The sequence below is a fragment of the Mesocricetus auratus genome, unplaced genomic scaffold, assembly GCF_017639785.1.
Source record: "Mesocricetus auratus isolate SY011 unplaced genomic scaffold, BCM_Maur_2.0 Super-Scaffold_100033, whole genome shotgun sequence".
Lineage (NCBI taxonomy): Eukaryota > Metazoa > Chordata > Mammalia > Rodentia > Cricetidae > Mesocricetus > Mesocricetus auratus.
The window spans coordinates 14163264-14284303 of record NW_024429213.1 but is presented as its reverse complement, the minus strand read 5'-3'; the positions used below and the strand labels follow the sequence as shown (position 1 = coordinate 14284303).

The following is a 121040-nucleotide window of genomic DNA, read 5'->3' as shown; positions in this document are numbered from 1 at the left end:
CACACAGAGAAATTCTATCTTGAAAAAACAAGCAAAAAAGAAAAGAAAAAACATGTTGCATAAATGAACAGTTTTAAGAAGAATTATAAATAGCTAGTAAAAAATTTAAAAAATATTCACCATAATTAGCCATAAGGAAAATGCAGATTTAAACTACTTGAGAGTCCATCTCACTCATCTCAGAATGGCTACCATCAAGAAAGCAAATAACAACAAATATAGATATGGATGGGGGCAAGGAGAACACTTGGTATCACCATTATGGAAATCAAGCAGAGGTTTCTCAAAAAGATAAAAATATAATTACCACATGGTCCTTCTATGTCAATCCTGGACACATACCCATGGACTCCATATTGTCCTGCACACATCTCTTCTCTATTCATAGTATCCAGAAAAATAAAATCAGCCTGGATGCCTATTAACTGATGAATGGATATTGAATATGTAGCACCTATACATAATGGAATTTTATTCAGCTGCAAAGAATTGTAAAATTATGAAATTTGCAGAAAAATGGATGGAATTGCAAGACATAATAGTGAGCTAATCCAGGCCCAGAAAGATAAATGTTCCATGTTATCCCTCATATGTGAATCCCAGCTTTGATTTTTTTGATTTGCATGTTTAATTTGGAGTGTCTGTAGAAGTCAAAAAGCTAGAATGGGCCCTTGAGATGGGGTGCTATTAGAAGCGACGTGGCATCCCCTCCCCTGTGTGGTGATATATTATTTATGATTTATTAAAGCTTGCCTGAGAGTTCAGAATGCAAAGCTAGCCACAACTCATAGAGGTCAGGCAATGGTGATGTATAACTTTAATCACAGCAGCTATACTAGCAAGTCATGGAGCCAAGCAGTAGTTGCACACAACTTTAATCCCAGGACTCAGGGGACAGCCAGATGGATCTCTCTGAGTTCAAGGCCACCCTGGCCTAAACAAGAGTGAAAAGTAACATAGCTCACACCTTTGATCCCAGCACCAGGAAGGCACCACCCAGACAGGAGTAATATGGCTGGCCTGAGAAAGGAATATAAGGCAGGAGGAGACAGGAACTCATAGCTTTTACCTCTGAGGATTCATGGAGAAAGGATTGTCATTTCAGCCTGGTAGAGGAAAGATCTACTGGGTTGGCTGCTTTGTTTCTCTGATCTTCAGCTTGAACCCCAATATCTGTCTCTGGGTTTTTATTATTGCTGTTATATCCCTGGGCTCCATATTCCTGACTACAACATTAGAAGAAAACTTAGGCTTTAGTAGAGGCCAAGCCAGATCTAGGGTCCCAAGGTAAAGATGCAACCCACCACTTGTTAACACTCCTTAAAGCGTCCCATATCCTGGGCTCTATACCCTAGCCCACAGTCCTAACAGCTTTGCTGGAGACCAGGCTTGTTCTAGGGACCCCAGGTAAGCCATCCCCCACTGCCCACTAATACTCATTAAAGCCTGCCCAACAACCCCAGACTGCACCCTCTCCCCTGCATCCATAATCCTACCTACACAATGGCTGGAGGGACTGGGAGGAGAGAAGGGAGGGGAAACTTTGGTTGGGATGTAAAATAAATAAATTTAATTAATTAAAAGTAAACTAAATAATTTGAAAGTCAAAAAGAGGTGACATGATAGTAAGACACATGAAAGTTGAGGGGAGTAATATTTAAAAGTTAAAAGGCTTAAATGGAGATTGGGGTGGTATGATAGGGGAGAGTAGAGAGTAGGGTTGGGTTAACTAAATAAGGATGTACGCAAACCTCTTATGGTTTCACTACAGTGAAAACTAATAAAAATATAATGAAATGAAAGAATTTTCAACACACGTACCCTGTATTGATGGACAGTGCTTGCCCCAGAAAACATAAATTATTAAGTTAAATCCCAGTGCCAGGTGAGAGATACCTGCCTGTGAGTTATTGTTCAGAGAGGCTCCAGAGCTATTAATACCAATACAGGTATTGCCGTCGTTCTGGGTTACCTACCATAACTAGATGTTGAAACCATATTGCTTAAGATACAGCATACTTCAGTTGTAGGGCATAGAGAAATAATGCTGGAACTCATTTGAAAATTCCCTCTCTGCTATTCAATTTTCATAGTGCTGGAAGATGCTACACAGACCACCTGGAAGATGCTATGCAGACTAGAAAAGTCATCAATGGTATTACTCACTGGTAAACCCTGAGTGCAAGAATATCTACCTTCTAGTCAATATGTGCACACTATTTTAACAGTGATATGCCTTATCAGAATAACCAACTACTTTCTGATTAATTTGAGGTCTGATATACAGGAAGAACTCATATTTAATACTATAAACCTAGTCAAGAACTCATGAGTAAGTAAGTCATACTCCCCAGAGGGGAACTTACTACTGTTTGTTTGTTAAATGGATATGTTGTCAAAATGACTTCTAAACATGTTTATAGCAATAGATTAGTGCTGCTCTTAACCTTAGTCAGAGAAGCTTCTGCCATGGATAGCAGTTCATGCAGTGACTCCCAAATGGTCAAAATTCTAAGAATGACAGCTAAATATTTAACCCTAAATGGAACATCCATTTCAAACCTCTTAAGGCTCAAGGAACATTACAGAAGAGAAAGTGAAACAAATGTTAAGAGCCAGAAGATGGAGAGGAGTGTTATGAAATGCTATCTTCTGGACATGACATGGTCATTACACTCATGAACTTAGAGCAGCTGTAGTTATCTGTATACAACCTGCACATAGTCGAGCCAGCCCAATCAGCTAAAATTCCAACAGGCAGGACTAATTGGACTAACTGGGTTACAAAACAGAGAGAGGACATGAAAGTGGAAGGGAAGTATGCTGGGAAGTGTCTAATGGGAATAGGAAAGAGAAGTTGAAGTACCTCTGCATGAAATCACCAGAGGTTAAATAAAGGACAAACAAAACATAAAAATAAGGGCTGGAAATTGATGGGGGAAGTCCTTCTGTATATTGTTGCACCCTTCCCCCATGGGGGTCTGTTGACTGCTTGTTACTAGGGGCTTTTAGCAAAACATTTCTCATCCCCTCCTTCCAGGAAGGCCTGCATGCAAGTTCTTGTTTATTGTCTAAAAGCTAATTCCTGGTTTTGGCCCACCCCTTTGCAGGAGGGCCCTGGGAACATAGGCTTCTGACCTTGGTGTTTTTCCACCATACCTGTCTTTGGTATATAAGGCTCTACTCTTGTAAAAATAAATGCCATTCACCTTGTAAGAATGAGCCGCTGTCTTTGTCTTTATTTTCTTCCTTAGTCCTTAGCCTCGGATTGTTGTGAAGTATGGTAGCACTGTAGCTGCGAACACACCGGCAGCTCGCTACATATATATATATATATATATATATATATATATATATATATGTGTGTGTGTGTGTGTGTGTGTGTGTGTGTGTGTGTGTGTGTGTTTCTCTTATTGGTTGATGAATAAAACACTGATTGGCCAGACAGGAAGTATAGGTGTGGCTATAAGAGGAAATAGAAGGAGAGAGAGGGGCAGAGAGAGACACCATGTAGCCAGCAAAGGAGTAACAGGTCCAGGCATTCTCTAGTAAGCCAAGACCACATGAAAATACATAGATTAATAGAATTGGGTTAATAATTAAGACAGAGGTAGCCAATAAGAAGCCCTATTCATCAGCTAATAGTTTATAAATTAATATATGTCTCTGTGTGCTTATTTGAGGCTGAAGATAGAGGGGACTTGGCAGGAAGAAAACTCCAGCAACAGAAAATATAGTTCAATGGTGACATATTTGCCTACCTTATATGAAACCTTAGGTTCAATCCCTAGTACCACCAAAAAAAAAAAGGAAAAAGAAAAAGAAGATGAGAGTTCAAGTAATCTTCTGCTGTGGCAAATATTACATAATAGACTGTGGGAAAGCCCTAGAGGTGGGGCTGAGAAACAGGCTTTTGGCATAGGGGATGTTTAATTTCTTTCCTAGCAAATGAAGTAACTGTTTCAGTACACAACACTTCAGAGATAAGGCAAGAGAAAAAAGAACTCCTTGTAGTTTTATGAAAAATTATTAGATAACTGGTTGGTGTTTGCATTTATGGAAAATTTTGATTTTATAACTAGAAATATCTTCTTTGGGTAGACAGTAAGGTTCAAAAAAGATTTCAATGTGCCCTACAAGTTGTTTTTGTTTTCAAATTTAGACTGTACAGACCTGTCTTTTGGAGGGCTTATTTCTCCACCTTTCACCAGCTAAGCAAAAGTATATAAAGAATCTGAGACTGGAACTGATAAGTATTTGTTCTACCTTACTATTACTTGCTCTGGCTCTGAGCTATTGAGGCTTGCCTGGGGAGGAGAATCAAGTGCCCTTCTTCTTGAACTGGGTACCACTCTCTAGGATCATCCTTTTACAGACTCACTTACAGTTCACACCTAGTTGAATTCCTCTTCCTCTAAAGTGGAGGAAAATTAGGGGCCCTTTTTGAACTGGATGCCACTGTCCAGGGTTATCATTTCATAGACTCACTTATCAGTTCACATTTGGCTGAATTACTCTTCCTCTAAGGAGAAAAGCTCTAAAGAGAGAAGGAAATTGGATAAGTTAGGTCCTGAAACAGGCTTTACTTGGTTGGAAAATAACCTTCTTGATGTGCATGGGGTGCCTCAGCAATAAGAGGGGTTGGGAGTCATTCTAGTAACCATTGCATTTTTATTAACTTTTTTAAACAAATATAACAAACAGTTTCTTTTCTTTCATAAAACCAATTTAAAACATTTTAAGCATAAGATACATGAATAAATGCAGCCTATGTATATGTCTGTCCTGACAGCTGTTGTCAGAGGTCCTCAGCCCAGTAATGACCACAGCAAAATCTCCTCTAGAGTGTCCTTGTCCAAAGGAGGTATTTTGGAGACTTCAAAGAAGGTCCTGCAAAGGGAAATGTGGTCTTCTTAGAGGAAAATAATACAAAGCAAAACAGGTTCCAAAGAGGAAATGGCACATTAGAGCCCTTGGTTTCCTATCTGGCTTTAACTGTAGAATAGAAAGGAAGGTGTAAAGTTTCTGAATCCTCTCTTTTAAATTGAGAATGTTCTAGGCCCACTGTTTTATAGAGTTTCGTGAATGACACAAACTCAGCTTTAACTGGAGTTTGGTACTTACTCTTCAGCATACTTCTCATACACATTCTTGAGGCAATTATGGGGTTGGAAAATTAGTGAATTGTTCAGCTTTCTGACCAAGGTCTGAAGCTCAGCGATCTCGTAGCCAGTATAATGTTCCAGTAAAGGAATCTGAAAAAGGAAGAATGAACAGCAACTTCTACTATTGAAAGTATACTCTTGCCTCCAATTATGCTACACAAATCCAAACATCCCATCTCTTGTTTAGGCAGGGGAGATACTCAAAACATTTCAAAGACTCACGTGATACAGATACTAAGTAATAATTATAGGGTAGCACCTAAAAGAGTAAGTCTCAAACATAAACTTCTAAGATGATTATGTTCAAGTATTATCATTTATATGTTTACCCTAGTTATAGGTGTTCATGTGAGCTAAAATCCACCAAAGACCACACTCATTCCTTTAGTATCTTCACATCTTTTCATTTAGTACTTTGCCCACATCTGATATCTCTTCTTACAAGTTCTACTTATCTTTCAAGATTGGGCTTTAAAGTAACCTCTTCTGGGTATGGATGGGATACTGAAATATATGATATGAAAGTAGATGGGAAGGATTCTGAGGATGGAAAGCTTTAATTGAGGATGGGGATAGGGGTTGCAGGAAAGCAAGGGTGGATGAGTTAATTACTTTTAAAATATAATAATAATAAATCTTGAACAGAGCTATCCTGCATGAGTGAATAATACTGCTTCCAGAAGCCATAGGCTAGTGAGCAAAAATGCCAATGCCAGGTGTGGGATACCTCCCTATGAATTGTTGGTCAAGGAGGCCTCAGATGCCTCCAAATCAATACATGCTATTGATGTTGCTTTTTCTCTGCCCACAACACACTTCGGTTGTAGAATATAAGGAAATTGAGTTTAAACTGAACTACTAGCTTCCTTCCTGCTGGCTAGCTTTCATAGTGCCATAAGGTGCTGTACAGGTCAATTAGGAAGAAAAGTTATCAACAGACAAACCTAGTAGAAAACCCTGAATGCTACAATACTTATCTGCCAGTCAAGATATACCTAATGGCATATTAGTGGCATGATTGTTATAGAAGTAAACAACTACTTTCACAAGCCTGTACTATATATAACCCTGGTCAAAAGTCTATGGCTAGGGAGATTAAAGGTCCTAGTGGGAAACTTGATACTATTGTTTGCTAAATCAATGCAAGTCAAACTGCCTTTTAAACATTTATGCTTTGGCATCTAACTCTCCACCCAAGCAGATCCTGCATACAATTTTCCAGGGTCAGATATAGTGGATCTTCTTGACCTTCCCCTCCATACAACCTGACCAACCTTCCAGATCTAACCTGGATTCCATATCCAATGCTTCTGCTTAATCTGTCCACTCCTGCCTGCTCCAAAACCAATCTTTAAGCTTTTTCTAGAACCTGTCCTGGCTGACCTCCAAAACACAGGTTCCTCTAATACATATCCAACCTTTCTGCCCAGACAGATATATCCCTATCCTCCAGGGTTAAACCAGTATGCACATCCATCAAAACAGTCCAATTCCTTCTGTCCATCTAACTTCATTTCACCTAAGCCATTCCAACCTCTAGGCCAAACCTATCCCCACATCTTCCCTTTTTCCTTAATCTGCTATGTCTGCGTCATACACAGAACTAGCAAAAGAAATCCATATGACCATATTTCATAGCAAGAATGCAAATAATATGAAAGATAAAAGCAATTATCTCCCCCTCCAAAACTTACCAATTCCATAGAAATGTTTGCTATTGAGAATTACCTAGAAGAACTCCAAGACACAGAGTTTAAAAGAACAAATCATAGTCTCCACCAAAGAATTCAAAGAGTTTAAGTTACTAATTTCATTGAGATGTTTAACCAAGTGGTTCCCAAGAAAACAAAAACATAAAGATGACAGAAATGACAAAGACAATCCAAGATTTGAAAGTGAACCTCAACAAAGACATAGAAGTACTGAAGATGAAAGCTGAAATGAGATGGAATTGAAAAAATACCAAAACTCTAAGATAAAGTAGAACATATAGACCAAATAAGCGAAGAATATGAAAACTATTTTGAACACGAGAAAGGAAGATGCAAGAAATGTGAAACAACTTGAAAAATCAAACCTTTGAATTACAGGCATCAATAAAGGAGAAGAATCCCAAGACAATGGTGTAGATCAGATCTTCAACAATATCATAGAAGAAAACACCCCCAAACTAAGGAAATATACAAACACAAGAAGCACATATAACATCAAATAGAAAATACCATAAAAGAAAATCCTTCCACTATAGATAGCATAGCTAAAATACTAAGTATAAAGTACAAAGAATGTTGAAATCTGCAAGGAAAACAAAAACAAAAACTGAAGCCACATATAAAGGAAAATTTGTGAGAATAACAATTGACTTCTCAATGGAAATTTGAAAACCAGAAAAGCCTGGAGTAACACATTCCAATTCCTAAAAACACATGACCAACTTGACTAATATACCTAGCAAAAATATCTGCTGTAGTTGAAGGAGAAAGTTAGACTTTCCAGGATATAAATATCTTAAACTTTTTATTTTCAATAAACATAATCTAAGAAAGAAACATAGGAGCAATACTTTGGGCTGAAGAGAGCAATGAGCATAGCCAAGAAACTGGGGAAACAAACACAAAGTCATAATTAGTAAGATACAAAGTGCCACTTAGAACACAAACAATACCAAAATAAACAATAAAATAATCACAATTAACTCACATGCATTTCAAAAATAACTTTAAATATTAATGGACTCAAGTTTTCCAACAAAAGACACTAGTTTGCTGAACAGAACAGGAAACTAAACCTACCCATCTCTTGTTTTCAAGAAACACGTCTTATCTTTAAACACAGTCACTACCTTAAAGATGAACAAAAGTACTCTAATCAAGTTGAACCTAAAAGCAAGGACACATCACTATCCTAATAGTAGAAAAAACAGACTCCACACTAAAAGTAATCAGAAGAGATAAAGAGGGACAATCAAGGGAACAGTTAATCATGAAGACATTACACACACACACACACACACACACACACACACACACACGCAGGCACGCACGCACACACGCACCAAAAATTGGAGTGCACAATTTCATTTAAAAAGATTACTATTGGATTTAAAGACACATATTAACTTCAACCTAATAATAACATGTGGCTTCAATATCTAACTTTTTCCAATGGACTAGTCATCTGGACAAAAATTATATAGAAAATCATTAGAAATAGATGCTATCATACATCAAAAACAGCTACAGAATATTCCACACAAACACAAAAGAATATCCATTCTACTCAGAAGCACATGGAATCTTTTCTGAAATGGGCCACATTCTGGGGCACAAAACAAATCTTTAAAAATTCAAAAAGGCTGAAATCACTCCTTGAGTATTATCTGACCATAATGAAATAAAACTTAAAGTTTCCATAGCCCCAGAAGCTTTAGCAGAGGCCAGAGTGGTCCTAGAGATAAGATATTACCCACCATCCATTAATCCCCTTTGAGCCCTAGAATGTACCCCTACCACTGGGCTCTATATCCCTACCTACTACTTTGGAAGATTTTACTAGAGGCCAGGCATGATCTAGAAACCCCAGGTAAGATGCCACCTACCACCTTGACAAAAAAGATGACTCTAAATGGATCAAATATCTAAATGTGAAACCTAGAACACTGAGACTTCTAGAAGAAAATATAGGCAGTATCCTACATGATATAGGTGTTTAGGAAAGGACTTTCTGAATAGGACTCCATTTGCCCAAGAATTGAGACCAACAATTGACAAGTGGGACTTCAGAAATCTCAAAAGCTTCTGCACTACTAAAGAAATAATCACCTGGAGGAAGAGGAAGCCCACAGAATGGGAGAGAATCTTTCCCAGAGATACCTCTAACAAAAGATTAACATGCAGAATATAAAGAAGTAAACAAAAACCCAAATAGTCAAAAACAAATAACCCATTCAAAAATGCACTCAGGACCTGAATAGAGAGTTATTAAAAGAAAACATAGCTAAGAAACACCTCAAAAATGCTCAGAATTCCTAGTAATTAGGAAAATGCAAATAAAACAACTTGTAGATTTCATCTTATCCAAGTTGGAATGCAAAACATAACAGAAACCTGAAATACTGAAACTGCTAGGAAAAAATCAATACAATTGGTACAGGATCACCCAGCTGTCTGTGTGGCACTTCCTCAGCATTCAGAGGTTTGCTCATCAAGAGTGGCTCTGAATTTCTAGATATAGAGGGCTTAGAAATGGCTCAGTAAGGGCTACATATCAGTAAGAATTCAAAGTTCTCAAAAGTTGCTTTTCTCTACAATATTTTATAAAATTGAGGAAAGTATCAAATATGAAGTCGAATTAAAGGCTTTATACTTCAGACAGTAGCACTACAGGCATGCCCTGTTACACACATGGACAGATATTTTTAATATTCTATAGTCTCTGTGTCAGGGTTTCTCAAACCCTAGTCCAACAAGATCTTTAAGAGGCCAGTTCTGCTAAGGACATTACAAAGGACAGAAATGGAATGGGGTAGAGGATAGGAAGTGAGCCCATCACAGATCCTATGACAACCAGAGTGACTTCACATTGGCCTGTTTTGTAATTTTGGCTTTTCTGGGACACTTACTTTAAAACAAAAAGTGTTACAGTATTGTAGCTAACAAAAACTAAAAATTTTAAAGTAATCTCTCTAGAAAACCTTGCCATACATTGTGCAAGTGTTAAAAAAAACCATAACTACAGGAACATAGCAGTTTTGTTGTAAGAACTTCCCACAGTCCTAATTTTCACCTCATCTTAACCTATTGTGAGTATTTACCCGAAGTAGTTTGTGTGTGTGTGTGTGTGTGTGTGTGTGTGTGTGTGTGTGTGTGTGTGTGTGTGTGTGTTCATGCACAGGCCAGAGGAAAATATCAGGTGGTCTTGTTCTATTACTATCCACCTTATTCTTTGAGACAGAGTTTCTCACTGAACCTAGAGCCAGGCTGGAATTTAGCAAGTTCCCAATGATTCTCTTGTATTGATAACCCGCATCTCTCCCCATCACACACACACACACAGACTAGGAGCACAATCCAAAATAGCCATGCATAGCTTTTACATGAGTGTTGAGGGTTTGAACTTAGAAGATCATGCTCTTAGCAACTAAGTCACCCCATCCATTTACACAATTGTTGAGATTCCTCATGTAAAGGGCCAAGGCAAAGGAGGCTGCAGCTAGTTTTGAAGGCCTCTCTTGGACATAGTCATATTCCTGCAGGGTCATCTCACAGATGAAGCGGGACAAGGTTAGTGTCTTCATGCTAGCACGGACACACTAAAGGAAATAAGAAGACTGGTTAGACACACTAAAGGAAATAAGAAGACTGGCTAACAATCCATTTAGAAAAATAGTATCAGTCAGAATAATCCCTTTCAAGTTATCCCATCCCTAGTCCACATGGTTCTCTGCTTGAACAAAGTTCTTCACCTGCTACCATGACCCCATTTATAGACTCCTGCCTATAAGGCCTTCAAGGTATGCAAGTGACCCAGGCCCCTCTTGACAGCTTCCAATTGCCAGGTTCTACCCATAAAATACTCTTAACTGCCCCAATGGCCAGCTCTAGGCCCACCTAAGTTCTGGATTTGTAAACCTACCAATACCCTTCCTGGAAAGCTCCCTGCCCAGAAACGCTATATAAACCTCGTCTTCTGCTCAGTTACATGCTGCTTCTCACCTAATTAGAGGCAGCCACAATCCTAAATTTTCCCCTCCCAATAAATCTCTTGTGTGAGGTTTGTTGTGTGATCTGACTTTGCAGTATTCCTTGGCTCCAAACTGCCAGGATACCTTTCCCTTTAGAGCTGTAACACTTTGAATAAACACTTCCCAAACTGGAGCAAAGCTATCACACTTGCATTGGGGAAACCTTTCCCCTAGGAGCAGAACTGTAACACTTACACTGCCTACAAAAATGCATTCACTCCAGGAAAAGATTATGATACTGGCATGGAGATTGGTCATCTTTATGGCCCCTAAATTATCAAATAACTCTCTTTGCTGTAGTAATCATCCTTTGAAGGATCAAAGTCTCCCAACTGTGACTCTATACATAGTCCTACTCTAGGAAATGCTTCATGTTCCAAAACATTCCCTTCATTCCTATGTTCAAGTATTTTTAACTTATAACACACATATAAAACAATTGTAGGATACAATGAATAATTAAAGGGCGATCTTTCCCATAACCAATATTCAACTAAAGAAAATAATATTGCCAGTATTTTCCCCAAAACATATGCATCTTCTCCTGATAAAAGAATATTTTACCACATCCCCTAGTCTGCCCTTATCCCAAAATCATATAGGTACATCACAGAAATGTATAACTTGCCACACCCCAAGTATCTGATAAACAACCTTTCACCAATAAATCTACCAGCCACTCTGAATACAGAAATGATTAATCCAAAAGTAAAATAACTAAGCTATATCTCCTCCCCGTTACCGAAGCATATCTACGCAGAAAAATATATGCAGTGGGAATATTGATATCAAAGTTGAGGGTTTTCAGGATGTTCATTTCCAAGGCAACCATATCACGTTGCTGATAAAGATCTTCACAAATATAAAGGAACTCTGGCAGAGAAGGTGGATAGGATTCCTGTGGATAGAAAAGAGACACGGTCATCCATGTACATCCCTTTCATCTTTAACTATGATAAAGGGAAGGGGAGAGAAGTGAAATAGGGATGTCAAGAACTTTGGATATATGCCAAGGAGTAGTGGCATAGGTGTGTCATATGGTTCTTTTTTTTTTTTTTTAGCTTTTTGAGGATTTCCCAAGCTTAATTCCAGAATGGCTGTACCAAATTGCATTCTCACTAATAGTGAACTGGGGGTCACCTTTCCTCATATCCTCACTAGCATTTATTTTCAGTTGTCTTGTAATGTTCTCCCTCAAAGCCACAGAATATCAAGCAAGCCTCACTGAGCCAGGCATGAGAAACCTCCTTTCAAGCTATTTGTCAGGGTAGTCCAGGGGATACCCAAGACAACATAAGCTACTGCTGTTACTTTCAGCTGCCTCCTAGAGTTTGAAAGAAAGCCCCTGTTTTTCTGAAGACACCACACATTTTGAACATACACAACTATGGAGGAAGAATTTGAGCTGTATTTGATCTGAGAGCTTCCTCCCAGAGGTCTAGCTTTCATAGTACCAGGAGGAACTATACAGGCTGCCAAAAGAGGGAAGCAATCAATAATCCTACCCAGCTATAATATCTATGGATCACAATAATGACCAGCATGGCAAGATAGCCCTAAAAGTGCAACAATGACACTCCTGTCATTGTGGTAACCAACAGTTATCTAATTAGACTTAAGGCCACTTCAACAGGAAGAAAATAATATCTGCTACTGGAAACCTAGCCAGCTTCCCAGAACTAGTGAGGTTATTCATCTTAGAGAAGAACCCACTACTGCTGCTTCACTAGACCAGCAAAATTCCTAACTGCATTCTAAACCGTACTCCAAGCCCCACTCCTACACAAAGAACAGCAGGCAATTAATAACTGCTAAGAGAGGGAGAATTAGTCTTTCTCAGAGATGAGCCCCTCATTTGGTTATCCAATACCAAGTGGTCAGTCCTAAAATCATGTACATACAAGCAATATTAAATGGACTTGTAGGCTGTGTTTTTATATTTAAGTGTGTATGTAAAAAACTAATAATCAAAGAAAAAGAGGACATGAATTTGAAATGAAGTAAGAAGGTTTGGGAGATGGAGGGAAATTAAGTGGATAAATAATGTAATTACATATGAATTATACTTTCATAATTAAAAACTCTGGATGCCAGAAAAATGGCCTAGCAGTTCAGAGTGCCTACTGCTATTACTGAAGACCCAAGTTTGGTTCCTAGTCGCCACATTAACAGGCTCACAGCTCTGAAGACATATGACATCATTGATTCTATGGACACCTGAACTCACATGTGCAGACTCACAAAGAGATAGATGCACATTATTAGGAAATAAAAATAAATACTTTATAAATGTCTTACAGTATTTCTAAATCCCATAAGGGGAAGACATCCTTCTTCCACAGGCCTTAGTAGATGCCTTCTGTTCTGACCATAGGAAGAGTATTTAGGATTCCAAAGCTTGCTAAAACTACCCCATTCCTTTCTTCACCTTTCTTCTTGCTCTATCTAGGTCCAGCCTTTGAAAGTAAGGTGTTTGGTGGCATCTCTAATGATAAGTACAAAGGAGCCCTTGAGCAGGGAAGGAATGAGATAGAGAATGAGGGACCAAGAAGTTAGAAAAAGAAGCAAGGAAAAGGGAAGGGAGGGAGCAGACACACAAAAATACAAAGGGGGTGGGGAGCCAGCAGATACACCAAAAGAAAAAATAGTGTCAAAGTTATTAGAGCCTTTTAATGGAAACTGCTACCTCCTAAATAAGGGAAAGAATTAGAGAGGTTAGCTAGATGGATTATGATCATGAAGAAAAGGCCAGTTGTCTTTATACTGTTACTTCAAAAATAACTATTTCACCCAAAACATTTTAGACTCACTATAATCTACACCAACCATTTTCTAGTTACTGTCACCAGCAATCTACTTTGTTTTATTATAGGTGCAGATAGATTCCCCTAGACAAGGATATGGCTGGTGGAACAAGAAAAGCTTAGGGAGAGGGGCAGAAAATGATGAATGAGCAGGTAGTTTTTAACAGAACTGCCTAACAAATTATGTACCTGTGCCCAAAAAGAATCTTTAAACAAGTGACCCTTGCTGCTCCCAGGACAAATATAACCACCAGTGTCAACCAAGAACTTTCCAGAGTGAGGAAATACACAAAAATTTGGAAAATATCTGTATGTATATGTGTATGTATATATGCATGTGTGTGTAATTTACATACACATAAATTTATAGAGATGCATATACACAATTTTATTTATATGTATATGTACATATACATATCATTCTATATTTAGGATGAATATTCTGTAAGTGCTCTCAGACCTTAAGGATTTAGACTCACCTCAAATTTGGCTGCAATCATGTAGGCAGTGGAACCAAGGAGTTGTAGGTTATCCTTCTTGCATTGTTCCTTCATTAGGTAGTGATCCACTAGCTTTACTGTCAAAAACAGGGTCTCATGATTCATCTGAAAGGATGTCTGAAGAAACAAAGAAGATAGGAATCTGCATATTTTCCAAATAAATGGCCATCTCCAAACAAATCTAGAAACCTTGACTGTCTGGAGCACCAAGGACAGCCCTAGCCAGTTTGTACTCTGCTAGGAATGTGGAAACTACTCCAGAAAGGTACCGACATATACCTTTGTCTAACCCTTTTAAGTACCTTGCAATTATCTGTAATTATCCTTCAGACAGATAATCAATCTCACAAGCTAGACAGCGTCTGTGAGTTCCTTGAGTCCATATACCCTCTCTCTCCTGGAACTCTAACAGTCAGATTCCTGCTTTCCTCATTTGTCAGTAACTTGTAACCTCCACAGAGATAGTGTTTCTTTAGATCCAAAACACTGAGACAGGTCTAAAAGTCAAGTTTCTAACAGGCCCATCTTCCTTTCTAGAAGTTCTAGTAAATAATGTCTTGCTTTCTAGTTTGCAGCATCAACTCACAATTTTTGGTCTGTTGCCCCTTTAATCTCCCAAAACCTATGAGTAACTAGACAAATCTTTCTCATATTGTATTGCCCAATTTCTCTGTTCCACATTTAAGGACATCTGTAAATACATTAGTCTCACTCTAATAATCTGAGATCATTGGCCTATCTTAAATTCAGCTGATTAGCAACTTTAACATTTTCACATGTACTGGGGATTCTGTCATGGGAATTTTATTTTGCTCGCCGCAGTATCCAAATGAATGTCTTAAGATAGAAACAGGAAGAGATCACATAGGTCAAAAGTAATGGCTACAATCTTAAGTAGCAAATTGAAACCAGATAATCACAAACATTTATACGTATGCAGGAACGGGATGCAGTATCTAAGGATAATGTCTCTGTGAGAAAATGGTACAGGCAATACTTACATTACATCCTTCTAGTACACACTTACCCCTGCATGCTAGTTTTAAATGGTAATATACAAATACACAGGTAATATATGAACAATAATCCTGTATGCTTTCATGCATATGTGTGAGCGCCCATGTAAGGAGTGCATGCATGTGCACATGTAGAGGCTAGAGGTCAACCTCAGGTATTATCCTCAGGTGCCATCTGGCTGATTTTTTGAGACAGTCTCTCAGTGGGACTTGCAGCTCACTGATTCTGTTAGGCTAGGTGACCAGTGAGCTCCAGTGATCTGTCTTTCCTCACCCTTCCAGTGCTGGGATTACAGATACATACTATCATGCTTAGCCTTTCATATATAGGCTGGGGCTACACTCAGGTCCTTATGCTTGGCTGCAAAGAGGCTTCTATTCTAGTAAATGGGGTGAAACAGAAGATGAAATCAAGTTCTTTCCTGCTACATTCTTGCTGGCTACAACTTAAGTCCCATAAAACCAAGCCATTTGTAGACAATCTGCTTCTGAGAGAGTTTAATAGGTAGCAGAGCTGATTGCTTTCTTCAGCCTATTGAAAGTCTTAATGCAAGGGTTCTTAAAACAAGAAAACAAATGACAAAAAAGGTAGAGAAAAGGTAGAACATTATATAGCACAAACAATAACAATTCTTGAAGACAAAGACTAAACATTTAGATTAAAGCACCTTAAATTATTACAACATAATTATAGAAACAAGAGCCACACTTAAATATTTTTAATTCAAACGTAATATAATACCTCCAAGACTAGGGATTGAAGGCTTGTACCACAACTTTCATCTTGGGATTTGCTTGTTTTTTAAAAGTTTTTTATAATTTATTTATTCTTTTAAATTTCAATTTATATTCCAACCACAATTCTCCCTCCTGCCCCTCTTGATGGGGGGGGTAAGGGGAATGAGAGGAGGTGTGGGAGGAATTTGTTTGTTTTTAAGTAATGCAGACATATATAGTAGCACAGGCCTGTGCTCTCAGTACTCAGAAAGCTGAGGTAGAAGGATTTAAGGTTAAAGGTTGCATGTGTATTATTGACATAAACAAGAGACAGCAGAACCTTAACAACAAAATGTACAGAAAATTATCTGAAAGGATACACTTCAAATAATATATAGCTATTACCCTAGATTATAAATAGTATTGAAACGATAATTATTTGGTTTAATCCAGCCTCTGTACTTGAACAAGTTTGGCTAAAGCTGATTGACTGCAAAGTGAACTACAACCTGTAAAAGTTGTAACCCCAACTTGTAACCAAACAACTGAGTATCAGTCAATCAGAAGCTAAAGCTCTATAGATCCAGTGTGGTTTTAGAATATTTAATTTGAACTGAAAAGGAAAATAACAGCTTCTCAAGGTAGCAGTTGCCATGTTTACCTGTACTTCCACCAACCAGTCCACAAGAATGGCTCTCATATCACTGGTGAGTTCCATCTGCATGTCCATGTATTTCACAACTATGAAGTTTTCCTGATAGTATTGAAAAAGAAATGTTAATAATTATTCTTGTACTTCAAAATTTTAACAATTAACTTCTTTTTCATGGTTCTAAGACACTGCTTTCAACTGGTATCAGATGTGAGCATATCAGAGTATCCTTTTCTCAACAAGTTCAAGCTATCTTTGGGAAATGGACATATAAAATATTTAAGTATCAGAAGAGATATTGGAAAACCCACTCATGGCTGTCAAGGAATACTAAAAGAGTCATAATACTTCTTTGCAATCCAGTCTAAAACACAATACCATGCTGTGCAGACCAATGCTTTTACATCTTTGACATATATATGTAGTACTCAAATGCCAGTCATATAAGCTCCATGTTTTGATTTAGAAAAATAAGCTTTCCAATAAAACCTACCAGAGCCAGTCTACCCACCTGCCTGACCCCTTAGTCACCCCACTGGCCATTCCATGGACCGTGTGGTACCCTGTGAGCTCAAACTCAGGCATGGACCCCAAAGCTAGTTGGTGATCCACCCCATCCACTATGCTACCCAGAGATCTCATGGCTCCTATGAGTACAACTCCAAGTATAGATCTTCAGCCCAACCTACATCCTACCCACCTCCACAAAGGATGGTGTAACATTCTGTGCCCTACTTTCTGGGAGCACCTTTCACTCCCACTGAGATCCCAGACCCTGCTACCCAAGGACTACCTGTAAAACTGGGTAAGTGAACCCTCACAGACTTCTAAAGATCAGTTATAAGAATCTTCTAGCTACAGATGATCTGTTCCTGGGTTCAGAAGTTGCACCCATTCCTAGCTTAAATGAGACTACTTACGACATTCCATTTAAACATCAACAGAGTTGCTCCAATACTGAGCTTCAAGCGCCATTCAGCTGGACCACAACCTGGTAAGTTGGAGTAGCAGCAAACAAAGATCCAAATAACCACAACAACAAAGGTGATAGAGAGTCAATATCCATAACAAGAAAAAACCCCAACTTTTTAACTCCAGATGCCTAGGTCATATCACAAAAACAAACAAAAACCTACATTGAAATCACAGAATATGAAAAAGCACGACCTTAAAGTTTCATCCCTATTGGCTAGCTTTCCTAATCCTGGAAAGTGCTATGCTTGTTACCAGGGGAAAAAATTAATCATCAGGCTTACCCAGATGTGATCCCTGCAAGCTATAACAACAACTGTAAGCTATAATAGCATCTCTCCCTGTACAATAGTGGACTGAATGTTACACATTCTGATTGGATTTAAGGCATGCTCTGCAAGATGGAAGCCATACCTGTCACTATTATTGGGGCCAAAACCAGGGGATAGACAGACTTAAGGGATAACCTAACTGCTACTCTGCTGAAAGGACATGGTATTAAATCAACTCCTAGTGACTTAATGCTACGTCCATATATTACATACATCTGTCAACCCTCATTGGAGAAGCTTCTTTCAGTAGAAGGCAATTAACACAGACCCACAACTGGTCGATGTGCCAAAAATAAGACACCATAGAATGCTCAGCCCTAAATGGCTCAGGGATGCTTGTAGAAGAGGGAGTAGAAAGACTGTAAGAGTCAGAGATGATGGATGATTACATTGAAACAGTGTTCTCCAGGCATAATACATATGAATTCATAGTAGTTGTGATGGCATGCACAAGATCTGCGAACGCTCTACCCAGATAAAATCCCAGCAAGGAGGAGGCAGGAAGTGAACATGAAATTCCACCACTAGCTGAGGAGCTATTAGCTATTTCTAGCTTCTGGGAGAGGGGAAAGTCAGTTTTAAGAATGTGATTCTTGGTATATCAACCACACTCCAGGGTGGCCAAGAAATAATATAAGGGCAATCAAATTGGATTTGATGGGCTTATAAAAAGAAGACACAAAGTTGGGTGGGTATAGAGGTAAGGATGGATCTAGGAGGAGCTGGGAAGGAGTGTGAATATGGCCAAAGAATTAATGAAATGTCCTATATTTAAAAAAGGATTTCAGAAAATGAGAAAGAAGGCACAGAGCCAGATAGACAGAGAGGTGGGAGGATCTGGGAGTAGACAAGGGAGGGAAAACCATATCAGAATACACTGTATGAAATGTGGTTCATGTGGTAAAGTATTACATGATGCCAAGAACATATGGCAGCCAGGAATCACAGAGACTGAAGGGTCTATTGTCCCCAAATACCCTCTACATGCTTCCTTCTCATAACTGAATCTCCTCTTATGAAACCCACCTCCTAAAGGTTATGCTATCTCCTGGTATCACCTCAAGCTAGAGACTGAGCCTTTGTCGAACATTCTAGATCCAAAATATAGCATAAGAAATCCTGGGAAATCTGAAATGTGTTGTCATCCAGGATACCTCGTCTATGTTTGACATATGGAGTCGGTGTATTATTGTGTAACTGAGCATTTTATCTGAGGGATCGGATGTAAACTTTGGTTGCTCAGTGTGAGAATCTAATCACACTATTGAGTCTGTGTGTTAGAGAAATGGGCAATTGCTGCCTCACAAAATGGTGTACTAGCTTCAGATGGAAAAAAATCAACTCTAATTCCTAAAAAAGAAAAAGTACAACTTTGCCTTTAAAAAGAAAACACTGTATAAAAATCTATTTTCAAAAAATAAAAATAAAAACTAGGAAACAGGAAAAGAATTCAGATTTCATCTGATACTAAGCCAAGATTTAAAAAACCCAACAGAGATGTCTCCTGGTTTCTCTAAGTTACAGATGGTCCTGAATTATTTCAACTTAATTTTTGTACTTTATTATAGATAAAAAGTAATACACATTCAGTAGAAACATAGCTACTGTTTTTTTTCAGGGCTAAAAAATGTGGTATAATCCTCTCTCTCAATGCTAAGTAGCTTCATCAATCTACATTTTACAGTGAACACTGTAGCTGAAACTAGATATTTCAGTTTACTGTGAGTTCATTTAGATTTTATCCTCTTCATATGTCAAGTAGTATCTGTACATTAGAAAAGGCATGGACTATAAAATCAGGTAATCAATTCTCTCTAGAGAGAGTGTGAGATATTCATTCCCCATCATATATAGAGACTGCTAAAACTTCTACTTGGTAGATAATCTTGTTCTTAACTGTTTCATTGAAAAAAGAGAAGAAAATTTGGAACTGAGAAATATTTAAAGCAGACTTTCATTTTCAAAGGCAAAGGATACTGCACCAAATTGGAAAGTTGAAACAACAGGTGTGATTATTACATACAATGTCAGAACCATGGGAAAACAAGGAAAAGGATCTCTAACAGAAGTTACTCAGAGACAAGTTACTTATGATTTTTATGTCTTAGATGGTCTGATCTGCAGTTAGATGTTGCCAGGCCATGGTCTTCATGGTAATCAGACTTTTGTTTGTATTTCAATTCTACCAAGTAATATGGATGTCTCTGGGTAAAAAGGAGATAATAATCTCCACCCTCAAGAAACTTTTGGAAGAATTAAGATAATGTCTACAAATCCTTTAACTAACATAATGGTCAACTCACAATAAGCTGCCAATAGATGGTATTCAAAGATACTATTGTTTTCTACATCATTATCATAAGCTGAAGGCGAGAATGAGATGGAAATGAGAACTAGAAATCCCTGTCTACCTCTAGCAACCTACATACCCACCTCTCTCTTCCTCAAATAAATGAAGATTTCCTTGATATATATAGAGTTGAGTGCTGGATTACAGTCTTCCTTTTCAATACTTTCCACTGTGTCACTGTCTTCCAGTACGATTACCTGTTTAGAACAAAAAATAAAAATTTTGAGTACATGTTCCATGGTTTTTGGCAGGAGACTAGTTTAGAAAGGGACAGAGGGAACTTTCTAGGGGTAGTGGAAATGTTTATTACATGTTAATGTACACACACACACACACACACACACACACACACACACACACACATATATATATATATACATATATTCTTGGTCTTAATAAGCACAAATACTTTTTGCTACTAAGCTTCATCACTATAAAATCAGAAATTAAAAATTTTCTGCAGTATCAATTTGATATAAGAAGAAAATTTCAAAGTGCCTAATAAATTTTTCGCATTTCATGAGTAACCTTAGGGTATGAAAGAGGAGAAAGAGGAGATTATGCATTACCCCTCATTAAATAAAATTAGAAGATAGCCAAAGAAATGCCATCTCTCACTGAGTGGAAGCTCCTTCCACAACACAGTAGACACTGCTTAATTGCTTAAGCAGCACATAAAAAGAACACTTTTGAGGTACTGGGATGATGGCTCAGCGGCTGAGAGCACCCACTGCTCTTGTAAAGAACTCAAGTTTAGTTCCCAGAACCCATTCTGGGCAGCTCAAAACTGACTATAACTCCAGCTCCAGAGGTTTACAATGCCTCTGACTTATACAGGCACCTGAACGCAAATGCATGACAGACAGACACACACACACACACACACACACACACACTTTATTAAGACTACTTCTTAAATAATCTCCTTGGGAGTTAGTATTGCAAACTTACCCTGGCTTCAGTATTCAAAACCATATTAAAAAAAACTATCTTTGGTAAAAAGATAGCTTGTCTTAAATTAGATAAAGCAACTTACCTAAATTAGATAAAATACCTTACCTAATTTAAGAAAAAGGAGAAATAAATACCTCAGTCTGTCTTTCACCCACAGCTGACTTCAGGTCATTGAAAACATAATGATATAAGCTGGAACTCATGACGGGACTGAGCGTCTCCTCAACGGGTACAAGAGCACTGTAATCGCCTGCTCGGGATTCTAAAGCATTGATGGGCATATGAGTGTTATTCGCTTCTGGAAATGCAAAGAATGATTTGAAAAACTCCTCTTCATCAATAATACTAGTGTCTTCCATAGTTAGTAGGTCTGTAAAGAACAATTGGTCTGCAGCAGTGAGTCCCTCGTACAATGCCAGTGTCTCAGTGGACTCCTCCACATTTAATGTCTTTCTGGTTACATCATCCTTCTCAGTGTCGGGTTTACGATCAAAAGTCAAAAACTCCTTCGGACTTGCCCTCTCAATGCTGGGATTCTCTTTCAAGGGCAATGGTTTCTTCAGGGTAGCCTCTGTTGTAGTGCTAGGGTTCTCCTGCAAGGCCCAGGGCTCCTCCAGAGTAGATTCTCCCCCAATTTTAGGTTTCTCCAACAATTCCAACACTTCGTTCAAGAGAACCTCGACGTTACTGGGTGGTTTCTTCTGAAAGGCCAAGGCTACCTTCTCCACATCAGGCCTCTTCACTATCACCAGCAGCTCCTTCAGGACAGTCACCAGCTCAGCTCGGGGCTGCTCCTGTGAAGCAATTGTCTCCTCCTTGAAGTTTGCTGTCTCCTGCAAGGGCCAGCATTGCTTGTAGTGAGCTTGTGTGTCAGTGGTGTACTTATTGGGGACAACCTCCTCAGTAGAATTATCTTGTGTGATCAATGGCTTCATAAGGACAGCCATCTTCTCCATACTGTGATCCTCCTGCATGTTTAAAGGTTTCACAGTGGACTCCACCTTAGGACTGGGAAAGCATTGAAAGTTCAGTGAATGATAACCAAGACACTCATCAACATCACTGCTGTTTTCTTCCAATATCTTATTTAGGACAAATTCCTGCTCTAGAGCAACAGTCCTCTCTTGGCTCGATTCTGCAGAGGAAGGATATCTGTCCTTACAAAAGAGCTTTCTTAAAAATATCTCTTCTTCAGAAACACTGTCCTGTGAGTCAAAAAGTTTTCTGTGGGAGCCCATTTTTCCATCAGTCTGGGATTTAAAGGTATCTTCACCAGCAGAACTATAAGGAGAAAATAGCTCTGGAGAGAAGAACATCTTGTCATCATTTAAAGACACTGATTCCTTACTATATGCCCCTTCTTGACTGGTGGTCTTCTGTGAGTTCAATGACATTGGGAGGGGTAGTTTCTGCAGAATAGAGCACTTTTTATTCAGTGAAGATGGATTCTGTTGGAACCCAGTTACGGTTTCATTCCTAAGTGATCCAGGCTTTGGAGAGAACAATTTCTTATTTTCATCAGTTTTTTCCAGCCACTCTGCCTGTGCTGGCCAGAGGGGGGTTATGTGAGTAGCACACTTTTTTTTCGGTATAGCTGTATTTTCTTTCTTAAATGGCAGTGGCTCCTTAGCCAGTGACTCTGCTCCTGAAGTGGCTGTCTGTAATATTGCTGGATCTATTAAATGGAACATTGTCCCTTGAGAAAAAGTCTGCTGCATCTCTACAGCTAAAGGCTTGTAGGTGAAGGCTGGCTCCTCCATGATGCATCGTTTCTTAAAAGCTGAAGCTGACTGACAATGTGACTCCTCCTCCATGTGATGCTTTCCTGGGGCACAGAGCTTCTTTGGCTTGGACAATACCCCAGGACTAGTGTGCCTCTTTTGTAATGCAGACAGCCTCTGGAAAGGGGGCTCTTTCTCAGTGGTAGACTTCATGAAGGACAATGGCTCATTTGTAACTGGCTCTTGTGCTGCAGGGTTATTGAAGAAATGTCTTCTTTTAGGGAGATGCTGTTTCTTCTTTAAAGATGAGTGCTTCTTCATGCGAGGGGCCTCTTCCATGCTACGCTGCTTCTTCAAAACTGGAGCTCCATGAAAATACAACACCTTTTCCTTAGTGGTAGGCTTTTGCAGAGCCAAGGACTTCTCCACAGTGGACATCTCCACGTGAGCAATATGCTTGTCTGGCAATGCAGTTGGCCCCTGGAAATGGGAATGTTTCTTAGTGGTAGACTTCTTAAAGGACGATGGCTCATGTTCATGGGTAACTGGCTGAATTCCTAGTGACCTAAAATTAATGATGCTCCCCTGAGTGTCACGATTATTTTTAGAAATTAGCTTTTGTGTATGGGTTGTTTCATTGGTACTATGTTTCCCTTTAAAAGTAACTGACTCTGTCAAAATGTCATCTTTATTATTTGTATTCTCTTGTAACACCAATGGCTTCTTCAAGATGCTTGCCTCCCCTTGAGCATTATATGTCTCTTTCAGTAAAGATGGTTCCTGTATCAAAGATTTCATCTCTTTGGCAGGATGCTTTTTCTTGAAAGACAGCTTTCTAATTACTGATTTCTCTCTAGTGGTTACCACCTTTAATTCTGATGATTTCTTTCTGAATGAACTCTTCCCTCGAATAGTAGACTTCTCTTCTTGAATAGCAGGTTTATTCTTTAAAGATAATGGACTTGAGGTGAAAGTCGCCTTCGAGGTGAGAGTTGCCTTCCTGGTGGCAGGCTTCTTTGAATCAATCATCTGTAAATGGAAATAATTAGTAGAATTTTAGTCTTTCACAAATAATAGCTTTTGGTGAAGCCATATCTCTGAAAATATCTCTGAAAAAAAATCTGATTCCCTAAGCATAATACCTCCTTAATGGTGTCTGCTTCTTTAGGCTCATCCATCATTTCTGAAGTCATCAGCTCTGTATCAAGCCCATCGTAAACTTCTGTCTCCTCCAGCAAGGTTACTGGCTGCTCCTTTAGAAATTTATCACGATGATATGCACGCTTCTTCAATGTCTTCTTCATAAGGCTTGTTTCTTCAGTAGCAGGTTTCTCATTTAAAACTGATGTCTTTTGAAAGACAGATGGTTTCTCAGTAGTTAGTGCTTTAGACTTGGTGGGTATATCCTGAATAAACTGTTTCTCTATGTTTGACACTGAGGTAACAAGTGCCAACTTAGAACTGTAAATGAAACAAAGTGTGGGTAAGAACAATGTAACTCCTAGTCCCCACCCACTATTTCATTCTGTTGTTATATTAACTAAAAGAAAGGGAAAGAGTGTCAACACCAAGATAGAAAAAAAAAGATGTAACCCATACCAAACCAAGTTAGTAGCACACCATATAGCTTCTATGCCTACATCCTTACACTTTTCTACTTTTCCCAGGAGATCCATGTCATACTTTCTCAAATATGGCTTACTACCATTATTTATATACAAAATTCCTATTATGATACTTACTTGGATGAGTTACCTGTATATGTATTGGCCACTCTCACTAGAAATAGTTATTTATCTTTGCCTAACCACACCATGCCTCTAATAAAATGCAGGTTGAAATTATTATTGTTTGAAGGGTAATGAGAGATGAAGGCTAGTAATTAACACTGATGGTACCTTCTATATGTCAAATCTAAAGCTGTGTTTTAAATAGGATTTCATGATTAATGAGAGTGATTAATTTAGCATAATCAAATCATTTGAAGAATACAAGTCAAAATAAGAACTAAATGGAAGTAAAACCACACCATCCTGAACATCAGGTATAAATGCCTCTAAAGAATCCATATCATATGATTCAATTCACATGAAATATATGGGATTCTAGGGTTGTAGGGCAGTGGTTCTCAACCTGTGAGCCAATCCCTTTGGGTGCCGAACAAGCCTTTCTCCTAAGAACATCTGGAAGTACAGATATTTACATTATGACTCACAACAGTAGCAAAATTTCAGTTATGAGGTAGCAACAAAAATGATTTTATGGTTGGGGATCCCCACAGCATGAAGAACTGTATTAAAGGAGGGTCACAGCATTAGGAAAGTTAAGAAGCACTGGTGTAAGGAGAGTTGGAAAGTAAACTCCTAGATACAATTTGCTTTTTAAAATTACACAGCTCTAGAATTAATTTTTAAATTACTGTATTATAAAGGTTACAATTGGGCTGGAGAGATGGCTCAGAGGTTAAGAGCCCTGGCTGCACTTCCAGAGGTCCTGAGTTCAATCCCCAACAACCACATGGTAGTTCACAACCATCTGTAATAAGATCTGGTGCCCTCTTCTGCCCTGCAGGCATACATGCAGACAGAGTACTGTATACATAATTAATAAAATCTTAAAAAATAAAAGATAACAATTAATTAAAAGGAAATGCTTTGTAAGATTCTGCTTGACATAACAGGCTTTCCTGATGAGGGCATTTAGAAGTCATCTACAGGTCTTCAGATAATCTAAGTACAATAAGAACATGCATTTTCAGGAGCTAGCCTGCCAAGATTCTAATTCTGTGTCCTCATTTAGGATCCAGGTAATCTTGTGCAAATTAATTCAGTGCTTCAGGTTTCCTACCTATAAAATGAGGATAAAAGTTATATCTCTTTAATAAGTTTATTTAGAAAAGATGACAAAATATGCTTAATGACACTTAAAGGAATGTTAAGAGCAGTTCAATGGAATAATTTAACAGTTCATTAGAACTATATAATTTAGATAAAATGAACAAATTTGTAGAAAGTAACACACTACCAAAGCTCATTAAAGACGAAAAAATTAATTAGATTTGTATCACATAAAGGAATTGAATTAGCAACTGAAAAAACTAAACACAAAGAAGTGTTCAGGCTCAGATGGCTTAACTGGTGAATTCTACCAAAATCTTAGAGAGATTAAAACCAGTTCCTCATCGACTTTCTTAAGAAATAAAAAAGTGGAAACAGAAGCTGGGTGGTGGTAGTGCATGACTTTAATCCCAGTATTTGGGAGGCAGGGGCAGGTGGATCTCTGAGAGTTCGAGACCAGCCTGGCCGACAAGAGCTAGCTCTAGGAAGGCTCCAACACTACATAGAGAAACCCTGTCTCGAAAAAACCAACAATAACAAAAAAGAAAGGTGGAAACAGTTTCCAACTCACACTTTAAGGCCAGTGGTATTATGATACCAAAAAAAACAATAGTATCATAGGATAAGAAAATTATAAACCATTACCTCTTATGGATATAGATGTAAAAACGCCCAAGAAAATACTAGAATAACAAATCCAGAAATGCGTTTTCAAACGATGATCCCCATAATCAAGTACATTCCCTAGTAGTGCAAAATTATTTTAACATCCAAAATTCAAATATTATACCATACTAACAGAAAAAAAATGTCATTATTATCAATGGATCCATAAAACTCATTTCACAAAATTCAACACTTTTTCACAATAAAAACCATTTAGCAAACTGTAAAAAAAATGATATTCTTGGGCTGGAAAGATGGCTCAGCAGGCTCATAAAGATGCTTGCTGCTCAGCATTCAATCCATGTAATGAACAGATACGCACATACATACATACATACATACATACTCAAGCAAATATAAACAAAATTAAAGGAAAGGCAAACACTAACTGGATTCAATAGGTTGTGTGCGTGCGTGCATGCATGCGTGTGTGTGTGTGTATGTGTGTGTGTGTGTGTTTATCTAGACAAACAGAGGGAGAGACAGACTTACTACCGTGCAGATAGACAGATGGATAGACAATAGACAGACTGAGAAAAGACAAAGAATGGACCAATGGACAGACAGACAACAGATGGACAGAAATCATCAATTCTAGTGGAGATGGTTGGGAGGATGGAATGCATGAGGAATTTGACAGAGGAGAAGGGCTAGAAAAGATACAGATATGGTACACACATACATGAAATTTTCAAAAGTACATTTAAAGAGGAAATGAGATTCTTGAACCTGATAAAAAGACATCTATAAAAACTCTAAAGTTAACATCATATTTAATAGTGACAGAATAATGCTTTCCCTAAACATCAGGAAAAAAGTCAAGGATGACCAATTAATGGCACTTCTACATTTTACAACATTCTAGCTAAGGCAATTAGATAATAAAATTAAATAAAGGCATCTCTATTAGAAAGAAATAATCAAAATTATATTATCATATAAGATCTTATATAGAAAAATCCCAAGGAATTCATACAAAAGCAATTATAATAGATAAGTTAAGCAAGATTTCAGGATACATGATCAATACACAAAAATCAGAGGGATAATTATTCCAGACATAAAGATATACTGTAGAGCTATAATACTATAATTTGTACAGTACTGGCACAAAAATAGACATGTAGACCAGTGGAACAAAACCGAAAACCCAAACATGAGTACATGTTACTAGAGCCATCTGATATTAGACAAAGAGACCAAAAATATATATTGAAGAAAAGACAATATCTTCAACAAATGGTACCCATACACAGAAAAATAAAATTATATATATATATAATTTTTATCACTATGCAACAATTAGACCCAAGAACACAGTACACCAAAGGCTTCAATTTGAAATCTTAAACTGCTAGAAGAAACATAGACTGTACTTACAAGATATAGAGGTAGAAAAGGACTTTCTAAATAGAAGTACATTTGCTTAGGAATTAAAACCAACAACTGACAAGTGAGACTTCATAAAAAGTAAGGCTTTTGCACAGCTAAGGAAACAGTAAATCAAGAAAAGATAAGGCTACAGAATGGGAAAAACTCTCTGCCAGCTACACATTTGACAGAGGATTAGTATCCAGAATATATAAACAACACAAAAAAGAGTCAAGAAAACTGGGTTATGGATCCAAACAAAGGGTTCCCAACTGAAGAAATAAAATTAGCTAAGAAATATCTCCAAAGTGTTCATCTGTAGCAATTAGGGGAATGCAAACTAAACAACCTGAAGATTTCATATCACCCTAGTTGGAAAGGCTAAGATAAATAATATCATTTGACCATAGATGCTAGCTACGATGTGAAGAAAGCAGAACCCTCGTTCATTATTGGTAAGAATGCAAACTAGAGAAGCCAATCAAGAAATCAGTATGGAGAATCTTTCTAAAGCTAAAAATAAGTGAACCATATGACCCAGCTATACCACTCCTTTGCCCAAAGAACATAGCATACTACTGCACAGATCTTTCTCAGTTATGTTTGTAGTTCCTCTATTCACAATATGTTGGAAATACAAACAACCCAAATGTCTTTCAACAGATGAATGAATAAGGAAAATATGATACATGTACATGATGATACACAAAAATTTGCAGGTAAATGGACTAAACTGGAAAATACTATGCTGATTGAAGTAACTCAGACCCATAAAGAAAAATGATGCATGTTTCTATTGTCTGTGTTTCATTACTCCAAATCATCAGGCATTAATATAGAACTGGCAATAACCAAATAAACCAGAAAAATGAAAAAAGATCATTGGTGGTGAGGCTAGAGAGAGGACTAGCAGGATATAGGTGATATGAAGGAGAAAAGGGGAAAAGGGGAAAAGGAAGGGGTCTTAAGTTTGGGAGTGGGGAAGGAGATCAATATAGAAGGAAAAGAGGGAGGAGAGACAAATGTCATTAAAGATATTTACAGAGGTCTTGAGGAGTCATTTCATTTTATATTTACCTAAAATTTATATTTATCTAAGGTTATGCCACTTGGGCTGATAATGCTCCCCCCTCTCTACAAGAGTCATAGACTAACAAAATAAAAACACACAGAACCAGGCACAAGAAACCTCCCTTTAAGGTGTTGGTCAGGGTAGTCCCAGAGACTCCCTAAAACAATATAGGCTACTGCTGTTACCCTTGGGTACCTCCCAGAGGTTGAAGGTAAGTCCCTATTGCTGAAGACACCACATATCTTGGGCACAAGATATGAAGGATTCGAGCTGGATCTGATCTGAAAGCTTCCTCCCCAAAGGCTACCTTTCATAGTACTAGAAGGTGTCATGACAGCTTCCAAAGGAGGGAAGTAACCAACAGTCTTATTCAGTTATAACACCTGTAAACCAAAACAATGACCAACATGACAAGATAGCCCTAAAAGTACAACAGTGACACTCCTATCTTGGTAGTAACCAACAGTTATCTAATTAGACTTAAGGCCACTTCAACAGGAAGAAAATAATATCTACTACTGGAAACCTAGCCAGCATCCCAGAACTAGTGAGGTTATTCATCTTAGAGAAGAACCTACTACTGCCGCTTTGCTAGACCAGCAAAATTCCTAACTGCATTCTAAACCCTATTCTTGTAACCACAATAAGTGCAACTATCACTTTCATCTAAGAAGCTTCCCTTTGCAGCAGGTGGAGAGCATTAGGGAAAACCATAAATGGTCAAGATGCAGATATATCACGGTTGATATATCTATAACATAAGTCCTGCATATAAGGTTCAAAGAATATTGTGGGAGGAGGGATGGAAAGATTGTAAGAGACAGAGGACCAGGAAATCTGCTGTGAGATGTGTCTCCTAGAAATGACAGGAAAGCTTTATCCATGAAATCTCAACAATGTGACTGCCTCAACAGAAGCTGAACAATGACAACACCAACAGACATGTCAGTGTGGAGGCAAAAAAAATCTCACAAGCTCCACTCTTACACAAAGAACAGCAGGCAATTAATAACTGCTGAGAGAGATAGAATTAGTCTTACCCAGTGATAAGTCCCCTAATTGGTTATCCTATACCAAGTGATCAGCTTTCAAATCCTATAAGCAACACTAAATGGACATGGCATGTATATAACAACACTAATCAAAGAAAAACAGGATATGAATTTGAGAAAGTATGGGAGCCTGGAAAGGGCTGGAGGGGAAAGAGAAGGAGGAAAATTATATTTTACTTAAAATAAAAAATTTTAGCTGGGCAGTGGTGGCATGTGCCTTTAATCCCAGCACTTGAGAGGCAGAGGCAGGAGGATCTTTGTGAGTTCAAGGCCAGCCTGCTCTACAAAGCTACACAGAGAAAGTTTGCCTCAAAAAATTTAAAAGACATAGAATGACATGTGATTATAGTGAAGTCCCAACAAATGGTAGGTATTACTCATTATAGTGTCATTATTAGGTCCATTCCACTAAACCCTGAATAAAAAGAAGAATGTTTGTTTCTTGCTAATGTCAAAATAATAAAAGATATTCAAGAAAAACTGACATGGTGAATTAGGGCCAAATATGTTTGCACAACCCAGGAATTCCATTTAAGCCACAAACTAAATAATAAATATGAATCTTCCAGTCGCATTTCTCTCTATTAGCTGCATGCCCTGTGGGTCATGCTGGTTAATTTCTGAAATTCCCATCTTTTTACCTTATTCATTAGAAGCTATGCTTAGCTTTGTTACATTCATCTTTCTAATTTATTTAAGTACATATTGGTCAGTACCTAAAGAAGTAATTAGAGCTGAAATTTGGTGGTGTACGCCTTTAATCCCAGCACTTGGGAGTTAGAGGCAGGTGGGTTTCTGTGAGTTTGAGGCCAGCCTGGTCTATAGAACAAGTTCCAGGACAGATTCCAAAGCAATACAGAAAAACTCTGTCTTAAAAATAAACCAAACAAATAAAAAGAATTAGAATAAAGAGAAACCCTTAAAGAAGAGGGGAGGTAAGAAAGGGTAATGAAATACACATGACATGAAAGCAGAAGGGGAGACCATCTTGGCTAGGGAAAACAGGGAACCAGCCAAGACACATGTGGTCCAAAGGAGGGTAATTGGATAAGGCTGATGAAGCAGAACAGAATATAGCCACATAGGCATGAAAAAACAATAGTAAATCTCATTATGCTGTATGTTTACTTAAAAGAGAAAATTTAAAAACAGTGAAATGTAATCTGTGAATGCCCAACCACATCTGAAGATTTAGGAGAGAGTAAGAACAAATAATTATGATAGTAAGGAGTCAATATTTTTCTGTACAGTAACAGACAATAAATATATAACCAGGTATAGTGGCCTACACTTGCAATCTTAACATATGGGAGGCTAAGGCAGGAGTATCAAGAGTTCAAGGTCATTGTGGGCAACATAGTAAAACCCAGGTCTCAAAGAAAAGTTGATAATCAACTCTATGCTAGCAGTGTAAACTCAACAACAGACATTGTGTAAAGTCAAAAGTGTAGCTGTATATGTTTAATAAATTTCATTGCTAGCCAAAATAAGGAGGATTAAGAAAAGAATGTAGAAAGTGTAGAAAGGTCTTACAACAGCTTTTAAGAAAACGGTTTCCTAAGGGTAAATTCTTTTTTCTAATCTTCTTGTAGAAGAACCTCTAATAACTGAAAGGCACATGTTTGGGATGCAAGGAGATAATTTCTGTCAAGTAGCAAAAGGGGTATATCCCAAAGTTTCTAATTAGATAAGCAAACTTGTGTGCTATTAGCTAGCTGCTGAGATTTCATGAAAAGTTAGGTTGACTCCATGCTCCCCCACATAGACTATCTTGAACAGGAGCTAAATCAAATATGATATCTTGTCCAATTCTGCAATAATGACAGCATTTTCAATTTCTGCACTAACAACACAACCCATGGAAAAAGAAAGACAGAAGAGGCCTATAACTCCATCAACCACAGATGGTCTTCTATCAGCACCCAGAAGTAATGTGGTAGTTACCACTGTGCCTCACTAAAATACTCTTAATGCAGACACAATGATGTCACAGTCTCTCTATCATATGAGCCAATGTCAGTTGAGTCTTCTCTTACGTTTTTATCTGAGTAACTTCGCCAACTTCCTTGCTTGTCCTCTTGGAAGCATGGCTCCTAAGCTCTGTATTGTCTTCCTGCTTTAACTGGACAGTTTGACTTTCATAAGCCTAGAAAAAAGGACAGCAAATTAAAAGAATCACATATTACCCAATAAGTGGTTTCTATAAGAAAGTCATGACAGGTTTTTCTATGCTAGACAGATAATTTAGATGTTCCCAGGAGTCACAATCTAAAAATTTCATAACAGATACGGCACTGGGCCAACCAAACACAGTGGGAGCTACACTAAGCAATCAGTACAATAATACTGGTACATATAAAAAACAGCACCCATAAGTGTTCCCAAGAGATGTAGGATCCAATTGTGATTTCTATGCCAGGCATACTGGCTCATGAATAACTGGCAAGATGGTTAATTACGTTTTTACTTAAAATGCACAGAAGATACAGGAAACATGACTAATTTTTCTGTCTAGTTTTGCCTAGAACAACTAGCTACTCAGGGCAAACCTCTAACACAAATCTACTCATGATACCACCACCGTATTTTGTCAAGTGGTATTTATTTAATATTTGTCTCTCAAGAGTATATAGTACACTAATCCTGGCTACTCTATTAAACAGTAGGAGAAATCATGAATCTGAATGATGTCAGTAAAAAGTCAAATTAAAAGTTAAACCTTTAAAATGAACCTAATTTTATTTCAACTATTATTACAATCACATTAAATAAAAACGATACAAGAAACAATTAATCTAAATAATTTACATGTGCATTACTTGACTATATATCCTCAGTCAGGATGGGTTTCCATGGAGTGGATATAATGAATAAATATTAAACACTGTTTATTAGCTTTGTTTTGTGACATAAATATGGAAGAGTTGCTTTGAAATTGCTGCATTACAGTGCTGAGTAAATATCTTGATGGTCTGACCTCATGACTGGACTTAGTGCCCTGGCATGTGATTCATTTGGGAATTTTCTTGCTTTCTGCTATATGAAAACATAGTCTCCAATCAAATACCAAATCCACTGGCATCTTCACTTTGGATTTCTTAACTTCTAAAACTGTAAGTGATGTATTTCTAATGTTGGGGCTGGAGAGAGATGGATTAGTGAGTAAAAACATGTGCTGTTCTTGCAGAACACTCGGGTTAGATTCTCAGCACCTACATGACAGCCCATAACTGTTTGTAACTCCAGTTCCATGGTATGCGAAAACACCTTCTGGCCTCTGCATGCACCACATAAGCACATAAAAATAATAAAATGTAAATTACTTTGTGTGTATAAAGTTATTCTTAGTTTCTTATATAAGTTCAAATACTCAAAAATAACTTGTCCTTCTGTGGAATATTAGATGAAGATGTGTTAGATTTGTTTATGCTGTTGGAACATTTGTTTAATGATGCAAAGATGTGTTGCATTCTTTTATGCTGCATTTGTTTAGCTCTGTGAAGCTGTGTTACTTTGCCTGTCTAAAACACCTGATTGGTCTACTACAGAGCTGAATGGCCAACAGCTAAGCAAGAGAGGTCACCAGAAGAAGAGAATAAATAGGAGACAGAAGATAAAGGGGAGGAGTGAGAAAAGGAGAAAGGACACCAGGGGCTAACCACCCAGCAACACAGTCATCCACAGAGTAAAAAAAGGAAAGAAAAGTATATAGGATAGAGAAAGGCAAAAACCCAGAGGAAAAAGGTAGATGGGATCATTTAAGTTAAGAAAATCTGGCTATAAATAAGCCAAACTAAGGCCAGGTATTCATAAGTAAAAATAAGTCTCTGTGTATTTATTTGGGAGCTGGGTGGTGGGTTCCCAAAGAGCAAAGAGTGAAAAAAATCCCATTCCACACATTCCCCTTAGAGATTCTGCATGAGAAGGACCAAGGGAAGTTACACTAAGAAATACTTTTTTTTCTAATTAGTGTATTTTTTGTAAATTGTGTATCTACCTTGTTTCAGCCAAATTCCTAGAACCATTATTTAACAGGATAGGAAACGAACATACACATTGTGTGTGTGTGTGTGTAAAACTGAAATATGAAAAATTAATATGTATTTTATAATCTTCACAAAAAGTTTGTATTAACAGGGATTGAAAATAGAGAACTTTGTTCATACAATCATTCTTCATGGGGTCAAACACTGTCTAACAGAAGTATTTTGACAGTCACAAAAATACTTTACAATAGAGGGCATGAACAGTTCATCAAGCTTTTCTCTAGACTAAGTGAAATAGACTTAAAAACCAACACTGATTCTCATCTGTCAAATAGAGATAACTGTAGTATCTATTATATGGGGTTATTACAAGAGTAAGTGGCCTGATAAAAGGAAAACAAATAAAGTAATACTCAAGACATCATAAGCACTCATTAGGTATCAATTATGATTTTCTAAGAAAAATTACTACCTTTGTCCTGCTATTTCTACTATTTCTGATTTTTTTCATAACACCTTAACATTATTTGAATTCAGGTGACTGTTTTTGGCATAACTAGACAGTGAACTCAGGAATTCTCGTTGTTAGGTTCAAAGCCTGCCTTTAAAATGGCAGTTCCACTGATAAGGTCCATAAGGTCAGCCTGGGCTCAGCTCAGGCTGAAATCTCCTGGGTATGAATCATTTGCCTCTGCTGGCTTCTGCTACCCACTATTTTCAACTCCAAAATGTAGTCAGTCACTTTAGTTGTTTTTCTCCTCTACCATCTCAAACCAGTTTTCCTTCCTCACCTACTCAGCATCAGCATTGTCCCAGAGCTCTCTGCTTTGACTCTCTTGTTTACTCCACAAGAGTCTTACTGGTATGCCACAGAAGATTTTGCTATTAGGTAACAAAAACCTAAACTAAGCAGTCCTCAGAAATCCTGTAAAACAGGTTTCTGTTTGTCAGGAAAAACCATTACTTCCCTTATCCTCCCCCAATGTTCAACTATCTAGCGCAAAGGTTTCTGAATAACACAAGCAGTCGACAACAGATCAAATTCCCATGTTAAATCCCAGGCTTTTCTGGCCTGCACCTCTCCTTCCACCACTACCTGTCCCCATAGAAACTGACAAGGTTTTCCCTGTCACCTGTTGTTTTCTGCCCTCAAGAAACAGCCTGAAGTGCAGTTCCCCCAAGTAAACTGCCTTTCTACTCCTGAAGTGGTCTAGTTCAATAGTTTCACTGTGCCTTACATATGGTGCCAGAAACTGGTGTCAGAATCTGGAAGGGACACTTGGGCCCTGAAAGCCTGTTTCCTCTTATACCCAAACCAAACTCTCAACTTGAACCTCCTGGGTACAGGTCAATGGCCTCTGCTGGCTCCTGCCACCCACCACATATTTGACTCCAAAATTGAGAGTCAGTCTTTTCAACTGTTTTTCTCCTCTACCTGATCAATCTACTTATCTCTCCTCACCTACTCAGTATTCTCTTGTAACTTCCTGGTATCTTCCTCTCACTCACTCACGCACTCACTCACTCACTCACTCACCAAGCATTACTGGTATGCCACACAGCAACCCTGCACCCTTTTGGGTGCCCCATCACATGAATGAGGGATGCCTGTCCACATGATCATGGGCATGTCTCTGACAAGTGTCAGTTCCCTGAGGATGCCTTTGGATTAAGACTGTCCTATGGCACTTAACCCTTACCATGTCACCCCCCTACGCCTCTACTCCTATGATGTTGGTGTTCTCCTTTGGAAGGACCTCCTATTTTCAGACCCTTTCCTAACTCTCCTACCTCTTCTTTGCCCTGCTTTTCCTGGCACCCTTTCTTCAAGGTTTCTCCCTTCCTCCCTCTAACCACCCATGGGATCTTCCCATCCAGAATTAGACTCATCAACTCCTCTTGCCTGCCTTTTCAAATTTATTTCCCTCTTCGAACTTTTTTTTACTGCAAATGCAGTTTGGCCTCAATACAAGCTTGATAATCAGCCTCAATGGCAAGAAAATGGCACATTGGATTTAAAAATTCTCACAGATTGTGACAGTTTCGACCATGGAACAAGCAAATAGTCTGAAATATCTTCTTTTCTTCCCCCTCTCCTCTCTCCTTCTGATCACTGGGTTTAGCCTTACAGAGATTCAAATGCCTTTGGGGTATGGATAATATTAAAATATTTTCACATCCTGTTTTACTCTACTGAAAAGTTGGCTCTGGGAATGGGATTTGGTCTGCACATTTTAGACCAAGCATGTTTGTCTCCAAGGCCACTGTCCTGGGTCAGGGTGCCCTCTGACTCTGGGACAGGGAAAAGGAGGACAACAGGACAGCCCAGGAAAAAGACACTAAACTATATACAACAGAGGTTACTATTGGTTATCTCATGGTATTTAATTTTTTAATAAAGAGAAATATATATGTAAAATAATATGGCTAAATGTAATCACATATTGTTTAGCTCTCTTAATACCACTCTCCTTTTCTTGGTTTTGTTTAAAATGTTCTGCCATTCAAATTCATAGAAATCTTTGAACTTTCTGTAGAAATGTAAGCTTTCTTTATCTTCAGATCTGTAAGATCATCGGAGTGTGGTTTCAAAAGTCTGTAAAACCCCAAGCAGAGCCACAGGTAGCTTAAAACTTGTAACAAAAAAGGTTGATAGTTATAAATCTATGTACAAGTAATCTTAATTTGCTATACTATACCACAGATGTTGCTTGGACTCAACTCTTATTTAGAAAAACAGATTTTTTTTTATTAGACTAGGGAGGCCTCCAAGATGATTTGTTTATTTTCCTTAGATATTTCACATAAGGATGATTTTTTTTGTTTGGTTGTTTTTTTTTTTGAGACAGGGTTTCTTTGTATAGTCCTGGCTGTCCTGGAACTCGCTCTGTAGACCTGGCTGACCTCAAACTCAAACAAATTCGTTTGCCTGCTTCTATCTTTTGAGTGCTAGGATTAAAGGTATGTGCCACCACCACACATACCTTTTTGTATGATGATTTTTGTCCTAAGAGTCGAAAACAACACATGAGGACAAAACTATGAACAAGGTTTATCAAAAATAGGATTTAGGAACAGCATGTTTGATGATTCAGGCTTATAAATTGCTAAGTTTATAATGGTCTGTTCAGTTTAAGAGAAACTGATTTAAAGACATACTTTTAATCACTTATATCTTTGCTAACTTTGTCAGGCTTTAGCTATTTGGAAAAAATATTCCATAAAAACTGAAATATTTTTTAATTACACTATAAAAAGTCAGGAAAATGAGGTTCCTAATCTCCCCCATGGACTGCATTTATGGTTTAAAGTGTATTTTCATACTAAAGAAATTTCAATTTATACATAAATTTTAAGGTTCAAATTTAACAAAGACAAAATTATGGAATCCTAATGTTATAAAAGTTACTAACTTATTGTAAACTGCTATTGATAATAAGACATACAAATTAATGATCAATCAACTTATAAAGGATCCAATTCTTTAATGTGCTCAAAACCATATTTGTAGTCATGCTAAATAAATTGTAATTCATTTACAAGTACAAGCTTGGAGGGAGAAACCTATGTTTATCTCCCATTTTATAGTCTTGTGTATATATTGTCAAAGTTAAGCTTGAAGCAAGTAACTGAAAACAAGTTTAAGTAAATGTAAAGTTTGTTCAATGTAGATGATGGTCCTCAAACCCCTCAGAGATGTTCTGAATATGGCACTTAAGTGTTTAATAAAAGGGAAGGGCAAGAAAGGCCCCCAAAAGCTTTCCATGATAGACAGAAATAACTGCTTCTGGCAGCAGCCCTGAGTTCACTTCAAAGAAAATGGCCTTCACCCAAGACCTGGCTCAAATGTGGCAACACCATTTCCTGCATGAAGAACTCACCTCACCCTCTACCAGGACCCTCCCCAAACTTTGGATAGGCAGGATACTGGAAGGTCAACTGTCCCTTTGTCTCATCAGAATAGATTAGTACCCCAAGTTCCTCCTCCACAGGAAAATCTCTCAGGTTTTCTGGACCTGGTGGCTAAAACTGAGACATTAGTCCCCCAATAAAACCATCAAAATTAACGTGGAGGAGACTAGGATAACTGTTCAGATAGTGGGAAATACTCATTTTTAATTGCTATCGAGGCCACTTGGTCCATACTTCCCATTTACTCCAGTAAGTTATCCTCCTCAGACCTCTGTGATGGGTGCTGATGGCTGGCCCCACCAGTCTATGGCTACAGGACCTCTCCTCCGTAGTTTCATAGACATGAGAGGTGGTTTAAGTGTCACTGTCACTGGGCTAATTATAGAATTTAAATCCTGGGATACAGAGGTGATGAGCGCTAGTCAATCTTACAGAAAAGAAAAAAAATGGTCTTGCCTCAAACTCTCACAGTGCTTGAATCGATAAAGCTACTCTGGACTACAATTATTCTATTATAACTCATTTCTAAAGCCTAGGGAGCCACCTGCAGATTTTAGGGAAATATAATTGCCCATAGTTTTGTTGTTATTCACAATTCCATATACTAGTCAGTGTTTAGTGTCTCCAGAGAACATAGAAATTGATATAAATAGTATGTTCCAGTAAAAATAGTCTGTATAGCTTGTGAAATTGTGTCACTCTGATTCCAAATAAATTCTGTTGTCACCATTCTGAGAAAGTCAAGGTCTGCTGATAAACAGGAAAGATCACTCAGGCAAAGAATATCAAAGACTTGTATAAAACTTCAGAAAAGAATAGGATTAGCATACTCACATTAGTGAGATCTTCAAAAGCTGATCTCTTTTTTGCTGTGTCTTGGAATGAAGGTGAAGATGTTGTATGGTTATCCTCTCCACTCTGTAAAAATAAGAGGCAAATGAGCATGGCCAAATGTAAATAAACCCTCTGGAACTTTAGGTCATATTCAGGGCTTGAATAAAGTCCACAGTATGGATAATAAATCTTAGGAACTACAATAAAAGTTTATTTTGGTACCTATAGATAGTTAAAGAGTCACTGAAGAATACAGTCATTGATGAAAGGTATGAGACTATAAAGAGACCAAATGATCTTCAGTTAAAATTTCAAAATATAAAACAGCTTGGTGAAGCTAATTTATTCTCTTTCTCTTCCCATAGTTATGGTTATACTATCCAAGTTTAACTATCAGCACTACTAAGTGGTTCTTTCAAAAGGGTTACCTCCAAGTTAGTTAATAACACAAGTGTCTCTTACACTAAATGAACTAAGTTAATACTTATTCACTCAGGATGATAGTGTGCTTACCCAGAATCAGCTCTCTATTAAATATTGATCTTGGAAGAAAGAGTCACTCAATTTTGGGGACAATTTTCTTATCAGTAAAATTGGTATGATAACCTACCTTACAGAGTCTTTATGGATTACAAAAGAGAAAATACTTTCAAAGTGTTTTTGTAAGTGTGCTAAAGATGGAACCCAGAGTTTTGTACATCCTAAGCAAACTCTCTACTCTAGAATACATTTTCCAGTCTGGATAAATTATAAATGGAAAGAAATGGTACTTTAAATCTATGTAGTCCTGAGTGCTTGTAGACACCACAGGAGAATAATTTATTTTAAGAAAATAGTTTGTTAATACCGATTATCTCTAATTATTATTTGCTGTGTGGGGCTTATGGAGGAGAAGAGATGTGATAAAGGACATAAGGAAGCTGGATACTTTGAGCAACAAGGATTTTTTCTAGGTATCATGTATCTGTACACACGTGCCTTATCCCACTCCCGAGTCACTAAAACTGTATGTGAAGGGACACTAGCTCGCCTGACCATGTGGCTCTGGCAGGCATTGCCCTTCTTCCCTCTACCTTGCTAAAAATGGTTAAATTACATTCCTAAAGCCAGACACCAAGGTCTGTTCCCTTATTTGGCCACTTCCTCCTGAGGCTGACTACCAAGGTGGAGAAATCAAAAGCCCCCTTTGGCTCATCTAATTCACATGAGCAATTAAAATCAAATACCTCTTCCTAACACAGGTTTTCCCCCGCTTCACTTTTATAAACCACCATTTGCCTAAGGACCATGTTGGTCTCCCCTCTATACAGAGGCAGTCCTTTGTCCCTCTGGGACAAATACCCTTCCCCCTTTCCCTTGTCCCCATCCCCTTCTCTGTCATCCCCTATCTCCTTTACCACCACATCCTAGCCCATTCTAACATAAACCTCCCCTCCTCCTCCCTCTTAAAAATTACACATGTTGCTGTTTTCTGCCAGGGTCAGAAAGCAGTCACTTTAACTTTTCTTCCCTGCTTAATAAGGGATCTCTCTGTGAAAACAGGTGTTTGAGTGTGGTTTGTGCCTGATCCAGGGTCCATGAGGAAGCCCCTGCTGTGTGTGGGTTCCCTTCAGTCTGGAGCTAGACGTTAGGAGAAATTATTCTTGTAGCATTTTTTTATCTTTTAATAGTTTCTATTTGCTGAATATCTATTAAATCTCAGATTTCATTCTTAAAATTATAAGAACAAACTCTGTCTTACCTATATAAGGAAGTTCTTACAATTATCAAGCAGAACACTGGGATGTGATCATTTGCTTTCTGCTATATACATTATCAACAGTATATGACACAGTAAGTGCTCAAAAACTTCGAGAATTGTATTCATGATATAACACACTATTCCAGCAGAAGACAGCACTTCTAGGAGCACTATGAATTACTTTGCTTTCTACTTCAGCTAAAGAATAAACTATTCATCTTTATCTCATTTATGATGAATAATTCTAGTACAAATAATTAGCAAATAACAAAACATTTTTCTTTCAAACTGACTGAAAACTAAACTGTCAGTTTACGTTGTCTTCTAATTCTTACTTAGCATTACTGTTAGAAATAATCTCCTCAATATAAAATTAAGAGGGAAAACTGAACTCAATAAAACTTATACTTGCAGCTGGGCACTGGTGGCGCACACCTTTAATCCCAGCACTCAGGAGGCAGAGGCATGCGGATCTCTGTGAGTTCGGGGCCAACCTGGTCTACAGAGTAAGTTCCAGGACAGCCTCCAAAACAACACAGAGAAACCCTGTCTTGAAAAAACAAAAACAAAAAAATTATACTTGCAAAATGTGATCAAAGAAAGTTAGGGTTGGAAAACTAATGGCCATAAAAGAAAACACACAATGCCATAACTACAATCAGAATATTTAATACGAACAAAAGCTCAATTTAGGTATTAAATCTTTCCTGATAAATTTACATGGAAAAAGTCCCTGATTCCCTACATGAAAATCATTTTACTAAGATGAAGCAAAAATTAATAGGAAATGTTTGTCTGCACACATACAAAAACTTAGTGCTAGAGAGTGAACACAAGGTCTTGGTCCTGGTGGAAAAGTGCTCTGTCACTGAGCTACACGTCCAGCCCAATCAAAGAAATGATACGGCCTACTGCTCTTTGCTTCAGGGAACTCTCTCTTGATAATAATTCACAACTGTTAATATAACTCTTGTTAAAATATATATGGTGATGAATATAGCATCACCATATATAGGGTCTGAATGTCAATGTTAAACTATCCCAAAGTTAAATCAGGAAAGTTTAAGTGTACCATACATTCTTGAAGTTTAATACAGGTTGAGTATCCTATATCTAACATGTTTGGGACTAGAAGTTTCTTGGATTTAGGTTTCTTCATATTTGAAGTATTTATATATAGATAATTAAATATCTTCAGAATGGGGCCCAGGGATATTTCTTTTTAGTTCTTCTTTTTTCAAGATTTATTTTTATTATTTTTAAATTATGTATATGTCTTGCCTATGTTTTGGTATGTGCACATGGCTGCAGATGCCCATGAAGGCCAGAGCCATAGGATTCCCCTGGATCTGTGGTTACAAGTGATGTGAGCCTCTCAGTGTGGTTGCAGGAATTTGAACTTGAATCCTCTGGGAAAGAAATATATACTCTAAAAACCCAAACGATCTTTCCAGCATCAAAATGTATTTTAATTATATGCATGTGTGTGTTTCTGCATATGAATATATGCATGTAAATGTGGGTACCCACAAAAGCCAGAAGAGAGCTTTAGATACCCTGGAGCTGGAGTTCTAAGGTGCTGTGAGCCACCAAATACAGGTATCAGGACCTGAACTTCAATCCTCTCTAAGAGAAGCAAAAGCTCTCAACCATAGAGCTACTTCTCCAGCCTTTCTTTTAAAAGAATTTCACTAATTTATATTCACTGTTCAAAGCAATCAGTTTCATATTGATATTTTGTTCAAGTATATCACATACTTGGATATATTTACTCTTGCATTACCCTCCCCTCCCCATTGCCAAAATTTCATATTTCTATTGTATATATGTCTTATAAAAGTATAACTTGAAGGAAATTTTATGTAATACTTTTAGTGGACCTGCATTTTTGTATGTATGTTGTATGCATGCATTTATATATATATATATATGCATGTTCAAATGTGTGGGTACACATATGTGTGCAAGTGTGTACATGTGAAACTGTGTGCCTGTGGATGTGGAAACCCAAGGTTTCCTATTGCTCTTACTATATTCACTGTGGCAGTGTTCCTCACTTGAATCTAGAATCTGCCTACACAGGCCAGGTGGGGATGGCGCACACCTTTAATCCCAGCACTCGGGAGGCAGAGCCAGGAGGATGTCTGTGAGTTCGAGACCAGCCTGGTCTACAGAGCTAGTTCCAGGACAGCCTCCAAAGCCACAGAGAAACCCTGTCTCGGAAAAAAAAATCTGTCTACACAGCTAGTGTGACTAACCAGCTTGCTCCAGGGATCCCCTGTTTTTGCCTACTAAGCACTAGAATCACAGGCAAGCTGCCATGTCCACTCAGCATTTATGTGGATGCTAGAAATTCAAATTGGTCCTCATTCTTGCAACCACTTTAATCACTGAAAAATCTCCTTGGCCACTAGAATGCCTGCAGGCTGACCGTAAACTCCATCACTTGAGATTAAATATGGAATTTTTCACTTGCAGAATTAGATCAGCACTCAATGTGCTTCAGACTTTGAAAATTTTAAATGTTGGATGTTCAAATTATGAATACTCAATCTGGATATTTAAAAAGCACAATAATATTCTTACTGACAAAATGTACCACCAACAAATGTACACAGCTTCCTGGTAAGATACTTGGAGCAACTTGAATAAAAAAGTATAGACATGAACATTGATGAGAATTCTATATTGTTTGGCTTTTGTGGTAAATGACCTTGCTTCAATCCATACATATTGAAGTATGAGTATTTTTATCTTTTGCACAAGTTACTTTGGAGGGATGACTGGGATAGAACCTAAGGCTTTCAACATGTTAGGCAAGAGCTCAACCCTGAACCAAATTCCTTTTTTTTTTTGTATGTTTTTTCAAGACAGGGTTTCTCTGTGTTTCTCTGGCTATCCTGGAACTCACTCTGGCCTCACACTCAAAGAGATCCACCTGCTTCTGCCTCCTTAGTGCTGGGATTAAAGGTATTTGCCACCACTGAACCAAATTCTTAATTCCTAGCCCTGTGTTCCAACCTGCAGGTATTCTTCAACTCCAAGGATTGCTAGAAACAACCACTTTCTCAGAAGAATACAAGCATCATAAAAGATTCTGAGTTCAGAATAAGCTCCAAGGCAATGCATAAAGAGACTGCATAAGACACTACTGGAAGAGATCCTTTACTTTAACCTTTTCAGATTGATGTTCCTCACTGGGCACAATCTTGTTAGGCTGAGCTTTCTCAGGCTCCAGTTTGGAGCTTTTGGGTAGTAGTGGTGGTGGCATCTTAATACAGATTCAGCAGTGTTTCATCCAAGGCAGAGCTGCAATCAAAAAGAAATGCTTTAAAATAGTATTCACCAGAATTATCACAAAATTCTGTAGACACTCTTAAGAAAACTTAGTTTTTCTCTAGCATCTCTAGGAAGATGCATAGCTTAAATGTATATCCAGTAAATCTGGGTACAAAGCTTTATTCTATTGCAATTAACCTTGAGAAAATGACTTAAACAACATGGGCTTCAGCTGCCTCACCTATAAACTAGAAGTAAGTACACCTATCTCTATTTACAGGGTCTTTTAATTGAGACATGCCACCCTCTATATAAGTACCATGGCTACGTCTTAGTCCATAGTTTAGATTCAGGAATACTAAGCACAAATTTACATAAGTGTTGTACACTGAAACAATCAAATACATGACAACTTATATAGCATGGTTACTATCTGGTGGACTTGATATTTTTTAAAGTTCTGGGCACAGAAATTATGACACTACACAAAAATACAGGAGGATGACTGCATACAGCCATGTATACATGACAGGCAAGATTGTAACCAAAGCTGGCATTCAATTAGAAGATACTATAATCTAATTCTATCTAGGTATCTTATCTAGACACCTAGGCAGGAAAACAAATAGAAAAGTTAAGAGCAGAAGGAAAGGAAATACTGAAAATAATATGTGATAAGAATTTAAGTCACAACATCCCTTAGGAGAGTTTTAGATTTGCCAATCTCAGTATGGGATTTTAGTTTATAATCTAAAAGGTTCTTTTAGATTATTACATTACCTCAGTAGTTACATTACACATAAGTGCTGGGAAGCGGTGGCATATGTATTTAATCCCAGCACTTGGGAGGCAGAGGCAAGTGGATCTCTGAGTTGGAGGCCAGCCTGTTCTACAGTGAGGTCCAGGACAGCCAGGGCTACACAGAGAAACCCTCCCTGCCTCAAAAGAAAAGGATATACATATGCACCTTACAAACAGCTACATTATTATTATTATTATTATTATTTGTTTTTCGAGACAGGGTTTCTCTGTATTGTTTTGGAGGCTGTCCTGGAACTCACTCTGTAGAGCTGGCTGGCCTCGAACTCAGAGATCCGCCTGCCTCTGCCTCCTGAGTGCTGGGATTGGAGGTGTGTACCAACAGCACCCAGCTAAGCAGCTACATTATTATAAAATTGCTGTTCAGTTACACAAGAGATCCTTTCAACTCTGAGAGCTGCCCTTTCAAATTCAATTTCCATTTTACAGTAGCAAATGAGTGAAGTGAATGACTATCCCCTAACAAAATATTAATCAATACAGATTAGCACACTTTCTAAAGTACTATAGTCTTTCTGATCATGTTTGAAAACATTTCAAAAAATTGAAAGTTTGCAGTATAAAGAGGTAGAATGGACATAGGTTTTAGCATTTTAGTAATCAGGCTTCTAAATCAGTTAATTTACCATCTCTGAGTCTCAAGAACCTCATTTGCAAAACAACTGTAGTACCACTTACATGAAGAGAAGTCATGCAGCTCAAATATAAATCTGCATGTATAAAGCATACATAGTAGGAGCTCAATAAATATATATTCCTCTCCTCTCAAACCCAAACCAATTTTTTATCTCAAGCCCCCAAAACTCAGGCAAGCAGCAATAAATTTAGACTGGATACACCTATCATTTAGAATGCTGTATGAAATCACTTATACCACTATCGCCATTCTTGTTTCAACTACATTGTTTATGACTTACCCCTACCTTTCAAAAGAAAAGAAGAAATATGGTGTCAAGAGACTAGCAAACTCTCAGCTGATGACTACAGACTAAACCCCAGAAAAATAAAACCATGCAGATGATGGCTTATACTCATTATCCAGAATACAAAGCATCTGCTTTGAGGGATACATACACTAATTTAGGTAAACTCATACCCCAGCCACCAGAGACAAACAGAGCAGAAGGGGGGCAACACTCTCTAAAACACTCTTTTATAAAGGGATATTTCGGGGCTGCGGACGTGGCTCAGCGGGTAAAAGATTTGCTCTGCAAGTATGAGGACCTGAGTTTAGATCCAGATCACTCATGTAAAAGCCTGGCATACTGGTACGCGCCCATAATCCCAGAACTGGAAGAGGAAGGAGGAGGAGATGGATGGATCCCTGGTACTCCTTAGCCATCCAATCTAAACAGTCTATGAGTTCCAAGTTTAGTGAGACAACTTGCTGCAAAAAAAAAAATGGACATCACGTAAAGAAGGCACTTAGGCTTTGATCTCTGGCCTTACTCGTGTGTGTGTGTGTGTGTGTGTGTGTGTATGTGTGTGTGTAAAATAAAAATAAAATAGAAGCCATGAAAGGGCACTCTTGATTTCTACCACCTACAAAACCTCAAACCTTCCTTAGAGGAAAAAATCGAATACTTTCCCCTTTCCAGATCTTCTGTCTCCCCAATTTTATGCTGATAATTGTTGGATTCTCTACTGTGCATTCTAAACCACACAAGGGTGTCAGAGTGAATCTGATCAAAACAGAGTACAGGAATGAGTATCAACATCATTTCACATCCAAGGCAGTTGAATGAAGCAAAGCACTGGGAGGAGGGCATATCACAGTGCCAGTGAAAGCAGCACTGGGGCAGAAAATGCCTAATGTAGCTGTGACCCCGTCAGTGATTATGTTGATAACACTGGGAAGTCTGCACTTGGATTTTCCAACTAATAAAATGAGGCAATGTGACCACAGATGTCTCCTTGTTCAAAGTATGATCAATGACATGCAACATTAGCAAAACTTGGGAGATTTACAAAGTCCGAGTACGCAACTAAACAATATCTCCAGGTACTTTGTATGCATTTTAAAGTTTAAGAGGCACTATTCTGCAGTCCCTTGGACCTCTCACCTTCAAATACTCTAATTTATTCTTAGTAGAAGACATCCCTAGGAAAAACAAAGTTGAAGGGGCCTTAAGTGTCTATCCCTGGAATACAAACAGTCATCGTGTGCCCATAGCACATAGAGGGATGCTCTCTCAGCCTGGACTCTTAGGGGAGTGCCTGGACCCTACCCTGAGTGAAATGACAGACTCTAGATATCCCCTATGTGGAAGGAATTGGCAATAGGGTGGGAGGCTGGGGGGATAGGGAGTGCGGGAGGAGGGGAGGGAGAGGGAACTGGGATTGACATGTAAAACAAGCTATTTAAAATTAAAATAAAAAGTGATAATAAAAAATTTAAAAGAGTCAGTAGTAATAAAAGGGATAACAAGAGAAAAAAAACTAGTTTTTATCTGTAGTCCCACACACATTTTCAAGTGGCATTCTCTGTCTTAGAAATCCATCAGATCTCACAGCACTTGTGCATGAGATCAATCATGCATACTTTCACTTGTGAAAAACCACTTGTAAAAGTACTCTGATAGCAGCCATGTGTACTGGATAATCCACCTGAGTTGAAACCCATTCATTAGCTTTCCTATCTCATCCCCCAGTAAACACTCCTTGCTCCACTTTGTACTGGGTTTACTCTAAATAGTTTTGACTGACAGAAGAAGACCAATATTTCCTTACGGGTATACAATGCATTCCAACAAGAGAAGACAGAGTGCGACAAGTAGGTGGAGTGACCCAAGGACCAACTAGCAGGTGACAGTGCCAGACAATTGAGCTGACAGTAGAAAACAAAGGTGTCTCCCTCCCACAGAGATTAAGGAAAAGAGTAAGAAACACCAGGAAAAGAACAAAGATACATGTCCTTACCTACCCTGTCTGTCTCAACCAGTCCTGGGTTCTCTCTAACAAGGCTCACTAGAGTTTGCTCCAGGAGAAAGTAAAATGCTGACTGGTTAGCAGGGTGCCAAGCAGCACATACAGATACTATGATCCCCTGAAAAAAAGAGGAAACGGGAATTTTTAAACTGAACTCCTGGGCTACTGGACCTGCCATTTGTTTGTGGTTTTGAGATGGACCAGGCTTGGGAAGTAATGTGTCTCTACAAAGACATGTTTCCATTCTCCTGGAGGATGGGGAAAGAAGAACCACTGAAAAATGTAGTGTCACATCAATTAAAACAATTAACTACCCTTATAGAGTCCAGTATTAAGTCCTGGAGGCTTTAAAAATGGCCTTGTAGGAGAAACATGACATAAAGTTTGGCCCCTATTTTATGAATGAGCACCTGAAGGGCAGAAAGCTAGTAGAAATTAAAATTAATTCAGCCCTAGCTCGATGCTAATTGTAGCAAAAAGTTGAATTGCTTTACATGCTGACCAAAAAAGATAAGCACTTTCATTATTCCCATTTTACAGAGGACAGTATGCAGCTTGCTAAGTGCCCAATATCAGAAAGCTACATGGAGGTATAGCAATTCTAAAATACAGATATTCTCATTTATTTCACTTATATATTAATTTAGTTGTTGAACAAATTACTTAAAGAACAGAGGCTGTGTTCCCAGTACTAGAAAATATGAAGGAGGAATTAACAGAAAGTTTACAGAATTTATAATCTAACTAATCCTGTGAGGAGGCAAAGAGAAAACAGAGATGCCAGGGATAAATCCTGGACTTCAACTGCAAGTACTCTACCACAGAAACCACATCCTTACCCTCATTATTAACCGCGCTCCTGACAGTCTCTCACAGTGTCTACATAAAAATATTAATATGCCTAAGAGTGGAGTTGCTGGGTCTTGTGGTAGGTTTATTCCCAGATGCCCATTCATACAACAAAGATGTCTGTTCCACTATGTTCATAGCAGCTTTATTTGTAATTGCCAGAACGTGGAAGCAACCTAGATGTCCCTCACCTGAAGAGTGGATAGAGAAAATGTGGTACATCTACACAATGGAGTACTATTCAGCAGAAAAAAATAATGGAATCATGAGATTCGCAGGCAAATGGACGACACTAGAAGAAACCATCCTGAGTGAGGTAACCCAGTCACAAAAAGAGAAACATGGCATGTACTCTCTCATATATGGATTTTAGACATAGATCTGGGGAGTGCCAGCCTTCAATCCTATGGCCAGAGAGTCTGGGAAACAGAAACTTTATTTAGTGGCCGATCGAAGAAGAGGCAGACTCCCTTGGTTAAGTACTGAGCTGAACTCAAGAAAGCCAGTAACAGAGAGGGAGGACTGATGATCAAAGGGATTAAGACTGGGCTGGTTTAACCCCCAGAAACAGCTGACCAGACAAAGGTTAACTCTTGAATCCCAGGCATCAGCCTGGGAAGCCAGCATGGGACTGATCAAGACCCCCTGAATCTGGGTGTCAGTGAGGAGGCCTAGGTAATCTATTGAGCCTTGGGCAGCAGATCAGTACCCATGCCAAGTATACACACGGACTTTGGACTCCCATAGAACAATGTGAGGTGCACTCTCACCCGAACTCTTGGGGAAGGGTCTAGGCCCTGCCCTATATGAAATGACACACTATGCACACCCCCATGGAGGGCCTCACCCTCCCTGGAGAAATGAGGGGATAACGGGGGGGGGGCACGGGAGGAAGGGAGGGAATGGGAGAGGGACCTGGAACTGACTTGTGAAGCAACCTTGTTTCTTATCTAAATTTAAACTGGAAAATAAAATTTAAAAAAAGCAAATAAAATAAATAAAAATAAAAAAAATATTAATATGATCCCAGGTCCTCTCCTTTTTATAATCTCCTATCCACATGACTTCCTGTAAGCATCATCACTGCGCATAACTGTGTCCCACAAGGATTAAAAATTAGCTGGGTGTTGGTTGCTCATGCCTTTAATCCCAGTACTCAGGAGACAGAGGCAGGTGGATCTCTCTGAGTTTGAGACCAGCCTGGTCTACAGAGCGAGTTCCAGGACAATCTCCAAAACAATACAGAGAAATCCTGTCTCGAAAAACAAAAAAAAAATTAATTTGAGTCACTATTCTTTAGTCAACAGAAGAAAAGGCTCACCAATCAAAAGCAACATACAAATCAAAAGAGACGTAATTTAGGTTTACCTATAGCCTTCTAGCTCATCATTTAAAAAAAGCAAAACAATAAAGAACCTGGGCCCTTCCCCAGGATGATGTGACAGACCCTGAAGATCCCTCATTGAGGCTCTCGCCCTCCCTGGGGAGTGGAGGGGGGTGGAGTGGGGGTGATGGGTTGGGAGGATTGGGGGGCGGGGTAGGAGGGGCGGGAGAAGGAACTGAAACTAACATGCGTAAAAAGTTAAATAAAAAATATATGGAAAAAATCACCCAGCAAAAGGTTTTTTAAAACTCATTTTGGTTTTTGACATAAGATTCCACCTGGCAAAACCAGCAGAGACAGCTGATCTGAACAGGGGAGAGCTCTTGGACCCCAGACTGACAGTGGGGAGGCCAGCATGGGACTGATCTGGACCCCCCAAATGTGAGAGTCAGTGAGAAGGCCTGGGCAACCTATGGGGCCTTGAGCAGTGGATCAGTGTCTATCCCTGGAATACAAACTGTCTTCATGTGCCTATAGCACAAAGAGAGATGCTCTCTCAGCCTGGACTCTTAGGGGAGTGCCTGGACCCTGCCCTGAGTGAAATGACAGACTCTAGATATCCCCTATGTGGAAGGAAGTGGCAATAGGGTGGGAGGCTGGGGGGGGGGAAGGGGAGTGCGGGAGGAGGGGAGGGAGAGGGAACTGGGGTTGACATGTAAAACAAGCTATTTAAAATTAAAATAAAAAGGATATAAAAAAACAAAACAAAAAACCCAAAAAACAGCAACAACAACAAAAAAAAGATTCCACCTGAACTGGCTTCAAATTCAGGATTGTCATGCCTCATTTTCCAAGTGCTGGGGGTATGGGCATGAACCACCATAACTGGCTTTTTCTGAAAACTAAAAATATTTTTCCCTTAGTCATCATGTCTCAAGTTCATTTAACCTTCTCTTAGAGAAGTAACCAAAAAGAACATGGAGGAAAGAGGAACTAACCCTTAACTCACGCATCTTCCAATAGACCACTCCCAGGCATGCAATATGAGCTGTCCCTTCTTTTCCTCCCTATACCCTACATTAAAGTCCAGTAGAAAAAGTTATCTATTTCACATTAAAATACATTCTAGATGTATCCATGATTCAAGTGTGAGAATGAAGACATGGAAATATAGATAAAAATGAAAGAATATTTTTATAACTTTAGAGAAAAATTCTTAACAACAAACAGCTTGATAGCTGCAAAGGAGGAATGGCACCTTTCAAATTGAGGTAAAAATTTGTGAATGACAATGGATTTCTCATCAGGAACGACCAGGCCAGGAGTAACACTGTTTTCCAACAACTAAAAGCAGAAATCTGCCAAATGAAAAATATATACACAGAGACAATATACTTTACGAGTGAAGGGGGAAATCAAGTGTCTCCCGGAGTATGGGAAAGCAAGAGAATCTGTCACCAATAATCTACAAACAGAATGTTCACAAATTAGCAAAAGAAATAAGCACACTATTTTTAAAATAAAAAAGATAATAGGGATACTGGAAAACCAAGAAAAAACAATGAAAAGAGTAAAAAATAATGGAGGGGCTAGAGAGATAGGTTGGTGGTTAAGCGTGCTTACTGTTCAATTCCTAGCACACACTCACATGATAATTCACAATTGCTGGCAACTCCAGTTCCAGGGCATCTGACAATGAAAAGGAAAAAACAAATTAGTGAAGGTAAAAAAAAACCTGGTAGTTTAATAGATGAAACATTTGACAAGCTCTAGCAAGACAGACAAGGAAGAGAGGGAACTTAATATAAAAATGACACAGAGAGAAGCTAGAGAGAGGGTGTAGCAGTTAGGAGCACCTGTTGCTCTCACAGAGGACTCTTCAGTTTCCAGGACCTATATTGGGTGGCTCAAAATGGGATGTAATTCTAATTCCAGGGATCCATGTCATCTTCTAGACTCCAGAAGTATTCACATGGCATGCATGCAACACACACACACACACACACACACACACACACACACACACACGTGCATGCATGCATGTGTATATGTGTACTCTTACACTTAATAAAAATAAATCTTAAGAGACAGGAATATAGTATTGAGGCATGATATACAATAATGACTGAAATCAATAATGTGGTAGATATTGCTAACTTTCAAATTTAAGAAAGTAAATCTTAGTGGCCCCTGGGTATGGTAGCATAAACCTATAACTGATAGTTAGTTCAAAGCCAGCCTGGACTACATATGTAGACCATGTATCAAAAAAAAGAAGGAGTTGGAGCAGAGAAACAGAGAAATAGAAAAAACAAATAAAAACATGAGAAATAAAACGAATACCTTAATTTCAGTGATACTGTGATAGATATTATGTGACTAAATTCATCAAATAATACATATTAAATATTTGCAGCTCTTACATTTCAATTATGTTTTAATAAAACTATTTAAAATAGGAAACCAAAGTATATCACTACAGACCCTGCTGACATCAATAGAATCAGTGCATATGTGTATGCAAACAATCAATACAGCAATTCATTGGAAATCACAAATGTCCATAGCACACCCAATATGAAGCAATTTGAATAAAGTTTTTAAAATATTTTTACTTTTAAAAATTTAATATATTCATACAATGTTTATTGATCGGATACACCCCTAACTACCTCCCAACTCTCCCTGGTGTCCTAGACCCCATATTCCTCCAAATTCTACATTTTCCCTGAGTCCAATTACTGCTGTCCATGTCCACATTAGTTCTATGCCTATCTCAAAAAAATAAAACCCTCAGGAGGTAACATGTGAGCCGAGTGATACCCAAACCATCTAAAGACAAGGATAGAATAGGAAAACTTCTGACCAACATCCACTCATACTATAGAAGCAAAATCATTAATATATGCACAGGGCTATAAGCCCACATCTTAAAAAATTAAAAATTTTTAATTTATAATCCCTCTAAAAATTAAACTCCAGTCCCAGATACTTTAAATGGAGAGATAAAACAAGCATTTAAAGAATATTTAACATTGCTTCTATTCCTCAAAGATCAAAACCTCAGGAGGTAACATGCCAACTCAGTGATACTGAAACCATTCAAAGACAACAAAAATAGAACTTCTGGTCAACATCACACATAAAACATAGAAGCAAATCCTTAATATGTGCATATAGATAGAAGCCTGCAGTTAAAAAATACATTTTTAATTCATAATTCCTCCAAAACTTTAAACATTTAAAGAATATTTAACATTACTTCTATGCCTATCTCAAAGATCAAAACCTCAGGAGGTAACATGCCAACTCAGTGATACTAAAACCATTCAAAGACAACACAAAAGAGAAAATCACAGGCAAACATCACTCATAATAAAGAAGCAAAATCCTTAAGAAGATATTAACAAACTTATTTTAGCAATATATTAAAAATTACCACTAACAAATGAATTTATTACAAGGGCAGGAGACTTAATCCAAAAATCAAATATATGTAAACCACTATGTATACAGATAGGAAGAAGGGAACCTACAGAAAAAAATATTAGAGCTAGCAAACAAAAAGTAATCTGAAATGAAATTAAGAAAAAAATTCTCTTCACAATGGCATCACTAAAAATCAATTTAGCAAAAAGAAGTACATTCAAAAATCACCATAAGTGATTGCTGAGTGACTAAGAGTCTCCTAAATCTTATTACAGAGCTGGAAATTTGTTCCATCACTGAACCTATATTTTAAAAAACTAAGAAAATTCATCTAATACAAAGTATACGGGTTTCAGAATAGGGAATACTATTAGAGACGAATTACCAAATTCCCCTTTGGGAAGCAACTTCTCAAAATGTACTTTTTTTTTTGGTCTTTCATCGTTTCTGTGTGTAGTCCTGTCTGTCCTGGAACTCATTCTGTAGACCAGCCTGGCCTCGAACTCACAGAGATCCGCCTGCCTCTGCCTCCCGAGTGCTGGGATTAAAGGCGAGCGCCACCACTACCGCTCGGCTTCAAAATGTAAATTTTGAAAAAACATTTTTCTAAAAGCTGCTAGCCCTAGTAACCACATAAGCTCACTGCCCCTATCCAGTATCCTGATTTGTGGTAGTCTAAGGCTGACTGGTAACGTGGGAGTTGAAGGACATCTTCGAGGCCCATGTTGCAGTGAGTCTGGGCCGAAGTGCTAAGGGGAACCCAAAAAACTTCATGCTTAAAGATCTCCTTACAGCTAACAAAGACATTATCTAGACTGAAAAATTAAGCTTTTAGCATGAAATAATAGTACATCTAAGCACTTTAAAAAATTTTTCCTTTCAGGTGTTCAAATTCGATGGTATGACAGAAAAACGCCAGGGTACAGTCGCTAGTTCTGTCAGCCAAATTTCCTCCAGCATTTTGACCCCTGACACCAAATATAAATGTGTGAAGCAAAAGGATTCATACAGACAATAAAACAAGTACTTTTACTAAGTTAAAGAATCATAGACAATTGTTGGAATACTGGGAACGTTCCAATCTATGGAGGAAAAAAATCGTTTTCTATAATTTAGAAATGGGGAGAACCCCAACCAAAATTAAAAATAAGGTGTGGGCTACTGTAGAGAGAGTACTAACGAACTGCCAACTGAAATTAAATAAAAATAACGTGGGAACTACCTGGAACACGGACTGCATCAGTATAACCGCCGCCGGGCCAACAGCCGTTACCAACTGCCACTAGGGATTAAAAGGCTCAAAGAAAAACTGACAAGGGCCCTACCATTTCCTGCCAGGGGGTGAAACAGAATCAGTACTTCCCTCAGTAGGGATTTAAACTAAATGATGGGGTCAAAAGAACATAGTAGGGAGTTTGTAATGTTTGTTAAATTATTTCTTGCCTGAATCTCCAGAGTCCATAAGAAATAAAAGAATTACAAATCTCTGAGTGTGCCTGTGCACCCCTGTCAGCCTCAAAACAATGGAAGCGGCCAGAAACAAATTTCCCCTCCCCCAACCATCAGTGCGACAGCTCCAAGTTTATAAAATGGAGGCCAAGCCTCTGATTATGTACCTCCAGTAGAGAAGTGAGTTAGAATCCTAAAACTACCAAAAGACAACCTGTTTCTGAATAAAATAATACCTGTTTTAACCAACTTACAATAAAAAATATAAATCGTAGCATGATATACAATAATAGGGTGACTAGACGAGACAGTTTTCTGGCACAATCACATGCCTAGATGAGACAGGTTACCAAACTGGGTCGGGAGTTGTTGGGCTTGTTCTAAAATGACATTTTTTTTTCAGGGTAAGCGGTTTTCTGGGAAAACCACTTGAGTAGATGAGACAGTTTACCAAGCCGGGTTGGGAGCCAGGCTTGTTTTAAAATGACATTTATTTTTTTCCAAGGTAAGGTCTTCCTAAATATCTCAGGCTGGTCTGCAACTAGCCCCATAACCTTAGCCTAGGCTGGAAGACCTTTGTTTTTTTTTCTTTCTTATAAGGAGTTTATTACCTTATTGATGGTCTACGCCTCAATTTATTTGAGATTATAATTACAACATTTCTCCCTTCTCTTTCTCCCTTCAAACCTTCCCATATACTCCTCACCTCTCTCTCTCTCTCTCTCTCTCTCTCTCTCTCTCTCTCTCTCTCTCTCTCTCCCTCCCTCCCTCCCTCCCTCCCTCCCTCCCTCCCTCCCTCCCTCCCTCCCTCCCTCTCTCTCTCTCTCTCTCTCTCTCTCTCTCTCTCTCTCTCTCTCTCGTTCTCTTTTTTCAAGACAGGGTTTATCTGTGTAGCTTTGGAGGCTGTCCTGGAACTCGCTTTTGTAGACCAGGCTGGCCTCGAACTCACAGAGATCCACCTGCCTCTGCCTCCCGAGTGCTCTTTCAAATTCTACTGGCAAACCAAATCTGCTTCTCCAAAATAGTTGAAAGTCTACAAGGGAATAGAACAGTCCTTAGCTGTCTAATTAAGCCTCTGACTGCAGAGTTTATATTTACCTCTGAAAGTTCCCCTATAAAATGTAAAATATAAATGAGAATGTTTACAGATACTAAAATGTTCCATGCTAGATTGTTACTGACAACCATGCTAATCAGGCGTCCTTTAATAGTGACCCGACCAAGAGTAGGCTATTGCCCCAGGCATTTGAAAGGACAAAAACAAAACATAAAACCTTAAAAGCAGAATCACATTAGTGTTTGAGGGAGCTGGAGCAACCTTGTGACATCTGTCTTTTTGTAGACATTAGCAGTATTTTCCAGACACAACACTCCAATTAATTTTGATTTACATTTCCTCTAATTGTTTTTGTTTTCTCTTTTAGATTATATAAGCATTAATTATTTTGGTTAATAAGGATGGACGATGGCCAGGGTCCTAGACACTCTCAAAAGCATTGCCAAGGCAGATGTGGCTATTGGGGGATAGGAGACTAAGGGGTGTCTAAGGAGACACAAAATAAAGTCAGAAGAAGATGACACTACCTTTGTCACCTCAATATTTAAGCCCTTTATTTTTTTCCTCTATTCTCAATCATGAAAAAGACATGTGTATATAATCCATAACATACTTTCTTTTCACTAATTGTTATTCCATTCACCTTGATTTAATCATTATACAATGTATAGGTGTATCCCAACATCACTACATATCAAAAAGAAAATAAATTATTGCCAGCATGTTAACTCTTCCTGCCTACATAATTCCATATAGGTAGCATACAAGAAACTGCCCATACAATTTGGGCAGTAACATTGTAAGTTCTAAGCCAACCTCCAAAACATGGTGAGATCCTGCTTCCAAAATAAATAAGTAAAGGCTGGTGTGCATGTCCCTTTAATCCCAACACCTGGGGAGGCAGAGGAAGGCAGATCTCTGTGAGTTCAAAATCTGTCTGACCTACATAGCATGTTACAGGTCAATCATGGCTACATGAAGAAACCTTGTCTCAAAAAATAAAGAAAACAAATAAACAAACAAACAAATAAATAAATAAACCCCATCTCATAAGAGAGTATGTGAAAGCCAATAACCAGGCAAATTCTCAAGCACTATTTAAGTTGTGAAAAATTAGTAAGCTAGGGATGGAGCTCAAATATCTTGCACTAAGTGGCTGCCAGATGACTGTCATATGCACTGAAGAATGACATTCATTGTTCTGGGAATAATCTTTCCCACTTGGGTAAGTAACAATCTTTATTTTACTACTTTTTACAGATCCCATGACTCTGTAGCTTCTCAATTATGTTTCTTGCCTAAATTTCAAAATTGGTGTCTATTTCTAGACCCTCAACTGTATACCTATAATTGTGGTTAATATAATGAAGACGATACAAATAATTTGATTTCCAGACTTACAATATAGGTGATCCAGGCATAGGAAACATGAGTTCATTTTCTAAAACCAGATCCAGTAAATGTCACATGAATTAACATTGACAATAAGTAAGCATTCTAGGAAATAAGAGGGTAATCTCACAGGGAGAGGGGGGGGGGAGAGCCTAATCAGAAATAGCCATAGCCAAACAAAAACTAATTTTCAAAAATAGTTGCAGTTTTTGTACTGCATAGTTTTATGTCACTTTGATACATGCTAAAGTCATCTGAGAATTCTACTGAAGATATCTGTATAACATGGGTTATCAGCAAACTGCAGGACATTTTCTTGATTAGTGATTAATGGGTGAGGGCCCAGCCCATTGTGAATGGTGCCATCCCTGGGCATGTGGTCCTGGGTTCTATAACAAAGCAGGCTGAGCAAGCCACAAGGAGCAAGACAGTGAGCAGCATCCCTCCAAGCTCTCTGCATCAACTAATGCCTGCAGGTTTTGCCTCCTGTTTGAGTCCCTGTCCTGACTTCCTTCAGTGATGGACTACAATGTGAAAGTATAAGCCCAATAAACCCTTCCCTCCGCATCTTGCTTTTGGTCATGGTGTTTCATCACAGCAATAGTAACCCTAACTATGACAATCATTTTCTACTACAAGGCAATAGTATAATCCTTACCTGTCTAATTAAGCCACTGAGTGAAGAGAAACTTATATTTACCTTTAACAGTTCCCCTGTAAAATGAAAAATATACATGAGAATATTTAGAGATTTAAGTCTTTCATTTTTCCCTCTACTCCTTCTCTCATCCATAGGAAAGGACAGAAGTGCATAATATATAACATATAGAAGTGACTATGCAGTACCATTACAGAGACGTTCAAAATAGCAGTATAAGTTTACTTTAGTATACTTATAGTAAATTTCTCTAAGTAGTATTATGTGTTCTCCTGTCCACAAGACAAGGCAAAAGAAAAATAAGCAGCTTTTCCAATTTTATTGGCCCACAATAAACTGTGTTTAATAATCTTTAGCATCACTCCCCATTTTTAAGCAGTTATAGTATCATCATCTAAACTAAATTGGGTAGGTTGTATCCAAGGCTGGAAGATACTTGGAAGGACAAATAGGCAGACTATGGTTTTATGGATATCAATAGTTCCTTTCCTCCTTCTAATTATTAAGAGCATTTACATTAGAAATACCCAAGAAACCCAGTGACAGAGAGAGAGGAGTGATGAGCAAATTGGCAAAGAATGGGCTGGCAAAACCAGCAGAGACAGCTGATCTGAACAGGGGAGAGCTCTTGGACCCCAGACCGATAGCGGGGAGGCCAGCATGGGACTGATCTGGACCCCCCAAATGTGAGTGTCAGCAAGAAGGCCTGGGCAACCTATGGGGCCCTGAGCTGTGGATCAGTGTCTATCCCTGATATACAAACAGTCTTCGTGTGCCTATAGCACAAAGAGGGATGCTCTCTCAGCCTGGACTCTTAGGGGAGTGCCTGGACCCTACCCAGAGTAAAATGACAGACTCTGATATCCCCTGTGTGGAAGGATTTGGCAATAGGGTGGGAGGGTGGGGGGGAAGGGGAGTGCAGGAGGAGGGGAGGGAGAGGGAACTGGGATTGACATGTAAAACAAGCTATTTAAAATAAAAAAAATGATTAAAAAATTTTTTAAAAATCTTAATAAAAAGAAAAGGTTCTAGAAGGTAAAAAAAGAAATACAGCTCTTGTTTGTATTAATGGCTTTTTCCAACTAAATGCAAACTAAAATTGGTGATTTATACTATTGTTCACAAGTTTGTGTGGAAGAGATGTTGCTTGGGTAGAAAAAAAAACCACATTGCTTGTGGTGACACACACCTGTAATCTAAGCATTATAGGAAGCAGGGAGGCAATAGTATTACAGGTTCAAGGCTACCCTATATAGCATAATGAGTCCTAGGCCAGCTGGGACTCCATGAGATTCTACTGTCCATAAAATCAGAACAGGAAGGGTGTAGAGGGGGGAAATATGATAGATGATGATAGGGAAAATTATGTGTAAAAAATAAATTTTGATATTGTTGTTGATTTATGTGATTGTTTTTGAGATATGGGCTCACTATGTAGCCAAAGCTGTACTGGAACTCACTGTGTAGCATAGCTAGCCTTGAACTAGTTATCTCCCAGAAGCTGATCATGCAGGTATGTGCTACCATACCCAGCTAGGATTTGTGTTGAATACCTCTTTGTCTAAGTATGTGTTGTTTAAGTATACATTGTTTACATGTATTCATTAATTAACCCACCATATTCTTTATTTTTAGTCTTTAAATAGATTTCCTTCTGTACCTTCCCGCACTTTGAGAACTTCAGACAAAGAAGGAGTAGTGCTTGTATCAATTCTTTTCCTACTCTTTCATTATTAGTCACATATTCGAATACTGTTCTTGTCTGTTTCTATTTAGGGCAAGAGAATTGGGGTATCATTGGACAATGCTCTATTGTCTACAGTGCACTTTGTCACATGGGGATTTGAGAAGACATTTCCCAGACAAAGATACTGGTGGTTCCCTCCTTCTGGTCCAAGAGACACCAAGCTTTATTCTTAAAGATATGTGTTATGTGTGGAGAGCATATAAATATTTTCTTCCCTTACTTCTTATTCCACAAAGAAGAGTCAGACATAGGAGACCCAATTTTGTGTTTAATTACCTAAAGTTTTCTGTTTGGAGTCACTTGTATATTTGTATATTAAACTCTTGTTAGATATGTAATCTGAAAATAGTTTCTCCTATTATTTAGCTTGTATCTTAGCTTTTGCCACATCAAAGCCCCTAAATCTGATGCTTGCTGTTCTTTCCTATATTATAAAACAGTTATATTATATATTCTTCTAACTTCATTTCTTCAGACTTACATTTAATCAGTTTGTAATTGATTCTTCTAATTGGTGAGAGATAATGTTCTTGTTTTATTCTTCTGCATAAAATAGGCAATTTTACCAGCATCACTGGTTAAATTATACTTTTTCAAAACAAGGTATATGAATGGTCAACAAGATATAAAAAAGTTGAACATTACTGTTCATCAAAGAAATACAAATCAAAACCAAAACTAGATAGCACCTAATTCCAATGAATATAGCTATTATAATAAGTAAAAAAAATCTCAAGTGCTTGTGAGGAGCAACTGCTGATAGGAATGTAAAATAATTCAGTCACTATGGAAACTCATATGGGGGGCCCTCAAAATAAAAAATAAACTACCCCATGATACAGCTATTCTACTACTGGTATAGAAAATTAATTCATTATGTTGAAGAGGCGTCTGTACTTTCCTCTTAGTTGCAACATTAATCATAGTAGCCAAGATTTGGGAAATAATCTCAGTGTCTCTCAGGTAATGAATGGATAAAGAAATGAGAAGTACATATGTACCATGAGATACTACTTAGCCACAAAAGGGTGAAATCCTATCATTTGGTATAATAAGAATGGGATTGTGGAATATTAATTTGAGAGTACTAATCCAAGCATATAAACATAAGCACCATATAATTTCACTAATGTGGAATCTGAAAAGTTGTTCTCATAGACATTAAGGGTAGAAGCCATGGAGACTAGGGGAGTAAGTTAGAGGTAAATAGGAACAAAACATTCTGATATGGCATTGTACAATAGGGTGACTATGGATAACAATGCATTGTATATTTCAATAAATTAGAAGAAAATATTTAAATACTTTTAGCATAAAGAAATTGTGAACAAAAAATAATCCCACTGAGAAAAGGATTCCATGGAGTAGGGCAGTCCTGTTTGTGGGTTTTAGCTGATCAACACCGATTCTCTTGATGACCAAATTTTAGTCAGGCTCCTTTGAAGCCTCTCCTCAACTAGGCCTCAACATTGATGTATAAGAGCTGCAACTTTCAGGACAAATTATTTCACTACTAATGTCTTTTTCAAGGAACTTGGGGTCATGCCTTTGAATTAAATCATTGAAAAAGGTAAAGCCAATGTCTCCCAGATTTCTTGAGAGGATGTGGTAGTTTGAAAGAAAATGGCCCCAAAAGGAGTGGCACTATTAAGAGGTGTGGTCTTGTTGGAGTAATTGTGTCACTGTGGGGGCAGGCTTTGAAGCCTTTTTGCTCAGGCTTCCCTCAGTGTGACAGTCAGTCAACTTTCTGTTGCATCTCAGTCAAGATGCAAGTTCTCTCAGCTCCAGCACTATGTCTGCCTGCACACACACCACCATACTCCCTGCCATGATGATAATGGACTGACCCTCTGAAATTGTAAGCAAGCCACCCCAATTAAAATTTTCCTTATAAGAGTTGCTGCGGTCATGGTATCTCTTCACAACAACACAAACCCAAAGTAAGACACATAGGAGAAGCCAAACTGATTATCACCAGTCAGGACAAAGATATGCTAATCATATTGGTTAACCTCACCACCAAAGTCATTTTGTACTTTTAAGATAGCTTGGCTTTTGCCTTGGTAAAGCTATGCTCTGTTCGTCTGAAGTCTCTCCTCTACTGTGATGGCCTGAATAAAATCTGTCTTTCGGCATTGGAACAAACATCTGGTTATAATTCACTTTGACACCATGAACTAACAAGATAAAAATTGGTTAAGACAAGAAGTCTGAGAGGGTAACCCGAATATTATGTAGTTCTTTCCTCTAAATTGAAACATCCACCTCAAAAGCAAGGACAGAGGTTTAAATAGGGAAGTGATTCAAGAATCAAACAATCCTCTCAGGAAGCTAGTGAAATTTACAACAATTTAAAAGTTCACGAGGAGAGAATTTTAAGATTCACAAGGTAACATAAACAGTATTAATCGCTGAATACAGGGACTTTCTGGCTAACCAAGCTGTCTCATGGACTGCAGGGAGCACCAGGACTGCAGAGTTTGTAAATTATTATGCATCTAGGGGTGATGCAGAAGCCTTTGTATCATTATTGTTTCTGTAAGCAACCACTCACCTATGCTCCTGTAAGTAACCCAAAGAAACACACCACTCTCCGAGCTATGCTTGGATGGAATTGTTTATTTGGTCTATCATTAGTACCCCATCTTGGCTGAGTAGATAGTTGTTCCACATCTCTTCAGAAAAATCACACAATATGATTGGCAATTGAACAGAAACTAACAGAGCCAAAGAAGAATTTAAGAGGAAAGGAGTGGTCACATGACCTCTTCATCGAAGCTCATATGTCGAAGGGCCAGGGATCTGTGGGAGCAGTCCTGATACAGCTACCACTCTTCCTCAACAGTATTAGGTGTTAGCACTCTGTGTTGCAATGGCAGTTGTTTGTTCCCTCAATGGATGGTAAAGCATACAACTGTTAGTTCCAAAATGAGCGCCCAAAATGACAGTGCTGGTGACAGTATCCTAAGCAGTACTCTGATCAGAGAAAGATTGTTACTGGGGAAACAGAAACCTAAATATAAAATTCTGAGGACTCCCATGTACGGGGTTTCTGTTTACCAGGATTTCCTTTAATCCCCTCCCAAAGTTCAACTACCTTGGGCAAGAGCATCTAGTTCCTGGTCAATGTAAGTAAGCAGCCTGCATCAGTTCAAAGACCCCACACCCTGCTAGTTCTCATAACAATCTGCAGGGATTTTTCACCATTTTGCCCCACCCCAAGAGATAGCCTTGGCAGTTTGATCCACAATGAACCTTTCTTTTTACTCAGTGGTCCAGCTCAGTGGTTTCAATGTGTCTTCATTTACATTTGGTTCTGAAACTCAGAACACTAGGACACCTTCCAAAGGGCCCAAACCCCTCCTAACCAAACTGATGGTTTGGCCTTGCCAGGTGCAGATCATTTCCTTATGTTGGCTTCTGCTGTAACAGGGTCCCAGACTTAGTAGGCCCGATGGAAAGTCCATTAAGGACATAAAATTCAGCACATAGAAAGTACCACCAGCCGAAACTAAAACAAAGACCTAATCCATCAAAGTCCACAGTTCTGGGAAAGTGTCTAAATGGACTAACCTTGCTTTTGGCTTCTATAGTTCTGTAGTTCTGCTTCTGGCTAACTGTTATTATTAACTGAAGTGTGTGAACTCAGTACATTTCTGTGTGCTTAAATGCTCACCCTGTGAAATGATCCAGGCTACACTGAGATCTCAAACACCCAGTGTAGTTGCCAGCTAGGAAATAAAGACTTTGGCTTAAATCTATGTCTGAGCAGTTTTCTCTGGTGAATACCCACAACCTTTCTGGAGGTCCCACCTAGATCCCAGAGATCAGACCTGAGCATCTCAGTGCCCCTTTTAGTGAGGAATAGTGCAAGGTTCAGGGGACTCTTAGTAGGTGCACAACCTGAGATGTTCCAGGTCCCGAGGCTCCCTTTGATCAGTTGCTTCCAAATTCTTCAGAGGGGTCTGAGACCTCTATCCCAAAAGGAAACAAATTAGAAAGTCACCTGGTCTGTCACCTCCGGAGTCACTTTCTGTTTGGACACACTGGAGAGAGGTGGGACACAACTGCTATTCTAGTGTCATAGATCCAGGTGAGACATCACTGGATCCCATGTTGGCCACCCATGGTTGGTTTTAATGTGTGTGGGGTGTGTGTGTGTGTGTGTGTGTGTGTGTTTCTATGTGTTTCTGTCAGTTTTGTTTTCTCGTATTGACCAGTGACTTCATCTGGTATGAAACCCTCCCCAGACCCAGCTTCTTTTGGCTCTGCCAGGTCACTTACAGAAACCTAAAACAAACCTCCACCGGTCCCACTCTAGAGTACTTGCTTGTTTTGTTGTTTGACTCCTTTCATGGTCAGGTTGGTAGGAGAGACCAGGCCTGTCATCCAGGGTTACCTGTCATCTAAGTGCAATGCACACAGGGAGAGGTAAGTAGTCCCCAGACGAGCGTCCCTTCTGCTCTCTGCCTGCTCTAAGCAGCCCCGGGAAGGGGAAAATCTCCCCTGGTGTGAGCCAGAAGGAAAAGAAGTTCCACTCCATTTTCTCTCATGATTTATGTCTTCTTTTTAATCAGTGATTCATGAATCCCAGTATTTCCTGAAAAAAATTTTTTTTTTTTTTTTTTACAAAAACCCCACTGGGTTGGCCAGAGGCATTGCTGCCAAGAAAAGTAGCCTGGACAGAATAGATTTTTCCCTTCTGTCAAACACTAACCGATGAGACTTTAAGCAACTTTTTAGTAGGTCCTTTTTAAGGAATTAAAGATAATGCCAAAAAGATCAGTCAGTCTAATATATTAGAAGAAAAGTTATAAAAATTTAAAGGTATAAGCAGGTCCCAGTTGATGGAGGTAACTCAAAGGGTGTTTAACAACAGAGAACTGATCGGGACAAGATCTTTTGCATATACTGAAAGCCACTGTCACCTTCTCTGATGATGAGACACAGACCTACAGATACCCAGAAAAATGCTGGTGTCTCACCATCTTTCAGAAGAATATCTCCTACATGAAAATTCTGCCTCCAACAAAAGATACAATTAGGCTATCTCTTAAATTGACAACGAAGATTCCCAGTGTTATGGGCAGAAGCAAATCCTCCAGGACTGGCCCAATGCTAAGCTCTCATAATTGTTCAACTAACCACTTCAACTACCGCTGTCCAGATTAAACAATACCCAGTGACCCTGGATGCAAAAGGGGAAATTTATTCCATATTCCTTGTTCTGAAGAGACAGGCATCCTGGCACCCTGTCAGTCACCCTGCCAGTCACAGCTCTCCTGCCTGTGAAGAAACCTGAGGCCTCTGATTCTCATGAGGCTGATTCTTCCAGAGAAACAGGCATACACTGTCTTGGACCTTAAAGATGCATTCTTCAGCCTCTCATTGGCAGAGGTGAGTCAACCCATCTTTGCTTTTAAATGGACATAGCCAGTGGAAGGTTTTAGCAGGCAACATACCTGGACCAGGTTGTCCAGGATTTAAATGTATTAGATGCTGACTTCCTGCCCTTCCATGAGAGGTTTCCTGGGTAAATAGATTATATTTTTGCTTGTGAGCCTAGCCCTCAATGGTTGAGTCATCATTCTCTTCAGCCTGAAAAAATAGATTATGAAAGGTCCACTGAGGGACTGCTGCAAGAGTCACAGACCTTGAACTAGAGAATGTCAGCTAAAAAAGCCCAACTTTGTACATCAGAGGCTATCTATCATGGCTACCAGCTGAAGAAAGGCAAAAGGAGCATGTCTCAGAGTAGGATTGCTGCCATCCTTCAGACCCCAACTCCAAAGTCTAAGAGACAGGTTCAAGTGTTCCTAGGTACAGCTGGCTATTGCTGCCCCTGGATACCAGAGTTTGGGGAAATAGTAAAACCCCTATACACCAGCACAAAGAGGGCACTGAGGCCCTAACCTGGACTGAGACTAAACAAAAGACATTTGAGGCTTGAAAAACAGCTCTGACTTTGACTCCAGTCCTAGCACTTCCAAATGTCTCGAAACATTTTCATCTGTTCTCCGCAAAACAAAAGATAAAGGGGGTTTTAACTCAAACTTTGGGTTCATGGAAATGCTCTATGGCATGCATGTCCAAATGATTGGAGCCTGTAGCCACAGAATGGCTCACTTGGTGGCTACTGCTAGTTTAATAAAGGAAAGCAAAAAAGTTAGCTCTGGGTCAAGATATTATACTTGCAGTACCCCCTGACATGGTTGAGGCCCTTTTCCTAGGAGCACCAGAGCTCTGGCTGTCTAATGACCGAGTGACCCAGTACCAGGCTCTACTCCTGACCCACCCTCAAGTTTGATTAAAGAAACCCACTGCCTCTGCCATCAATTAGGATATCCCCTTGTCTGATGATGTAGGCACTCATCCATGATTGTAAGATGAAATATGAAACCAGGTACATGGGAGCTGCAGCAGCTACTCTAATTGAAATGACTTGGGCCCAAACCAGGTACCTCAGCCCAGTGAGCAAAACTGATTGATCTGACCCAGGCTCTCAGATGGGGAAAAGTAAAGTCCACTACCATATACATGGACCATTAGTCAATTTGTTTTTTACTACTGAGCATGTCTATAGAGAAAGAGGGCTTCTCACTTCAGGGAAACCTTGGCCCTCCTACAGGCTATTTGGCTTTCTCTACAAATTGCTGTCCTCCACTGTTGGGCTTCTGACCTGGCTGCTCATCAAATGGCCCTAAGACCAGTGGAGCCTATTGATGTTCTGATGACATAACATGACTCAGTGCTGCCTGAGACTCCATGGTAAAGAAGAAAGGGACAGCTCAAACCCTCAGGTTGATGGAGGACACCAAAAGGAAAGATCATTATCCCAGAAACATCTGCCAGGACCCTGGTAACTGACTTTCACCAGGCTACTCATCTGGGACCACACAACTTTCCGAGTTACACAGACCAAGGTGTGTTATTCTTAGACTGGACAGCTTAGTGTGGAATGTCTCAGCCAGATGCCAGATTTGTGCTCAAGTGAATCCAAAACAGAGAGCCCTTTCCCAGAAAGGATCCAAATAAGAGACCAGCATCCCAGCACACTCTGAGAAAACTGAATTCACCAAAATCCAGTCTGCTAGGGGAGGATAAAAATACTTGCTAATTTTTAAAGATAACTTTTCAGGGTGCATAGAAGCACTCCCCAGCCAGATTTAAGCTGCTCAAATAGTAGCTTAAAACCTCCAGGAACTAGTTCCATGATTTGGCTTCCCCCCTAACAATTGGGTTCAACAACGGCCCAGCTTTCATAGCTAAAACCCCTAAATTAATGGCTAAAGATTTAGACATAGTTTAAAAACATCATGTATATAGATTTGAGTTGTGGGTAGGTTAAGAAAAATAAACAGGACATTAAATGAAACCCTAACAAAACTCTCATTAGAATTCAGCAAAGGATAGATAGGCCTCCTTCCTTTGCATTGCTTTTGCCTGCTATATACCATAGAGATAGAGATTTAATGCCCCCCATGAGATTATGTTTGGAAGACTCCCACCTCCACTGCTTCCCAGGCTCAGAGACCAGCAGTAAGAACTTTCTAAGCATTCCTTTCTCAAGTCACTACAGACCTTTCAGTCCTCCATACAGGCTGCCCGAGAGACCCAGCCTGACCAAGGGGTGCTGGACCCAACCTGTAAAGGGCCCTGTGAGGTGATTCTCTCCACTCCTATGGCAGTGAAGGTAGCTGGCGTCACACCATGGAGCCACCACATCCAGATCAAGAAAGTAGAAGCCATAGATGCTGATGTCAAATGGACTGTCTCTGGACTATGTCCCATTGAAATGAAGGTTTCATGGGGTCCAGGGTCCTTGCACTCACTGCCCTACTATCTCCTCCTGAATCTTGTGTTTTACACTATGGGTATGAATACAGATTCAGCGTCTAACCCCCACTGCTCTCAGGCCTTGACTGGAAACTGAGGAAGACAGACACAGGGAAGGCATTAGCTAGTGTGACTACAGACCAGCAATTCATATTCCATCTTGACCTTTACTTGCTGAGGTCCACACTAAGTGTCTGGTTGTGTTAGAGAAAAGGAAAGATGGGAATTTGTCTTCTGAGATAGGAATACAGAGTTTACAATTCTATGCATGCACTAAAGCTGGGCCCCCTAGTTTCCAGAAACAAGGAAGTTTCCATTGTAAAGACTGGGGTTGTAAAACTGAGGCTTCCTGAAAAATTCCTTTTAAAAGATTCTGGCCTATGGGAAACAGGAGAAACCTGGGGAACCAGACTCCATGCCAGAAGAAGGGATCCGGGGGATAGAGTTCATCACTCTCAGTCAGGAATCAGTCAGGATTGCTGGTTATGCTTAGACACCTGGGCCCCTGTACCACATAAGGATAGGAACTAACCATTGACTGACAACTCTCTGTGATGGGGACAGCCCAGATTAATGTTTGAGGACTTAAAATAGGCTGAAACTTGTCTAATATACAAAACCTTTAATCTAGGTACTTCCCCTTATTCTGATGCCTTTTATTCTATTCTGTCTTATGGGTCCATTCACCTGAATAACAGCAATATTATTGAGGCTCTGAGACTAATTGGTGGCCTCAGAACCAATTTGATAATATTTCAATGGCTAAACATAGCAATCCAATTTCCAAGTTCTTGCGTATTTTGACAACTGCCACTGTATAAACAAACAATCTGAAATCCCATTGTCTCTAAGCTTTTTGTTTGTTTTCTGCTTCTGAAATTCTCTTATCTCTAAGACTTCCCTTCCTTACTTTCTACTCTCATCCCTCCCTCTAATCACTAGATTCAATCTTATAGAAACTCAAATGTATTTTGTGTATGGATAATATTGAAAAATTGTCTCATGTTCTTTTACTCTACTAAAGAGCTGGTTCTGGAGATGGGATTTTGGCCTGCCTACTCTATACCCTAGCATGTTTGTTTAATGGTTTTCTTCAAAGCTTCTGTTCTGGGTCAGAATGGCCACCTGACTCTCTAAAAGGGAGGAGAACAAAATGAAACATCCCAGAAAAAGACACTTAGCACTTGAGAACAGCTAAGAAGTGCTTTCCAATAGAACTGTTTATCTCAACCCCTTTCTTGGTTTTGTCTGCTAAAATCTGTCCCATTAAAGGTCATAGATACCTTTGACGGTTTTGTTAAAATATGAACTTTCTTTAGCTCAGGATTTGTAAGATGGTTACAGTGTGGTTAAAAAGTCTGTAAAATTTCACTTAGAGAAGAAGATAGCTTAAAACTTGTAACAAAGGGTTGGTAGTTAAAATCTAGGTATGAATAATCTTAATGCTACAGCATACCATATATATATATATAAATATATATATTGAATTCAACTTTTGTTTAGAAAAATGATATTTTTAAAGATGGTTTGATTTATTTTATTTTCCCTAGACTAATTAGGCAACACAACACATTTAAGATATTTCAGATAAGGATGATTTTTGTTCTAAGAGTAAAAAACAACAGAACAAAACCATGAACAAGGTATCATTAACCTATTAATAACATATGTTTGATTAAGGTTTATAAATTCCTAAGTTTAAGTTATATTCAGGCTAATAGAAACTGAATTGACTTAAAGATATATGTCTATCTCCTAACTCCATCTCCCCTCTCCCCATGCTCCCAATTATCTCGGGACATCTTGTCCCTTTCTCCTTCTCCAGGGGTCCGTGGGTGTCAGTTAGGAGGCCTGGGCAATCTATGGGGCCTCTGGTAGTAGATCAGTATGCATCCCTAGTATACGAATGGACTTTGGGAGTCCATTCCACATAGAGGGATACTCTGTCAGCCTAGACACCAGAGGGAGGGTCTAGGCCCTGCTCCAAATGATATGACAGACTTTGAAGATCCCCCATGGAAGGCCTCACCCTCCCTGGGGTGCAGAAAGGAGATAGGATAGGGGGTCGGTGGGGGGCATGGGAGAATGGGAGGGAGAGGGAACTAGGATTCGTATGTAAAACAAGCTTGTTTCTAATTTAAATAAAAGGATATATGTCTATCCCCCTATGTCTTTGCTAATTTTGTTAAGCTTTAGGTCTTTGGAAAAGGTGAGGCTTTTTTAAAAGCTATAATATTTTGTAAAAGTACACTATAAAGGGATCCTTCCTACATACCTGGTATACCTAACCCTTATGCTCTATTTTCTCAGATTCCCTCCTCTACTTCTCACTTTACTGTTTATAGACCTCCAGGACAATTTGTTCACCATTTCTTTACACCCAGATTCACATGACCTCTTTGTTTTCACTTGAGAGGACCCTGACACCAGAACAACGTCTCAACTTATTCGGATTGTCCTCACCAGGAGTTCTGAGATAGCCCCCATTTCTTAACCAGGCTCTGGCCACAGACCTTTCTTCTGACTTGTCTCCCATCTACATAATCTAATACATAAGTGACATTCTGTTATGCAGTCCCTCACTCGCACTGTTACAACATATTTCCCAGTTTCTTAATTTTCTAGGAAACAAAGGATACAGAGTCTCCCTCTCTGAAGCTCAACATTCTGTCTTTCAGGTCAAGTACCTAGGTTTTCTGCTATCCTCTACCAGTCATGAACTCTCCCTTATGGTACCTGTGGTCCCTCACATCTCCTACTACCAAGGAAGAGATTCTCTTCTTCTTTGTCCTAGCCAGGTGCCTTGGAACTGGGTTCCAAACTTCGCTCTTCTCGCTCACTCCCTCTGTGAACTGACCAAAGGCCCACTAACTAAACCTCTAGAGCAGTGGTTCTCAATCTTTCTAACACTGCATTCTCATTTTGGTGACCCCCCCAAGCACGAAATTATTTTCGTTGCTACTTCACAACTGTAATTTTGCTGGTTATGAATTGTAATTATCTAACATGCAGGATATCTGATATGTGACTCCTGCGAAAGTGTCATTCAACCCCCAGAGGGGTCATGACCCACAGGTTTGAGAGCCACTACTCTAGATCATATTCCGTCTGTCACACCTGCTTTCTCTCCCCTCTGAGAGGCATTCCTTCAGGTCCCTGTTCTGGTTTTCCCAGATCTTGACTGACCCTTTATCCTGTATATTACTGAAAAATGGGGTTTGGGGGAAAATGAGAGGATTCACCTTTCCAGTTAGAATGGTTAGGACATAGCAACCTTGTCTATGGGTGTTAATAGCAGCCTCTCTATTGGCTCAGGAAGCCTCAAAGTTCACCATACTGGCTCAAGGATCTCCTATCAAACAAGAGCCGCTCTTCTTTGTCCCATTCTAAGCTTTAATTTTTTCACATTACCTTCTAAGAAAATCCTGATATCTCACTTGATTCCCGCCCTCACCTCACCCCTGCTATACTCTTTCCTAAGGCCACAACTCTCACCCATTCCTGCCTAGAATCGCTCGAAACCATTCTCTACAAAAATCTACAGCTTTCTAATTACCATCTGTCACAGCCTGATGACACTTTGTAGATGGAAGCTCATCACCCAGTTCTACTGGCTGCTGCTCTGGCTCTCCTTTGATTATGTTGCACAGTCTCCCCCTTTACCACCTGGCACTGCACATCAGAAGGCAGAACTCACAGCCTTCACTGGAGCCCTCACCTTAGCCCAATATGAACCTGTCAACATATACACAGATACTAAACACACATTCCACATCTTATACCTCTATGCCTCCATTTGGCAGAAAGGGGGCTTCCTTACCACCAAGGGCACACACAATACCAATGGGCCTCTAATCTTAAAGCTGCTAGAAGCCCCTTATCTTCCCAAGCAGGTGGCAGTTATTCACTGCCAGGTCACTAGGCCCCTACAAATGATACATCCTTAGGAAATGCTTTTACTGACAAGACTGCTAGAGGCCAGCCAAAACCTCTACACTCGTTCTGCTATTATCCTCTTGGAATAGCTCCTCCAAACTTAACTCCTACCTACTCTGAGTCCCAATGACAGGCCCTCTAGGCTATGGGAGCCATTATGGGCTATCAGGGATGGATTTTCTGCAGGACAGGAACTGTCTCCCCAACACTAAAGCAAAGCCCTTCCTGACAGTTATTCACAAGTTCTTTCACACTGGGTCTCAACCTCTCTACCACTTCCTCCAATATCTATTCTTGTACCTCATCCTTTATGCCTTTCTTAAGGCTATTATTACCCAGGGATGTTCCACCTGCATGTAAACTTCCCCACACCAAGTCCCGTGACCCCTTCCTTCCTTCAGCCCATACCAATTTCAGGGTCATCTTCTGGGGGAAACGACTGACAGGTAGATTTCCCACATATGCCTCCAAAAAAGAAATATAAATATTGTCTTAATATTGTAGACATGTTTTCAGGATGGATAGAAGCTTTCCTGACTATAGCTAAGACTTTAGAAGTGGTCTGTTCTGGTAACAGGGCTCCAGGCCATAGATGAACACCAGACTTTACCACAACTGACTCCATGACAGAAGTGCCATTCAGTCTATAAAAATCAGCATGTTGATACCACCATCTGCCAAAACTAAAACAAAGACTTAATCCATCAAAGTTCATAGTTCTGGGACAAACTCTAAATGTATCCATTTCTTTTTGGCTTCTGTAATTCTGCTTCTGAGTAGTTGTTCTTGTTAACTGAAGTATATAAACCCAAAACTTGGTTTTCATGCTTAAAAGATCACGCTGAGAAAAGCTCAGAGCTACACTAGGATCCCAAACACCCAGTGTAGTTACTAGCTGAGTAGTCTTCTTTTGGTGGTTACCCCCACATTTTGGGGGTCCTTGATGAGATCCCCAGAGAACAGACCTTAAGATATCAGGGTCTCAGTGTTCCTCAGAGCAGAGTGTGGTAGACAAGGATCTCCTAGGGGTACATAACCTGAAATGTTCTAGGTCTCCGAAACTTCCTTTGATCAATTACCAGCTAAAGTTTCAGAGGAATCTGATATCTCCACCCCAAAAGGAAACAAATTAGAAAGTCTCCTGGTCTGTCACCTCCAGAGGTGAGTCTGGTTAAATCACCTTCTGTTTCGACACATAGGAGAGGTCAGACATAACCACTGATCCAGTGTCCAGAACCTGTTTGAGATGTCACCACATTCCTTCTCCAAGTTCAGCTGTATGAATATGTGGTGGTGACCACTCCTGGTTGTCTTTAATACGCGTCTCTGTGTGTATGTGCATCTCTATGTATCTTTCTATGTGTCAGTTCTGTTTTCCTGTATTGATCAGTGCTTTCTTTGCTGAGAACCCCTTGGCTTAAAACCTGTGCTCCCTCCTGTTGGGGATCTGAGTACTTTTTTGATCTTCCAGGTTGCCCAGAAGTGGGAATCTTCACCTATCCCATTCTGGGAGCACAGCAGTTCCTAGATGAGAGGGATAGACCCTCCCACTTCTATATAGGGACCAACCCTGACAGTAAAGAGTCGAACTTGTTCCATTGCTTGACTCCGGGGTCTCCTGTCATCTAAGAGTGATGCTCACAGGTAGAGGGAAATAGCTTCCCTGAGGTGAGCTTACCCTATGCTCTTCAACTTGTATTAGGCAACTCTGAGGAAGAAGAAAGGAGAAAATTTTACTCCTTCTTTCATGTTTTATGTTACATTTTCAACCAATGATGCTCATAATTGAAAAACTCAAAACCTATCATTCTCTGATAAAAACAGAAAAACTGTCCCCAGGCACAGGTGAGGGGATTGCTACCAAACAATACAAGCTGGACAGAGCAAATTTCCCCTCCATCCAACACTGGCCAAGGGGACTTTAAACAATCTTTGCTAGGTTCTTTTTAGATAACTGCTAAAAAAAGATTTCCTTTGTCACCCAGTTGGCCTCAAATTTTAGAAAAAAATGTTTTTAAAAAGTTTAAAGGTATAGTTAGAGATAGCTCAAAGGGTGTTTAACAACAGAGAACTGATTGGAATGAGACCTTTTGCCTAAACTGAAAGCCACTATCACCTTCTCTAATGATGAGACACAGTTGGACTTACAGATGCTCTGTCAGAAGAATATCTCATAGATGAAAATTCTGCCTCCAATCAAAAGATATGGTTGGACTATCTTTCAGACCGACAACAAAGATTCCTAGGGGTATGGGCAGAAACAACCACCACCAGGACTGACCCAACACCAACTTCCTATAATTGTTCAACTAACCAGTTCAGCTACCTCTGTCCATATTAAACAATACCCAATGACTCTGTAAATAAAAGGGAAAAGTGTAGTCCATATTCTCTGGCTTGAAGAGACAGGCATCCTGGTGCCGTGCCAATTACCCTGGAATATACTTCTCCTGCCTCTGAAGACAACTAGGACCTCTGATTCTTCCAGAGAAACAGGCATACACTGTCTTGGACCTGAAAGATGCATTTTTCAACCTCTCATTGGCAGAGGTGAGTCAACCCATCTTTGCTTTTAAATGGACATAGCCAGTGGAAGGTTTTAGCAGGCAACATACCTGGACCAGGTTGTCCAGGATTTAAATGTATTAGATGCTGACTTCCTGCCCTTCCATGAGAGGTTTCCTGGGTAAATAGATTATATTTTTGCTTGTGAGCCTAGCCCTCAATAGTTGAGTCATCATTCTCTTCAGCCTGAAAAAATAGATTATGAAAGGTCCACTGAGGGACTGCTGCAAGAGTCACAGACCTTGAACTAGAGAATGTCAGCTAAAAAAGCCCAACTTTGTACATCAGAGGCTATCTATCATGGCTACCAGCTGAAGAAAGGCAAAAGGAGCCTGTCTCAGAGTAGGATTGCTGCCATCCTTCAGACCCCAACTCCAAAGTCTAAGAGACAGGTTCAAGTGTTCCTAGGTACAGCTGGCTATTGCTGCCCCTGGATACCAGAGTTTGGGGAAATAGTAAAACCCCTATACACCAGCACAAAGAGGGCACTGAGGCCCTAACCTGGACTGAGACTAAACAAAAGACATTTGAGGCTTGAAAAACAGCTCTGGCTTCAGCTCCAGCCCTAGTACTTCCACATGTCTCAAAACATTTGTTTTTTTCACCTGTTTGTCCAAGAAATAAAAGATAAAGGGGTTTTAACTCAAATTTTGAGTTCATGGAAATTCTCTGTGATATGCTTCTCCAAATAGTTGAACCCTGTAGCCACAGGATGACCACCTGTCTGAGAGCTGTGGCAGCTACTGCAAGTCTAATGAAAGAAACCAACAGGTTAACTCTTAGTCAAGATCGTATAGTCACAGTAACCCCAACATGGTTGACACTCTCCTCTGAGGAGCACCAGAACACTAGCTGTCTAAGCCTGTGTGATCCAGTACCAGGGCATACTCCTTGATCGCCCTCTTGTCTGGTTTGAGAAACTCATTGCCATCAATCCTGCTATCCTTTTGCCTGATGACAACCCATAGGTGCTCATTCATGACTGTCATGAGATGAAAGATGAAACCAGGTACCTTGGAGCTGCAGTAGTTTCATGAACTAAAGCAATTTGAGTGTAAGCCAGGTACCTCAGTCCAGAGAACAAAACTTATCAACCTGACCTATGCTCTCAGATGGGGAAAAGGAAAGTCCACCACCACATACACAGGCTGTCATGATGCTTTTACTACTGTGCATGTCCACAATGTGATCACTAGAGAAAGAGGATTTCTCACCAAATGGGGGAAAGGACCTTAAAAACAAAGAAAATGATCTTGGCCCTCCTAGAGGTTATTTGACTTTTCCTAAAAATTGCAGTCCTCCATTTCCAGGCCACTGACCTAGCTGTCCAACAACAACCTTAAGATCAGTGGGGCCAATTGATGTTCTGATGACATACCATGACTCAGTGCTGCCTGAAACTCCATGGTAAAGAAGAAATGGAGAGATCAAAGCCTCAGGTTGATAGAGGACAACAAAAGGAAAGATCATTACCCTAGAAACAACTGCCAGGACCCTGGTAACTGACTTTCACAAAGCTACTCATCTGGGACCACACAACTTTCCGAGTTACACAGACCAAGGAGTGTTATTCTTAGATTGGACAACTTAGTATGGGAGTCTCAGCCAGATGCCAGGTTTGTGCTCAAGTGAATCCAAAACAGAGAGTCTTTATCCATGACGAGGTCCTAATGAGAGACCAACACATCACAGAACTCTAGAAAACTGACTTCTCTGAGATCTGACCTGCCTGGGGAGAATGAAGTATGTGTTGGTTTTATAGGCAACTTTTCTGGGTGGGTATAACTGTTCCCATCCTGGTGTGAAACATTCTTCAGGAACTGGTCCCCTGATTTGGCCTCCTTCTAGTAATGGGGTCCAACAATGGCCCAGCTTTCATAGCCAAAACATCTAAATTAATGGCTAAAGCTTTAGACATAGACTTAAAACATCAGGGTGTATACAGACCTCAAATTTCTGAGCAGGTAGAAAAAATAAACAGGATATTAAAGGAAACTTGACCAAATCTCTCTTTAGAGTCAAACAAAAGATGGATAGGCCTCCTTCCTTTGCTTTGCTTAGCCTGCTGGACCCCACACAGGGGAGGGTTTACCCACTATGAGACTATGTTTGGAAGACCTCCCCAGCTGTTTCCCAGGCTCAGAGACCAACAGTTGTTAGAATTTCTAATCATCTTTCTCAAGTCACTACAGGACCTCCAATTCTCCACAAAAGCTATTCAATGGACTATCTGAGAGACCTAGCAAACCTTAGTCTACCACCAGTTTCCTCTTGTTTGAATCTGGGGATACTGCCTGGGTCAAAAAGGTGGCCAAAGGTGCACAGAACCCAAATTGGAAATGATTATACATGGTGATTCTCTCCATGCCTATGGCTGTGAATGTAGCTGACATTATACCATGGATCCACCATGATACCCAGGTCAAAAGAGTAGAAACCACAGACCACTATGTCAAATGGACTGTTTCCGAACTATGGACCTATTGAAATTAAGGTTTCATGGGGTCAGGGCCCTTCTACTACCTGTCCCTCTACCCCTTCCTGAATCGTGTATTTTATACCTATGGGTATGAATACAGGGACATGATCCCACCCCCATTGCTCTCAGGCCTTGACTGGAAACTGAGGAAGACAGACACAGGGAAAGCATTAGCTAGTGTGACTACAGACCAGCAATTCATATTCCATCTTGACCTTTACTTGCTGAGGTCCACACTAAGTGTCTGGTTGTGTTAGAGAAAAGGAAAGATGGGAATTTGTCTTCTAAGTTAGAAATACAGAGTTTACAATTCTATGCATGGCGTACAGCACGGCCTCTCTAGTTTCCAGAAACAAGGGAGTTTCCACTGTAAAAACTTAGGTAGTAAGGCTTCCAGAAAATTTCCTTTAAAAAGATTGTGGCCTTTGGGAAACAGGAAAAACCTGGGAAATCAGACTCTATGCCACAGGAAGGGACTCTAGGGATAGAGTTAATTATTCCCATCCCAAAGTCAGCCAGGATTGCTGGTTATGCTTAGACTGTACTACATAAGGATAGGAACTAACCAGACTGTCAGTCCATTGACTGACAACTAACTGAGATGAGGACAACACATATTAATGTCTGAGGACTTACAAGGAGATGAAACTTGTCTAATATCCCAAACCTTTAATGTAGACACTTCCCCTGTTTCTGATGCCTGATTTCCTATTCTGACTTATGGGTTAATTCATCTAGATAACAGCAATATTACTGAGCCCCTGAGACTACTTGATGGATGTGTACCAATGGTTTGACTAAATGTGCCTCTTCTGATGATTCCCAAACTAAGTAGACAAGTTGATCAGAACCTAGAGGTGTTAAAACAACAATTAGAGTCCTTTACAGGAATGATCGTACAAAATTGGAGGAGAACCTTACACTTATTTCTCATGAGATAAAGGAAACTATGTCAGGCTTCAGAAGAAACCTCTTGTTTCTATGTTAATTGATTAGGCATAATTTTAAAAAAGCTTATCATAGTTAGGGAAAACCTCAAAAAAGAAAATAAACAAAGGCATAAATCAAATAATTGATACCAGACTCTGTTCTCTTTGTCCCCCAAGCTCCTCGGTCAGCACTGACTGTGCCTTTAAATCTCATTCTGATTAGTTCAGTAGAGGGGCCCTGAATCTTAAAATTTGTTACCAATTATGTACGAGTTCAATGAAATTAATGGTCCTTTTGACCAGCTACACCTCTTTAGAGCAGGATGAGTCAATTACTTGACTCATTCACTAAGACCAGTGGGGAGTGTAACAGGGCCCCAGACCTTCATAGGCCCCCAGACCTTAACACTACTGACTCTGTGATGGAAATGCCATTCAACCTGTAAAACTCAGGGCATAGACAGCACCATGTGCCAAAATGAAAACAAAGACCTAATCTAATCCATCAGAGTCCACGGTTATGGGAAAGTCTCTAAATGTACTAACTTTGCCTTTTGGCTTCTGTAGCTCTGCTTCTGGCTAACTGTTCTTGTTAACTGAAGTGTGTCAACTCAAAACATGGTTTTTGTGCTTAAAAGCTCATCCTGAGAAAGGCTCAGGCAACACTGGGATCCTAAGCACCCAGTATAGTTGCTGGCTAGCTAATAAAGACTTCCTATTGGCTTAAACCCATGTTCGAGCAGTCTTCTCTGTGGCTACCCCAGAACATCCCCCACATCATGAATGATATTTTTACTCAGATTTGGACTTCGTAAACCAATTCAGTTGAAGAATGATCTAGCAGTCGTCTCTGTTTGAAATCACTCAGTTTGTTTGAAGGGCCTTAGTGGTACAATGGCACCTCCACATTCCCTACCATCCCCAGTCTTCAGGAGACGTAGAAAGAGCCAATGGACTTATTAATATATATCTATCAAAACTGTCATCTGAACCTTACCTTTCTTGGACTTAACTCCTACCTTTAGCCCTAATTTGCATTCAGATCACACACTAACCGATCCCATTTCAGTTAGCAGATAGTTATCCTTTCCTTTGGGGAAAGTTACTTGCTCTGGAATCAGCCCCACTCCACGACCACTTACTTCTCTCCCTCTCTTAAGACACCTTCTCTAGGAACATGCTGATCTTGTCTTCCCTAACACTCTACTGAACCTATCACTCAAACCATTTTAAGACAAAGATCCTGCTAAGCTCCGTATCTTCATCTACTTTCCTTAGCCTATATCTATCTCAACAGATTTTCACCAAGCTGGCAGATATCATCCAGGAATCAACTTCTGTTTCTGCAACTGCTAATGATGTTGCTACTATGTGAATCAATTGGTCAAGTGGAAGAACGAATTAAAAACTTAACATGAACCGACTTACAAACTATGACCTCCAGGGGCCAACTTCAATGCAAGGATTCTTGCAATGGTTCTCTCTGGGGGTTTAGCTTCTGTCCTTCTTCAGCCCACTTTACTTTTTCTCATAATGATTGACCCTTGTCTCTCCTGGTTCCTTTAGTAGACAATTAGTGAAATGACCCAACAGTTAGTAAACCAAATGCTTCTGATGGAATTTCACTGGGTCTCCTACCATCACCTGCTAGCTTAAGTCCCTTGGCCCAGCATTAGGAACCATTCCTTTAAGACCCCAATCAGCAGGAAGTAGCCAGAGGACTATTGTCATCCCTTATCAACAAAAGGCTGGGATGTTAGGTCCAAAGCTGACCTCCAAAATGGCATTTTCTGATCAGGTAAACAGAAGGATTGATATTGAGTAAGCAGAAGCTTAAATTCAGCACCCTCAGGGATCTCATAAGATGAGTGTCTGTTTACCATGAAAGCATATCTGCTAAGACAGGTTTCTATTTACAAGGACCTTCCTTAATCAACCTCCAACATTCAACTTCCTCAGGGAAGGACATCTAGTTCCTGGTTCACCCAAGCAGTTCAAAGACTCCCACCTTACTGACTGTTACCCAAAATCTCCTTGCTTTTGATTCTCTCCGCCCCCTGAGAGGTAACAAACATTTATTTGTACCCATGAAGTATCTCAGTTTGGTTGTTTCACTGCACCCTCTCAATAGCCAAGGCCAACCCATCAGACAGCGGAGCAACCTTCGGTGGGATCACAGAGTGACTGTCTTCCTTTATGGAAGATAGAAATGTAAGCCTCCTTGATGAATGGGGTCCACATTGTGGGCATAATGATGCCCCCAAATAATTTGTGGGCTCAGAAATACATTCCAAGCCCTACAATTTGCATATATGAAGTATCTTCCTAACAGGCAGTGGCAGCTGGTGTGTGATCTGTGGTGTAAGTGATAAGACATGCAACTGATGTTGGTGCATCTTCCCAGAAAGAACTTGCTCATATAAGGGGAAAATTAAACAGCAGACATGTGGTATATTCTACATTATGTTCGTTTTTAATTTTGTAGGGAGACATTGAGGGGAAAAAGGTCATAAGATGGAGGTGGTAACATGCCATTTCTCTAGCAGGATGCAAGAGAAAGAGAAGTTGGATATTTGTTAGAGCCCTCCTGGGATCCAACAATTTAAAACCTGTTAGAAGAACTAGACAGCAAAGAAGGAGAAAGTGAAATAGAAATGTTAGAAGATTCTCCTCAGGCAAGACTTTTAATAAAATTCATTGTTCAGTATGTAGCTAGAGGTCTTAATGGCCCAATACAGGAAACTATGTCAACAGGAGAAACACTCAGCATCTGAACTGCTTGAATTAGGTACATTTTTGTTGTTTTTCAAGACAAGTTTTCTCTGTGTAGTAGTCCTAGCTGTGCTGGGAGTCGCTCTGTAGACCAGGCTAGCCTCAAACTCACAGACATCTACCTTCTCTGCCTCCCGCGTGCTTGGATTAAAGGTGTGTATCACCACTGCCTGAAGAATTAGGTACGGGTTTTAAGCAAAACGCCCTTCACAGCTTAGTTTAGGAGGTTGTAGGACATGGGGATGGGTGGGATCAGTTTAAGTGCCATGGAAACAGAGAAATGGAGTAATATACCTAACCATCTCTCCTTGACACAAAGGCTGCATAATTGGAGGCAATATGAGGAAAATCATATTCCCTGATGTTGCTGAGGGACTGGTTTATACAAGCTATTTGGTGTACTTAGTTATCTCAGGTTGAGATCTCCATCAAGGACTAAAATACAATAGAGGGGAAAGTGGCATTCCTAAGAGAATTGGATACGAGAGAGACAGTGTTTAATGCCCACTTCACTAGTCCTGATAGAACTGTATTCATATGATGGTTAAGAAAAAGGTTGAAGACTGGAGAGATAGCTTCATGATTAAGAAAGCTTGCTTCCCTTCCAGAAGACCCGAGTTCAGTTCCAAGGCCCTGAATTAGATGGCTTACAACCACCTGTTAATCCAGCCTCGGGGGATATTATGATTCTTCAAAGTTCTAGAGACACTGCCCTCATATGTCCACATACCTACATCCAGACATACATATGTAAACATCATTAGAAATAACTATTTCTTTTAAGAATAACATTGATTGAGAAGATACCTTGAATCTGGTATAAGGTTTTGTTGATTGGCATTGCTAGCCCCACAGTGAGATGAGATCTTTTCAAGGTAAGAGGTGGATAGACACATCTAAATGGTTTAATGACATGTAAATTGTATTCCTAAAGTTATAAGCAACCAATTTTCTTTATATATATATATTTTTAATTTTATTTTCCAGTTTAAATTTAGATAAGAAACGAGGTTGCTTCACAAGTCAGTTCCAGGTCCCTCTCCCATTCCCTCCCCTCCTCCCGTGCCCTCCCCCCAACCCCCCCCCCCGTTATCCCCTCATTTCCCCAGGGGCACTCATAGACAAATGTGGCAAGATTTGTGTTGAGCCAGTATTTCTGGGGAACAAAACTGTTAGAAAGTCAAATGCCGTGGTAGTGTGTTTCTGAAAGACTTTGAAGATGAGCAACAGTTCATAAAAGATATAAATGACAAAAGACTGCCAGCAAATACTAAATTTGTCCTAGGACCGGGCTGTCCTTCTCCCTAGAATGTTATGTTATCTTTCCTCTAAAAGAAAGTATACTGGGAGTGAACACTGTCTACTCAATCTGAGGCCTTTTCAGAAGCCAGTTATGACCATTGGAAAGGTAAGGGTTGTGTTACTGGCTCAGAGTCTGTCAAAAGCAAAAAGCTAGCCACAGAAGCAAGCATGGCAGGCTAGTGTGTGGCCCTGCTCCCTCTTGGGCCTGAGCTGAGTTCAATAGCAAATACTAGTTCATAGAAACCATGGGGGCAAATGTGTAGGAAATCTATGGCAACAGTAGCCCCCGAGATTGAGGAGACTGGACAGTTCATAGAAAATGACTGTGCATTAGAGATGGGTATATGGAATAGTGTCTGCTATCCATGATACTGCACCCAACATTATTTTTGACAAAATAATTGATAAAAAGTGGTGGGATGTGTCCTGGTTTGCTTTCCACTTGCTGTGATAAAGATGATTACCAAAAGCAAGATGGGGTGGAAGGAGTTGGGCTTATACATCCCAAACATGGCCCATCATTGAGAGAAGCCAAGGCAGGAACCTGGAGGCATGAATTGAAGCAGAAGCCTGGAAAGAATACTGCTTATTGGCTTTCTCCCAAGGCTCATGTTCACCTACCTTTCTGGTACATACCAGGACCATCTTCCCAGAAGTGGACCCACCCATGGTAGGCTAGGCCCTCCCACATCAATTATTAATCAAGAAAAACACTAAAATTCTAGACTAACTGTGGCGACTTGAATGAGAATGGCCCTGAATAGGATCATATACTTGCATGTTGGTCTGACAGTTGGTGGACTGTTGGGAAGGATTAGGAGGAGTGTCTATCTTTGAGAAAGTGTGTTGCTGGGGGTGGGCTTGAAGTTTCAAAAGCAAATGCCAGGCCCAGTTTCTCTCCCACTCTCCTTCCCTCATTCCCTTCATCCCTCTGTCTCTCCTTATGCCAGGCCCAGTTTCTTTCCCACTCTCCTTCCCTCATTCCCTTCATCCCTCTGTCTCTCCTTCCCTCTTTCCCTTCTTCCTTCTTTCCCTCCTACCCTCCTTCTCTCCTTCTCTCTTTCCCTCCTTCCATCCCTCTCTTTCTCTCCTTTCCTCCTCCCTGTTTCCCTCCTTCTCTCCTTGCCTCCCTCTCTCCTTCCTTTATTCCCTCCCTCTATCCATCCCTCTTTCCCTCCTTCCCTCTTTCTCTACTTCCCTCTTTCCCTCCATCGCTCTTTTTCTCCTTCCCTCTGTCCCTCCTTCCCTCATTCCCTCCCTCTCTTCTTCCCTCTTTCCTACCTTCCCTCTATCCCTCCCTCTCTCCTTCCCTCCTTTCATCCCTCTCTCCTTCCCTCTTTCCCTGTTTTTCTCCTTCCCTTCTTCCCTCCTTTCCTCCTTCCATCCCTCTCTCCTTCCTTTCTTCCCTCCTTCCCTCCCTCTCTCCTTCCCTCCTTTCTTCCCACTCTCCCTCATCTGTTCCCCCCTGCTGACAAAATGTAAGCTTTCAGTTATTGCTCAGGCACCATACCTGTTACTGTACTGCCTGCCATGATGGTCAAAGTATAACTCTGCAAAACTGAAAGCAAGCTCTCAATTAAATGCTTTCCTTTCAAAGCTGCCTTGGGTCATGGAGTCTCTTCACAGCAATAGAACTAAGACAGAGGCCTCTCTGAGCGAACCAATTCCTTGACTGACCTTTCTCCTTCCCAGACCTGTCTAGGTTTGTCTGAAGCTGTGAAAACTAACCAGCCCAGGATCTTTTTTCTGCTTATCTGATGTTTCGAACAGTTCCTTTTTGTATGTTCTTAGTTGTCCAATTCTGATTGACACTTACTTGAAGTGGACAACGATGGCCCTTTAGCTATCCTAACCATCCTCTGTAAAAATGTTTCATTATATGCTGCTAACCCTTGAATGTCTTAATTATCTATGGAAACATTTGGAAAGACAATGAAAACAGCAGTTAAGGATGGTAAACAAAGATACCACATACACATTCAAAAAAGTTACTTCTGGGTGCCGTAATATTACTACTGCTGTCAGGTTTAGTCTGTCACAGAAAGAAACTTACTTGTTTTGAAATAAGCTATGTCTCACAGAAACTCATAACCAGTTAAGTTCCAGACATTGAGTGACTGTTGCTGTGAGATAGTGTTCAAAGCTCAGACAAAAACAGGAAAGGGGTGTCAGACATCTACATCAACCCTTCCAACGCTCAGAAAACATCACAGGAGAGGGTGGAAAGAATATAAAAATCAGAGGAAGGAATTGACAATTGTATATCTCTTTTCATTATGTTGAAACCTTCCATCTTGGAGGGAGGAAAGGAATTCATGTGACTCAGGATGCTAACAAAATTCAGAAGTCTCGGGGAATCCCATGAAAGTTACAAGATTTCTAAAGATACTCACCCCACCCCACTCAGGACACAATTACTGAGAAAAGAATAACCTCCAAGTGAGCAATGTATCTGCCAATTGTTCAACGTGAGTTGATACAGCTGCCATTAAGTGACCATCTATGCTCCTGTAAGTAACCTCTCATCTGTGGTCCTATATAGAACCCCAATAAACTCATTGGTTCACTGAACCAAGTTTTGGTAAAAATCATTTGTCTGATCTGTCATAAGTGCCCCATATGGAGTGAATAGAAATTGACTTGATTCTTTTCAGGAAAAACCATGCAATAAGAAACAAGTAAAGACATGGCCATAATATAAGACTGTTATCCAGGGGAGCATTTCAAATGATTTTGAGTTCAGTTAAGTTTATTCACATTCAATTGGTGAAAGAAGAGTCACACTGAGAAAGGACAAATTAAAATAAAGTAAGTATGATTTGGACACAGATTAGAGCCCTTTGGTGTGTGCTAATATATATATTTTTTCGATACAGGGTTTCTGTGCGGTTTTGGAGGCTGTCCTGGAACTAGCTCTTGTAGACCAGGCTGGTCTTGAACTCACGGAGATCCGTCTGCCTCTGCCTTCCAAGTTCTGGGATTAAAGGCATGTGCCAGTGTGATCACTTAGATCCTCGAGAATCCAAAGAATAAACCATATTGTGCTGTCACTGTTCGCTATAGAAACAGTGATGTCATAAGTTTTTAGTTCTAGTACCATCTGGCAAGTAAGGCTTTAGGAGAGTATGGAGGGCTGAGGAAGGACATACCATCTTGAGGCAGACTGGACGAGTCATCGCAGCATCCAAATTCACCAGAAACAAACATCCAAAGGTCCAAAATGATTGCTTACTGTGGTACTGCAAAGGTAGAAGCTCCCTTTGGGCTAGGATGGGAGGTGTCTTATTAGTGTCTAAGGCAGCCTCTAGTTTTTATTTTTCATTTTATTTGGGATAACTAAGAATATCTTTGGTCAAAATCTCTTTCTTTCAACCTAAATCTAAAGTTCTCTAGCCACTATAACTCCGGTGTTATAGTGAGAAATTCAAAGAGAAGTAAACTAAACTGGGAAATACTTTTGTTTACAAAGACTTGGAGGAATTATGTCTGTGAAGCCTCCCCCAAGCTGGAAATCAGTGTGATTATATTATTTTCAAACTCTAGTAAGAAAAGGAATGGGATGCTTGATACTAAGAGGTTGTGAACTGTGTTATATAATACGTGTGCTCCACAAGAAATAATGAAAATTTGTCCTACAACAGGCAGCTTAGCATACTTTGGATATGAAAAGGTTACTGAGTTTTCTAGGTGTGCCCTGCCTTTGCTCAGGTTGCGACAGCACTAGGCATTGTGACCCAACAAAGCCCCTCATCATAGGCCAGGGTCAGAGCCAGCAGGGAACAGCTTGGCCCATCAGTCTGGTCCAACAGCTGACCGGGGTAGCAGCCAGCTGCAAGTGCCTAAGAACTTGGCACTGCCCACTTCCATCTAAAGGGGCATATCTCCCTTCTGGGTGGCACATATTCAGTCAAACGTCCAAAAGAACTTCACTATCAAGGTAATGAGTTTATACATTTTACTTTATACTTGTTTTTTGAAGTTTCAAATCTCACAAGGGATCTCTTAGCCTCTGACTGGTTTTTGAAGCTAGTTGTTGTTCACTAGATCTTCAAAAAAGAAGCCCTCTCATCTGAGGGTGTAGGAATCCCTTTTCTATGAGCTTTTCAACGTTTCAAAATTTTGTAGAGTTTGCCAATTGGAAACATCTTGATCTAGGGAAGTTATCAAAATAAGTATTGTGTAAGAAGATAGTCATTAGATACTTGTTTTTTAAAAAGTGAGGCCAAGAGAACACAGGGAGAAAGATGAAGATGGGGAAAGAGGAGGAAGGGGGAAGAAGGGAAGGAAAGAGAAGAAGGGAGGGAGAAGAGGAAGGAAAGGAAGATGGATGGAAGGGCAGTTGTAGATGGGGAGGGAGGTTAAGAAGAGGACAGATGAGGAGAGGTTATATAGAGGAAGGCAAATAGAGGAGGGAAGGGAGGGAGTTAGAGGAAGGAGGGTGGATGGAGAAGGGATGGGAGAGAATAGAGGAGGGAGAAGGGGAAGAGAGATGAAGATGGGGAGAGGAAGGGAGGGAAGAGGAAGGTTGAAGAGGAGAAACAGGGAGGGAAGATGGAGACATATGGAGGGAGGTGGGAGGGGAGGGGGAAGGAGGGGTAAAGGGGGAGAGGGAAGGGAGGGAGGAAGGAAGAAGAGGGAGGAGAGAGGTGAGGGAAAATAGGGAATAAAGGGAGTGAGGGGAGGGAGGAGGAAGGAGATGGAGAAGGGATGAAGAGAGGGAGGAGGAAGGGAGAATGAAGAGAAGGAGGGTGGAGGGGAAGACAAATGGGAGGGAGGAGGAATGGAGGGAGGGAGGAGGGAAGGAAGAGGGAGGGATAAGAGGGAGGACGGATGAGAAGGAGGATGAGAGGGAGGAGGGAGGAGGGAGAATGAAGAGAGGGAGAATGGAAGAGAAGACAAACGCGAGGGAGGAGGAATGGAGGGAGGGAGGGAGGACAGAGGGAAGAGGGAGGAGGGAGGAGGGAGGAGGGATGAGAGGGAGGATGACAGGGAGGAGGGAGAATGAAGAGAGGGAGGATGGAAGGAAAGACAAACAGGAGGGAGGAGGAATGGAGGGAGGAGGAGGGAGCAAAGAGGGAGGAGGGAGGAGGGAGGAGAGGGAGGATGACAGGGAGGAGGGAGAATGAAGAGAGGGAGGATGGAAGGAAAGACAAACGGGAGGGAGGAGGAACGGAGGGAGGGAGGAGGGAGGGAAGAGGGAGGAGGGAGGAGGGAAGAGGGAGGAGGGAAGAGGGAGGAGGGATGAGAGGGAGGATGACAGGGAGGAGGGAGAATGAAGAGAGGGAGGATGGAAGGAAAGACAAACGGGAGGGAGGAGGAATGGAGGGAGGGAGGAGGGAGGGAAGAGGGAGGAGGGAGGAGGGATGAGAGGGAGGATGACAGGGAGGAGGGAGAATGAAGAGAGGGAGGATGGAAGGAAAGACAAACGGGAGGGAGGAGAAACGGAGGGAGGGAGGAGGGAGGGAAGAGGGAGGAGGGAGGAAGGATGAGAGGGAGGATGACAGGGAGGAGGGAGAATGAAGAGGGAGGATGGAAGGAAGCACAAACGGGAGGGAGGAGGAATGGAGGGAGGGAGGAGGGAGTGAAGAGGGAGGAGGGATGAGGGAAGAGGGATGAGAGGGAGGATGAGAGGGGAAGAGGGGAGGGAGGAGGAATGAAGTGGAGGGAGGGATAAGGGGAGGAGGAATGAGAGGGAGGAGGGAGGGAGGGTAGGGAGGAGGGATAGAGAGAGGGAGGAGGGAGGGGAAGAGGGTAGGAGGAGGGAGGAGGCAGGAGAAATGAGAGGGAGGAGGGAGGAGGGAGAATGGAGAGGGAGGATGGAAGGGAGCAGGGGAGGGAGGAGGAATGAAAAGAGGGAGGAGGGAGAATGAAGAGAGGGAGGATGGAGGGGAAGAGGGTAGGGAGGAGGGTAGGGAGTAGGGATGAAAGGGAGGAGGGAGGAGGAGAATGAAGAGAGGGAGGATGGAAGGGAAGAGGGGAGGGAGGAGGGATGAAGGGGAGGAGGGAGGAGGAGAATGAAGAGAGGGAGGATGGAGGGGAAGAGGGGAGGGAGGAGGGATGAAGGGGAGGAGGGAGGAGGAGAATGAAGAGAGGGAGGATGGAGGGGAAGAGGGGAGGGAGGAGGGTAGGGAGTAGGGATGAAAGGGAGGAGGGAGGAGGAGAATGAAGAGAGGGAGGATGGAAGGGAAGAGGGGAGGGAGGAGGGATGAAGGGGAGGAGGAGAATGAAGAGAGGGAGGATGGAGGGGAAGAGGGGAGGGAGGAGGGATGAAGGGGAGGAGGGAGGAGGAGAATGAAGAGAGGGAGGATGGAGGGGAAGAGGGGAGGGAGGAGGAATGAGGAGAGGGAGGATGGAGGGGGAGGGAGGAGGGATGAAGGTGGGATGAGAGGGAGGATGGAGGATGGAGAAGAGGGAGGAGGGAGGAGGGATGAGAGGGAGGGAGGATGAAGGTAAGGGAGGAGAGATGAAGGGAGGGAGAATGGAAGGGAGGAGGGAGGAGGGAGAATCAAGAAAGGAGGGAATGGGGGAGGTAGGGAGATAGTGAGGAGGAAGGGAGGAAGGAGAATAAAGGGAGGAAAGTGGGAGTGGAGGAGGAATCAAGAGGGATGAAGAGAGGAGGGATGGAAGGGAGGAGGGAGAATAAAGGGAGGGAAGAGGGAGGGGAGGAGGGAGGAGAGGCAGGAGGGATGGAGAGGGAGGAGGGAGAATGGAAGGAAGGAGGAAGAAAGGAAGAGGGGAAGGGAGGAAGGGGAGGAAGTACAGAGAATTTTCAGAGAAGGAAGAATGGAGGGAGGGGAGAATAGGAAGAGGGGAAGGAGAGAGATGGAAGGTAGAGGAAGGAAAGGGGGAGGGAGAAGAGAGGGGAGAAGAGAAAAGATGAAGAAAAATTGAGAGATGGAGGAAGAAGAGAGAAGGAATATGGATAATGAGGGGGTGAGGGAGACAGAGGGAGCAAGGGAAGGGGGAGGAGTGAAGGGGAGGAGGAAAGGAAGGGAATGAAGGAGGGTAAGAGAGACAGGACGGAGGGAGGTAAGACAGTGAAGGTAGGGAGAAGGGGAGAAAAGAAGGGAGGCCAGAGCATGGAGGGAGGACAGAGAAAGGAGGGGAGAAGGAGGGGAGAGAAGGAGAGCCAGGAGGAGGGTAAAAAGAAGTGACAGAGGGAAAGAACAGAATATGAGACTACTTTGAAGTGCTAGAGAGAAAAGGAAAGATCTCATAATCTAGTGAACCTAAAGGAGAAGAAATTATATTTTTATAAGTGTAAAATGAATTCCACAGCCATCTAATACTTAGAAGAAATTTATCCTGCTAAATTCTGGAAAAAATACAATTCAAGTCCCAGACACCAAAACTTTCAGACATTTAGTTGGGTAGACATAAGTCACTGCATATAACCCCTTTGTACGCTTAAATTTGCTTCCTCATGCATACACCACTAACCCTGCTGGTGTCTTCTCAAGTCAATGTGATATTACCATGCCATAAGTAAATGAAAGGAGACCATATATTTTGAAAAAACTTATTGATCCTGTGCCTTAAACATTCCAGCATCATTCCCCACTTTCAGATCCTTTCTTCTCTGTGGTTCTTAGCCCAAACCTCTCTAAGCAGATGGGTATCAGGGGCCACTCAGGAGTTGTATTTAAATTGACTTCATTTTATAAACCGGATATAAGAATTTCACATTTCTTTTGCTTCTTCCTGAAGATGTCTGACGATATTGACTGGTTACATAGCCGCAGGGGCGTGTGCAAGGTAGATCTTTACAGCCCAAAAGGACAACAAGATCAGGACCGAAAAGTGGTAAGATAACAAACTGACTCCAAGGAGCAGAAAATTTTTCCATATGAGTATAGATATACTGGAGTCCAGGATAAACTCATGGAAGCTGATATGTGGCTTCTCCAAGCATCAAAGCACAGTAAACGCTTTCAGGGCTCAGAACACATGCACGTCACACAGCAGTGAATTGGAGGGGCAGAGTGGAAAGCCATGTAAATCAACAGGGGAGGGGAGGGAGGGATATAAAGGGAGGTAGGAGCTTGCAGGGGGGATGAGTCAGGAGAGGAGGGAGGGGCCTAAACAAAGAAATCTGAGAGGGTGCCAAAGAGAAGGGAGGAGACAAACAGGAGGGAGGGACCTAAAGGGGAGGTGCCTAAGGGGACGGGCCTAAGGGGAGGGGCCTGAGCAGGAGGAGCTTAAGAGGGAGGGTCCTAAAGTAGGAGGTTCCTAAAGTGGGAAGGGCCTTGTGAGGGAGGGGGACTAAAGGGAGGAGCCTAAGAAGGGGAGGAGATTAAGAGGCAGGGGCCCAATGTGGGAGGAGCCTAATGGGAGAAACAGGAGCAGGGGAGGAGCTTGAGGGGGAGGGGCCTAAATGGGAGGGGCATCATCAGGGGAGGAGCTTAAGAGGGAGGGGCCCAAAGTGGGAGGGGCCTAATGGGAGCAGGCAGAGCAGGGGAGGAGCTTAAGAGGGAGGGGCCCAAAGTGGGAGGGGCCTAAAGTGGATGGAGCCAGAACAGGGGAGGGGCTTAAGAGGAAGGGGCCCAAAGTGGGAGGGGCCTAAAGTGGGAGGAGACAGAGCAGGGGAGGAGCTTAAGAGGGAGGGGCCTAAATGGGAGGGGCATCAGCAGGGGAGGAGCTTAAGAGGGAGGGGCCCAAAGTGGGAGGGGCCTAATGGGAGCAGGCAGAGCAGGGGAGGAGCTTAAGAGGGAGGGGCCCAAAGTGGGAGGGGCCTAAAGTGGATGGAGCCAGAACAGGGGAGGGGCTTAAAAGGGAGGGGCCCAAAGTGGGAGGGGCCTAAAGTGGGAGGAGACAGAGCAGGGGAGGAGCTTAAGAGGGAGGGGCCTAAATGGGAGGGGCATCAGCAGGGGAGGAGCTTAAGAGGGAGGGGCCCAAAGTGGGAGGGGCCTAATGGGAGCAGGCAGAGCAGGGGAGGAACTTAAGAGGGAGGGGCCCAAAGTGGGAGGTGCCTAATGGGAGGAGCCAGAGCAGGGGAGGAACTTAAGAGGGAGGGGCCAAATGTGGGAGGGGCTTAAAGTGGGAGGAGACAGCAGGGGAGGAGCTTAAGAGGGAGGGGCCCAAAGTGGGAGGGGCCTAATGGGAGGAACCAGAGCAGGGGAGGAGCTTAAGAGGGAGGGGCCCAAAGTAGGAGGTGCCTAATGGGAGGAGCCAGAGCAGGGGAGGAGCTTAAGAGGGAGGGGCCCAAAGTGGGAGGGGCCTCATGGGAGGAACCAGAGCAGGGGAGGAGCTTAAGAGGGAGGGGCCCAAAGTGGGAGGGGCCTCATGGGAGGAACCAGAGCAGGGTAGGAGCTTAAGAGGGAGGGGCCCAAAGTGGGAGGGGCCTCATGGGAGGAACCAGAGCAGGGGAGGAGCTTAAGAGGGAGGGGCCCAAAGTGGGAGGGGCCTCATGAGAGGAACCAGAGCAGGGGAGGAGCTTAAGAGGGAAGGGACCAAAGTGGGAGGTGCCAGAACAGGGGAGGAGCTTAAGAGGGAGGGGCCAAAGTGGGAGGGGCCTAAAGTGGGAGGAGACAGCAGGGGAGGAGCTTAAGAGGGAGGGGCCCAAAGTGGGATGGGCCTAATGGGAGGAACCAGAGCAGGGGAGGAGCTTAAGAGGGAGGGGCCCAAAGTGGAAGGGGCCTAAAGTGGATGTAGCCAGAACAGGGGAGGGGCTTAAGAGGGAGGGGCCCAAAGTGGGAGGGGTCTCATGGGAGGAGCCAGAGCAGGAGAGGAGCTTGAGAGGGAGGCGCCCAAAGTGGGAGGGGCCTAAAGTGGGAGGAGACAGCAGGGGAGGAGCTTAAGAGGGAGGGGCCCAAAGTGGGAGGGGCCTCATGGGAGGAACCAGAGCAGGGGAGGAGCTTTAGAGGGAGGGGCCCAAAGTGGGAGGAGCCAGAGCAGGGGAGGAGCTTAAGAGGGAAGGGACCAAAGTGGGAGGTGCCAGAACAGGGGAGGAGCTTAAGAGGGAGGGGCCTAAAAGGGAGGAGCATCAGCAGAGGAGGAGTTTAAGAGGGAGGGGGCCTAAAGTGGGAGGGACCTAATGGGAGGAGCCTAAGCAGGGGAAGAACTTAAGAGGGAGGAGCCTAAAGTGGGAGGGCCTCACCAGGGGAGGAGCTTAAGAGTGAGGAGCCTAAAGCGGGAGTGGCCTCACCAGGGGAGGAGCTTAAGAGGGAGGGGCCTAAGCAGGGGAGGAACTTAAGAGGGAGGGGCCTTAAGTGGGAGGAGCCAGAGAAGGGGAGAGCTTAAGAGGGAGGGGCCCAAAGTGGGAGGGGCCTAATGGGAGGAGCTTAAGAGTGGCCTAAAATGGGAGGGGCCTAACAGGAGGAGCCTAAACAGGGGAGGAGCTTAAGAGGGAGTGGCCCAAAATGGGAGGGGCATCTGCAGGGGGGGAGCTTAAGAGGGAGGGGCCTGAAGTGGGAGGGGCCTAATGGGAGGAGCCTAAGCAGGGGAAGAACTTAAGAGGGAGGAACCTAAAGTGGGAGGGCCTCACCAGGGGAGGAGTTTAAGAGGGAGGAGCCTAAATCGGGAGGGGCCTCAGCAGGGGAGGATGTTAAGAGGGAGGGGCCCAAAGTGGGAGGAGTCTAATGGGAGGAGCTTAAGAAGGAGGGACCTAAAATGGGAGGGCACAGCGGGAGGGGCCTCAGCAGGGGAGGAGCTTAAGAGGGAGGGGCCTAAAGTGGGTGTAGCCTGATGGGAGGAGCCTAAGCAGGGAGGAGCTAAAGAGGGAGGGGCCAAATTGGGAGGGGCCTAATGGGAGGAGCCTAAGCAGGGAGGAGCTAAGGAGGGAGGGGCCTAAAGCGGGAGGGGCCTAATGGGAGGAGCCTAAGCAGGGAGGAACTAAAGAGGGAGGGGCCCCGCAGGGGAGAAGCTTAAGAGGGAGGGGTCTAATTTTGGAGGGGCCTAAAGTGGGAGGGACCTAAGTAAGGGAGGAGCTTAAGAGGGAGGGTCTACCTTGGAAGGGGCCTAAGCAGGGTCGGAGCTTAGGAGGGAGGGCCCTATAGTGGGAGGGGCCTAAGCAGGGCAGAATCTTAAGCGGGGAGGGACCTAAAGGTGTAGGGCTTAAGAGGGGTGGGACTTAAGGGGAGGGGCATAAGATGGGGAGGAGCCTAGGCTGAGGAAGGAGCCTAGGTTAAAGGAGGTGCCTAAGATGGGATTATCCTATGAGGGGAGGGTCCTAATCAGGGGAGGAGCCTCAGAGGGCAGGGACCTGATGGGGAGGGGCTAAGAGGGAGGAGCTAAGAGGAAAGGAGGAATTGTTTACCCATGTACTACTAAAACATTTGATATAATTGACAGTAAAATAGTACATTTTGAAAAAGACTGATGTAGTAGAAAATAAACTAAATTTGAAGTTGGGGGAATTCAAATTCTGTCACAAAATCAACGTTTTTACTTGTACCAGTTGGGCCATGCTGTCTCAGGTTTTTTTCTATCAGTACTTACGGATATTTTCTTTTGGACCACTCTATTTTCTTGTGTGTCACATTCTGCTTAGAAATGTTCATACACTATCAGTTCATTTTCACAAGAGAATTACATGAGGTAAGTGCTATTATCATCTCCAAGAAAGAAACTATGGCCTTCCCTCTAGAGGTTATCTAAATTTGCCTTTATCATTTTTTTGCAGATATGCTTTGTGGATGTGTCCACCCTGAATGTGGAAGATAAAGATTCCAAGGTAGGTATCTCGTGTTTCAAGTTGAAGAGGGTGAAAAATGAGTGAAGGATGGGGAGAAGAAAAGGGTGAGGCAGAGGGAGGGAAGGTGGAAGGGATGCAGGTGGAGGGCCCAGGGCATCTAGTTCTGAATTTATTGTCACTCTTGAAAACAAATTTCATTTTAGAAGTGGCTTAATCAGTTGTTGGGCTAAATAAAAACATGGATACACATAATCAGTCCAGAAAGATGGTAAGTAACAGATTGTTCTTGAGACTGATAGTCTTGAGTGTTATCAGAGGACAAATTAGCAATTTGGGGAAATAATCTTGTCTCATTCTTCAAAAATTTGTAGCATTGAAACCCTACCTCTTCTGGAGAAACAAAAGGATTACGGGAGACATTACCTTCATGCTGTGAAGTTGTAGCCCAAGGGGTGGGAACAATTTGGAAAAATCTCAAAAATAAACTTTTCAATAAAAATCTCACCTTTTAATTCCACAGGGTGCTGCTGGTTCCAGGTCTGAAGGCGAATTAGATCTGGAGAATCTGGAAGAAAAAGAGATTATTGTGATCAAGGACACTGAAAAACAAGACCAGTCTAAGGTGACATAGCCTCTAAGGTTCTATCACTCCTAATTTCTAGGGCCCAGTATTAAGTCTGATGACTCTGGGTCAGAGACGGCAAGGAAATGGTTGTCCAATAGGTCCACCAATCTGGAATACATGACACTCCAGAAAACAGAGGACTAAGTTCAGGGCCATGGTAAGCTCCACATGCAGGTATTTTAAATGGTGTTCATTAATCAAAAAGTTTCAGAATACCCCCTTTGACTTGGAGGTATCTACTCCAAACAGAGCCTTGCTATCCTTGTTCTAAGAAAGATGTACACTTAGTATTGACCTTGCTGATTTGTGCTGTGTTCATGTGCCTCATATTGCCCAACATTCAGTAAGGAACAAAGATATGGAACAGAGAAAACACATAACCAAGAATTTGAGTACCTAAGAGATTACATACACAAGTTGCTGAAACGGTTCAAATTAGAAGCAACCGGACTTGCGTACTATGGTCATACCCCAAATCCATTTTTTTTTTGTATTTCAAATTATATTTGTTAGTCTCATGGTTTAGAAAGGATACTAAAACACACCCACATCCCTACATGCCTGGGAAAACTGGTAATGGAAAGAATGTTTGACTTTAATGCAAACAAATCAAAGGCTTTCTGTTCCCTGTCTCTACACTCATATGGTATAAGCAAAACATCATTTATGAACTCAGACACATTTGAAATAAGACCAGTGGCCCTGAAAGAAGTAAAACAAGTTATAGAACACTCTTCAAAGTCTTAAGAAAATATAACTTGGGGCTGGAGAGATTCCTCAGAGGTTAAGAGCACTCACTGACAGCTCTCCTAGAGAACCCAGGTTTGATTCCCAGCACCCACGTGGTGCTGCAACTCCAGTTCCAGGGGCATCTGACACACTTTCCTGTCAATACACATGAAACCTATGTGACCATACACAATGATGACTGGCATGCATACATACATACATAAAGCAACGCATTCACTAACACACTTGTTTGATACTTTGATACACACATTGACACAAATGCAATTATATACCTACTTACGATATTCACAATACATTCAAACACCCAGAGTATGTACAACATATATATATATATGTATATATACACACATATATAAATCAGACTTTATAAATGTAGAATAAACTAATAATTAATGTAGTGGTATGTAATAGTTATTTTAAACATATTAACATACTATTGGTTAAAATATGGATTTATAATTCAACACTCTCTAGCTACATAATTGATAATAGTGAATATATTATTAAAATTGACATATTCATAGTGGCATATACAAATGTATTTTTCCATGTACCAGTATGTACAAAATGCATACTTGTGTTAGCTAACACAATGGATGTGCACAGTACATACATACTCATATGAAATTGGCAACAAATAGTTAAATCTACAAGCATATATACTATACACATTCTGAGCTTTTGTTTTTTGAATGTTCATTAATGGATATTATTAGACCCTAATAAAGTCAAATGGTCAAATCTCTAATCTGTATTACTTAGAAGCTATCTCTTCTAACAAGAAAATAAAAGGGCAGAAGTAACCTACCTAACTCTACAAAACACTTATGGAGGGGTGTTCTTCTTTTTCCAGACGGAGGGTTCCGTGTGCCTTTTCAAACAAGCTCCCTCCGATCCCATAAGTGTCCTCAATTGGCTCCTCAATGATCTCCAGAAGTATGCCTTGGGGTTCCAACATGCATTAAGCCCCTCAGCCTCTAGCTGTAAACATAAAGTGGGAGACCTAGAGGGTGACTATCACAAAATACCCTCTGAAAACTGCTACAGTGTGTACGCTGATCAACTAAATATGGATTTTTTGAACAAAGGACCTCAAAGCCTACGCCTAGAAATGGCGGCATCAAAAAACACCAACAATAACCAAAGTCCCTCAAATCCTGCAGCCAAATCTCCTAGCAATCAAAGGTCAGTTGCCACCTCAGATGCAGAATGCTCTATGGACGATCTTTCCTTCTATGTCAACCGATTGTCTTCTCTGGTAATTCAAATGGCACGAAAAGAAATCAAGGACAAATTGGAAGGTGGAAGCAAATGCCTCCATCATTCAATATATGCATCCCCAGGAGAAAAGGGGAAAACCAGTCCCCGAAGCGCTGTCAGCAAGATTGCTTCTGAGATGGCCCATGAAGCTGTAGAACTGACCTCAGCAGAAATGCGCGGCAATGGGGAGGAATGCAGGGATGGCCGGAAAACCTTTCTATATAGCGAATTATCTAACAAGAACAAGTGTGGAGAGAAGCAGATGTGCCCAAAAGATAGCAAGGAATTTGCAGATTCCATCAGCAAGGGGCTCATGGTTTATGCAAATCAGGTGGCATCTGACATGATGGTCTCTGTTATGAAAACTTTGAAAGTGCACAGCTGTGGGAAGCCAATTCCAGCTTGTGTGGTCCTGAAGAGGGTACTATTAAAGCACACCAAGGAAATTGTGTCTGATTTGATTGACTCATGCATGAAGAACTTGCATAACATAACAGGGGTCCTGATGACAGACTCAGACTTTGTTTCTGCTGTCAAGAGAAATCTTTTCAATCATGGAAAACAAAATGCAGCGGACATCATGGAGGCCATGCTAAAGCGTTTGGTCAGTGCTCTTCTTGGTGAGAAGAAGGAGACTAAATCTCAGAGTCTGGCATATGCAACCCTAAAAGCTGGAACTCATGATCCAAAATGCAAGAATCAGAGTCTTGAGTTCTCAGCTATGAAAGCTGAGATGAAAGGAAAAGATAAATGCAAAGTGAAAACAGATCCATGCTGCAAGTCACTGACAAGTGCTGAAAAAGTCGGCGAACATATCCTCAAAGAGAGCCTCACTATGTGGAACCAGAAGCAAGGAAACCAGGGCAGGGTGACTACCAACAAAGTGTGTACTACTAAAGATGAGAAGAGAGAAAAGCTCAGTCCTTCTACAGATTCACTGGCCAAAGATCTGATTGTCTCTGCCCTTATGCTGATTCAATACCATCTGACCCAGCAAGCGAAGGGCAAAGATATATGCGAAGATGAATGCCCTGGTTCCTCCATGGGATATATGTCCCAAAGTACACAATATGAGAAGTGTGGAGGTAGCCAAAATGCCAAATCACTCTCAATGAAGCATTTTGAAAGCCGTGGAGCTCCTGGACCATCCGCATGTGCGAAGGAAACTCAACTGGATTCCCAGAAGCTGGATATGTCAAATATGGTTCTGTCACTGATTCAGAAACTTCTTAGCGAGAGCCCTTTCAGCTGTGATGATCTACCTGAAGGTGAAAATAAGCGTTCTGATCCTAGATCAAGCAAAACTGGTCCCATGGCCAAGAGACCTGAAGATCAATGCCCAGACAGTTCAGAACAGGACTTCATCAGTGGGATGAAGCAAATGAACCGCCAATTTATAGACCAACTGGTAGAATCCGTGATGAAACTGTGCCTGATCATGGCTAAGTATAGCAACAATGGAGCAGCCCTGGCAGAGCTGGAAGAACAAGCAGCCATGGCAGGTGGTAGCTCCAGATGCGGCCGTGAAGGTGCAATGTCACAGTATCAAGATGCTCCTGGCCCTGAAGTTATTGTCAACAATCAGTGCTCTACAAGTAACTTGCAGAAGCAGCTGCAGGCTGTCCTGCAATGGATTGCAGCCTCTCAGTTTAACGTGCCCATGCTCTACTTCATGGGAGATGACGATGGACAACTAGAGAAGGTAAGAAGTGCATTAAGGCTCAACAAATTAAAGGTAGTATTGGTGGATGTGAGCAGGATGGCATCCATATATAATCAAATTCTCTATCTACACACACACACACACACACACACACACACACACACACACACACACAACTGCAGTTCCCACATCAGATAGATTCCAGAGAAATCACATAGTTAAATCATTTTTCAGTATAGGAGCTGAAACAAAACCATGCAATTCTCCTTACACCCATGTCGTAGATTTTTTTCAGGGATGAAGAGTAACAACAACCCTAGACTTTGACCTAGAAATTTGCACAAACTATCTTGAGGGTCTGTGACCTGGTGAGAAGTACTTATTAAACACAACTTCTTTTCAGAAGACTTAAGGGAAAAGGATAGGCATACCAGCTGCCTCCGATTCTGGATCTGTGACATGACTTTAACCCAGGAGACAGGCACATATGGAGATGTTAGTTCACTTCGCCCAGTGGGACCGCTTCCTAAAAAGTATCAGATTACTCAAACTAACTCTGCTTTCTCCACAGCTCCCTGAAGTTTCAGCCAAGGCAGCAGAGAAAGGGTACAGTGTCGGCGATCTTCTTCAGGAGGTCATGAAGTTCGCCAAAGAACGACAACTGGATGAAGCCGTGGGCAACATGGCTAAAAAACAACTGCTAGACTGGCTTCTTGCTAACCTGTAAGCCGAGAACTCCTTCGACTCCCCTCCATCAACCTCCATCCCCGGCAGCAATTCCAACCCAGCTGGAGCCACCCTCACCATCAGGCTGCTGAACTGCACAACTGTGATCACATTTACCAATACACCTGAGCAGTTGCACTGTGAAAATACTGGGTGCCCTCCCTGGGCAACATGAATAAAAAAATCAAAAATATGCCATTTTCTTGATCAGATATATTGGAGGGAAGGGAGGAGAAATGGGTTCCTTTTCCGTGGCTGGTGATAGTGTTGGATTTGTGTCCAGATACCACTCTGAGCTATTTTCTGAGCACCCAAGACACAAGTTCCCTAGGTGGTCTGCTTTAACAAAACCTCCTGTCTATTTAGAAATCTGTCATCTATGACCTTGTTTCTGTTAAAATAGAAAACTCAGCTAGATAATACCCTTTGTAATACATCTTTCTTTGGTAAGAGTGTAAATATACACTTGTTTAAAATAAATGCACTGACATACACAGATGCACACAAGACACACACACAGAGAGAGAGAGAGTTCACTACACATGGCTAAATACTGAGATGTGACTCTCTACTCTCGGTTGATCAGACTTATCATTCACTAATCTGAAAGGAAAATAGTCCAAGGATATGAAGTAAAAGATGGTAAATTGCCCTTCTAGCACAATATTAGGGTTCCAAAGTTTTCTTAGGGCCTAGGCACCAAAGTCCTACAAATTCTACACTTTCTAGGAATCAAATCAGATTATGGAATCCATCTCAGACCAGATCAAGGCGGTGGTCTCAACTCTGTGACACCTGTCAACTCAATTACTATATACCCATGCTTGATTTGTCACTCTCAAGGTGCTGTGTGTGGTATAGAATGTGGTCTTGGAGACTTCATCTATAAAACGTAGCTGAAAACCACACTCACACTCTTTTGAGGCTAATCTGGAGAAATGGATAGATAGTGTTTTGCACCTGGTAGATATTGTTACAAATATAAAAACATGAAGAAATTCACACTTCCCAAAGCCTGCCCTAACAAGATTGGGAGTTTTCTCTCAATTTCAGAACTGAAGGCAAGAACCATCATCACAGGAGTCAGGTAAGGGACATGGGCCAAGACTGCCTTCCTTCCACACTACCGGCGGCCAGTCAGAAGAAAACACAGACCTCCTAACATCAGGTCCTTTCAAACCCCAAGACCTGCCAGGGTGAAACTGAACCAAACACCTTCCAGCCTTACCCAACCCGGTGTAAAGCTCTGGAGTTGAATCAGCACAAATCTTTTTGTCCTTGAAGAAAATCCTTGATAAACAACTCCTGAGGTCAAGGCTGCATTTATAATGACTCAGTCCTCCTCAAGCACAGCTGGGTCCCATGATAGCTTGCTTTTCCTGATTAACTTGGCTCTTACCTTGCTCCTGATTTGTATTATAAGGCAGCCTTGGGGATTCCGTGAAATGTGGAAATAGAGCAAAGGAAGTTACATGTTCTGTTAAATGAGGCGTGTTGGGGCAAGATGCTCTCTAAGGGACCTTCAGTTATGACATTTGAGGATTATGAGACCAACTCTTCTCTCAGGACTTTCTCCAGGAACCTTATGTGGCTAATAGGTAAATTTGGGGGAAGGAAATTTGATCTTTTCCAGAACCAACTGACAGATCCCAGCAGAGAAAGGAATGCTTTGGGTTATAAGAGCCCTGACAGGGGTCTGGAGGATCTCCATAGTCCTTGGGGGTTTATTCCTAGAGAGTGAGGCCTTGACCTATGACCTCTGTAAATAAGAAGCGGTCCTAGGCATCCCAATAGCAATGTGGCTATGCTCAATAGAAGCAGCTGGAAAAGCTCAAGGCTTATGCTGAATTGAGAGCCCTGCGTTAGTGGGAATGGAAGCAAGGCAGGGAAAGTCGATCCTCTCCTGGCAGGAAGTATAATCTTCTTGATAGCTCCTAACAGTTTCAGCCTCTCTAAAATAAGGCCTTCATTTTAAAAGAAAATCATGAATGCAACTTGTCTAAGAGGTCATCACAGAACCATAACTGCACTGTGCTGAGGCAAAAACAAAAACAAAACAAAAACAAAAACCTGAGCTACCAAGATAAATTCCATACATGCATACAAGTTATCTTAGCCATATCCATCCCCATGCCTCCATTCACTGCTCCCAGGCACTCCCTCCTACGCATCTCCTTTCCAGCTTCACGTTCATTTCTTAGAACCTACTGAGTCCAATTAATACTGCCCACATGTTCATATGGGGTCATCCACTGGGGCATAAACAAACTAACGACAATTCCCACCCCAAAAGGTGACTCCTCCTTCCTCAGCAGCTATCAGCTGCCAATAACTCCTCAGGAGTGGGCCATGCCAGTCTTATGCAGGTCACCACAGCTGCTGAGTTTATGTGTGCAACAGCCATGTTACACCTTGAGAACAGCATCCCACAGCACTCCTCCCCATCCTCCAGCTCCTGCATTCTTTCTACATCCTCTTCCATTCTTCTATGCTATTTTCCCGGTCTTTGGTGGGAGGGTGATATACACATTCCACTTACAACTGAGCACTCATAGCTGCTTATTCTCAGTGCTTTGAACTGTATGGGTCTCTATGTCAACCACTCCCCACTGCAGTAAGCTTCTCTGACCAAGGTTGACAGTAGCACAGATCTACAAATATAAACATAACTATTTAGAAAGCAGTTTCCCAACAAGCACATTTAGTAAAGCAGTGCCAATACATTCTCATCTAAGTCTACATCTTCCTAAGCCATGATTTTTAATCATGTTCATAGGAGCAGGCCTCAGGTCCAACCAGGATAGTGATTAATACTCCCATAAACAATCTTGCTATTATTGCCTTGCAGGTCAGTATAGTAGTATTTACCATTGGGTAAGACCGTTGATGTCTTTCTGCTCCAGCAACTTGCATAACAACTTCCAGCACCAAGAAAGCTAGGCAGTAGGGAGAGATCTTCCTGATCATTTCAAGATAGTTGTCTTCAGTTTCAGGACAAAGACAAATAATATTTAATGACATTTTAAAATAATGCCAAAACCCACACAGTTAACAAAACGCCAAAAAGTTGTAATACAAAATGATCAGCCGCACTATAATAAAGAGGAAACACTGGTAAAAATTCCTTTGTGAGAATACTTTATAGGAGTTGACCAAGACAATATATTAGAAATGGTGTTGCTCTAAAAACCTGTATCAAAACAAACAAAAAATTACAATAAAGCACCTGCCTAAAGAACCTAAGGAGAAAACAAGATCCACATGATACAACTTTAATAAGAGGAAATAAAGTTTGAAGCGAGGCAGTAAACTTGTGAAACTTAAGAAAGTGAAACTTATTCGACTTAAATCCTAAAAAGCCAAGGCTTGATAGGAGTACATCTTTCCTAACAAAAGCTCTTAGATAATTCCTTACTAAAAACAGAAATCTGGGTCAGTGAGATGGCTCAGCAGGTAAAATTGTTACCAATCCATGATACAGCACACACACACACACACACACACACACACACACACACACACACACACACACACTGTGAAAGCTGTAAAAAGGAAGTTCATTGTTCTTGTTGCAATTTTCCCTTAACATAGTTTCAGTAATGATACAAGAAAAAACAAGTAGAAGAAAAATGTTCAGCTAAACTGCCACTTTTGCAAAGACGTTTGCAAATGGACATGATAGAGGACATTGGCAAACTGAAAGAATTTACCACCAACTGAAACAATCCCAGGCACTTTCTCCACAGTTACTAAAGCAGTTCCGCTGCAGTATGCTGAGGTGTCAGAGCACCAAATAAATCTAAAACAATCTAGTCACCCAGGTAGAGAAAAAAATCAAAGTCTATTTACAATAGTAAAAAATAGACTTGGTTTTTAAAGAGGTGTTCCAGGCGCTGGGTGCTTTACTGAAATTTTATGGATGAGAAATCATAGTTGTGGGTTCAATTGCCTTTCTCAAAGTCTGCTAGTAAGTGGGAGTGAGTTGAGAAATCCAGATTTACCTCAGGTCAAATTCTATGTTCTTAAAATACATTGACTTCCTATTAGTCTATGCTTATTAAAGAACAAAACCTAAAAAAATAAGGCTATGCTTATTAATGAACAAAAACCTGTAGAGCAGTGGTTGCCAACCTTCAAAATACTGTGACCCTTCAATACAGTCCCCCATGTTGTGGTGACCTGCAATCATAAAATTATTTTCATTGCTACTTCATAACTGTAATTTTGCTACCATTATGAATCACAATGTAAATATTTTTGGAGATTAAGATTGGCCAAGGGGTTGTAACCCACAGGGTGAGAACCACTGCTATAAAACATGAATGAGAAAAAAATATCAAAAGTAAAGTAAAAGTTATGAGTAAAAATAAACTGTGTTCCTGATTGGTTAAGACACACCCTCTAATACAACAATATGAACCTTATATATTGTCAATTTGACACACTATAATTCAAACCAAAGGCTTTATATAACACAAACTTAATACTCTTTAATTAAAACATACAGACTTTATATGATGCCAATTTAAATTTATGGGATAATCTCACACATCCCAACGTATTTATTAATAGTAACTTTACACTGGAGGGACTCTTTAGACCCTTGTTTGTTTGTTGAGACAGGGTCTCACTGTGTATTCTGTGCCTGTCTTGAATTGCAACCCTCCTTGTTCTATACTTTAGATGATAGAATTATAGGTATGTCCCACCACATCAGGCTTCAATGAAGATAAGTTGCTACACATGTATCTCCTGATATTATACGGTGAAATGGGATATCAACTGTATGTCCTTCTGGCCTAAACACCATAGCCCCAATCTAAGTAAGAAATACCATCAGACAGATACAAATTGAGTAATATTCGGTACCACATTTGACAAGAACTGACTTCAAAAAGGCAAGACAATATTTTAGGGTGATAGAAATATTCTACTTACCTTTATAGGGGAAATGCCCAACAGATAGATAGATAGATAGATAGATAGATAGATAGATAGATAGATAATTTCTCTGAACTCGGCAAATCTATACCCTTAAATTTTCTGAATTTTAGTTTAACATCTCAAAAAGTTTGGTTCAAAGTGTGTTTAGGGCAGAGTATATTCTTAGACTACACAAGGTTTAGGTTCAATCCTAGCACATACACAAACATATTTAAGCTTAATAAACACTTAGAGGGAGAACAATTGCCTTTGCTGTTCCCAGCCCTTTTTGTTCACCTGAAAGAGGAAAACTTTTTCAGTCTTTACTTTCACACCTCCCTGATCAGGCTCTGGGCCACCTTTAACGTGAAGACCTCTGTCTTGTGTTTTTCTTTTTGTCTATGGTGGACCAGAATAGGCTCTTGAATGCTCCTCCTTATGGAAACCTCTCTCCCATATCTTAGCTACCTAGCTAAGGCAAGGAGGTCTGCAGATCAACTCCTTCTTGTCAGAAAAGTTCTCAACTTAGGAAAGTCTTTCTTCACTACCGTGTTATCTTACGCATGGCACCCTGCTTTATTTTTTAGTCTCACAAAGTGATATAATTCTGTTTGTCATTATTTAGTTGCTTAAGACTGTGTCTTCACACTAGCACGCTGACTGTGGGAGCAGAAAAACCCTCATGTCTTGCCCACTGCAGCATTCTGAATATCCAGTACAGGGCCTAGCAATTCAATACACATTGATTGAGTAGCATATGATCCTCTCTTCCAAATTCCCTGGTGGAGAAAAACAGCACTGGGTTGTAAATCAGGCAAGTTGCCATTAACCTTAGCTACCTCGCTTCTACAGCTGGGTGTTAGCTTTTCTACTTCAAAAAGTGAGATGCTAAACAATGTATTTCATATCACCTCTCTGGAAATGTTACCGAGATCAACAGAAGCAGTCATAGTGAAAAAGTTTGAAATTACTGCCTAAATGGCCCATTAGAGCTTCAATACAAAAATGATAGTAATAACAATATTTACAAATTTAACTATGGGCCAGACATTCTTTAAGTCTAGTATGACATGATTTAATGTTTTCCAGCAACCTTATGAAGTAGGCACTGTCATTGTCTCATCTTTAAGATGGAGTGATTGAGTTCCAGAGAGACTAAGGAATCCCCAGAATGAGATGAGTAGTTTAGCTGAAAGAATCCAGCCTAGTGGAGAGGCATGAATTTTTGAAAAACTTTTGCAAGTATGTATGTTGCCTCAGAAGAAAGCTGAAAACTACGACGAGGCACTGGGACACAGCTTCTCGTATTCACAGCATAGGTGATTATCTGCCCCACCCCCACCCCAAGTACAAGTGGAGGTTATGATAAAAATGCAGCACAGAAAAGATTTGATCACAAGGTGACTGCTTGTTGTGTGTTAACACACGAATACACAGATGAGACACATGTAAAGTGCGTGCGAGAGTCTGATGTTGGACACAGGTACTTTAACATTTTAACAGCCAGTAGTGTGGTGTGTATGCATAAAAATTGACTGGCAGCCCTAGGCTAGAAATTCTTTACTGCCTCTTTTCTTCTTCAGGCCATGGGAATTGAGGATTACACCTGAACTGAGGACCAGGTAGAAGGCAGAGAACTTACAAGTTGCCTTCTGTCTTACCCAACTCTATCCTTGGGTAGTCTTTGCTCTTATTAAAGTCCTGATTTTGTGTCTGCCTTCCAAGTAGACTATAAATAGATGGTAAAAGTGAACAAAAAGGGCCTTCCACATACTGGGCAGTCAGATAATGAATGTTGGTTAAGCCAAGCATGACCTGTGTGCTGATTTGCGGTATAATCCTATGTTAGGTTCTTTTCACAAATTCTCTCATTATATCTGCACCCTGGCCTTCTTGGAGCCATGTTTTGCAACTGAAGAAATGAAGGAAAAGGAGAATAGACCACTCACTTTTACCTAGAATTAAGCTCAAGCAAATGCTTCTGAAGTATGTACCTTTAACTCCCATGCTAGACTTGAGCAGTTGATGGGGGACATACATGTGCGAAAAGTCAGAGGTTAATCAAGTATGGCTTGTTTAGGAACATAGATGTGGTATTTATTGGAATAGTGCAGAAAGAAAGTTAGTGATGAAGAAGCTAGGTCAGGTGGTACAGGTCGAATATCATGTTCTAAAATGTAGCCTGTCTCCTAAGATCAAGAAGAGTCTTGAAAGTATCTGAACCATGACATTTGGGATGAGGTTTGTATTGTGATATGCTGACTTGCTTCCCTGTGAAAAGGATACATTATTTATTTTTTCTTCCTTATCCCTTAAAAAAATTGAGTACAGGTGCCTGAGGAAGCCAGAGGCATCAGACCCACCCAGAGCTGCAGTTTCAGGTGGTTGTGAGCCACCCAGCATGGGTGCTGAGTACTGAACTCAGGGCCTCTACAAGAGTCACTTGCACCCTTACCCACTGAATAGTCTCCGCCCTTTTAGTTTTCCTTCTTTTTTTGTTGTCTCTTGGGTTTTTTTATTTAAAAGAAGTACTTTTAATATACCCCACATGATTGTTCACTGCATATTTTCCTTCTTAAAAATGAATGCCCATCTTGATGAACTCTACTGGTGGTAGAAATAGTTTCCCAAAACCTGGGGCAATACTGCTTATGGGGCAGGCAGGGCAGGGGAAGGAAATGTGCTCTTCATGTCTTCCAGGAAACTGTCAGATGTGACAGACTTGTTGGTCAAGGGGATAGCAGGCATTTCTTTTCCTTCCCTGATGTTGCACCTCACCTCCTAGACTGTATTTGCTATTCTCACTCCTACTAGATGCCAGGAGCGTTGGTGTCTAGATTACATACTCTCCCCAAGTCCAGATGATAAGTGGATGTATTTTCTCTGACCCTAGGGTGGTTTCACACAGTGCTTCCCTGAAAATATAAATCCTGCCTCTGAACTCAACAAGATAAAACAAATGCAAATACCTTGCTCTACTATATAGAGGTTTGAAAGTACCCAGAGCTACCTTGCTTTTGGAAAAGGAAATTCTCCTATCAGAGATTGCAGGTATTTTTGTCATGCAGTCCTGTGGCATAAACACCTGGCAGAGGGAAAGATCCAGAAAACAAAAAAGTCTAGAGCAGCTGTTCTCAACCTGTGGGTCATGACTCCTGTAGGGCTCACAGACATCTCGCATATCAAATATTTATATTATTATTCATAACAGTAGCGAAATTACAGTTATGAAGTAGCAATTAAATAGTTTTATGTTTGGGGGTCAGCACAACATGAGGAACTGTATTAAAGAGTCGCAGCATTAGGAAGGTTGAGAACCATTGCTCTAGAGATAAATGGTTCATGTCTAAACTAACAGAGCAACTTGGTTCTAGTCCTCCCTGACCATCCTCCAATCAAGCATCCCTGCAGAGATTTAGTGTGTTATCTCTCCATCCTTCTCAAGTATGCTCTTGAGGATTCGTTCCCACTCCTCTGGCTTTCCCTGTGTTCTCAGTCTCTTTTATGCAGTTATCTTCCTCTGTCCATCTGGACTACTCCATGATCTGGTCTAATCAATGCTCTTCTTGATGCTCCTACTCCATAGCTGAGTAGACCCAACTGGAGCATTGCCAGGGAGAACCAGTGACAGAGTCCGGGTCCTATAAGATAGCAAGAATCAGAGACAAAAGAGAGTGTAAGATAAATTTCTCCCAGCTGTGCTTCTTCCTGTGGTCCTGGAACAATTAAACGCATCCCCTCAGCCATCCCCACTCCAAGAAAACTCCCTATTAAGGCTGCAACATGGATGAATGGATTTTGAAAACTCTTTTGAAAGTAATGGTTCAGTACCCCTTCTTATTTTGAAGAAACTAGATCCTACAGAAAGTTTAAGAGTAGTACAACGAGTACCCAAACCCTTCACCCAGCTTCAACTGCTAATTTTTTGTATCTTGCATTATCTAACAAACAAATAACATACTGTGTATCGATAGAAATTATTATGTAGAAAACTATTTTTTCTGACTTATTTTAAGAGTTGAGCAGACATCATGATAATCACCAATGTGATGTGTATTTTCTAGGAATAAGGACATACAATTTATAGGCAATCCTCTTAAATATCAAGATAATATCTTCCATAGCTGTTATCCTCTATGCCACCCAAAATCCATGCTTAGTATTTATCACTCATGTCCCTTTAGTCTCCTGTAAACTACAGTATTCCCTGTTTTTTTAATGATACTGGTACCTTTTTTTTTGGTTTTTCAAGATGGGGTTTCTCTGTTTAGTCTTGGTTGTCCTGGAACTCGCTTTGTAGAAGAGGCTGGCCTCAAGTTCGTACAGATCCTCCTGCCTCTGCCTTTCGAGCGCTAAGGCGTGTGCCACCACTACCCCTGCACGATACTGGCAGTTTTAAAAAGAGTTGTGTAGATGGAGAGATTATGAGCTACATACAGGATTTATAAAAAGCAAAAATAAAAACCCAAATAAACAAACAAAACAATGATTTGGAGATCCAGTGAATAACCAATGAACGAACCGGAAGTCAGAATGGAGACCTAGAAACTGTGAAGGTGAGGTGTGTCGTGGGGAAGAATGGGTGGATGGATATATTATATGTCATGAACCCGTAAGGTCAGCACATTCAAGCCCTTCTTCTATTTTTCCATTAACAGTTTGTACCCTACTGTCCTTTAGCTAGAACTGCAGTGTTCTGAGTCTTACGTCTGTTGAAGTGGGTTTAGCTTAGCAGTCTTGACGTCACCAGTATGCCTTAGCATGGGCATGATCTTTTTAATATCATTTAGAACTTGATAATACCAGCTGGGAATGTAGCCTAAGGGTAAAGTTCTCGGCTTCCGTGCACAAGGCCTTAGGTTCGATTCTCAGCCCCCATTCTTTTCCCACCCTATTTCTTTGTTTTTGAGCTTTTCTATTCCCAGGACCCAATTAATCTTTTGCATCATTAGCCAATGAACCAAAATATGTTCTTCATCCCAGATATATGCAAATATGTCAAACAAAAATAAAATTAATAAAGTATACATACGATTACAGCTGCTAGGACTGGAGAGATTTGATTACTCAGCTGTTAAGACCATTAAGTGCTCTTCCAGAGGACCCAGGTTTAATTCTTGGCAGCTCACAACTGTCAGTAATTCCAGTTCCAGAGGATCTGATACCCTTACACACAGACATACATGCAGGCAGTCGCTATTGTTCCTATGGCTACAAATACCCAAATATCCAGTAGTGACTTACTGATTTCTTCTGTCTTTTTACCTATCTCCCACATAGGACTTTACACAGAAAATCTTCAGAAAATAGACATTTATTGAGGATGTAATATGTGTCAGGTACTGGGCCCAAGCACATTACATGGATTTGCAAAGATGACTGATCTTCCTCACATGATCAACACAACCAACGGTCACTTGGGTCACAAGGAGGCTTTTATAGCGGAACTCTCAAAGTGTTGGGTCCGTTAGAAGGCAGTTTATTGAGGTTTTGAGAACGTCGGTTCACGCGAGGAGGGCGGTTTAAAACAGTTCTGATTCTTGGATCTGTGGAATGCTCTAAGTTCTGACTTCGCGAGAACGAGGTAGCATACGTCACATTGTCTTCATTAGGCCGTTTAGGCAGTTCCTAGAGCGGCTGAGTGTGTGGCGTCAAGGCAAAGTACTCGACTACCATGCCTTAGACCGTTCTAGTTCGACACCCCCTTTCCCCTTTCCCTTTTGCATGAAGCCTATTCTCTCCTGAACTTTTGCTTTCCTCATACTTTTCACTCCCCTGTTCTAGTTCGACACCCCCTTTCCCCTTTCCCTTTTGCATGAAGCCTATTCTCTCCTGAACTTTTGCTTTCCTCATACTTTTCACTCCCCTGGCCTCCCATATTTGATTCTCTACCATATAAGAGGGATGGGAGGAAACAAGTTTCACCTCATATTTTTGAGACAGGGTTTTTCTGTAGCCTTGGCTGTCCTGGAGGGAGGAAACAAGTTTTACCTCATTTTTTTTGAGACAGGGTTTTTCTGTAGTCTTGGCTGTCCTGGAACTCTCTGTGTAGACCAGGCTGGCCTCAAACTCACAGAGATTCACCTGCCTCTGCCTCCTGGGTGTTGGGATTAAAGGTGTGCGCCACCACCAAACAGTCTTATGTCACTTTTGTTTGCTTTTTCTCTTTTTAATTTTTTTCCATTTATTTGTATTTTAATTGTTTTCATTAACATCTTATATTTGTAAGCATACAGGTATTTCACAGCAATTGCTAATTTTTTGCATAAACCAATTATAAGGAGAGTGAGTTAATAATAGAATCTTCCAAAAGGAGTTGGAGATGGCTGAGTGGCTGAAAGTAATAGAAACTCTTTCAGAGGAACTGAGTTTGATTCCCAGTACCTTACAACTCTCTGTCACTCCATTTTCGGGGGCTCTGACGTCTTCTGTCCTCCTCTTCAGGCACCCAGCATACAAGTGATGCACAGAAATACATGCATTTAAACCATCCATACTTTTAAAATTTAAAAAAGAAAAAACAATCATCTAAACAAGAAGAATCCAGACCTGGTGATTTTATTCATGAACTATAGGAATATCTTCCTCCATAAAGTCAAGTCTTGCTCAAACCTTTCCAAAAACTGAAGAGAAGGACAACTTCTAAAGTAACTTTATAATATCAATATTTCCTTGATAATGGATATCAGGCAGGCATAGTGCAATGGAGGGATATATGGTAATGTTTGGAGGGCAGAAAATGAAGGGAGAAATGTTATAAGTAAATGACAATCTCAAAAATAAATGGAAAATATTGATGGGGTATTCACAACAGAAAATTTTCTAATTCTGATAGAATCAAATTTATGCGTCTTTCCTTTTTCTTGTGGTTTTGATGTAAATCTAGAAGTCTTTGAGAAATTCAGGGTCAAGGTATTTATTTTTTATTTTCTTCTGTGAGTTTTATAAATCCTTTCACATTTGGAAACTAAAATAATCTTATATTTTACCTGAAGAAAGTAGAACTAGAAGAGCAAACTAAATTTTAAAATCAGTTTGCGAACAATAAAACAAGGCCAACACCGATGAAACAAGATGCATAAATCCCATAATCATTGAAATAATGCTCTTTTTAGGGTAGTAATGAAAAGTTTTTTCTTTTTTCGTATTATTTTATGAACTCTTATATTAGGGCTTTTCTATTTACTGTTTGTGTATATGTCTGTGTGTATACGAATGTGCATGCGGCTCCTGGTAAAGTAATAGGAGAGATTCTGATCCGTCCTCCGGAGCTGGAATTATTGGTGGGTGGGAACTAAACTCTAGTCCTGTCCAAGAGCAGCAAGCACTCTTAAGCACTGAACCCCTCAGCTCATTTTTAAACCTTACATCATTGTTCCTCTCTACATAAATGTCTTCTAGACACTATGCGTTCATTATGTGTTATGTAAATCAGGATTCTCTAGGGAAAAGAGTCAATATATTAAATCATCTTACATTATTGGAGGCTGCATTCATAGTTCAACAATTGTTGGAGATCGAGCCAAGTCATTAGTTGCTCAGTCCAAGAAAGTGACAGCCTCAGAATATGAGGAACCAATAATGCAGTGTCAGCCTGATGGCCTAGAGAAATGGCAGTACGAGTTTCTATTAAAAGGCAATGCCAACAGAACTAGATGACATTCAGGAGAAAGGTGCTTGCATGAGCTGGCCAGCTTATTTTCCATTTTCAGATCCCCAGACCTGAAATGATGACACCTGCATTCAAAGTGGTTCTTTCTCCCTCAGTTCCTCTGACATATATCTGTACTCTCTGGAATCATTCTCACAGGCACGCTGGAGGTACGTTTTTGCTAAGCATCTCCCAGGTATATATCAATCCATTCAAGTTGGCAATTGAGGATGTTCACCATGTGTGCCTGTAGGATTTACTACCTATTACTCTAGCCTTACCTTTTCCAATGTCCCATCTCTTAGTTAATCCCTGTCCTTTACCCTGTTGTCCAATTTGGAAGCTTGGTATTAACTTACTCTTTCTAATGTCTATAATTTAGTCAGTGAATCCTTGTCCTTCCTTCTACCAGCTAAAACTAGTCAGCCGCTTATTCTTTGTCACCTGTATTATTGCTTTGCTTTCTTTCTGCTGTCTATTTGTTGGCTGTTTTCAGAAATGAACAAAATTACAGATTTTGTTATAACAAACTGAACTCACCCATTGCCAAGAACAGAACATTCCCAACATTTAAAGATCCTTCTGGGCTTCCTACAAAATACTACCCCTTTCTTCTCCTTACAGGTGACCAGAGCACTGACTCAACACCACAGCTAGATTTTACCATTTACAAAACTTCATATATAGAGAAAATCATATTATGTGATTTTGAGTGTCTACTTTCCTTAATTCAACATCATGTTTGTGAAATTCAGGCATGCTGTCGCATACTGTTTTATTCTCAATACTATATAACACTTCAATGTATCATCCATTTTAGACATTTGAGTTGTTTCTAGATTGGACTCCTATACATGTCTTTTAGTGCTTATAAATACTCATTTATACTGTATGTTTACTTAACATTTCTAATATATATATATATTCGTATTAATGAACATTGTCAAACTCTATCAAGGAGTTTGCACCAGTAATAAGTGATGACACATTTATGTCCTTTTTCTATTTATTTTTCTCCTTTATTTCTCTCCTATCAAGCAGGTAGCTACTTCTGGCCCTCTTGACTCCCACAGTATTTCTAACACATCAGAGAGCTGACATTTCCAACAACATTTAATGAGTTTTCCTAACAGCCCTCTTGAGCCCCAGAGAAATGAAAGCAAAGTTGGCAAGTAACGGAAGGGAATCCCTTAGAAGAAATATGCAGGGGAAAGAATTTTCTCAGCTTCAAGGAGATATTTCCTCAGCAATGGGGGGGGGAGAGAAAGTCCCAGAGAGGCAGGTCCTAGTTATCCTGGTTCTGGCAAGTTTGCAGTCAGCAAAAACTCAGCATAGTGAGGAAAGGAAATCTAGGAAGTTGGAACAATCAGCAAAAGTTAAAAAATAAACAAATAAACAAGAAAATAACATTGTGCTGCAAGCCCTAAAGCCCGGCTGCCCGGCTTGGGGCCCTAGGAGGGTGTGAGCAGATGACTTGAGTGGCTTACATGGATAGATTTCTACAGGACAATACTCTGGTGCATACACAGCCTCAGAACTTGGGCACATAACTCTGAGTGAGGGGATCACAAGAATAACTGAGGGCAATTTTCCTACAGGACTGAAGGAAGTAAGAGTTAGAAATGGAATTTGTTCTGAACTTCTATAGAGATATGATGCTTCTCAAACACTAGTCTGTCATTCCTAGGGAGTACTACTGGGACCCAATCTAGTGAAAAAGATTAAAAATCTGGGCTAACCTTCTTTGGCCCCCGTGTTGGCAGTGTTGTGTCAGGGTGGAATTGTGATCTGAATTACAGCTCTTGTGCCACACATAACCCAAACAACTATACATAGCAACGCTCAGTGGTGGGCTCTTGTCTCAATGCATCCTTCCTGTCATAAACAGACTTTTCATTCTGCAGTGACACAAATGCATTAACCCTACCTTCAGCCACAAGAGAACAGAGAAAGAGAATGTGCATTGTTGGCCAAGCTCGGTTCCTATTGCTTTCTACATTACACAATCTCATCAGTAAGTCTGGGAGGCAGGTACAATCACTGCTCTCATATTCCAGGTGGAAAAAGCCAGGCTCAAAGAGGCAAGGTGATTTGGTAAGACTATCAAAACTTCACCACTCATCCCCTTACCATTATACCATATCCAAAAGTTTCAGAATTGTTAGCACTTTCTACTGAAGGAAGCCAACCACAAAGGAAAAGGGCAATTAAGGAAAAAGTGTCAAACTACCCAAATTGTTCTGTCTTCTGTCTTCAATATCCAGTGACTTGTTTTTCTCTGACACTGGTAGACAGGATTCTCTCCCAGTATCACTGCCTGACCTTCTAAATTTCCTTTCTCATAAAAGCTAAATCATAGAGGCTTAGCCCACACTACCTGTAAAACACCCTTGGATGCTACCTCCACTCCTTGTTCAGCAGTCTCCATGCTCCAAAAGGTTTGGCCAGAGCAGATTCTCAATACCATCCAAGCTAACTATTTCCCTGTGTTTGGAATTAAGTTACATAACTTCCAGGAATGCATTTGTCTTGGGGCTGGAGAGATGGCTTAACAGTTGGTACTGCTCTTTCAGAACACCTAAGTTCAGTTCCTAGCAACCTAGTAAGAAACATACAGTTACCTGTAACCCCAGCCCCAGGGTAATCCAATGTCTCTGGCCTCACTGGGCACCAGCACTCACATGCATGAACACATGCACACACACACACACACACACACACCCCACACACACCACATCACATAATTAAATAATAAAATAAATATTAAAAATACTTATGCATATAACAACAATGGAAAAAAGAGACTATGAGTTTTTTTATTTCTCTTTTTTTAAATTTTATTTTCCAGTTTAAATTTGGATAAGAAACAAGGTTGCTTCACAAGTCAGTTCCAGGTCCCTCTCCCATTCCCTCCCTTCCTCCCGAGCCCTCCCCCCTTATCCCCTCATTTCCCCAGGGAGGGTGAGGCCCTCCATGGGGGTGTGCATAATCTGTCATTTCATATAGGGCAGGGCCTAGACCCTTCCCCAAGAGTTCGGGTGAGAGTGCACCTCACATTGTTCTATGGGAGTCCAAAGTCCGTGTGTATACTTGGCATGGGTACTGATCTGCTGCCCAAGGCTCAATAGATTACCTAGGCCTCTTCACTGACACCCAGATTCAGGGGGTCTTGATCAGTCCCATGCTGGCTTCCCAGGCTGATGCCTGGGATTCAAGAGTTAACCTTTGTCTGGTCAGCTGTTTCTGGGGGTTAAACCAGCCCAGTCTTAATCCCTTTGATCATCAGTCCTCCCTCTCTGTTACTGGCTTTCTTGAGTTCAGCTCAGTACTTAACCAAGGGAGTCTGCCTCTTCTTCGATCGGCCACTAAATAAAGTTTCTGTTTCCCAGACTCTCTGGCCATAGGATTGAAGGCTGGCACTCCCCAGATCTATGTCTAAAATCCATATATGAGAGAGTACATGCCATGTTTCTCTTTTTGTGACTGGGTTACCTCACTCAGGATGGTTTCTTCTAGTGTCGTCCATTTGCCTGCGAATCTCATGATTCCATTATTTTTTTCTGCTGAATAGTACTCCATTGTGTAGATGTACCACATTTTCTCTATCCACTCTTCAGGTGAGGGACATCTAGGTTGCTTCCAAGTTCTGGCAATTACAAATAAAGCTGCTATGAACATAGTGGAACAGACATCTTTGTTGTATGAATGGGCATCTTTTGGATATATGCCTAAGAGTGGAGTTGCTGGGTCTTGTGGTAGGTTTATTCCCATTTTTCTGAGGAATCTCCATACTGACTTCCAAAGTGGCTGAACCAGTTGGCACTCCCACCAGCAATGGAGGAGTGTCCCCCTTTCACCACATCCTCTCCAGCATAAATTGTCATTGGTGTTTTTGATTTTAGCCATTCTGACAGGAGTGAGATGGTATCTCAGAGTTGTTTTGATTTGCATTTCCCGGATGGCTAAGGATGTTGAGCACTTTCTCAAGTGCCTCTCAGCCATTTTAGACTCCTCTATTGAAAACTCTCTATTTAGTTCTGCAGCCCACTTTTTAATAGGGTCCTTTGGTGTTTTGGAGACTTGCTTCTTGAGTTCTTTGTAAATTTTGGAGATCAACCCTCTGTCAGATGTGGGATTAGTGAATATTTTTTCCCATTCTGTGGGCTGCCTTTTTGTCTTGCTGACTGTGTCCTTTGCTTTACAGAAGCTTCTCAGTTTCAGTAGGTCCGATTTATTAATTGTTGATCTCACTGTCTGTGCTACTGGTGTTATGTTCAGGAAGCTGTCTCCTGTACCAATTCGTTCAAGGGTACCTCCCACTTTCTCTTCTAAGAGGTTCAGTGTGGCTGGATTTATGTTGAGGTCTTTGATCCATTTGGACTTAAGTTTTGTGCATGGCGATAAACATGGATCGATCTGCATTCTTCTACATGCCAGTCTCCAATTATGCCAGCACCATTTGTTGAAGATGCTTTCTTTATTCCATTGTATATTTTTAGCTTCTTTGTCAAAGATCAGATGTTCGTACGTGTGTGGGTTAATACCCGGATTTTCAACTCGATTCCATTGGTCTACCTGTCTATTTTTGTGCCAATACCAAGCTGTTTTCAGGAATATAGCTCTATAATAGAGCTTGAGGTCAGGGATGGTGATGCCTCCAGAAGTTGCCTTGTTGAACAGGGTTGTTTTGGCTATCCTGGGTCTTTTGTTTTTCCATACAAAATTGATTATTGTTCTTTCAAGGTCTGTGAAGAATTGTGCTGGGATTTTAATGGGGATTGCATTGAATGAGACTATGAGTTTTTAAAAAGAACAATGAGGGGTAGATGGGATAGTTTGGAGGTAAGAAAGGGAAGGGAAAAATAATATAATTGTGCTATAATCTCAAAATTAAAATTAAAATTCTAAAAAGAAGCATATTGATCTAGTAACTACCAACTCATTGCTATATATGGGGGACATGCACAGGAAAATAGATGCAAATGATGATATATATATTTCCTTCCAAGTCTTCCCATATACCCCTTTCTTTCTCTTTAAAATTCATGGCCTCTTTTTTTATTAATGTGTGTGTGCATACAATAATGTTGGAGTGATTTCTGTGGTGATGTATTATTTATGATATATTAAAGCTTGCCTGAGGATTCAGAAAGCAAAGTCAGACACAAACTACAGAGGTCAGGCACTTTTAATCCTGAACTCAGGAGACAAAGACAGATGGATCTCTCTGAGTTTAAGGCCACCCAGGGCTACACGAGTTTGGATCAGTCTAGAAAAGCTCATGCCTTTAATCCCAGGGCTCATGAGAGACATTTAAGATAGAAACAGGGTCTCAGAGCTGGCATTCATTCTCCAGCCAAATTGAGGATAGGAAGGCATTCATTCTCTATCCACTCTGAGGAGAGGCAGCAGTCTGAGGTTTGGTGAGAGCTTGTGGAGACAGGATCAGCCTTTTCAGACTGAGGTAGAGGTTAGAACTAGTAGTCTGGCTGCTTTGATTCTCTGATCTTCATCTTGAAGCTTGAACCCCAATATCTGTCTCTGGGTCTTTTATTTTTTTGTGCTACAGACTGCCATTCCAGACCTCAAGATTTATTACAGAGCTATAGTAATACAAACAACATTGCCTCAGCACAAAAACAGGCATGTAGGTAAAATGGAACAAAATAGAAAACATGAAATTACAGTCATCTGAGACTTGACAAAGTTACCAAAAATACACACTATAAAAAAGTCTACATCTTCAAGAAATGGTGATGGGAAAACTGGATGCCCACATGTAGAAAAATGAAATTATGTAAATGACATAATAGGAAGAGAGGGTAGAGAGGTAATATCATATATGTGATTTGTGTGTGTGTATGTGTGTGTGTGAAAATGTACTTAGGAAACTCAGTGTCAAAACTTATATGCCAAACTATGTACAATAGTTGTATCAATAAAATTATTCTACAAAAAAATAGAATAGCATCAAAGATTTTTGTAGAAAATCATTTTAGGTGATTGTTATAATCTGAACAGAAAATGTTCCCCACAGTTTCATATATGGAAGGCTTGGTCTCCAGCAGGGGGCACTACTTTGAGACGGTGGTGAAAAGTTCAGTGGGCAGGGCCTAACTGGAGGAAGTAGGTCACTGTGGATGTGGTTCTTCTGCGCCCTCTCTACCATCATACTATGCCTCATCAAAGGCTGAGAGTTGTGGGGACAAGGGACCACAGACTGAAACTTCTAAAACCATGAGCCAAAAGAGACCTTTCTGTTGAAAGTCACAGTAATGACAAGTCTGGTTAAAGGTGTGATTTAATAAAAGAAAGAGCCTGTCAGATGCTTCCATTCCTGGTTTTCTCCTTTTAGCTATGTGTTCTGAAGGAAGGTAATGGCCCTGTACCATGTCGTAGGGAACTCATATGTCCTTCTATAAAGATTGCTCCATCCCTTCAGTTTCCAACCATGTCTCCAGCTACCTAGAAGTAGGGAAGATAGAGGGAGGGAGGGAGAAAAGGAAGGAGAGAGAGAGAGAGAGAGAGAGAGAGAGAGAGAGAGAGAGAGAGAGAGAGAGAGAGAGAGAGAGAGAGAGAGGAGATCCAAGGTCTCTTGTTAAAGGCAACCTAGAAACCCCACAAGCCTTCTGTTCAAATTTTTGCCTCTGGAAAGAGCTCATTATCCTCTCATTTGTCACCAACCATGTGTGTAATCTAGAGCAGGGCATTTAACTGGCAATTCAAGGGTCATAATATCTCCTGCTGTGGGTCTCCTCTCTTTGTGGTATGCCTCTCATCACTTGGAACACTGTCTCCAGTTCCCACCACAAGTCCTTCCACTTTGAACAACTCAGTCTTTCCATATTAACTTACATATCCCCTTCTCAGAGAGGCCACACTCCTGTACCAAGTCCAAGTATGAAGTAAAGCTTTAACCTCTAAAATGCTTCTTGTTTTCTTTCTAGCAGTTATCACATCTGCTGACCTGAGTTCAATCTTGGAGCCTATATAAGAGTGAAAGGACAGAATCAACTCCACAAAGTTGTCCTTTGACCCATCCACATTGCTTATACACTATTACATGTATTATTCCTTCTCATGACACACACACACACACACACACACACACACACACACACCATGCCTACACACTGCGCACACAATAATTTAAAATGGAGGTAGAGAGTATAATCTACTCAATATGGACAGATGTGAAAAAGGGTAAATCCCTCCTCTTTGTTCCTTGTTATTTCTCCACCCAGGTATACTCCAGCATTCCTAAATCTCTCTCCTCCCCCCATCTCTCCTTTCTTTTTCTTCTCTCTCATTTCTTTCCCTTCCCCCTTCACTTTCCTATTCCTCCTCTCTCAACTCCCTCCCTGTCCATCAGAATAACCCCAACCCTCACCTTTACCTCCACATTGTGCCCTCTGAGGAGGTTTTCTTTTTATCCAGATAATTAAATTATATATAAAAGAACACTATTGCTAAAGTCAAACACGGCTTAATTTGTTCCATCCTCCTGTCTTATTTTTATCTCTCCTCAACAACCATCACTGAATAGTTAAATTATGGCCCCTTAAATCTTTTAAATGGGGCTGGAGAGATGGCTCAGAGGTTAAGAGCACTGGCTGTTCTTCTAGATGTCCTGAATTCAATTCCCAGCAACCACATGGTGGCTTATAACCATCTGTAATGAGATCTGGTCTTCTGGCCTGTGGACATACATGTAGACAGAATACTGCATACATAATAAATAAATCTTTAAAAAATCTTTTAAATGAATCTTGAGGGTATCCCTTCTTTGAAAAGACTTCTTATTTTGAAGTAATTTTACATTAATATAGAAGTTGCAAATATGTTGCTAAGAGTTCTGTCAGTTTCACCCTATGTTAGCTTGCTACATAACCATGATCTTTTGATCAAAATTAGGGACTTTACATTGGGACATTACTATTTTGGCTGTTTTGTTTGTTTGTTACTAATATTATTTTCTGTTCCAAGACTCAGTTGAGGATATTACACTACCATTAGTCGCCATTCCCCTTTAGTTTCCTCTGGAATATTGATTTCTCTGTTTTTCTTTAATTCTTTTTAAAATATTGTTTCTTTATTCTTGGGGATTTCATGCATGAATACAGTGAAACATGATCATATTCATCTCCTTATTTCCTGCTTCAGCTTTCCCCAGTTTCTCTCATCTTAGAGCCCTTCCAACTGCAGGTCCTTTTATTTATTAACCTATCTATTTTTATTTTTGATAACTGACTATGTCCAGTTGGAGCTTACCATATGGGTATAGAACTATCCACTAGAGCCTTACCATATGGGTATAGAGCTATCCACTAGAGCATGTGAAATCTACTAGTGACCATACACTCAAAACAGAATGACCACTCCCCCACACACAAACACACATATGTCAGCAGCTATCATCTGCCAATAGTTACTCAGGAGGAGATGAGATCCAGGAAACCCCTCCAAATCTGTGATGGAAATTCAGCTGTTTGATCGTGTGCAGGTCATGTGCAGGTGTTTATCGCCACATCAAGTCCTGAAGATTGCATTTTACAGCTCTCCTCCAGTTGCAGTTTGAAAACACTGGTCAGCTTCTTTTTAGAGCCCATAAGTTTGAGGTTATCTGATATTTTCCTTCATGGGACTGGTTTTGGAGAAGAATATCCCAGAGGCGAAATGCACACCTCATTGAATGTCTTCAAGGGAGACATGCCACTCACATGACTAAAGACACTGCATGACTTTATATTCTCATCATTTTCCACATCGTCTTTGATTACAGCCTAGCCATCCTAGAAGGTGTCATTAATGATATTAACTTTCATCACCCAAGTAAGGTACTGTTTGTTTGTTTCTGTACCATAAAATTATTGTTTATACTTCCACACATATACTGGTTTGAAGCAATCAAACAGGAAGTGATACAGCCTTGCCTCCTGGAGTAAGGGAATGTGTCCACATATTTTGAATCATTTTGTAAGGAAGATTTGTAAGTTTTCACTCATTTATTTGTTTAATCATTTATACAGCATGGACTATACAGCACTGTGTTGCTAATTCCCTCTTAAAATCCATAACCTTCCTGTACCTTTGAAAGTTGGTTGCCAGAAAATATAGAATTCCTTATAATGTGTTTGTTTGAAATATGAACTGCCCGGGATGGGGAGATGGCTTAGCAGGTAAAGTAACTTGCAGCACAATCCTGAAGACTTGTCTTTGAATCTGCAGAGCCCATATAAAAGAGTTAATCTTCTTGTTCTTGGAGCTGGTTAACTTCAGTCAAAATTCATTCCCTCTGTACTTTTCTCCACATGAACCTCAGTTTACGAATTCCCTCCTTATGAGAGGTGATGGGCCTCCAACTTAACTGCCTGGGAGATGGACAGAAGAGGTAGAATTAATCTTATTTCATAAGTGCAGAAAGAACCAATATAGTAGGGTCTTCAGGTAGTCTGTGTATTCCCTCTCCTGGGGTAGACTATGACACACTGTCACTCCTAGAAATTAACCCTGGACATATAAGGAATACTGGTAGTGCATTGAGTTCAGAGAGCAAACTCTACTACCAGACTACTGAAGTTTGAACAGCAATCCACCACTTCCTAGTTGTGTTGCCTCAGGATGCTGACATGTCCTGCTGGTATCTCAGGTTCCACATTAGAGGTCCTGTTAAATGGGACAGTACTTAGTAACTCATAAGACTGTTGAGAGAACTAAAATCTGTTAACAAGTATAAAGGGGTGGATGTTAACTGTCGTGCTTGTGAAAAGAAAGACACAGATTTTAGAGTTGGGTTAGGGCCTAGTAGCTGATGATTCCCATATAGTCAATAATCCCCTGGACAATCCAGTAACTTATATACAAGGAAAGGGGGAGGGTAGAAAGTGAATGGGAAGTGAGTGAAAGAAAAGCTCAGGCTTTTGGCTTTCTTACTACCAGTGCCCTCTGTATTTCAGTCTTCCACAGAGAGCTAAAAAAAGAACAAATCCTCAGGATACCTTTGTAACAGTGGAAATGTGCAGCTTGGAGGGACGAGCTGCTGGCTAGGAAGGACTTTCTGGTTGGTTCCTGAGCCATTGCCGTCTTTTTGTTCTAAAGTATTGTAGGCTTCCTCTGAAGTTGAAATAGAGTTTTCCTCCTTTATACAGAACCCAGGAAGCTAAGCTACATTTTCCTTTTAGCTACCTGAGTCCTCTTGTCAGGAAAGAGCTAGACCTTCGTTAATTACTAACTTCAGCCACCTTGTCCCTCCCACTCTTGCAGGCAACACTACATAACCGCAAACAATGAGAACTTTGATTTCTCAAGAGTAGAATTGTCTTATCCTGTGCCAGACTTGTCCAACCAAAAGTCTCATTATTCCAAAGCAGGAGAAATATTACTTTAATAAAGGATCAAAAGTAAGAGAAAATGGCCCCATTCCCACATTGCCTACAGTCTTGTGTGCTTCTCTCAAAGGGAAGTCGGGATACACCTGTGAAACCAATAGAAATTCTTTCTACCAAAGTTAAGAAACTTGCTCAGATGGAAAATAGAAAAATCTAAAACTATTTGTACCTCCAGCTCCTGGACTTCCCTCCTCAAAAAGGGGACCTGTCTAAGACAATAGCAATGGACTTACTTCTTGAGATTATCAGATGGACAAATTTCGATGTACTCTTCC

The 121040-nt window shown here is 40.7% G+C and overlaps 2 protein-coding genes across 10 annotated transcripts; one reads left to right on the top strand and one right to left on the bottom strand.

The window, feature by feature from the left end:
* Nucleotides 1-4651: 4651 nt before the first annotated feature.
* Ccnb3 (cyclin B3) lies at nt 4652-99153 on the bottom strand. Of its 8 annotated transcripts, none has more exons than XM_040733744.1 (16): nt 99032-99153; nt 93285-93344; nt 57582-57637; nt 51245-51285; nt 43573-43706; nt 38657-38740; nt 31961-32070; nt 24069-24387; nt 21340-23955; nt 20335-20448; nt 16607-16699; nt 14192-14329; nt 11651-11806; nt 10327-10476; nt 5125-5255; nt 4652-4890 (listed from the first exon to the last, which is right to left on the bottom strand). In XM_040733744.1, the coding sequence occupies exons 5-16, from the start codon at nt 43666-43668 to the stop codon at nt 4809-4811; spliced, it is 4089 nt and encodes a 1362-aa protein (XP_040589678.1). In that variant the 5' UTR covers nt 43669-43706; nt 51245-51285; nt 57582-57637; nt 93285-93344; nt 99032-99153; the 3' UTR covers nt 4652-4808. The 8 variants fall into 8 exon arrangements, with proteins under 8 accessions (XP_040589678.1, XP_021091637.1, XP_021091636.1 ...); XM_021235978.1 differs by lacking the exon at nt 57582-57637 and adding an exon at nt 47415-47541; XM_021235977.1 differs by lacking the exon at nt 57582-57637 and adding an exon at nt 47419-47541.
* On the top strand, nt 84282-97996 carry Akap4 (A-kinase anchoring protein 4). Of its 2 annotated transcripts, none has more exons than XM_005085082.4 (6): nt 84282-84394; nt 88855-88950; nt 92768-92818; nt 93300-93401; nt 95008-97116; nt 97649-97996. In XM_005085082.4, the coding sequence occupies exons 1-6, from the start codon at nt 84368-84370 to the stop codon at nt 97802-97804; spliced, it is 2541 nt and encodes an 846-aa protein (XP_005085139.1). In that variant the 5' UTR covers nt 84282-84367; the 3' UTR covers nt 97805-97996. The 2 variants fall into 2 exon arrangements, with proteins under 2 accessions (XP_005085139.1, XP_040589679.1); XM_040733745.1 differs by lacking the exon at nt 84282-84394 and adding an exon at nt 84941-85084.
* Nucleotides 99154-121040: the final 21887 nt, after the last annotated feature.

Bases quoted from the DNA above. Each gene is read 5' to 3' on its own strand.
- Akap4 (XM_005085082.4), top strand. From the start codon at position 84,368: ATGATTGCTTACTGTGGTACTGCAAAG. The intron at 92,819-93,299 runs GTAGGTATCTCG...TTAATTCCACAG, and splicing joins TGGAAGATAAAGATTCCAAG to GGTGCTGCTGGTTCCAGGTC. The intron at 93,402-95,007 runs GTGACATAGCCT...TTCTTTTTCCAG, and splicing joins AAAAACAAGACCAGTCTAAG to ACGGAGGGTTCCGTGTGCCT.
- Ccnb3 (XM_040733744.1), bottom strand. From the start codon at position 43,668: ATGCCACCACCACTACTACCCAAAAGCTCCAAACTGGAGCCTGAGAAA. The intron at 24,388-31,960 runs GTAAGAGAAGAC...TTTCATTTACAG, and splicing joins GAAGTTACTCAGATAAAAAC to TTCTAAGTTGGCACTTGTTA. The intron at 10,477-11,650 runs GTAACGGGGAGG...TATTTCCTTTAG, and splicing joins TTCTGCGTAGATATGCTTCG to TGTGTCCGTGCTAGCATGAA.